This window comes from Suncus etruscus, chromosome 10 (genome assembly GCF_024139225.1).
Source record: "Suncus etruscus isolate mSunEtr1 chromosome 10, mSunEtr1.pri.cur, whole genome shotgun sequence".
Taxonomy (NCBI): Eukaryota; Metazoa; Chordata; class Mammalia; order Eulipotyphla; family Soricidae; genus Suncus; species Suncus etruscus.
The window spans coordinates 59,962,367-60,106,545 of NC_064857.1; the positions used below are offsets into that span (position 1 = coordinate 59,962,367).

Below are 144,179 nucleotides of genomic sequence, written 5' to 3' on the forward strand. Positions count from 1 at the left end.
CGCACATCACAAAGAATGAGAGCAAGCAGTGTTGGCGAAGATGTGGAGAGAAAAGAACTCTTATTCAATGCTGGTGAGAATGCCATCTAGTCCAGCCTTTATGAAAACAATATGAAAATTCCTCACAAAATTGGAAATTGAGCTCCCATATGATCTAGCTATACCACTCTTAGAGATATAACCTAGGAACACAAAAATACAATTCAAAATGAATGAGAGAAATAAAATGTCTCAAATACAGGCAGGGGTTGGGGAGGAGGGAGATCGGGGGCATCAGTGGTGGGAATGTGGCACTGGTGAAAGGGGTTTTCTGTTTATGACTGAAACCCAACTACAATCATGCTTGGAATTATGGTGCTTAAATCAACATTTTATTTAAAAAAAACATAATTCTTCATTAATCACTAAATGCTATGACCTAAGGATATAACATTTATCGAATTATTAAAAAATAATTTTAAACTCTTTATGTTAATTTTAATTCTATTACCCTAGTATCTATATATTCTTAGAAGAAAATAAATTTTCTTTCCTTTGTAAATCTTTTCTCATTACCAAAAATTTATATATAAATGAAATCTAACAGAAAACATAATTTTTCCCCAGTCATTTTAAAGATACTGAGATTTTAATTTTTGGCAACATCTGATCCAGAGGCTGGACATGAGATGTGTTTAGTGTGGTTCATAATACTCCTAAAACCAAGGTTAGCACAAACTTCATTACATAATCCTCATTCTATGAAATCGCTTTATGTTTGAAAACAGCAGTGCCAAATTCGCTGATGTATTTATAAATAAAATTACCATTGTTTTAGCCACCTAATTCTAATCATTAAAGAATCACTTACCATTCAAGAACTGTAATAGTGAAAAATTATAAAGGACTAATAGAAAAAAAGATTTTCTCCACCCCTTAAAGAAAATATATGTAGAGAAGATAGAAATATGAGATAAAATATGGTCATTAAGTACTTAGTTCATCAAGTTACTCAGATACTACAACAGAAAGATGGAGCCATTCAAAATAGTATGATCAATTTCAAGATTAGAAAAAAGTGAATGGAATATTTGCTGAATGCCAAGCAATTACTGTTGCATCTCTGATTTTTCTGATGCTGAGCCAAGATTGATTTCCATTTTACTGAAGGACTGACCAGGATCCTTACTTATAAAAGATGCAGCAGGCAGAACTGTTGTTGTTTCACTGGATGTTAAGGAAGGAATCAAAGGGAAATGAGACCACCTCAGGCTCTCACATATCTGCTTTTGGAAAAACAGACATAGAGTAATGGGTTCTGTTTTGAAAGACATTTTCTGTTTAAATTAAGAGAAGTAAATATAGAACATTTCAAGCAATGGAAAATTAAATATGATGGAAGAATTTAATATCCTTTATCCAAAGCATTTTTTTAGTTTTTTATGTGTTTTGACCTCTAAATCATTAAAAAATTAAAGTTCTTTGTGAATGAGTGTAGGCACCCACCTACTGTACTTCTGGAAGCACTGGCAGCTAAAACAATCCCCCCAGAAAGCAGTTTCCATGTGTGCACCTGGCCAGCTGTTTAGACTCATTTTGTTCTTGAAAGAAATGAAAACCAGCCATGAAAAATTATGGGTGCACCAGTCATATAGATGAAATCTGACAATCTCAGAAGAGTTCAAGCCAAGTCCACACCCTGCTGAAGCCACATCTGCTGCACCATCACCCACAACCACTTTACCAATAACCCTGCTTCACCACACTTCTACAGGTGTCTGAATAGATACCAATAAGATAAAATCTCTAGGTATGTTGGTATTTAAGCTGACTATACTGGGACTGTTGTGAAGTGACTACAAGATCCTCCCCTTTCCCTAACTTCTTATACTTCCAGTGGCCCTGGCAGACAAAATCATGTCCCACATAAGCCATAGTATCAACAATAGTGCTTGGAATTCCTGAATCACGCTGGTGCTTATTCAAGCAATTACAAATCTTTTAATACAATCATCCCAGTATAAAACACAGTTTTAGATGGCAATGTACATTTGAAAATGCTAAAGTTCAAAAACAAACTAAAAGGTGGTGTCCACATGCCAGGACGTCTGGGTATCTTTGACTGGTATGTTGGGGGCTCTGGGCAGGACAGCTAGCCATAGGACCCCTGGGCTGACCACTTAGTCCAGGGGACCGAGATCCCCCCACACCAGGCGGGTCTTCAGGGCCACTCCTGGTTAATCTGGGCCCTGGGGGGAGGGGTGAGAAATTCCTCCCTATGCATCCAAAAACTACAGAGGCAGGGTTGGGCTCAGAAAACTCCACATGCCAGGACTTCTGGGTATCTTCGACTGGTACGTTGGGGGCTCTGGGCAGGACAGCTAGCCATAGGCCCCCTGGGCTGACCACTTAGTCCAGGGGACCGAGATCCCCCCACACCAGGTGGGTCTTCAGGGCCATGCCTGGTTAATCTGGGCCTTGGGGGGAGGGGGGTGAGAAATTCCTCCCTGTGCATCCAAAAACTACAGAACCGCATGGGGGCTCACTTTATGTATTAAGAGTATTCCTTATCATTATGCTATGTTTTGCATATCCAGACTGTTCATTTTGTATTCTGCCCTTTCCCACACCCCTACAAAGCTCTTTTTACTCCTTAACTCTCTAACCACCCCCCAAACGTCACTAACCTACATTACTCTTTTTGCCTTCAGTACTGTACAATCCTAATAACAGACCAAAGCCGTGCATTGTGTGTAACAACCCCAAACTGTTTCAAGATACATAAAATGGACACGTATTTCTTTAGAATATTTTGTGTTTTTTTCTTGACAGCTATAATTCTTACTAAATGTTGTCTTATACAGTGACGATTCTAACCACTTTTTATCTTCTCTTTATGAGCTGTTTAACAATGAATTTTGGTGAAAGAGTCCCCCAGTTTAATGCTTATGATTGAACCATATCATGGCAATCGTTGGATTTGTTCTTATGGCCCCCATATGCGCCAATAACTCCACGTGGCATTGCTCCTTTTTTGCATAGGCACATTAAAATGGGAAAATACTATACATACAAATAAGATCCTATCTAATAGAGATTGGAACACACAAAAATTGTAGTGCAAAGTGACCTTACACCCTGAACATTGACATAACGACCTGGCACAGACTTCAGAAGAAAGGGCATTTTCCATTCACCGCTGAACCAGGGAAGCCATCCACGAAACATCCAGGCTTGTCTATAACAACACCTGGAAGCAATCCTCTACCACGGAAGACCCTACACTGCTCAGACATCGACCTGCTCAAAAGAGACTTCCCTTAACATTGAGAAGACTTAACAACAACAATGATCTGCTTACAGGACAGGGCTCCCTGCATTGCCCTTTGATTGTGAGGTGAAACGAGTAGACGCTCCACATCCTGACTTCAATGTAGGATATACAGATTCCAGGATCTTTAATACAGAAACATGATACCAACAACAGAGACTGTGTGAAAAATAAAAGTGTGTTGGCACTACAGACAATGTCTTGGAACAGACGATCTAGCTTGCCTGGAGTCTAGAGTTGGTCTTATGCCAGGAAACTTCAGGGGTCAGGTCTCTTTGTATTTAGGCAAAGCTTATTCCTTTCCATGTCCCTCATATTTTGGTGGGCCTATGCAAACAACAATTGCCACTCTAACACCATTTTTACTGTGCTCCTTTGACTCTAATCCTTAAAAAGAACCCACTTAAAATTTAAGGTTAACTTAAGCTAATATGCATGTACATGGAAATGTAAAAATATACTATGCCTGTAATGTTTAAGGAGTTAGGTAAGTTTTATGGCTTTAGATTGCCTTGTGTGCTGTTAAAAAATATTATAATGTGTTACAATCTAGGGACTTGAAGGACAAAGTAATTGTACATGGATTCTGTTCTATTTACCTTAATGTTCTTTGGCTGAAATTTCAAAGTTAAGATATCAGCAAGGGGACTTCTGAGAATTATGTTATGGGTGATTGTCCTTCCACTGTAACTTTACCTTGTCCTCTTTCTTTGCATCTTTGTTCTCATAATTAAAAATAAAAAATTGGGGCCAGGCGGTGGCGCTCGAGGTAAGGTGCCTGCCTTACCTGCGCTAGCCTAGGAGACTGACCGCGGTTCGATCCCCCGGCGTCCCATATGGTCCCCCAAGCCAGGAGCGACTTCTGAGTGCATAGCCAGGAGTAACCCCTGAGCGTCACCAGGTGTGGCCCAAAAACCAAAAAAAAAAAAAAAAAAAAAAAAAAATTTAAAAAAAAGGTGGCAACAAGAGCTTGGTAAACTTTTTGATAATGGTTTAATGACCTCTGCAAGATGCAATAATTTTCACAAATTTTCTTGTTTTACTCTTTGAGTCTATTTTTCCCCTTCTTTTTTTCTTTATTTTTAATAATTTAACTCTCACTTACCTGAAAACAAATGTATTATTATCAATTCTGTAATACATGCTTTTAAATAAAGTAATGTATGTAGTAAAAAATTCAATTTTGGTCCTAATATAGAACCAAAATTAAAGTAAAGAAAACCAGATCAGTCTTCCTTATTTACTGCACAACAATAAAATATTAATTAAAACAATAAAATAAAATAAATATAAAACAATAAAATAAAATAATATTTTATTTTAATATAGGATACAAGAGCCCACCCACTGAGTGGGAGAAACTATTCACCCAATAAGTGGCTAATCTCCAAAATATACAGGGCACTGACAGAAATTTACAAGAAAAAAAAACATCTCATTCCATCAAAAAATAGGGAGATAAAATGGACAGACACTTTGACAAAGAAGAAATACAAATGGCCAAAAGACACATGAAAAAATTATCCACATCACTAATCATCAGGGATATGCAAATCAAAACAACTATGACGTACCACCTCACACCACAGAGAATGGCACACATCACAAAGAATGAGAATAAACAGTGTTGGCGGGGATGTGGAGAGAAAGGAACTCTTATGCACTGCTGGTGGGAATGCCGTCTAGTTCAACCTTTATGGAAAGCGATATGGAGATTCCTCCAAAAACTGGAAATGAGCTCCCATACGATCCAGCTATACCACTCCTAGGAATATACCTTAGGAACACAAAAATACAATACAAAAATCCCTTCCTTACATCTATATTCATTGCAGCACTATTTTCCATAGCAAGACTCTGGAAACAACCAAGATGCCCTTCAACAGACGAATGGCTAAAGAAGCTGTGGTACATATACACAATGGAATATTATGCAGCTGTCAGGAGAGATGAAGTCATGAAATTTTCCTATACATGGATGTACACAGAATCTATTATGCTGAGTGAAATAAGTCAGAGAGACAGAGAAAAACGCAGAATGGTCTCACTCATCTATGGGTTTTAAGAAAAGTGAAAGACACTCTTATAATAATTTTCAGACACAAAAGAGAAAAGAGCTGGAAGTTCCAGCTCACCTCAGGAAGCTCACCACAAAGAGTGATGAGTTTAGTTAGAGAAATAACTACATTTTGGACTGTCCTAATAATGAGAATGTATGAGGAAAATGGAGAGCCTGTCTAGAGTACAGGCGGGGGTCGAGTGGGGAGGAGGGAGACTTGGGACATTGGTGATGGGAATGTTGCACTGGTGATGGGTGGTGTTCTTTACATGACTGAAACCCAAACACAATCATGTATGAAATCAAGGTGTTTAAATAAATAAATCAAAAAATCAAAAAAAAAAAAAAGAAAACCAGATCAGTCTTCCTTATTTAGTGCACAACAAATATTAAAATAAAAGTCATCTGTGTAATTTATTTTTAAAAAAAATTAATATTTACTGTAAAAATAAAAGATAGCTGAGAGACCAGAGTGAAAGCACAGTGATAGGCGTTTACCTTGCATGTGGCTGACACAGGACAGACCTCAGTTTGATCCCAGGCATCCCATATGGTTCCCCAAGCCAGGAGTGATTTCTGAGTGCTTAGCCAGGAGTAATCAGCGTTGCCAGGTGTGGCCCAAAACCCAAAAATAAATAATAAATAAATAAATTAATTAATTAATTAAATAAAAGATAGCTGACTAGTGTGAGAATTTTAGAGATCACTCTTTCTTAATATGGGTATACTATCGTGATTTATGCCAGAACTTAACTGTGTTTTTGTGAGGTTATTAGAGTCTGTCAAAAGGAGTCTGGGCGAATGAATGTTGGCTTTCTATATGAATAATAATGGATACATACCAATATTATTCTGCAAAATATGTAGGTATATATTATGGCACACATTTCTAAACTGGGTAAACCTTCAATTGCTAATTTCTCTAGTCAAATTCCAAATCTCCAGAAGCAGAATTTTCTCAGTAACTGTATAGGTCACGTAAATGAATTCTTCCAGATTACAGGGCAGAGAATGACTCTGTGAATATTGTAAGTGGATGAATCTTCCTGTGGGTTGAATATAAAAATTCAGATTACACCAAATCCAAAGCCAATGATAACAGAATCGATACCCAATCTACAACAAGCTAGACACAGAGGGGACCACTCATACTAACAGCCCGGGGGGGGGGGGGAGCATAAGAGAGGGGGTAAGTCCGGGGGGTAAGATGCATACTGGGAATGGGGGTGGAGGGAGGACAACTTTGGTGGTGGGAATTCCCCTGATTCAATGTCAATATGTACCTAAAATATTACTGTGAAAGATTTGTAATTCAAAAAAAAAAATTGTGCACTAGAAAAAAAAATCCAGATTCTTCAGTCAGGCAACACTGGGAAGGCCTCAAATATATTTTGCCACTTTTTATCATTACAATTTCCCCCAATATATTTACGAGTTTATTTCTGGAAATTCCCCAAGTAACTAGATGATAAACAAAAGCTCATTTCTGGTACTCAAAAGACTAATGAGCCAAGTGGCCTGATTCATAGAAACCCACATGTGACACTACTCAGCAGCTCAATCTTCACTGTACTTTTTGAATAGAGTTAACTAGAACTTCAACTTTCTGATCCACACTGAGGTAAATACCATTTTGCACTATATAAGAGGAAGCATTTAAAGAATCCACAATCACCTGGACAACATCTTTCCAAGTTCTAAAGGTAACATGCAAGTTATAGAAATATTGTAAATAAAATTATTTTAAAATGTTAACAATTGTGATTCTAATCCATGACAAACATGTGAACACTGATAACGCCTTAATCCTGACAAATGCACACTCACATATGCATCTGGACACATGTATGCTAATGTAGTCAGATACGCAATGATAAAAGCATTTGGTAGCTGTCATTTTTCACCCTTCTCTTCAGAAGAGGGATAGCAACATTTACTCCAGTGGCATCTAAGCAGTTAATACTCATTCATGTTTGTTTGCTTTTTGATGTTGTTTTGGTTTTTGGTTTTGGGGTCACACCCAGCAGTGGTCAGGGGTTACTCCTGGCTCGACACTCAGAAATTGCTCCTGGCAGGCTCGGGGGACCATATGGAATGCTGGGATTTGAACCACCATCGTTCTGCATCTAAGGCAAACGCCCTACTGCTGTACTCTCTCCAGCCCCATACTCATCTATGTTTTAAGAATGTTATTCCCATACATTTGGGGTCTCAAGGTTGTCCTGTGATAGTGATGTTAATTATATGATCATTTTTTGAGTTTTGGGGTCATACCCAGTGATGCTCAGAGGTTATTTCTGGCTCTACGCTCAGAAATTGCTCCTGGCAGGCTCTGGAAACCATATGGGATGCTGGGGATAGAACCCACATCTGTCCCGGTTGGGCTGCATGCAAGACAAATGATGTTCATTACCTTGATTGGGTCTGATTTCTACATATAAATCCTCTATTCTATAGAGCCTCTATTGTAAACAACCAACACAGAGTTTACTGCAGGCTCTTCTGATTTCAGAGAAGGTAAATTGATTAACTGCATCATTCATTCACTCACTGGACATATATTTATTCATTGTTTAACCTGTTACAAAAGCATCTTTAGATGTGTACAAGAGCTTGTCTTGCATATACAAGACCTGGGTCAGCCCTAAGCACTGTAGTCAGTAAATAAAAGTCACCTTATGGTTAAGGTGGGCAAAGTACAGCAACCACAGACCACCTAAAGGCAGAAAGATGAGCTGTGAGGCTCATCTAGTCAGTCAGCTGTCAGGCTGACTAGAAATGAAGGCACAGTATAGGGCAGCAGGGCTGAGTATTCAGTAGAAGAGAAACGCTTTCAAGTCAGAGAACAACAAATTTAACTTTACAGTATAGAGCCAACCATTTGCAGAATGTGGCATTATAGTATGCAGATCTGCCCTCAGCAAATCAAAGTTGGGGTTCCCACTGGTACCACTGATGGCTTTTCTTCCTGGCTTGTGAAAATACAAGCCAGAACAAATTCATATCACACTGCTAAGAGCTGCATCCCCTGGTTACTAATGAGTTCCTTTTCTCCTTTTTTATCATTAATTTACTCTCCTTTCCTGTGGGTTGCTTCTGTTTTGTTGATTTGTTAAGTGAGAATTTTTCTTTGCTTGTCTCTCATAGCCCTAAGAAGCCAGTCACTGATTAGTTAACTTTTTCAAATGACTTTTCCCCATATGTCTTTCCCTTAATAGCTGGTATGAAATATATTTTATGAAAATATTCTTTTAGCTAGAAGCCGGAGAAATAGACAGCTGTAGGGTGTTTGCCTTGCATGCAGCCCACCTGGGAAGGACCTGGGTTTGATTCCCTCATCCTATATGGTCCCCCGAGCCTGCCAGGAGAGATTTCTGAGCACAGAGCCAGGAGTAACCCCTGAGTATCACTGGCTGCGACTCAAAAATTCAAAAAAATATTGTTTTAAATATCCCTTAGCCATGTTTCTAAAGCATGTTTATCACACATCAAGTTTCACTGAATACTAAGTATGTTTTTATCCACTAGTCTATTTATGCATAGCTATACCAAAGAGATACTAAAACCTTTACTATCAATTAATAATGCCTTGCATTCTGGTAATGTAAGCATTTATTTTTATTTCAAACCAGCAATGAGTTTTGATATTAATTTGCCAGCTACTGTGGTTTTGCTCTTCCATGTCTGTTGATTAAAATTCACTTATCTATAAAAATTGCAGAAAATTCAAAATTTATATCACCAGCTAATGAGATCACCTTTAATTGGTTCTATAAATGGCTTTCCCTAACATCCATTACTGCCTTTCACTTATTTCTTACTTTTGTTTAATAAGTTGTATCTATTTTATGTTTACATTTATATTTCTGACATACAAAACATAATAAGCATTGCACTTCAGTATTATATGTAGGTAATTAATGCTAATAATTTAATATTTATATAATTTAATAATTTATATTTAGATTTTCCTGTGTTTTCTATTACAGTATCTGCCAGTAAAGAACCTTTTCCTTTACATTTTCACATTTTCTTAATTTGACTGCTGTAAACATTTAACTATGAACACTTACTTTAATTTAAAGCAATGTTCCTTTAACCATAGTTATTTTTCCTACAAAATTCTTTTAACTTTGACAGGTAAAGTTCCTATCTGGTACTATTAATACCACCAATAAATATATGTGCTCTTCTCCTTGTATTGAGATGACCATATGGTTTGTCTCTTTTCATCTGTTAATTTGAGAAAAACACTTATGTGTTATTCCTGAGACAAATTCAAATTGAACATAATTCAAAAATTTGAAATATATATACCTTTAGATTTGGCTTGCAAAAATTGTAAGAAACTTTGTGAATATTGAGATAGGCCTGCCATTTTTCTTATTTGCTCCTTTCCAGAGTTTGGAATCAAGACTGTATCTTTAGTTGCAAACAATGGGCTGGATATTCCAAGTTTCTATTATTTTTAAAAAAAAATACCTTATTAAAACCTAAACTGATCTTTCTTTTGAAAGATGAATCAAATCATCTGAAAAATATAATCACTTCTTTCTTTGAGGATTATTTTCATCTCCCAATTCAAGTGAGATTATTTTTATAATTATTTTATTTATTTTTTTTTGGTTTTGGGGCCACACCCGTTTGATGCTCAGGGGTTACTCCTGGCTATGCACTCAGAAATCTCCCCTGGCTTGGGGGGACCATATGGGACGCCGGGGGATCGAACCGTGGTCCGTCCTACACTAGCGCTTGCAAGGCAGACACCTTACCTCTAGCGCCACCTTCCCGGCCCCAAATTATTTTATTTTTTTACAAGTCTTTCACAGCTGTACATCAGCAACATAGTGACAGTGAATTAGGACCATTCTACATAGCACCAGTGATGACCTCCCTCCACCAGAGTTCCCAGTATGCATTATGTATCTTCATCCCTAGTCCTCTACACAACCAGCACAACAGGTCCATTTTGTATATTGATAGTTATGTGGGATTATTAATGCTTTTCATGACCTGGTAAATTAGAATTGGTTTTCTGGCCTGGAATTCCAAATATATCATGTATTGTTTACAAGAATCTAATGTGTTTAAAGCTCATTGTTCCTTGGATGTTTTATTGTTGATACTTAATATGGTTATATGTACCTTATCCTTCACAGCTTCTGAAAGCTATTATAAAGTTATAGTTATCATCATTTTGAGTTTTTTTTTTCACCATACCCAGTAGTACTCGGGCTTATTCAGAGCTATGTGCTCGTTCCTAAAGGTACTAATTTGTGGAGACTACAGGAAATAGAATGAGGGTCAGTCATTTACAAAGCAAACACTTAATCTCTAGGCCCTACATGTTACTTTCTATATTGTCATATATTCACCTACCCTTGAATTTCTGTAATAGCTAAAACTTGGTTATATTTCATGCATAATCTTCTCTTGTGCTATTATTGTTCCATGGTGACCCAAGAACCAGCATTTGACAGTTTCTTAGACTATTTTATATTTTATGAAATTTATAAATTACTATACCTCCTTTATTTCTATAATTATTACCTCTTTATCTATGAAAATGAATTAGAAGCCTTAAATTTTCCTGTCTGTTCTAATATAAATAAACCTTGACCTCACACTTACAAGGAAACTACCACTGAGTTATAACCCTAACTCTTGAACAGTTTTTCTTATAACAACATTTTTACTATGCTCTGGTTTCGTTACTCAATACCACATATTTTATTTTAGTTTGTTTCAAACAGTGATTCAGAAAGCCTGGGGATCCCACCTGAAACTCTCAGCCAAAAAACATGTCAGTTAAATTCAAGGACCCAAGGATGAGCTAGATACTGGGAACAACAGGCCATGTGGATGGTGCTCAGGACCTCAAAGGACAGTCTGATGCTCAGGAACTTTGGGGCCACACCCAGTGGTGCTTGTAGCACCTTGTGATAAGAAGAATTGAACTGGGCCAGGCACCTTCCAGGCATCCACTATCTAACCTTTCTATTATCCCCTAATTCCAATGAAACATATTTTTAAATTCCCATTTGGCTTACAAACAACATTTAAAGAAATACTTTATTTACTTATGTACATACTTTAGAGCCTTCCTTCTTTTATTTTAAGCATCTTAAAATTAAATCACCATAAAGTACAGTTAAAGTGTTGATAGTTAAGTTTCAGTCATATACTGTTCCAACACCCATTCTTTCACAAGTGTTTATTTCCTGCCACCAATTTAACCAGTTGCCTCCCTTTCCCTCCCTTTTCCTTTCCCTACGCAACCTTCTTAAACCTGAGTTCTTCACTTTTTAAAAAACTGTTCTAAAATAAAGTCATGATTTATTAATAGTAAATGTTTGCTCTGTTTACCACAGGTTGTATAATTTTTTTACCAAAAAGGTCACTAATGGGAAAAATGTAATATTTTAAGGCATATGAGAAAGCATTAACATCACAAATTACTAGGGAAATGCAAATCAAGATGACAATGAGATCTCAACTTATGTCAGCAAAAGTGATGTATTTTCAAAGACGAGTCCCAAGATACCATGCAGGGTCTGAAGTTCAATCTTCACAGCATCAAGATTGCTTCTGTTCCCAGCACTGCTTCTCATTCCCTGAGAATATCCAGAAGTGATCCCTGAGCAGTAGTAGATCCTAAGAACTGCTGGGTATAGCTCTAAAACCAAAAACATTCATTGATTGAAAACAGCCAGTGTTGTTGGAGAAATACTGAAAATGCAACCTTCCTTTACTGTCAGTGGCATCATCTGGTTCAGCCTTTGTGAAAAACAATATACATGTATATATACATATACATATATATTTCTCAAAAATATAAGACTAGAATACCCATAGACTCAGTGATTTCAATTCTTACCATCTACTCTCCAAACACAAAAATATTAATTTGAAAAAAAAATATACACACATATATCTGTATATATATTAACTGCAGTGCTCATTGGCATAGTTAGGATATGGAAAAACACAAATGTCAAGGCTAAATGATGAGTGAACTATATATAATTTGAGAGATGATACCATGAGTAAAGAAACTTCCAGGGTTCAATCGCTGGTACTACATGTGGTTCCCTGAGCAATATCAGGAGTGATCACTGAACACACAGCTAAGAGTAAGTACCAGAAAGTAGCCCCAAAACGATGAAGTTGTGATATCTAGACACAATGGAATATTGGAAGAAGAAGAAGAAGAAGAAGAAGAAGAAGAAGAAGAAGAAGAAGAAGAAGAAGAAGAAGAAGAAGAAGAAGAAGAAGAAGAAGAAGAAGAAGAAGAAGAAGAAGAAGAAGAAGAAGAAGAAGAAGAAGAAAAGAGGAGAAGAGAAGAGGAGGGGGAGAAGAAGAAGAGAAGAAGAAGAGGAGGAGAAGAGGAGGAGGAGAAGAAGAAGAAGAAGAAGAAGAGGAGGAGGAGGAGGAGGAGGAGGAGGAGAAGAAGAAGAAGAAGAAGAAGAAGAAGAAGGAGGAGGAGGAGGAGGAGGAGGAGAAGAAGAAGAAGAAGAAGAAGAAGAAGAAGAAGAAGAAGAAGAAGAAGAAGAAGAAGAAGAAGAAGAAGAAGAAGAAGAAGAAGAAGAAGAAGAAGAAGCTGCCTTACAGTTGGCTGCATATGGGGTAGCAGTTGGGGGGGTCATGTTAACAAAATAAGTCATAGGGAGATGGTCTCACTCTTCTGTAGTACAGAGAGGCATCTACACTAGGCAATAGGTAGTCCTGAGATCATGAAAAATCCCTTCCATGGTTTACAAAACTGAGATAGTCAAGCAGGGTGGGTGTCTGGGTGGCTGGCTGCAAAACAGATGAGCTAGAATTAAGATAGGAATATTGAAGAAGGGTCCAAGCAGGGGTCCTCAAACTTTTTAAACAAAGGGCCAGTTCACTGTCCCTCAGACCATTGGAGGGTCTGACTATAGTAAAAACAAAACTTACGAACGAATTCTTATGCACACTGCATATATCTTATTTTGCAATGAAGAAACAAAACAGATACAAATACAATATGTGGCCTGCAGGCCATAGTTTGAGGACCACTGGTAAGGTATCATGGTGATAGTGAAGGAACAGTAACTTGGTGCATCATAACCATTAATCCTATTTTAATCATGTTACCCAAACTACAATCAAATATTAATATACATAGATAAAGCACAACAAGGCACATAAAAAGAAGCCTTGATTAGAAAGCTACTTAGCAAAACTTGTTGGAAGTAGGTGACTATGTAACAGAAAGTTTGCTAGTCAGAATATCAAAAAGTGTGTGTTAAACTGAAGATTTCACAAAATCATCTTTTGGATTCTAATGTTACTGCTAGAGAAAACTGGTGTTGGCCCTACATTTTTCCATGTGATTTGTGTTTTCTCTAGACATGATTCCAAGCTATTTATGTTTACTGTTTCTCAGCTTTATGATAATGTATCATGATGTACATTTCTACTTATCCTTGAAAATTCTGTGTTTAACAAACATCTATGGAGCCTGAAAAATAGTACTGGGGTTAAGACATTTGTCTTGCATGCAACCACTTCATCTACAGCTCTGGTTCAATCCCTAGTAGCAAATCTTGTTCCTCAGCACCACCAGGAATGAATAAGAGCACAGAGTCAGAAGTGAACCCTGAGCCTTACCAGGTGTGGGTGAAAGCCAAAAGCAAGCAAAACACCATAAACCTAGAGACTGTAAAATATCCACATTTCTGAACAGTTCTTAAACACTGTTTCCTGAAATCTTCATTTTTCTATGGCCCTTTCTCCTTTTGAAACTCATGAGATGTAAGGATATTCTCATTCACTTCTTGATTTCCAAAAACTCTTTCAATAATTCTTTTGATGGTTTGCTGACACTCACTTCTTGGTCTATCTACTTACAATTAACCATCTTGGGGCCCGGTGAGATAGCACAGTGGCGTTTGCCTTGCAAGCAGCTGATCCAGGACCAAAGGTGGTTGGTTCGAATCCCGGTGTCCCATATGGTCCCTCATGCCTGCCAGGAGCAGACAGCCAGGAGTAACCCCTGAGCACCGCCGGGTGTGGCCCAAAAACCAAAACAAAACAAAACAAAACAAAAACAAAAAGAATTAACCATCTTGCTGTATTTTCTCCTATCATATAAATTATTCACCAATTATTTAAAAATGATTTCTGAGAGTTCTTATTCATTCTCTTCCAATGCTTTCTGGTCATTCTGGGGGAAAAGAAAACTTTGTTTCTGTCCTGTGTTTTCTTCTTTTAAGACTTTCTGGTTCCCAAGTTGTTAGTTTCCTAGGAATCTCATTCTCTCTTGCAGCAACTTTATTGCTCCTCTATGTTCAGTGTTCTATGCACACTTAACTTGTGCATTATTTTAGTTTCTTTTCCTTTGGGGAAAATCAGGGATCTTATTGAATCCTAAAATTTTGAGGCAATATCCTGGGAGTTGAATTTCCTTCTGTCCAAACATCCAGAGAATGTTTATCCAATCTCACAAGCTTCCGATGGATGTAACACCACTACCATGTTTCCTCATTGAATCCAAAAGCATCATAGCAATTTTTTTTCAAAAAAGCAGTTTATTTATTTATTTTTATTAATTTTTTATTTTTAATTATGAGAACAAAGATGCAAAGACAGATGACAAGTGTAAGGACAATCACCCATAAACAGAATTCTCAGTAGTCCCATTGCTGATATCTTAACTTTGAACTTTCAGCCAAAAAACATTAAGAAAAATAAAACAGAACCCATGTACAATTACTTTGTCTTTCAAGTCCCCAGATTGTAGTACATAATATTTCTTAGCAGCACACAAAGCAATCTAAAGCCATAAAACTTACTTAACTCCTTAAACATTGAAGGCAAAGTACTTTTTTACATTTCCATGCACATGCATATTAGTTTAAGTTAACCTCAAAAGTTTAAGTGGGTTGCTTTTCTTAAGGATTAGAGTCAAAGGAGCACAGTAAAAACGGTGTTACAGTGGCAATTATTGTTTACATAGGCCCACCAAAATATGAGGGACATGGAAAGGAAAAGCATTGGCCTAAATACAAGGAGACCCTACCCCTGAAGTTTCCTGGCATAAGACTAACTCTAGGCTCCAGGCAAACTAATTTGTCCAATCCAAGTCATTGTCTGTAGTGCCATTACACTTTTATTTTTCACACAATCTCTGTTGTTGGTATTATGTTTCTGTATTAAAAATTCTGGAATCTGCATATCCTACATTGCAGTCTCGTTTCACCTCACAATTAAAGGACAATGCAGAGAGCCCTGTCCTGTAAGCAGGTCATTGTTGTTGTCAAGTCTTCTTAGTGTTAAAGTCTCTTTTGAGCAGGTCAATGTCAGAGCAGTGGTAGGGACTTCCCTGGTAGAGGATGCTTCCAGGTGTTGTTATGAAAAACCTTGGATATATTGTAGATAGCTTCCCTGGTTCAGGAGTGAATGGAAGATGCCCATTCTTCTGAGGCCTGTGCCAGGTCATTATATCAATGTTCAGGGTGTAAGGTCCCATTGCACTACAAGATTTGTGTGTTCCAATCTCTATTCGATCAGAACTTATTTGTATGTATAGTATTTTCCCATTTTAATGTGCCTATGCAAACAAGGAACAATGCCACGTGATGTTATCAGTGCATATGGGGGCCATAAGAACAAGTCCAACAATCCCCATGACATGGTTCAATCATAAGCATTAAACTGAGGGAGTCTTCCACCAAAATTCCTTATTGAACAGCTCACAAAGAGAAGACAAGATAAAAAGTGGGTAGAATAGTCACGGTAAAAGAATATTTAGAAAGAGTTATAGCTGTCAAAGAATATACACATAAGTTATTCAAAAGACATATGTGTCCATTTTATGTCTTTTGAAATAGTTGGGGGTTGTTAAATCCAATGCACGACTTTGGTGCATGATTAGAATTGCGTAGTACTAAAGTTAAAAAGGGTAAATGTGGGGTACTAATGGTTGGGGGTGAGAGAGTTAAGGAGTAATAATGAGCTTTGTAGGGGTGTGCGAAAGGGCAGTATCTGTTGGGGCAAGAGGTCAGTCTTGGTGCCTAACAAATTAAAGAACTGAGGGTAAAGAGGGTTAATTAAGGGGAAGATAACGAATCCCGATTGGGAGATGAGGGAGTAAAAGGGGCTCTGGTGTGGAGGAGGGGAAATATATACATTATATATACATTGTAGATGAATAGTTTTTGTATTAGGCTTGGCAGTCAGAGAGGACCACTGTATAGGAAGTCATGTCTACATATACACTGATTTTAGAGACCTATTTGAATATTATCCTTCAAATCTAGGGAATTCAATTTTTTTTCTAGAAACAGTCGAGAATTAAGAATATTTTTGGGTGCTGTTAAAAAGTATATATGTCGTGTGGGTGCAATACTAGGAAGAAAAGAACTCATGAATGGGGTCCAGTATGCATAGGGGAGGAATTTCTCTCACCCACCCTCTCCCCAGGGCCCGATTTACCAGGCGTGGCCCTGAAGACCACTCTGGCATGGGGGGATCTCAGTCCCCTGGCTAAGTGGTCAGCCCAGGGGGCCTATGGCTAGCTGTCCTGCCCAGAGCCCCCAACATACCAGCTGAAGACAAACAGAAGAACTGGCATGTGAAATACAATTTTTTATCTGTTTCAGTCACTAATCAGTCAAAGATCCTGGTAAAAGAGACTAAACCCATCTTGACTGAATCGTGTGTGTGCATAGATTATGGATATTTCACACTCAATTTCACAGAGGTTGAGAGAGTTGAAACTATTTGTGGAACCTTGATCAGTTGAGGTTAAGAGACTCTGAATGAGACAACAAAGTGAAGAAAATTGTCAAGCAATGATTTTTTAGGTGATAAACCTGAAACTCTCTTGCTTCCTTCTGTGTTGCATTCATAGACCAGGCAAAAGAGGTCACTTATAATTTTAATTATGCACCCATAAAATGCTAGGAATAAAGTGGCTTTTCTACTTATGACAGTAAGTTTAGAAAGAGCCAATTTTATCTCTTATGTGCTAGTCCATTAAAAGTTAAATAATTCAGATGCAAAGCCAGAATGGAGAGCTGGGGTTTGAAACTATTACCGTAGCATTCAAGAGATTATTTGAGGGTTAAACTCAAGGGAAAATAATAAAAAAGACAGTGTGCTTGATTTTCTAATTTACCAGCCTGCCATGTGGCCAAATCATAGGCTGAAAATAGATTTTCTCTTAGGGCTCTGATGGTTAATACAATAGGAATTTGTTTGATATGTGACAAAGCAGGTCCAAAAACTTCCTGAAACCACATTTAGCTGTGTGTGGTGAGGAGGTTCACGTACCAGATCATTCTAGTCAGGATGAAGAGCAATGCAAGCATGGAAGAGAGGTCTGAGCATTCACAAAAGTCTGTGAGGAAACCAGTATCATAGCAAACTTGATCATGGTCCAAACAGACATGAGGTTTATGCTTATTTGCAAAATTGCAAATGGAAGCATGTCGCAGGAATCTATATTGCTAATGAATTAGTAGAGCCAGTGAGTGATTGTTTATGTAAATTAGGATGAACTGAAGACCCTCTCCAAAATAGCAATACCACTAACTCATTTGCATTCCACTATTCTTTTTTAGCTTGGCAAAAAATAATTTCAGAGCATGACCTCAAGTTAAATGCTGCTGGTCTTTTCAACTGGTTAAGAACAGGAGCTTCTCGCCACAAAAAATTGGTGAATGCTGTTAGGAAAATAAACACTAATAACTAGCATGACAAAGTTAATGAATGAGAGAAGTAGAATGTCTGTCTTGAATACAGGCAGTGGTGGGGGAGGAGAGAGATCTGGGGCATCAGTGGTAGGAATGTTGCACTGGTGAAGGAGGGTGTTCTGTTTATGAGTGAAACCCAACTAAATTCATGCTTGTAATTATGGTGCTTAAATAAAGATTTTATAATAAAAAATGAAAAAGAAAAAACAAGAGTTTCTGGAGTTAGGAGGCTGAATTGTAGTTCCCGTTTTCCCTACTTTATAGCAGCCTCATTCACCAAGATCATTAACATTTCAGAGATTCCCTTTTTCTCATCACTGGAATAATTATAGGACCAATCTAAAGGTTTCTGCAAAAATGAGAAATCATAATTACATAAGGTCGTACCACAGGATCTGGCTTGTAGAAGACATTCTATAAAGTTCATACTATTAATTTTTTTATTTAAATCAGTACTGACCAACATGGCATATTAACTAAATCATGAACTTGTCCTGTAAATGTCTATTGGCATCTCCACTGGAATCACGGTCCATCCATCAGTATCTTTCACACCTAAGACCATTATCCATCTGTGGTGGGAGAGGAAAAGGAAATACCTCCATGCAAAGGATCAAGACAATTGGGCCCTATAAATGTCCAAATAAATGCAAGAGCTAAAACATCTGGCTCAAAAAGGCCAAAGAGAAAAGTCTAGCACTCTAGGAGTCAGGAATTGCACAGATGTACCATGAACTTGAAGCACGCATTTTGCAGCAATATCTGGAAGTAGCTATGCAGACATTGTGTTCACAACTTTGTGCCTAAGTTACTAAACATATCAAAGTGCAATGACAAGTATAACCATGTAGATTTCCTTGGGATTCTCATGAAATACTCCATCTTCAACTGAATTTACTCACAGTGAAACTTCATGTCTTTCTCTTATTACTAAGTCCCCTTTAATCCCATCCCCCAAAAAGGTGGGGTTAGCCTTTCTCTCTTTATGAATAAAGGGCTTCTTATATTACTGTTCACTGTTGTTAGTTACTCATCCTTTTACAAAGGAGTAACCCTCATTCGTTGCAGAAAACAAGCTGCCATGCTTTGTTCTGCCTTTGAGACAACTGAAATCTTCCATTAAAGAGAATTCAGAGCTGGTAGGCAACAAGGACTTAAGGAGCTCAGGGGGGGAAGAATTGGAAGGGGAGTAAGGAAAAAAGATGTAGATTCACAGTTGAGGGCTCAGAGTTATTTTTAAAGGAAATTTGGCAATTCATCTGCCTTATGAAAATAGGAGAGCAAGCAACATTCTCTGCACAGTGTGAGTTCCTGTGTCTTTCATATTTCTAATTCCAGGCAGCATGCTGTCTGCTCTAAAGCACAAGAAAACAAATGCTGAGTTTTAATCAGAGCTACACTGGCTGTGTGAGACTTCCAGGCCCTCTGCCTGTATCTGACCATCTCCTGCTGAGTCTCAGTGGAATAGTGTGGGGCCTGGACCTTTGCTCCTGCTGCAAAGATAAAGTTGCACAACACTGGCTCACAGCAGCCAGTGATTCTGGGTCACTTTAATACACTTTTCCTATGTCAGGGGTACATGGGGAGATGGATAACCATTGTCAATCTAATTTGATTCTGTAATGAAAGGAATAATTAATTTCCAAATAGTTTTGAGCTAGTCTTTATCCAGAATAAGGATGTTTTTCTCCCCTTTATCTACATTTGAGTTACACTGAAGGCCCGGAGTTATTGGAGAAAAAGAAAAAATTAGTATTCAGAAGAGAAATGGTTGAAATTCTCTTGAACCTTAAAAAGCTGCCTTTGAATTGGGGTCTTTGTTTTTAAAGATGCTGAAACACTGACTTTGAATCACAGAATAGATGATCATTTGACTCTTCCTCTAGACAAAGAGACAATTTTACCAGTTCACATTAACCCTTAAAGCATCTGGCTCTCCAAAGCATTCATTTAGGGAATATGGGACCATATCCTAGGATGCTCAGAGCTAACTCCTTAACTTTGCACTGAGAGATCAGTCCCAATTGACTCAGGGAACAATATATGGTACAATGGGTCAAACAGAGACACAAAAATATACATAATAGATAAAGGATAGTTTCAGCAATATGTGGTGTTAGAAAACTGGATAGTCACATACAAAAGAATGCTACTTACCACTATTTTACATTCTAGACAAAAATAAAACAAAACAATAATTTAAAAAATAAGCATCAGCCACTGAACTCAGAAGGTATAAAAGACTTGCACATAAGATGTGAAACTACAAAACTCTCAAAAGAAAGCAGGCAAGTAAATCCTGTGCTTAATTTTCTTAAATATAATTCCAAAAAACAATAGAAAGGCAAAAAAAAAATGGTGTCCCCTCAAATTCAAATGTTTCTGCATTTGGGCCAGAGAGAGAGCATTTGCCTTACATGCAAAAGGACAGTGGTTCAAATCCCGGCATCCCATATGGTCCCATATGATCCAAAAACAACAACAACAAAAAAAGTATTTCTGCATTTAAAAAGCAAAACCATTGAAAAGGCTACCACTGAATGGAAGAAGATATGCATGATAAAGAATTCATACCCAAAATGTATAAAATATAAATTTATAAAGAATTCATACAACTCAGTGACAAAGGGTATAGGATAGGAATCAACATTTTCTTAGTCATACATATGGCCCTAAATCTATCAATAGAAGTTTACTGGAAAGCACCACAAACATTCAAACCCACACCCCAGTGGGTTCATACTTTATAGCTATTAAAATGTTACCAAAAATAAGTTTATGAGGATGAAAAGTGAATCCCCCGGGGCCGGGCGGTGGCGCTGGAGGTAAGGTGCCTGCCTTACCTGCGCTAGCCTAGGAGACGGACCGCGGTTCGATCCCCCGGCGTCCCATATGGTCCCCCAAGCCAGGAGCGACTTCTGAGCGCATAGCCAGGAGTAACCCCTGAGCGTTACCGGGTGTGGCCCAAAAAAAACAAAAAAAAAAAAAAAAAAGAAAAGTGAATCCCTGGACACTGGTGGAAATAAGAATTGCCCTAATCACTACAGACAGCAGTATGGAAAGGTTCTCAAGCAATTCAAGATAAATGACACAGAAATCATATTTTGAGCATTAATCCAAAGAAAAAACACTAACTCTGAAAAATAAATGTTGCTTATTTTTTTTATCACTGTTCATAATTGCCAACAAAGGGACACAACTACTGAACAAAACAGGTAAAATTATGGGAAATAGACACACAGTCGCTGAATGACCTGTAAAAATGAAGCATTTGGGCCATTTGCAACAACCTTAATGGACATTGAGGGAAGCTGCTATAAAATCAGACAGAAAGAAAAGACAGATATGGCCTAATTTCACTGACATGTCAACCCTTAAAAACACAAATGGCAAAAACATAAATAAAACAACAGAGACATATGTACCAGTATTGTAAATGCCGATGAGAAGGGCATAAGGAAGGGAAATTCAAAGAGTTAACTTGGGAAGGTGACATATGAAAATATAGTGACAAATAGAATTATAGTGGTCATTATTGAATAATGTCTACGTGTATCAATGATGTCATCCACTGAAAATCCCGGCATCCCATATGGTCCCCTGTGCCTGCCAAGGGTGATTTTTTAGCATAGAGCCAGGAGTAACCCGAGTGTTGCTGGGTGTGACCCAGAAAACAAAAAAGTAAAAGGAAAATAGATGAAAGGAAAAAACCACAATCCTGAAGAATAACATAGCATATGTTTACATTTCTTTAGATAGCATTGAATAAAGCCAAGATATTAAGAACTAAAGCCTAGCTTAATATAAATATAAATAACTAAAGCTAGGCATTGAGGACAGGTAAATGATGAAAAAGATGTGAAACAAATCAGGAAAGGACCTGATGGACCATCCTTATAGCTAGACATGGCATATTCCGGATATACTCATACCAATATCCTAACTTTTCTATTTAGTAGAGTTGTAAGTGTTGCTTTTGGTAAGTTGGAATAAATGCCACTTGGCATCTCTATTATTTATGATATATATGAACCTATAATAATCTAGTTTATAAACTATAACCCCCTTATTCATTAAACTATAGCTTCTTAAATTATGGGCTATCACTGATATGGAGTTACATCACTTCTTTGAAAAAAATCCATCATATTTTTAATTAGTAAGTATTTAATTTATGTACCTGTTTCTTTGTGTTTGATTTTTTGTTTTCTGTGAAAACAAACTTTAAACACCAAGTGGTGTTCAGGATTTACTCCTGGCTCTGCTCAGGATTACTTTCAGATGGCTCAAGAGACCAGATGGGATATCAGAAATCAGACCCAGCTCAGCTGAGCGCAAGGCAATCACTCTACCTGCTATATCATCATTTCAACATTTTATGTACCAATTTTACATATGGATATGCCCATGATTATGTAAAACTTTCTCTTGACAAATGAAGTTGATAGCAAAAATAAAAAAGCTTAAGATGCACTGTATTAAATGACACATCAACAGATATCTAATTGCCTAGATGAGGTCATTCTGTAGTTAACTGTTTCCCCCGCCATTTCTTGACCTAATTTTGCCTTTGAATATCTTAATTTAACCCCATTTATTTTGTTACTAAACCTTCATTCCTCTTATCAGATCTTTGTCAAAACAATTCTAGTTGTCAGTAGTATAGAAACTTGGGAGACCAATTTAGGGGCCTTACATTCCAAATTCTAACACATCTCTAGCTAGGCAGTATGGTAATGCCAAATTCTTCTCCTTTGGCTTTCATTTGTGTAAAAGTGGCCCTAGTACATTAGGATACAAGTCAGAAGCCTTTCAGATGGTATTGAGAATGAATTCTCCATTGTAAAATAAAACAGAAGAACTTAAATTAAATCTGAACCATCAAACAGAACAGAATCGAATCGAAAATGCAAACAAAATGAAACCAAATCAAACCTAGAGTTGCTCCAGAGTCCAGATCCTCCCAAGGATGCAGAGGTCACAAAGCCTTGTTAAATTAAATGACAGTAATACAAGTCACAAAGAGCCCAGATGACATCAGAAAGCCATGGTTATGGATATCAATGACTTACCTTGTCTTGAAGTTTCACAACTCTCCAAATTAAGCCATTTTCTCCATTGGTCTAGTGGCTAGTTGGGCATAAAAAGAGGACTAGGAGTGTTCCTAATATGAGCTCTGGCATCAAGGGGAGATCCCAGTATTTACGCCATGGGGTGATTCAGCCAGGAACATCCAGCACACACCAGCTGTCACCATTCCAGGCTTCATGATCAGTTAAGCTCTGCTGTGTTTATACCCAGTCACCCTATGTTTGGATGGGGAGCACAAAGACATCTGGGGTGTACAGAAAAATAGTCCAGGGTTTAGTTGATATGCTCGTGTAATTAAAGCTGAGAATACTAGCCTGGCACCTAGCACTGTCAGGGCTAATTTCTCAGCAGGAGTAGCCCCTGAATACAGCTAAGAGTGGCTCCAAACATTCCTACTTTTCCGCAATAAAACCTTTCCAGCCCAAGATTAGTATATAAAAGAGGAATTTATAAGAGAAAATTGCTTTATTCAGGGTTAGCACCCAGGAAATATCACAGATTATGACCCTGAAAAAGAACTTGCCTACATGGTCAGATATCTTTATTGAAAAGAGAACATGAAAGTACATTTCTAGGAAGGGTGAAAGTATACTGGCTAAACAGCCAAGTGATCAATAAATCACTTCATGGACTGATCAGTGGAGGCACACACCCAATGGAAAACCAATTAACTTTTTTTCCTCTTGCCATTAGGGACAGATAAGAGGGACATACTGATTATTTTCAACCACCCCTAAACAGAGAGGTTTTCTTATTCCTAATGATGAATTTAATTTATAATTTGGGAGATTAGTGAGTGGATGACTTTATGATCCTCATAACTCTGATCTGGACATATTCAATATTTTTCCATCTCACCAGCTATCTCTAATATGTTCTAGTCACATTCTTTTAATGTTACTTGAAAAAATATATATAAATATATGTATTGTTTTGGATGCCATCTCTGGTAGCACTGAATCAGGGCTTAGACTACGCTCAGGAATCACACCACCAGTGCTTGGATGAACATATATGGTGCTGGGAGTAGAACCCAGTAGGTGCCATGCAAGACAAGAACCTTACCTGCTGTGCTATGTTTTAGGTCCCAGATAAAGAAAATAGGTTAACTCACAGATTCAAGCACTCTCTGTGTTTAAACAAGGAAGAATTCTGAACTACTTAGTTCTGGGAGATGGCATCTCTACAAAGTTTTATTTCCTTTTACATTGGTGTCATTACCTACCATACTATTCAAATGTCTGTCCTTTAGGCCAGCAGGCCAGAATTCTTGATGTTACTAGTAAATTGATGACCTTATGTTCACTTCTCCATGTGCAGCAGACTGACAAGTTATCCTGAATTTCTTCCTGAACTGCCTTGTCTTATTTTCTCTGTGCATCTCCATTTACTTTGACTCAGTAGGCTTGAGTTCCTGGATACCCAGGAAGCTCCTAGACTCGAGCCTCTGAAGTCCATCCCAGTCATGGTGCACAGTGATACATTGCCAGTCACTCTTAAAAATATTAATAATTATCATCTAGGCTATATGTCAGCTTCTTTACCTCTGATCTTCACCAGAATCAGCAAGATATCTTTTTATCATTTAAACTTTCTAAGTGAGGATTTCGCCATTTACAATTTCTAACAGGCTTCAAAGGGGTGAAGTAATTTACCCAAAGTCTCAGAACCACATACATACATTGTAAAAAATCCATTTTTCTAAAGGTTCTTAACTGAAGAAGTTAAGCTTCCATATATAATTATCACTAAGATACTGAATTCACTTACTAGGCTTTAATTATTTTACACTTTCAGCAACAACAGTATTTATATTCAACAGAATTTGAATAAGTCCTTCCTTTTACTTGAAAAAGTTTAACTTGTAGAAAACAAACAAAAATAAACATCTTCTTACAATACAAAATATAGTTTACTATATAATCTAGTAATTGAGTGCATAGGTATTTATCCAACAAATATTTGGATTTATTTCTATAAACTAATAATAATGTTTATAGAAATAAATATGGAAATTAATCCCAAGTCACGATCAATAATAGAAATACTAAGAACAAATTTAAGTAAGTGAAAAATCTCTAGATTCTTCTAGAAAAAAACTTTTCTCCAGAGTGATAAAATAAACTGAAGTACAAATGTATGTATTGTGTGCTTATTGATAGGAAGAAATAAGTATGTTAGAATAGTTATGATTATACATGATTTCAGTGGATTTGATGAAAATTCAACAACATTTAGTGGTATTCTTTACATAAGGAGAAAGAATTTCTCTTGAAATTTTACAAGGAATCATAAAAGACCAAATATACAAAGATAACTCAAGAGGCATCCATATGTGGTTCAGCTGTAGCAATTGCCTTGCATGTGTAAGGGCCTAGCTTCAATTCAATATACCTGGAAGAAAAGCTCTCCCAGGAAGAACAATAGTGAACTTTAAATATTATATATTTCCTAATTTCAAGTTATAGTCACCAAAACAGTATGTTAATACATGAAGATGACCCAAGTAATAGACCAGAATTAAGAGTCCAGATGTAAATGTGAACATACACAGTCAACTAACATTTGACGAAGTATCCAAGAAAAATCAACAGAGGACACAGAGTCTTTTTGATGAGGAACTGTATATTGGGAAAATTAAAGAAATTAAATCAGAGCCTTATGTTAAACCATTCACAAAACTTAACCAGACACTATAAAAACATAAGAAGAAAACACAAAACATGGACAAAACAGCTTCATATTATTATTTTGGTAATGAGGTTTTAAAGGTAACAAAACACAAACAATAAAATGAAGGTCAAACAAAAATGTTCTATATCAGATATAAAGTTTCTGTAAAGGTGGTATCAACGAATAAAAAGAGACCATGTATTTGCAAATCACTTATCTAGTAAAGGGTTAATTTTCAAAACATATATTTTAATAGAAACATCACCAAAAATTAACTTAATAATACAATTTAAAAAGAAAGAATTGTATGTCTACAAAATTGTTTGATCCTAAACTCCAAAACGTAGAAACAACCAGGATACTCTTAAAAAGAAGAATGGATAAAATGTCGTAAATTCATATATAATAGACTGGTACTCAGCAATAAAAGTATCTTAACAAGCTATAAAAAGATAAGTTTGAAATCTTAAAAACATATTTCTAAGGAAAAGATCCAACCTTATGAGTCCATATACTATAGAATTCAAATGATAGAGCATTTTTTAAAGGTCAAAACTTTGAGATGGTAAAAAGTAATCAGCAATTCTCAAGAACTCAAGAGGGCAAACAAAGGGTGACTGAATGAAAGTCAAGGTATTGTTAAGAGGGTGAGGCTGTTCTGCATGAGACAATGAAAATGTAACAATATTCATTTGTCAAAATCCATAAACATTACTGGATAAAAAGTGAAAATCAATGTAGTCATTTAAAAATATAGGGGTTTAAGGGATCATAGGAAGCAATAAATTGTATTACAAATGTACAAATCTGCTCATGCCGTGCATGAAACCATATTCATTAACATCATCAAGTATAAAGCCTAGGGCCAGACCAATGGTGCAGCAGTAGGGCAGACCATGGTTCGATCCCCAGCTTCCAATATGGTCCCCCAAGCCAGGAGCTATTTCTGAGTGCATAGCCAGGAGTAACCCCTGAGTGTCACCGGTATGGCCCAAAATCGGGAAAAAAAAAGTATAATGCCTAAAATAAATTAAAAAATACCAAACAAATGTATGAGACATTATTGAAGGAAATGGGGGAAATGTTGGGCATCTATAACTCTGAAAATTAGTGGACTTAGGAAGTCAAAGGAACTTTAGAATTATTATACTCTACTGTTATACACACAGAACTCATAATCAGCTACTCCCAAAACTGAGGCTTTGCCCTAGTTTCCTTTTCCCTTCACGCACCCCTTTTGAGATGTTAAGAGACACACCTAGACTTGATTAACATGAGATAGTTACTTTTGACTGTTATATCTGCCCTTCAATTCCATGTAGATTGAGCCTGTACAATAAAAATTGCAGGAGAAGAACAGTTGGTGCTCTCAGTCCTGACCCTCATGCCTTTTTCCTACCTTATGACTGTCTCCTTTTATTAATTCTCATTGTGACCCTGCTTTTGACCCATACTCCAGGGGTTGGATTACGGCAAGCAGAACCTTTATAGTACTCGACTTCATTATTCTTCTCAGCTGATAGCTCTAAAGTCCCCAGTGATGTCCCAAAGAATATCCAGGGGCCACAGGTGAAAATGGAGTAAACTGGCAGCTATACTATAGGAAACAAATGGGAAGGTACAAATCAGAAAAAACAGTGAGAAACACTGGCCTAGTTGATCAAATGATTTCCTGAGCAATAAATATGGCCACGCCTATACCTGGATAGTGAAAATGAATTATCAAGCAGATGAACAGCTAATAATGGGAGTCAGGTTTTGCTCTGTTGGTGAAATTTATAGATATGCCATAGGAGGACACTAGAATAATTTATTAGGTAATATATCAAGCATATGAATCTGTGATTAGTTTCATGAGATTGCTCTCTATTGTCTGTTTTTCGAAATGCAGGTGTTTTAAGTCAGTATTCTGCACTTCTTTGGGCTGTAAAAGTTACAACATTCTCTCACCACCCCCACCAACACACACATTTGTCACTGTGGTATTTGGCTTTTAATATTCTTCTCTAGGTGAAAGGAAACAGGACTCCATAAAAAAGGGTTGGTGACCCAGCACTGGAAGTTTATGAGCAAGCATGTTTTCATGAGTGAGCATACACCAAGAATTCAGGGCTCTTTCAGCTGAAAAGCATGAAAATAAAAAATGGTGTCATAGCAACCAGCATAACCACCACATACATCTTTCTAAATCATTCACTACCAAAATAATTTAAAAATCTATAGAGAAAAGATTAATTGCCACCTTAAACAGGAAACATGCTAAAAGAGAAGAGGGTATCAATGGCACCTGAAAAGAGGGGTTCAAGGATAAATCAAACTCTCCTCTCATGTAGGTACGTCAGAGCACAGATTCAACTGAAGATTCCATTGGCCAACTCAATCATCTGAAAACAAAAAAGAATAAGTAATTAGATTATAATAAGTTATAATCATGTGTCCATGATGCTCACAATGATGGCGAAAGTCTCTGAATAAGAATTCCAAGTAAATTGTGTATGTACTGTAGTCTCCAAGAGATTGGATATAAATCCCTCACTTAAACATGGGTAGGATGCTGCATCTTCCAAAGACAGGCCATCCATAGGTTTGAAGGTAGGAGGAAGGGTACAGGTACAGAAATCTGGAAAGCCTAATTTGGTCAAGTGATTTCAGCATTAAGCCCTCAGTGAAAGTATATCCTTCTTAGGATTATTGACAGTGGTCCTTGTCTTCATTGTCTTCCTCCCCAATCCATACCCTCAAGTGAATTGTTGGAGAAACAGTAGTTGGAAATTAAGGCAACCCTTGGAACTGCCAATGTCACTAAGAAGAACCATAGAACTAACTGTCTGTCAAGAAGTCTCAAAACTCATAACACCACCACTGTGGTTGGAGTGAGTGATATGTGGATGGGTGTGCAAATAAAAGGGAATGATGGGCCAGAGCAATAGCACAGCAGGTACTATTTGTTTTGCATTTGTCTTGCATGCAGCAGACCCAAGTTTGTTCTCTGGATCCCATTTGGTCCCTTGAGCACTGCCAGGACTAATTCCTGGGCACAGAACCAGGAGTAATCCCTGAGCACTGCTGTGTGTGGCCCCAAAACCAAAAGAAAACAAAAAGTTTCATGCTCTACTGACTGAGCTAGCTGAGCACAAAATGGGAGAAACTATTACCCAATACTCATCAGATAAGGGGATAATATTTAAGACATGCAATGTACTGACAGAACTTAAGAAAAAAATCTAACCACGTCCAAAATGGAGAGAAAAATTAAGACACTTCCTCAAAGAAGAAATACACATGGTCAAAAGACACACAAAAAATTATTCTCTTCACTAATCATCAGGGAGTTGCAAATCAAAATAACAATGAGGTGCCATCTCACACCACAGAGACTAGTACATAGTATAATAAACAAGAGCAATCAGTGCTGGCAGAGATATGGAGAGAAAGTAACTCTCATTCACTACTGGTGGGAATGACATCTAGTCCAGCCTTTATGAAAAACAATATGGAGATTCCTCAAAAATCTGGAAATAGAGCTCCCATATGACCAGCTATACCACTCCTATGAATATACCCTAGGAACACAAAAACCCAATACAAAAATGCTTTCCTCACACCTATATTCATTGCAGCACTATTTACAAAACTAGAATATGGAAACAACCAAGATGCCCTTCAACAGATGAATGGCTAAAGAAACTGTGGTACATATACACAATGGAATATTATGCAGCCGTCAGGAGTGATGAAGTCATGAAATTTTCCTATACATGGATGGACATGGAATCTATTATGCTGAGTGAAATAAGTCGGAGGGAGAGAGATAGACACAGAATAGTCTCAGTCATCTATGGGTTTTAAGAAAAATGAAAGTCATTATTGTAATAATGACCAGAGACAATAGAGATGAGGGCTGAAAAGAATGGCTCATGATATGAAGCTTACCACAACAAGTGGTGAGTGCAGTTAGAAAAATAAATACACTAACAACTATCATGACAATGTTAGTGAATGAAAAAAGTTGAATGCCTATTCAAATACAGGCAGGGGTAGGGAAAATTGGAGGGGTGGTGCATTGGTGTGGGAATATTGCACTGGGGAAGGGAAGTTGTTCTTCTATGACTGAAACACAACCACAATCATGTTTTTAATCATGGTGCTTAAATAATGATATTATAAAAGAATTTAAAAAGAGAATTAAAAGTGAATAACAGAAGGAGAAACTAAGGGATTCAGAAGAGTATGGACATTAATGTTTGTTAAGTATAAGAAATGTATAACTTTTATAGGGGAACTTGGATCTGGAGTCTATCATTGTATAAATCTTTCCATTTTTCTAAACATCTAAATACTTAAAAACATAGTCTACAAAAGTAAATAAATATGTTAGACGATTCAAAACTTTAAAAATCTAGTAATGATTTGCCCCTCCTCCATGTCACTGCCTCCCCTCTTGGCGTTTTATGCAGACATCAGATTGTTTAGTATCTCAGCAGGCACCATATTGGTTATCAGTGGTGTTGGGCCATGCACTCAGCTGGTTCCAAGATTTAATTAATAGGTGTTGCTCCTGAGTTCTATCTGTTGGTCAGGGTGCAAAACGATTCCTTCCCAAGCAGGCAAGTGGAGATTTTCAGATCTGAACTTGTACATATGGACTAGCAACTTAACTCAATAAAAAGTTGTGCCAAATCTTTTCATAAAATGTATAGTTTACCAATATAATTATCAGTACCTTCTGTATAAATTTCAACTTGAAAAATATTAGGGCAAAAGTGCTTATCATCTGCATTGCATGCAAGGCTAATTTTTCTGAAAAAGATTGACAATTGCAACTTACAATGTACCTCTTGGTTTCTGCATACTAGTTTTTCAGTAGTGTTCCAAATAACGGCCATTTATCTCATATTCTTACATTAAATGAGGCATGTTTTGATGAAATTGTAAGTGTGTATTATTTAATATAAAAAGGAATCTGATTAAAAAACATAAGAATGAAAGCTATCTGGCAGAAAAAATATAATTATATTTATATGGTAAAAACTGTCTCCTTTATTATTTTCTCTTAAAAATATCTTCCTCCACTAGATTCATTTTTATTCAGTAACTTCTATTCTCTTTTTGTGACATTAAAATAATTTTATTTAATTTTTTATTTTAGCTATCTCAAGTCAATCACCAGAATACAAAAAAAGGTGAGAATAGGTAAGCCTTGAATGGGCTGTTTTTTAAATTCATTATTGCCTGTAGTCAATCTTATAATATATTAAAAAAAAAGAGAGGAATGTTTTTAAAAAGCCTCAAATTAATGTTCTACTAACTACTAATATACTGGATAATTTAATAATACAATGGCAAAATAAGTTCCTCTTTATTTGGCTGACAGCCAATCATGGATGAATTGCTGTAATTCAGTCATCATAACATCTTCATAGGATTTCTGAAAAGCATATTTCATAATGCCTCAAAGAAAAAATAGAGTTAATAAGATATGAGCATAAACATCTTAATACAGAAAATTTAGAAAAGAGATGAGAATAATGAGGTGAATACAGAAAACAGTTGGCCAGCAGTATCCTTGCTAGTTCTCATCAACTACAATCTTCCAGCAAAACTTCTCTTTACTAATAAGGTTTTCACCAAAGTATTTGCTATATCGAGAGGCAAGATGAGAAGCTAAGTGATGCAAGAGAGATGGAATCAGTTCAATGCAAAATGACATGAGAAGACAAATGGATAAGACCAGGCTCTGGCCTCATGGCATTTCCAGGTGATTAACAGGCAAAGTCAGCCCTTAGAATCCACTGAACTTGAAGTCAACTGTCAATCAATCCACACCTCTGTTTAGAAACTTAGAGAGACCATGCTGGGGTTCCTGAGACCACTTTTTACCTTACACCTGGTTGTTTCTTCTACTATAAACTGGATTTGCTCACGATTCATCGCTTCACATCTTGTACTGTCAAAGCTACCTCTACCCCACTGTGCTCCCAGCAACACCATCTGCCAAGTCCCCAGTGGTCTGGGTCAGACTCCTTTAATCTTCACTAGAACCAGAAGATTTTCCAGTCACATTAATCTCGCCTCTTGTCTACACATGACTTTTATGAACTTCTGATTTACCCAGTGATGAGATTGCCAACGCCCTTGATGACTGCCAGCTATTTCTTTTATGGTGTGGACCCTTTCCTCTCAATTTCTAGGTACACTCCATTCATTGTACTGATTAGACTTCAGGCCTCTTCTGCACACAGCAACTTTAAATGTTTTCTTTCAGGGTTTTGACTTAAATCATTTGCACAATTCTGCCTGCCATCTCACCATCATTTTCAGAACTTCTGAAATGCTCCTCTGAGCAAAATGAACAACTCATATTTTTGCTACAGAGATCAAACTGCGGGGGAAAATTTATTGTGCAATTGATATCAGATGCTTGTCACTTCTAGGAGATTATTAGACCCCCAAAGAGCAATGTCTAGAATGAACTTGAGATCTGTTCAGAGCTGGAGGGCACAGGAGAAAGCTAAGGTGGAGAAAAAGTTTGGACAAAGAGGAGGTGACATTCTGAGGAACAATAATCAGGATTTATTTTAGACTTAGAGCTTAGCTTTGAAGGGAAATCTTGTAGCAGGGTTATTAAGAGGGAAAGGTTTGTGGTCAGAGAAGATAGGACAGCTCTCTCTCCATATATGCAGGCAAGCTTGGTTCAATTCCCAGTGCCAGATAGCATATATGCCACCCCTCCAAACCCAATATCACCAGAAGTGATTCTTGAGTACAGAACTGTAATTTTCTGTGGGCAATACTGGGTGAACAACTCTGACTCACCTCCCCAAAAGGGAAAGGCTTTGTTGAGTTAGTTAGTTAGTTAGTTAGTTAGTTAGTTAGTTAGTTAGTTAGTTAGTTAGTTAGTTAGTTAGTTGGAACAAAAGAGTAAGGTAATTGAAAATCTGCCTAAAGTAAAGCTAAAGGGTTTAAAAAGAAAATGTTATAAAACATGCAGTTTCATATACATTTGACATAGTAACATACAGACCCACAAACTGAGTGTAGACATTGTAGAACTGATTCAAGTTAAAGCAGAGAAAATGACTGCAGAAATGGAATAATTTCTATCCTGAGACTATGAAGTAAGCCTCTTCCCATTTGTGGTAGAAAAATACAGTGAAATCAATTTTTTAAATTACCTAAAAATAAAGGATAATGAGGATTAGATAACTTATTTACCTACATAAAAGACCAAAGTGATTAAAGAGCTCATTATTAAAGTTATATGTACAGACTATTCACAGTTCACTTTTATTTTTTTTTGGTCCAATAGTGTTTTTAAATAGATATAAACAGTGCCATTCACCTTTCGGTTATTTCTAAAAATAGATACATTAAAGCTACTTATAACACAACTCCTGAGATGATAAAGTTACATAAATTACTGTGAACAACACACTGCTAGGTAAAAATGGCTCTTTGGGCTGTTTTCATAGCATAGTTGTAGAGCATTTGCTTTACACGTGACTGACCCAGGGGGACAGTGGTTCAATTCCTGCATCCCGTATGGTCCCCCAAGCCTGCCAGGAGCAATTTCTGAGCAGAGTCAGGAGTAACCCCTGAGTGCTGCCATATATGACCCAAAAACAAACAAACAAACAAACAAACAAACAAAGGGCTGGGTCAGAGAGATAGCAACAGCGGTAGGGTGTTTACCTTGCACCAAGCCAATTCAGGACAGAAGGTGGTTCATATCCCAGCATCCCATATGGTTCCCTGAGCCTACCAGGAGCTATTTCTGAGTGCAGAGCCAGGAGTAACCCTGAGCACCGCCAGATGTAATCCCCCAAAAAAACAAAACAAAACAAAAAAACAAACATTTTTTTTTCCTTTGGGACTGGATGGATAGTAGAGCAGGGAAGGTGCTTGTCCTGCATGGGGACAACAACCCATAGCCTGTTCTATTTTTTGGGCACTTCCAGGAGTAATTTGTTTTCTTTTTTTGTTGTTGTTTTTGTTTTTCTTCTTGAGCCACACCCAGTGACGTTCAGGGGTTACTCCTGGCTATCAGAAATCACTCCTGGTTTGGGAGACCATATAGGATGCTGGAGGATCAAATCGCAGCCCATCCTAGGCTAGCATGGACAAGGCAGATGCCTTACTATTTGTGCCACCGCTCTGGCCCACAGGAGTAATTTCTGGGGTGGAGCAGGACTTAGCACACATAAAGTAACACAAAGAAGTAGCATACATGTTCCTCATCCCCCCCATGTGTTCTTCATCCCCCCACATGTTCCTCATTCCCCCATGTGTTCTTCATCCCCCCACATGTTCCTCATCTCCCCTACATGTGCTGTCTCACTCCAACTCATGTTTGACTTGCCATTCCTGTCACCCTGTCTTTAATAACAAAGTTCTATAAGGACAACAGCACCATAGACCAGAGCTCAGACTAGGCCAGTTTCACTCTGTCCCCAAATTCTCAAATCTGCCCTGTTTGTATGCTGTCTGTGTGTGGGCCCTCAAATACAGAACCCCCTTTTGGATATTTTCAACATCTCCCCCAAAAGATCATTACTATCAATTTCTTGGTCCTTAATCCTGGCTCCTTCCAAGATGAACAACTTTTGCAAAACCTTTTTTGCTTGGTGAAAGCCCATACTTGGAGACAGAGAGAGGTTAAAAGGCTGAGCATATACCATGTAGGCAAGAGTCCAGAGTCCATTCCCCGTAGTGTGAGGTTTGCTGAGTTCCATGGGAAGTGACCTTTAAGCACAGCATCAGTGTCAGTCCTCCAAAACAAAGCCAAAAATATCTGCTTTGAGGTATAGCACTGTTTTTACTGTATGTTCTGCCTAGATATAGCAAAGTCAAGAGTGATTTTCCAACCCCAAATTTTGGCTTTGAAAAGATCTTATGAATCATAATCAAATAATACTCTCTGAGCCCCTGGAGGGTAAGAGACTTACTTGAGGTCACCTTACTTTTCTTGTTTGTTTCATATTTTTGTTTTAAGGAGTTCACACAAAGAAGTGCTTAGGGTTTACTCCTGGCTCTGTGCTCAGAGGTCACTTTTGGTAAGGCTTTGGGAGCCAAATGTGGTGCCAAGGATCTAATCTGAGGTCAGTCATGTGCAAAGCCAAGGACAAACCCACTTTCCTACTTCTCTAATCCAAAGATCCCCTTAGTAAGTAGCAGAATATTAGAGACATGGACCCAAGGCTCCGGATCCAGTTCTAACTGCCTCTGCTCAGTATAGAGCTGGTTTTAGGGGACCCCACACATTTGAAATGAAAGCAAGTTTAGGGGCCGGGCAGTGGCGCTGGAGGTAAGGGGCCTGCCTTGCCTGCGCTAGCCTAGGACGGACCGCGGTTCGATCCCCCGGCATCCCATATGGTCCCCCAAGAAGCCAGGAGCAACTTCTGAGTGCATAGCCAGGAGTAACCCCTGAGCGTCACAGGGTGTGGCCCAAAAAACAAAAACAAACAAAAAAAAAATGAAAGCAAGTTTACAAAGAATTCCTTATCTGTGATCCCCGCTCTCAAGTTGAACTAAAGAGGGATTTTTTTTTTTTTTTTTTTTTTTTGGTTTTTGGGTCACACCCAGCAGTGCTTAGGGGTTACTCCTGGCTCTATGCTCAAAAATCGCACCTGGCAGGCTTGAGAGACCATTTGGGATGCCAGGATTTGAACCACTGTCATTCTGCATGCAAAGCAAACATCCTACTTCATGCTATCTCTCCAGCCCCTAAAGAGGTTTTGTGTATTTATCACAATGGTCATCTCTTGTGTTAACTTTCCCAGTAGAGATGTGGTCAAGTGTACAGTCCTTGGCTTTTTCATATCTGCACCAACACAACACAATACTGCCCAGACACAAGCACAAGGCACTGATGCAGGAGTGGTGCAAGTGAGCCTCTTTGTTCTTCCATGCTTCCTAGTTTCCACAATATTTTCAAGCAGAAAATATGGGACTCAGTTAACTATGGGCTCATTTTGTAGTATTTCTATAGAAAGATTGGGTCTTTGTGTTGCTTATCAAACTAAATATGAGAGGATTACCTTTTGTCTCAGAGAGATATCTTGCTAATTTAGGGACAATCTGCATTGTGAAGACCAATACCCTGTATGTTTTAGGGCCTTTTCCGTATTTTATTTGACTAAATCCTTATTATTGTTCATTATCTCTTTGTCTCCAAGGAACCCAAGATCTGGGGCAGATTGTATGGTGTTAGGAAAGTGTAAACTACCCAGTCTCTGAGAAAATCCAGGAATTAGCATGGATATCTAAAATGTAGACTTAGTCAGCTAAAATGGAGCCACAAGCAATAGTGGGCAAGGGGAAAACTAAGGCTTTCTCTTTCAGTACAGTTGAGAGGACGTCTAGGGAGGGACATCTTTCCAAATGAAAATACTGCTCTTTATGGATATGGTAAAAAAAAATCAGAACATACATTCAGTGCTATGGAAATGCAAACCAGAGCTTACATTGGAAAACAGGTTGGCATATAGCAACTAAGCTCTGAAGTCTGAGGTATTTATCCAAAACTGAGGTGAGAACTTTCATCCACTCCAAATTCTGCCCGTAATGGTTTATAACAATTTTACACATAACTGTCAAAAATTGGAAGCAAAACTCCCTTCTGGCGAAATGAATAAACAAATGGTACACATAAAATGGATTATTATGCAGTGATAGATAGTGCATTTCTTTTCATCAGCTTGTTTATTTTTATCAAGCCACAAAAAGACAGGGCAACAATTTAAGGAGGTATTGCTAAATAAAAGAAGACAAATTAGAAGAGGTAACTACTAAATTATTCTAACTATATGACATTCTGGAAAGGCCAAATAATATAAAATAATAAATATATTCTTGGATGCTCTGAATTCAGGGGGAAGTTTAAAATGGGTGAACAGATAGAACAAAGGCATCCTCAGGCCCAGAGCAATAGTATATTGGGGAGGACACATGTCTTGCATGTGGCTAACCAAGATTTAATCACTGGGATCCCATATACCGCCCTAAACCTGCCATGAGTAACTTCTGAGAGCAGAGCCAGGAGTAACTACGGAGCACTGCTAGACATGCAATCAGCATACCCCCAATAAAGGCATTTCAGAATGTGCAACTACTGAATATTATCCAGCAATAGAGAAAACATAACAAACTAGTCATGTTAATTCTACCTCCAGTCAGGATTGGCATTAATGACATGGATATCTTTTTTTGTTGTTGTTGTTTTGTGTTTTTTTGTTTTTGCTTTGGAGCCACACCCATTGATGCTCAGGAGTTACTCCTGGCTATGTGCTCAGAAATCGCTGCTGGCTTGGGGAGACCATATGGGACACCGGAGGATCGAACCTCGACTCGTCCTAGGACAGCACTTACAAGGCAGATGCCTTACCTCTAGCACCACTGCTCTGGCCCCAACATGGATATCTTAAAGTGAGTCATTGATAAGCCTCATTTCCCATATTTTTTACTTTAAGATTATCCAGACATAAAATCAGTTCCTATAAAATGAATTATAAAGGCAAATAATGACAAGAAGGCTACAAAGAATTAGGAGGGTTAACAAGATTAACTTTAAACATAAGCTTGAAAAATCAATTGGTCAATATACAATTGGTAACAACCTCTTCTGAGTTGAAACTTCCAGTTGCAGTAGCTCTCAAAAACTATTAAAAGCCAGTGAAACCTTGGGGTCAAAGTGATAACACAGTGGGTAGGATATTTCCTTGCATAACCCTGGTTCTATCCCCAGCATTTGATATGATCCCCTGAGCTTGTCAAGAGTAATTAATTACTGAGTTCAGAGCCAGGAGTAAGGCCTGATTGCCAGTAGGTGTGGCAACAAACAACAACATTAAGATGGCCAACGGTCATCATTTTAGCATTAAAATTTTAGATAAAATTAAAGCTAAATAATATTATAGCTAAACCTACTTACTATAATTACAAGTAAAATGAACAACAATTGAAAACAAGACTTGATCATTCTCTAAGTATAAGTGACACAAGCAAAACTGAAGTTAACTGTCCTCATCAGAAAAGCAAGGCATTCCTTGTTAACGCCTTGCAAGATCATAAGGAAAATAGACCTCATTTCCCCAAATTGACAACAGGTAGCAATGACGAGCCTCCAGCTTTAGGAAGACTTTAGTCTTCTACTCATCACATCAGAAACAGCTCTCTCCTACCTAGATGGGTGTTGCTTTCTCAGCCTCAATCCATACACTGACTTTTACTATATTTTCCTAATGAAAATACAGTTTAACTATATTGGTGATGCACTTGGTGCTCCTACTTCATTGCTTACATTTTGACAACTACCTGAAAATAAATCCCTCTGGAAAAAATGCATATTCTAAATGTATCAACTGAAAAGTTTGAAGAAGATTCTTAAAGATATAAAGGCATTGTTGCCCTTCCATGCTTTGTTCTGCTTTTCCACTTTTTGCTTCTAGAATTCTTAGGTTTAGATTCTCTCTCAGCTTCCTTCAGGCACTCACTAGGCCCAAGGAAACTGAAAGTCCAACCATTTTATCTGCGAAGTGGAGATAATATCATTTACTTCATAATGTCCCAGTAGCCTGATGCCTTTTGATTTCTGTGAAGTCTAAAATGCCCTCTCAGCATTTCCCAAAATTGCATCCTGGTAACTAATGAGATTCTTGTTTTGGTTTTGTTTTATCCCCAAGGAAGCTTCCAGATATACCCCATGCTCCAAACAAAATACGTGGTCTATTTTCTGCCAGATCTCGGGACCTCAGGGAAAGAGGGAAAAAAAAAAACAACCTTGTGAGAATCTGAAGCCAGATCTCATCAAGAAATGGAAGAAATGATCTATCTAGGGTATCAGAAAACACAAGGCTAAAGACAAAAGTTGGAATGGCACTTATCAGAGAGCAGAGGAGAAGGGTTATTGCTAGATCTCCCAGCATGCTTCATCAGACACACAGAAAATGTCTGAGGAGCTGTAGGAACTTGAGACTTGATCCACATAGCCACCGGAATTGAGTTTGTCTCTCTTGCCCCTGGGAGACCATTGCAGTGATCCCCGAGCTTTTATTTTACAGTGACTGTGGGTGGAAAGAAGACAGATACTTTCACTTTTGAATTAAATTTGAGAATCACCCCAATAAACAGTGGTCTGGCAAGGAACAAGTAGAATGGACCAGGAGGAAGAACAAAGTCTGAGGAAGCTTTGGACTTCATCCCTGAGACAAGATCATGGAAGGAGTATTCCCAATACACAACTAGGTTAGATACTTGATCTCACCTAAAGAAATTTGCAGTAGGCCTAACTCCTCACAGAGTCTCTCTGCTACATTGCATGCTGCCTGATTCCTCAACTTTTCCTCAGAGAAACTCAATACTTTTAATATACCTCAGTTTATCTCTTAACCCATGAAAAAGAATCAATATTCCATCAGCTCCTGATCCAACAATCAGAGCTGTTTAATATTTGAACACAAAGAAATGGTGCTTTCATCAAATGCTTTGCAGTAATTCGTGTACTTCTGTTCAACAAGATTAAATCTGATCTGTGCATTGATGGTCTTAGGAACAGGAGAGATTCCTTTAGCCTGGTATAATGTGTGTATAAGACAGTCACAAACAGGATGCAGAGCATGATCACTTGTTCGGGAACATTCCATTAATCAGATACACATAAGTCCAGTCCAAGATCAATGGGCAGCATGTTATCCTCTAATAAGCCTAATATTGTCCCTCATTAAAATGTCAGCATAGCATCTTCTTCCTTTGGGGGCAATCAGTTTGCGGGAGGTTTAGGGGACCCACTAGTGAGTCTCACCAAACCAGTCATAGGATCATAAGAGTCACCTTGCCTATAGGACTGTACCCAGAGATGCTCAGAACAAAACATAATCGGGAATGAGATGGACCCAAGCCTCAGTTGCTTTACTGCATTACCCCTGACCTCATCAGTGGCATCTTTGGATCACACATCCCCCTTTGAATTCTTCAGAAATTATCTTGCCAATCCTGAAATTTTTAATTCTATGAGTAGATGCCTTTGGAAGAACAGAAAAGTTGATTGAATCCCAAGTTTGATTGTTTCTTTTTGTTGTTGGTTTTTTTTAACGACATTTTAGGGGCTGGAGAGATAGCATAGGGGTAAGGCATTTGCCTTTCATGCAGAAGGTTGGTGAGAGCGATTTCTGAGTGTAGAGCCCTGCAGGAGTAACCCCTGAGCACTGCCGGGTGTGACCCCCCCCAAAAAAAAGACATTTTATATTATGTATATCTCTGTATGGATGATTTTTATTTCTTTACTGGCTGTAATCTATCTTTTAACAGACTTTTAAGATTTAAAAACAAAAGGCAAGGAGAGTTTGAGAATACAGTGATATTTGGGGACCTTCTGGTGATGCTCAGAAGGCCACATCCAGCAGTGCTTAGGAGGGAGGATGTGGTAATTCTTCAGATCAAGTCAGAATTGGTGGTAATTACCAATTATGTGCTATCTCTCTAGTACATAATTGTTGCTTTTTTGTTTTTGGTTTAAAGATGTCCCAAATAAGAACCATCTTAAATGTCTAGAGGGAATGAGTGCCAGTGTCAAGCTTTTCTCTTCGGAAAATCATCCTAGCTTCTAGGATGCGATTCTACATCCTTTCAATGCCACAATTATTTGGGAATCACTTAGAATATAGAAAGGGCAGCAGTGACTGAGGCCAATCCTGTCCATAAGTAGGTCCTTCCTCTTCAGATCTTGGCTAGGTAAAGAGATCAACAGATAACTGGATAAACTGGAGTGTAGGGCCTTCATTCATTTACCACATATTCTTGGTTCTGTCTTATAATTATTTAATTCCAGAACCTTCTATTAATCTTCAACTACCTCCCTTCATAAACTGGAGGACAGACAGTTACACTGATCTCTTAGCTCCTGATAAAACTCTTGGACATACAACAGTGACCCATAGAGAAACTTTTCCAGGGAAGTTCAAACCTTTAAAACTATTTCTTTACCAGAGAATTTGTGCTCTGAAATGAAGCTGATACTCGGGCTTTAGGAATCTGCTTTCCTATAAAAGGACAAAGCAATCTACCTATTCTCCTTATCTCCTTCTTTGACACTAATGCAGTTTTGAATAAAAAACAGTCACATTTCCACAATTCTTTCACCAATCTACACCTGAGTGTTAGCTCAATGCTTGAGCTCTGTGTGTGCAAGTCTCACCAAAGACTATTTAAATTCATAGGGTCAAAAACTGAAGAAGCATTGGACCGATAGATAAATTTTACTAGATATTTGAATTATATGATACATATTGTAAAAATTGTCATGGAAATTTGGAAAACAGCAGTCTAACTTACATGAAATAAAATTTTCAAGAATATCTGTTGGAACTTTTTTTTGCTTCACATTAAGTCCAAAAATAATCCAAGACTTCAAGAGTTCTTGCTTTGTATCTTCCCTACGTCACCAACAATCTCAGTGCATACATTTGGCTGTCTAGTTCATTTTCCTGCAATAATACTTATTTTAATATCTCTACCTAGCTTCCTAAAATGTACACTAATACACATTTTCTTCTGTGCAGTGGAGATCACTTTGACATATTAGATCACGTTGCCTTTTTCTTCCTAGTTCTTAGTATGATGATCACTTGTATTATGGTTGAAACAGAATTTAGGAGAGACACTGGAAAACAGTGAGTAACTCTGTAATTATTGAATTATGCCTTAGACACTGAATGTTGCACCACACATCTTCATTGATACTTATGAAGTAGTAGTTGGTATTTGACTCTGAGATCTTTTTCAGCTGGGTGGCAAAGTATATGTCATATTTTGTCATAGGATGTTGCCTTGAAATAAGACAACAGCCAGAACCAATGAAAATATTCAGGATTCACTGTTTTCACCATAAATATGCCCTCCAAAATTCCTTCTGTTTTTCTTCCTTGAACTCCACGAAGTGCCTGGCATTTGCTCCAATTTTTGTCATAACAGAAACAACTATAAAGAGAGAAATTTTAAAACAATCATAGTTAGTAGCTGTGTTCCAAATTATTTGAAACAGCGATTATTGCATCTTTATAGAATTAGAGAACAAGTTGAGGAGGAAAAAACTACTCAGATATAAGGCATAGATCACCCCATACATAAGGAGCTGTCTGTTTTGAAGACAATATACTAGATCCATAGGTTTTTACATGGTTTTGTCACTGAAACAATCCTTACTGCCAGGAAAATGCACTGTTTTCATTGATAACTTTATTTAAGAATCAAAAATGAGGGGCTAGAGAGATAGCACAGTGGTAGGGCATTTGCCTAGCACGCAGCCAATTTTGGACTAACGGTGGTTCGAATCTCAGCATCCCATATATCCTCATGCCTGCCAGGAGTACTTTCTGAGTGCAGAGCCATGAGTAACCCCTGAGCATCACTGGGAATGACCCAAAAACAAACAAAAAAGATTGAAATGATATTGGCACATGTGTATGCCTTAGAATTTCTGAATTATATTTCACACTAACTGTGTGACTTGCTTTATTTGTTATATTCATAAGGACCTAAAAACCTAGGAGTATCTGGGTTCAATTTACTATAAAACTCTTACCTAGACTCACTACAATAATGTTCTGAATGCCATGGACTAATCTCTGCCAAGATTAGAGGTCAGGTGGATGGGTTAGCACTACATTGGGCTCAGTTATCATTTTCTTCTGCCACGAATTCAAGCTCCAGGTGAGCTGGAAGATAATATAGTGGTTAGGGTATTGACTTCACACTTGTTCAACTTGGGTTCAATCCTCTGGAACTCCAAAGGGTCCACTGATCACTCCTATTGGACAAAAAGTCAGGAATGATCCCTGACTACCACTGGTGTGGCCACAAAACAAAACAAAATGAATCAAACAAACATAAAATAATTCTCTAGTACCCAGAAACAAAAGCCTCAAAAATAGCATGTTCCAATTCCAGCTGTAACTCTTTGTAATCTAAAAATTATAGGGAAACAAGTCTAAGAGCAGCCTTTTGTTTGTTACATTTGATGCTATCCAATTTGAGAATTGCTTGAAAGAGTCAATGAACTACTAAGCAATTCATCTTCAAAAGCTTTCTCCATGGACTGAAAATTGAACTCTCTGGTTTTATGTCACTTGGAGGATAAGGGCAGAATGTTCACAAAGGGACTATTTCTCAATTGCCACATTCTGGAACTGGAATATATGTTTAGACCCAATTTTGTGGAGTAACAAATTATATGTCCGAGTAATCCACAAAGTAGGAAGTTGTTTTTAAAAGATTCCTGGAGAGAAATCAAACTTAAAAATTATATTCCAAACTAAATCATAGTTGAACAACAAAAATATATGAGACATGAGTGTTATATTTACACAAACTTTTTATTCTCATGAGTTTCAAAATAATGGCGACATATTAGGTCTATTAAAAATAGAACCAGTCCCCAAGAGGAAGTTCACTGTAGAATGCACATACATGAAATGTGTGAGACACTGGGTTCCAGCCCCAACAACCCCCAAAAATGAGTACATATATAAAATAATAATAAAAATAACAAATCCCTGTAATTGAAACTAGGAAATTCTTGTTCTTTGAAATGTATTTGTTAGTTTGCATATTGTGTGCTACTAATATACTAATTACTGGTCATTTATTTTAAAATTAAATGACAAGTACATGAAACCCCCTTCTCAATTAGTTGGCAAACAATAACACAGAGTCATCAAATTTCACTAAGCTTAAGGGTAAATGCTAAAAAGCCTTTTGAAGCTTATCTTCTAAAAACTAAAAGTTGAGGGCATAGAGATAGTATAGAGGTTAAGGGTGGTGTAAGATAGTGTAGAGGTTATTTTCTTTATAAGCATCTGAGCTCTCTCTGATCCCTGGCACTATAGGAGGTTTCTAAACACCTCCAAGAATGATTCCTGAGCACAGAGCCAAGAGTAAGTGCTGAGTCTCAATGGAAATGGCCCCAAAATCCAAAAATAAAGTAAAATAAAAGACAAACTCCAAAAATTTGGGAAATCTTTGTGCTTTGAGATGATTAAAAAGAAATTAAGTTCTAAAAGGAATAAAGAATAATGGCAAAATTAAATGTGCCCTTTGTCAGCAAATACTGCTAGAAAGCAGAAAATAGCACTGAAAATTTTGGTGTAGACAACAATGCTATAGGAATCTGGTGTGTGGGAAACTATTGCACCATTGAATGAAAATACAGATGTTGCTAATGCAGCAAGATGCTAGTATTTGGGTGTATTAGGAATTCATTTTTAAAAATAAAACATACTGAAAAGCTATCTGTGAACCAACAGAATACCAGGAAAGATATAGTCCCAATACAAAATTATTTCTTAGACAAAAAATACAAAACAAAACAAAACAAAACAAAAATGCTTGATGGGAAGGGAAATTGTGTAAACAACCATTGTTGAGACAGCTGCTCTGGTTGGAATTAAGAGAAAATTCTGGATGGAGTCTCAGAGCCAACACAGGAGTGAATATTCAACGCTGCATTATTCATAAGCAAATGCAGCAAAATGCACAGTGCACTACAGGACATCATGGCTAGGGCTTGTTTAATTCCTTGTATTTATTTTAGGATGTGCCTAATTTTATACAAATAGCACAGTTAAAGTATATTAGGGTTGTGACATTTGTAGTGAGATGGTGAATGGTTTAAAAAATCTCCACTACCAGAGTTAAACCAGTTGTCTTGGCATAAAATGGCCTAAATAGCTGTGTTCCAAACTTACTTGTCTTTGTAAAGGTAACTCTTCCCTGGGTAACAGTGTTTTTAACTACTAATAAAAACGAACCATCTGTTTAGGGAAATAAATGCCAACAGAGGTCATATTTTGAACACAGTTGTATAATGACCACCAGGATTCAAATCATAGCATTGTTGGTGTTAGTATCATGCAGGTTGGCTGTGCTTGAGGTTCTTGATCTGGGAGGGAGATAAGAAAACTTACTTCACAGGATTGTAATCAGCATCTGATTAAATGATCATCAGAAAAGCCTCGCTTGGTGTCAGGCCAGTGTTAAACATTCACTCACTAAATATCAGTGGCTCTCATCATGGCCGTTTCCACCTCCCTGTCTGCTCTGTCAGGTTCTATGATGTGTGTGAACCTTGCAAAAATATTCTCCTAAACTGGAATTAGCACTACATCCCCCTCTGACTTCTAGGGGCTGTAGAGAAGGTGATTCCAAGAGCTCTTGGAGGCTAGGGAGGGGGATCAGTTTCTGGCTGCACCACCACAGCAACAGAAATCAAGGCCCAGGTGTGTGTTTCAGGTCATGAGAAGTGTCACTGGGCTTGCTGGCCCACCTCAGTCAGAGGTTGCAGGAATGGTTGAAGTCAATCCCTTCTATTTCATTGTGTGTTAGGCCACACCTGCCATGTTCAAGGACTCCTTGCACAGAGAGCTAGTGGAATGATTCTGTTCTTCTGTCAGCTCTGCTTTGGGGATTCCAGGTACCCATAATCTTCCCTTTCTAGGAATCTTCCATGTGGACTTTAGGTTCCAAAAGGAGATGAGATGCATTGAGAGACAAAGCAAACTTTACCTTTTACTCATACCTCCTGCTGGCTGAGACCTCACACTGACCTTACTGCTGGTTATATCCATTCTTCAGCCAGGATGGCAAGGCCAAGAATGCCTATCACCCAACAATATACAGGAGCCCTTCTAGCTATTTGATTCTTTTCATTGCAAAGGTGTATCCAGAGAGAACTTCTAGAGAAAGGGAGGTCCAATGATATTGGATATTGTAAAGCTCTTTCCTGACCATTTTTCAGCTATTCTCAGAGCCTCAATACTCCATAAACCATCATTAAATCTCTCTCAGCGTCATCTTCCAGAATATTCATGCACTCGTCAAAGATATGAGTTGCAGAAAAGCACTTTATTGGAAATGTCACTCTCCTGTCTGGGCCTCAGAAGTCTGATATTTTACCTAAGCTTGTTTGTCCAGCAAGTCCCTACAACACACTCCACAATGTCAGTATTTGCCAAGTGGGCGAGCTAACTCCCCTTGGGGTGAGACAGTGGGAGGGAGCACTAGAAGATGAGGACATGGCAGTTGCCTTCGGTAAAATTGGTGAACACTTTCTATTTGTTCTCTTAAAGAGAATAGATTTCCATGAGGGAATAATATTTTTTCAACAATAAAAATTATTCTTTTTTGGGAGAGGCCACACCCAGTGATGCTCAGGGGTTACTCCTGCCTACCTACCACTGCGCCACCACTCCAGCCCCTAAAAATTATTCTTTTGAGAATATTTTTATAAAAGGGTAATATTAAGTCTAGTATGTTTTGGAATCTCTTAGCATACATCTTTGTCTCTTGGCATGCCTCATTATAAGCATTAAGTATATTCTTAGTAGCTAATTGAAACTTATAGCAATAACTCTATAAACAGCTTTTGGAGATGCATTTTTCTATGCCCAGGATTTCTGGAGACCATAAGGATGGAAGAGCAAAATGAAACATGCCAAAAGCCAGCTGGAGATGTAGAGCCATTGTGAGGTGAAAACTTGGTCATCTGCTCATTGCCTTTAACCAGACCAGTGGGAACAAGAAGCCAAGCTGTTCTTCCACTAACATTAGGAACTTGAGCCTCAGGTCAATGCTATTGCCAGATCTCCTTCCCTTCTTCCCATTGGAGCACTCCCTTCTCACCTTGAACTCACTTCACAAGTCTGACATCCCCTTCCTCACAGCCCTCTCTGAAAGACCAAGCACTGGAACTGAGTCAATAAGACAGATCGGCAGCAACTCCTCAAAAAAGGAAACCTTCTCTCAAGGTTTTCTTAAGCACAATTGAAAAAGATCTACAAGGCTGAGCAAACAATTAGGGTTCTAAAACAGACTGTGTGACTGCTCCATCCTCGTTAAAAGATGAGAAAATGTAGGTTGAATTACCTTCCAGCAAATGCGATGGGAGAATGGGAGAATATAATCATAGGTATAAAAGACTTGATGAACTCCTCCCATTTCTCACAGGCTGCTACCTATTGTCATTCTTCTTTCCAGAGCAGATTCATACCCAAGACAGAGCAGAAGACGACTACAGAATTGGAAGCAGCATTTTCTTTTTCAAATTGCCCCTGAAGAGTCAATAAAAGTCTAATTTTTGGTGATTCAGACTGAGGAGTGAGCAGAGATCAATAGCCCTGGGCTTAGCATTTCATGTAATCGCTCTGACTTTTAGAAAGTGTGTGTACAACAGGAGCATTTCCTTAATCTCCCTGCTCTGGAAAATTTTATATGCAGATGTTTCTTGTTCACATACCTGGAGAATGCATCGTTTGCCATCTGAAAGGCTCGAAAACCTGAGCCCTAACATTTCAACTTAATTGTTAATTAAAATATAGCAAATAGGATTTGTTGTTTAGTTTCCAAAGCTCAACAAGTTATTTTGCAGAATCTTTTGCCAGTGGAATGTGATATATTTGTATTGTCCAATTTGAAGGTCACTGGCTGCTCTTTAGAATGGCACACGGAAGCTTGTTGGAGGAAATTTAAAATGATACACAAGTATTTATATTTTATACCAAACTACTGATTTAAAAAAGCATTCAAGAAGGGCTGGAGAGATGCTACAGGGGTAAAGGCATTTCCTTTGGCACTGCATGATACCAGTAGTATCTCATTAGCAGGTCTTCAGAATGAATCTAAGATATTGCACCAAGAATCACTCTTGAGCACTGCTTAGAAGATCTCCCACAAAAAAAGCATATAAAAGGAGCCAAAAAACAGGATATGTGCTATGGAGGTCTCCAGCAAATAAGCATCATAGGGTCTGACTTGGGAGGTCCCTAAACACTGCAGGGATACCCTCTACAGGGCCCTAACACTGAACCTCTTCCCATCTGTCTACATATCACTAGGCATGGATCTCAGATCATTTAAGCACTGCTTAGGAGGCCACCCCAGAAAGAAAAATTAATAAGATGTGGCTGAAGAAAATCCTTCTGCAGTCATAGTCCCTCACTACCAGGGCTCCATAGCAGGCCAAGCATCTCTTCCTTCTATGTAGCTTCTGGCCCTGTTGCATTTACTCTCTTGTCTTGGGAAATGCAAGTCTCCAACCAAACATGAACCAATTCCTTGCACCCAGGTAGGCTATCAAGATCTAGGATAGGTCCAGGGTTAGGGCAGGTGGAGCGTCTACACTGCAATGTGAGGCTGAGTTTGACCCACATGCCTTCAGCCACCTAAAGGAGCATCCTGTCTCCAGATCATCTATTCTAGAAAGTCAAACTCTTAAAGCAACTGCCTGGCAATCAATTGACCCCATTTCTTTTATTTTTTGTTTTTGTTTCAGCCACATCCGGCATGCTCAGGATTTACTCCTGGCTCTACACTCAGGATTTACTCCTGTTGATGCTCACAGGGTCATATGGGATCAAGTCCAGGCCTGTTGCATGCAAGAAAAAATGCTTTGCCTCCTGTACTTTCACTCTGGCCTCAATTCCAATTCCTGCCACCACAGGGTCTACTGAACATCTCTGGATGCAGCACTGAGGCCCCTAATAGCTAGGTGCATTTCTGGGAAGGTGCCAATGTTTTCTGAGCATCCACACGTGGGAAACCCCAAAATAAATGAATTAATGAAAAGAGCAAAACACTTGGGCTTACAGATTTTTATCTCTGATCCCACTTAAGCCATCATCATGTCCATTTCCACTCAGTTCCTTGGCTAACCTTCAGTGATAATAAAATATTATACCAATTGCAGTTCGCCTGGACTCAGGATACAGCCTGGGATCTGGGTAGAGACAACCATCAACCCTAAAATGCATGGTATTTCCTTGAGGAAGCCTCTATTATCTTATTTCAGAAATTTTCATTTCAGAAATGCCAGGAGTAGCTCTTCATGTCCCAAACTAGAACAAACTCCTGATTAAATCTTGGCCAATGACATCTTATTTTATATTATGCCCACGGTAAAATTCAAAACCAAATTTGTGCCTGCACTCACACAATTACGAGGCAGATGAGGTCCACATAATTGAGGTCCAATTTTCCTCTGAAATCTATACTTCCTATTCTAATTTCTGCTTTTGAATTTTAATTTTCTTCAAATTTACGTTTTGCCATTTCCTTCCCAAGTACTGGGAATTTATTTATGAAACAAAGCAGTGTATAAATAGAAGTAAATGGGTACAAAAGCTCATAAAATTGGAATTGAAAATATAATTTGTCCACAAGCTACAGGCCCATGGCTCCATTTACATAATTTTTGATACTCTCATATTTATAATCTCATTCTGGTGCTCCTCTTAATCCTTGAGTTATACAAAACCCTCCTATGAACTAAATTTTCCTGATAATAAACCATGTTGGCATTTGAACCAGTATCTGACCTCTCCAATGCATGCTAAGATTTTTACATAGTCTAGATATTCAGACTATACTCCTCTCTAAACTCAATAATTCTTAATGTGCACAAGCCAAGAGTTTAGAGAATCCATTACCCAACTACATATGGATATGCCTTCCACAAAATTCTTCTAGCTCAGTGTTCTTCTTTTCAATATGAAGTAGTAAACAGGTATTATCTCATGACCTATATCACTATAGATTTTTTTCCTTTGTGTTCCATCCTTTAGATGCGCAGTTAGTTTTCCCCACCAGTGTATTAAGTGTTTTTCTTTTTGAGGCATTTAAGCATGTGCCTTTTTAAGAACCATGCAGAGGAAGAATGAGAGAGCACAGAAAAGGAAATCTCCCCCAAGTGCAGTTACACACATAAATATCAAGAGCAAACAACAATATCCTTTCATTGGGTTGACATTTAAAGAATTGCATTTCTTTTGCTGACCCTCTGAAGGTTTCTAACCTAGTTGCATGAACCTGTGGCAAAAGATAGTACCTTGATGGCCACAGATCAAAATAGCATTATCGCACCAAACACATGGTCTTCAAGCATGCTCAGCCTCAAAGGCACAAGAAGTCTAAAGCATTTTTACTATTTAAAATTTTATTTTAGCTTTCAGCATGTGTTTCTACAGGGAATCACTAAGCACTTAACAGTTCATTAAACAAGGTGGCCATGGTCAATGCCCCTCAGACTAGACAGACCAAGACAGACCCACACCACATTGATACTGCAGAATTGTTTGTTCTGCATAAATATCTGCATAAAAAGTGTTAATTGCAGGCCATGATTTTATACTAGACAAAGAAAACAGAAATGGGAAAAAGTGGGGAACAAAAAGACTAAAGAGTAAACAGAAAAAAACAAGGGAAGGGGATTCACTTCCTTCATTCGACAGTTAAGTAAACTGAGTCTTGCTTGCTTTGAAGATGGAGCCCAAGTAGTGGATGTGTGTAAGCTAGCCTTATAGTGGTCCAATGCCAGTCTATTATATAGCATCACTGTGTCTTCACAAACAGAGATTCAAAAAGGAAATTTCAAGAGGCAGCAGCATTATAAGTGATCGTTAGGATCATTATGTTAAGCATCATTATGGAAGTGTTATGATGCAATTAACATCGTATCCAAAATTCTGTAGTTGAGTGATCGGTGATTACAAGAAGACACTACACTGACAGATTTTTAAATGTTTAGAAATATTATGCCCTACTGAAGCCACAGATGCTGCACCCATCACCCACAATCACCACTTTGCCTATGGTTTGTCTTCATCACTCCTCTACAATTCTCTGCAGAGACACCAATATTACCAAAACTCCAGATATGCCAGTACTGAAGCTGATACCACCAGGAATTTTTTGGATTGAGTGTGGGCACACTTCCTCACCCACACCACCTTCTCTTACTTCCTGAAAATCTGAAAACACACCTTATAAAGGCCACAGTATCAGCAATAGTGCTTGGAATTCCCAGACCGTACAACTACAAATTCAGCTGTATGACAACTTCATTTTTATTTAATATTGTCATCTTCATCAGAACACACCAATTTAGATATCATTGTGTAGCTGAAGTCATCTAATGTTCAGAAACAAATGAAGTAACAGAAAGTAACAAGGCATCGACACCTTACCATTAGCGCCACCTTTCTGGCCACTTATTTCTCTTCTTTAAGAATTTTTTCCCACTTACGTAGAAATAACTGGTAATATGTTTCTCATTTGACATGTTTCCAAACTATATAAACTATATGATATAAGTTCTTTAAATAAAGTTTCTTTATATTCATATATAGGATCAGAAATACAATATAGAAAGAGCAATGGCTACATTATAAAAATTATAATAAAAATTAAAAGGTATTATTAAGAGCCCAGAGCAGTGGCACGAAGCAGTAAGGTATCTGCTTGCTGGTGCTTGCCTAGGGAAGACTGCAGTATGATCCCCGGCATCCCACATGGTCCCTCAAGCCTGGAGTGATTTCTGAGCACACAGCCAGGAGTAACCCGAGTGTCACCGGTGTGGCCCAAAAAAAAAACAAAACAAAAGAAAACAAAGTTACTAAAATTATGCTGGGGCCGGGAAGGTGGCGCTAGAGGTAAGGTGTCTGCCTTGCAAGCGCTAGCGTAGGACAGACCGTGTTTCGATCCCCCCCCCCATCCCATATGGTCCCCCCAAGCCAGGGGCGATTTCTGAGTGCATAGCCAGCCTGAGCATCAAATGGGTGTGGCCCAAAAACCAAAAAAATAGATTTATGTTGCTCTGACAATATTTATATCTTGTATGCAGCATTCTAATTTTTTAGTTCATTCTAAAGCCCATTTCTCTCTGGGCTTTAGACTACAAATGTTAATTTGTGTGTCAAATTCTCATCATTCACAATAAAAGCAAGAACATCTAAAAGAAGGGAAAGCATCCCTTTTATGCTCTGAAAGAATATTTTCCAAAATGAGCACCAAACCCCACGTGCCAGTATTTTGAGGATGAGATGCAAATTTTCTGTGAATTTTTGAAACGTTGAAATCTGAGAACTATTTTAGCCACAGGGGCTTTCTTGAAGCATATTCACTTTAGAACATGTATGAAAACAAAAGCTCCAAAGAAAAAATTAAGAAGTATGTAAATAGTGTTGCATTGTGGAAAGCATTATTACCAATGAAAACGAAAACTGGTAAAGAAAATTCAATATTGCACTGAGTTTAATAAAGCCAGTCACCACCCCTCTACACTTAACAATAAAGGAGTCTCAGAAAATGATAGTTTGGCAGTGTGACCATTGTAAGCTATGCATAGGCAATAAAACATTCAGAAAGCTAAGGTTTGTGTTCCTTTTGATTTATTAATATTGATAGCAAAAGTGCTTGCATAGCACATGGATCCCTCTTCCAAATAACATGAAAGATTTTCTTTAGACTTGTTTCATATGTATAACAAATAATTATTGTGAGCTCGCAAGTACCCAGTTATAAAGATTCATGGGTATGTATCCGTGATGCCTTCCATGATATTTGGAGCCTGGGAAGCACAGAAACACAGAAGCATCACTAATCTTTTCTCATTAGCTTTACCAGAGTTCCCATTAGACCAGTGGCGAGCCACATGCGGCTCTTTCCACTTTTTAATGCCGCTCTTCAGTGTGCCCGGCAGCTGCTCCAGGAGTCAGGACTCTGCTCCTAGCCTCTGTCAGAGTGTGCCCTGTGCGCAGCCCCAGAGGCCGGCTCCACACAGCTCTGATCTGAACCAAGGCCAATGTTCACATTAGTGTTTGTGACTTTCTCAGTCATTGTCAGGATGTAATTTTCTCTACATTGGAACGCAACTTTTATGGAATTTAATGTTATCGATAAATACTATCTTTCTAAAGTTTTTGTTTTATTAGTTGTGTTATTTGTATCCTCCCGACCTATGTGGATACTTGCATGCAGAATATTCTCAATAAAAACTTATTGATACTAAAAACAGTGTACCATCCTATGTATTTTCGGTTTTAAAAATGTGGCTCTCTTCCCCTGATTCAATGTTAATATGTACCTAAAATACTACTGTGAAAGATATGTAAGCCAATATGATTAAAATAAAAATTAAAAATATTAAAAAATGTGGCTCTCAAAATAAATTTCAATTATGGTTTTGGCAAGATTTGGCTCAGTTGAATAAAAGGTTGCCCACCACTGCATTAGACTAATGAGAACAAACAAAATTACGACATCACTGTGCAAGATTTGAATTACCTCTGGTGGAAACTCTAGAGTAGCATCCCATAAAGCTAATGGGCTAATACTCCAAGTAACCCAAGGAGCAATCCTGCATGGACCATCCACAGAAAGAACACAGTAAATGCTCCTTTATTTGCCCCAAAGTTTTGAAAAATCTGGTGATGAGAAATTTACCTTAGTTGGAATAGTAAATTAACCTATCTTGACCTTGTCTTAAGTTTTCCTGGGCTTGTAGGGCCCCATCAGCTCTGGACCATTCTTCTTCAACACCACAGCCTGATATGTCAGATGAGAATTTACTCCATTTCTTAGTCCTCTTACACATTTGTTAGCTACAGCACCACTCCCCATGTGCCTTCAAACCAGAAGACTTGTCACCTTTGCTTACCTAAAGAGTCATTATTCATTTCTTCTCATCTAATGTCACCAAAGAAATTAACTTCCAACCCATTTTGCTAGCTTTTCTAGCAAAATATTTAATGAGTTCTAATTTTATAAATTTTCAAAAAGTTTTTTATCAGAGCCTGAGTGGTGGCACAAGTGGTTAGGCATCTGCCTTGCCCGCACTAGTCTAGGACAGACTGTGGTTTGATCCCCCAGTGTCCCATATGGTCCTCCAAGCCAGGAGCAATTTCTGAGCACAAAGCCAGGAGTAACCCCAGATCATCACCAGGATTGGCTCAAAAACAAAAATAAAATAAAATGAAGTTGTTTTTTTTTATCAGGTCGGAGTGGTTGCACAGTGGGTAGAGCATTTATGTCTGGCTTTCTTCAACTGTGTTCCACAAACAGGATTCTAAATATTTTTAAAATGGGGACTTGGTTGTTTTTTTTTTTTAAATATGGAAGGGTTCACGAATTTGTGTGTCATCCTTGCACAGGGGCCATGCTAATCTTCTCTGTATCGTTCCAATTTTAGTATATGTGCTAATGAAATAGAGTTGCTTTAAATTCTTTTAACAAAAAAAGTTCATGAGTCCCTGTTAAAATCTTGCACCTAATTACAGGGTGCATTAATTTATATATAGCAAACATGCAACTAATCAATCTGATAAGGAATTATACAACCCTTTGCTATATTTCCTTTGCTCCTATGATCACTTTCTGAGCTAAATGTAGGATTTATTTTTTTGAGGGGGTCAATTTGATATTTATATGAATGTCTTTATTTTCCATTCTTTGAGCTATGATGTAATTGGATTTACTTTAATTAAAGAACTACTAAATAATCCTGGTTGTACTACCCATGAATGATGATTGCATTTCAATTTTATATTAAGTACTATTTACTATGCATTTGGTTTATTTCATATTGAAAAACAGCTATCCATATTAATGATCTTTTATTAGATTTTTCTAGATATGTTTTCCTCACTCTTATAAGACCTGTTTTCTTTTCTTTTTTTATATTTAAAAGTATTTATTTTAAGTAAAATTATTTTATTTTCTTTTTTTATATAATTTTTATTTTGATCATAGTGGTTTACATGTTGACAATAATATTTTAGTTAAATATTTACATAACATCAGGGGGGATTCTCATCACCAAATTGTCTTCCCTTCACCTCTGTTTTTGTCATATCTCCCATATCCACTTCCCTCACCCCCAGGGCTGCTAGAATATGTGGTCCCCTATGTACCTATCCTACCACATAGTAGTCTTGCATCTGATTGGTCTAGGTGTCTCCCTAATTTCCCCCTCTAACTGGGAGGTAGGCCTAGCTAGTTAATTTTGCGTGGTTTGGTCTGAAGAAGAGAAAAGTAGTAAACTGGGATAAAAATCTAATACTCCAAAAGTGGGCAGAGTCCTTCTAGAGGTTCTCATCATCAATTTGGGGGGTGATGGAGAAAAAAGAAAATGAAACATTCCATCAGTACAAAACAAAAACAAAAAAACAAAAAAATAAAAAACCAAAACAAAACAAAACAAAAAAAAAAGTGTCCATTATCCAGTGAGGACTCCAACAATAATGGTAAGCACCACACATGCACAAAACAAAAACAAAAACAAAAAACAAACAAACAAAACAAAGCAAAACAAAACAAACAAACAAACAAAAAAAAAAGCAAAAACCGCCATGGTCTTGATATAAGAAACATGACTTAGCCCATAAAGAAAGAAAAGAAAAGAGGAGAAAAAACTAGGAATATCTGGGGACAACAGCTTCAATAACCACACCTACACAGAGAAATCGATCAAAAAATAGTTATGTAAGTAAAAATAATAGTAATAATAATAAATGAAGGTACAAAATAATATATAATAAGTAAACAATGCTTTGTGCTTCTTTTTTTTTTCCTCCTGCCCTGGCACAGTAAATGTTGGGGTCATTCGAAAAGGAATTCACTTGGTCTAAGAGTTATGGGTTTCTCCGCCCTTGGAATATATTGTCATGGGATCAACTATAGACTCTGTTCAGGATCATTTACTCTCCCGGTGGTCTTTTGTCATGTTTGGGAGACTTCCGTTCTGTTCTGGGTGGTACAAACAGACCTCTGTGTCTTGAGATCTCAGTATTTGCACAAATTCAGGATTGGGATTTATGATGACGTCAGTCTTTGTGGTTCAGGAGTTCTGTTCCCTCATTGTCATTTTAATCCATCTTCTGTGGTTGGTGGTCTTGGTCTTTGCACTGTACCTAGGATGGCACTTTGGATAGCATCTTTCTTTGTGCTTCCAGAAGCCAGATTCCTTTACGATTGTCTCTGCTAGACCTTTGGAAGTGGGGTTCATGGTTGTTGTGCAGGTCGTAGTTCAAACCCTAGACTAGGGCTTTTTTATTGGTCCCACAGTGTATACCGTCTGGTTATGGTTCTAGCAGCCAGTCATCTGTAAATCGTGATCTTGGCTTTTGGATCTAGCAAAGGGTGACAGGTCTTCTGATTTTGTCTTATTGTTAGCTGGTAAGGTAGGGTAACCTGCTCTTAGATCAAGTTGTTCCCATTTTCCTCGTTGTCAGCATGTCGTACTGGAGCTGGGACTTGATGGTGACCCTGCCGTATTAAGGCTGTCCTGGCTGGGATTTGTTTCTTGTAGTTGTCATGGAGGACTGTGCCGTTTCTATGTCTTGGACCCAGGGTTCAAGGCTGGATGGATGGTATCTAATCATCTGAGGTTTAAGTTGATTCCACATGACATTTTTTCCAGGTAGGAGATATCCCTGTATTGTAAACAACTATGAGTTCCCATCTCTAGTATATAGGAGCTCTTTTTTGTATGTAAGATTTCCCCTTTTTTTTAATGTGCCTTTGCAGGGGGAAATGGCGCTACATTCATTATATTGTCGGTGTCTTTGGGGGTGGACAAAGGGGAAAACCAAAACAGGTCACATACCCAGAGAATGTAAAAAAAAGAAGAAAAAATAATAAGAATATATATATATATAGGAATAAGAATATATGTGTTCTCATATGTATGTGTAGGACCGACGCATTTAAAAAATATATAGTAAAAAAACAAACAAACAAAAAAAAAAACAAAACAAAAAAAAAAACGAAATAAGGAAGTATTTAAAGGACCAAAGTGATGCAATAGACTACTTGACATTTGGGAAAAAGCAAGTAAAGGGGTGGTGTAATACAGGTCTTATGCTTATGTTGGGAGTACAGTTTTTCTCATTGTCTTTTGGGTTTTTCTTGTGGTGTGTGGGTTCTCCGGCACTTTTCCATCACGCCCCCTGACCTTCTTCAGATTGGCAAATGGTTTGCGGCAGGGAGGTCCTGGAGGAGATCTTGCCTTGGGGCTACTTTGGGGAGTAAGACCAGTTTCAAGTAGTAGTCCACATTAGGGGGAGTTGATAGGGAGGGCCGTGCAGCATGAGTCCGCAGGGGAGTTGGCTGCCTTTTCTTGCAGGAGGCGAGGTGTGGGATTGACTGGGTGTTACTTCGCTTGGGTGCTGGGTACTGAATCGTTGGGGTAGGAGGTTGCCTAATAGATAATCTTGTTGCCTAATAGATTAAGGACTGAGGGTGAAGAGTTTTAATATGGTGGGAGGTCTGGATGGGAGTGGAGGGTGGAGGGATAGTTGGATTTCCAGAGGGGGGAAAGGAGAAGGCATATGGGAGGGGTAGGAAGGGAGAAAAGAGAAAATACCTTGGGAAGAAAGGGAGAAGAGAAAGGAGAAAAAGTAAAGAAAAGAATAAAAAAGGAAAAATAAATAAATAAATAAATAAAAATTAAAATGAAAGTGGTGAGAAGAGAGGAGAGAATAGCAAGGGGATGCTAGTTTGCTTGAATGTGTTCGATGAATAGGGCATGTAGTTTGAGTCTGTACGTCGCTGTTACTGCTTCGGTGGTCTGTCTGGTCACGTGCTTCAATCCCTAAAAGAAGGTATAACCTAGAGATAAAGTGTATGTTAGAGAGTTTTCTCGGGGCTGCCTTGTAGTGCAGACTAGGTATGGTATCTCGTGTGGTATCCCGAGCTGCCATCTTAGCTTGTCCGCCTTTTGTATCTAAGAACACCTGTGGACAGAAAAGCTGAGAGGTTATTTTAAATATAGTAAGATAGAGGCATTAATACATAGTGTTATGGGATGTTTCCATTGGAGTCAGTGGTTTGCCGTGGTATTCTTTACCTATGTTCCTATATACGATCTCTGAAGGATTATTGTGGGCCATTGTTGTAGAAGGTTGATTACATACCTGTTCTCTCTATGCTGCTGTTTCTGGTGTTGCTGTTTTCTTTGTGGTATAATGTGTAGTCAAAAGTTTGCGTTGTTCCTTTTTCATGTATTTTGGGCACTGTTCCCATGTACATGTCGACTATTCCAGTGTTTGGAGTTTCTACCGTTAGACCCTGTTATTTGATTATTAAGTATTAGTTGTGTTTGAGATGTATGTTCTATGTGCTTCAGAATAGTGCTACCATTCTGTGTTTATCTTTTGTCTTCTGACTTACTTCGTTTAACATAACATGATCTAGGTCCATCCACGTTGCTGCAAAATCTGTGATTGTATCGTTTCTGACTGCCATGTAGTATTCCATTGTGTATAGATACCACATCTTAATGATCCATTCATCTGTTGTTGGACATCGCGGTTGGTTCCAAGATTAAGACCTGTTTTCTTATGTGTAAACTACAACTCTAGTGAACAGCATTTAGTTAGATGTGCTTTTTACTCAGTGTTGAAGTCATTTATATACAAGAACTTAACATACAACTGGATTTAAATCTGTATTCTTTTCTTTTCATTTGTATCAATTCATTTTCCCTATTTAGTATCATATATTTGCAATATAAGAACAAAATGGCCAACGGTCCAGGAGAATAATATCACGGAGATTATTATAGACTGGTTCTTAAATTATTTCACATGGAAGTAACATGTCACTTCTGATTATATGACATTAGCTACATATTTAGATAATCTTTTCCTTTTCTAATCTGAGTAGCTTTGAATAATATATGGAAACATTTCCATTCCATCCATGTTTGATAGCATTAAAGAAATCTAGTCTGGAAGTAGAAAACCCTAGCTTAGTTACCTTCTGTCCACCTTCCATGTATCTCCCCTATATTTTTAACTACAGACACTAAATCCTTCCTCTATGCTTAACTAATGGGTTGATTCTACATGTTTAAAAACCAACAAGCAGAACCAGAATATTATCACCACAAATATTGATGTTTTTTTCAATTTGCATGGGAGATTGAGGTTTTTTTTAATATATTCTGAAATCATGATATGGGACATCAGAAAGTCAAAGTTCCTAAGGTGAAATATATTCTTCTGTTTTTCTCCATACTTGACTAACTACTATGACGCATTTCCATTTGCAATTGAAACCCAGCTGAGTTCACAAACTATTTTTTTCCCCAAGACATGTATGTCCTTTAGGTTTTCTTGCCTAAAATCATGACATTTATTGGCTGAAGTCCTCTCTACTTTCTCTATGTAAGTATCTATTTTCATTAATAAGACTGAATTCTAGTGATGCTACCAGGTACCATTCTAGATTCTCTATCAGAAATCTTTAGGATGCTGGTGAGTTTATGCTGAGTTAGTAATGAATCCATTTTCTCCAAGACCTCACATTCACAATGAGGTTTGAAGGAATTAATTGACTTTCTAAGCAAAGATATGGGAAGAATAAATGCCTCAAATCCCCTTTGGAGATTTGAGTACTCAAACCTCTACACTTATTTTTCTTTTGACCTATTCAACATTTGATGAATATTGTACCTTGATTTTGAATCTGGGATGTAAGTGAAATTTCATTGTAATTTTGAAAGTGTTCTTTTATACTCTTCTAACACTAGATTTTGGAAATTAAAAATCTATTAGCCAAATGTGCATTATTCTATAAGGAGTAAGATAGCAGCTTTTGCTGGATGTTTTCCTCATTTATTCAAAAAGTCACTTCACGTTTATTATCAAAAGACATTGATGGCATACAGCTTATGTTTAGTTTTACTTTCCTTATTCAGTGCTCACATATGAAGACTTAAATTATTCTCCAGCACAAAACATTACTTTTAAAATTTCGGTTAAATGTCTTCTTGTCTGTGTTTTATTTTCTCATTTTGGAACTTGTATAATGAAATATTTCACACATTTATCCACAACTACCAATATCTGAGTAGGGACAATGTAACAGAGGCAACTCACACATTCACCACCAATTACCAATGTAGGCACAATGAGACAAAGAGACAATGTCCGAACATCCTGGGAGATCCCCTTCCTGTTTGCGTCTGTGGAAAACTCATATCCAAACTCATTTCACAAAGAAACAGATACCCATCAACGGGCAACTGAGTACATCACCTTCTTCGCAAGACTATTTCCTGCCTAGAGAGATTCCCCCTACTACAAAGTTGTACACTTACTCCCAGTACCCCCAAACATAAGAACATTAGGGACTGTCCCTTTCAGTAATTCTACTGGCCATCACCTTGCAAAACACCTATCCTTTTCTCCATGAGTCAAAGAAAGCTCATATTCTAAACTCTACTGCCAGCCTAGAGGCAAAGTTCCTCCATGCAAATAAACCCTCTTTCATATCTGAACTGCATAAGAAACAGCCTCCTGGTCTTAATTTTTATCTTGTTGCTCTGCAACCTAGGGAAATTTTCAATGTATACTTTCATTTTACTAATTCTTTTTCATGCTTGAATTATTCATGTTTCATGCTGTCCTGTTCTTTGCACATGGGGGTGGTGCTACCTCTTCTAGTCTCTCTGATAAGGTGCATGTGAGGCTTGTTTTAGATGAAGTCACATGCATTCCCAGATATGTAGTTTACTTGTCTTTATGCTGCTCCCTCAGACAAGTCATTCCCAACTACTTCCACTGCTACTTCTTAAGCACTGGCATGGCTTTTCTTGGTTGATCTATATGTAGTTTTGTTTCCACAAAGGATCCTGATGAAGGCTCTGTGAAGAGAAGTCAGAAAAGGGAGCTGTCCAGCCTCAGGGCTGACACATTTTCTTTCCTTCAGAATAAGGAGGTTGGCAGCAAGTTACAAGATCAGAACTAGTAATGACAGAGCCAGCATGAAAGTCCTGGTGTGACTAACCACTGTTCAAAGACAGGAGCCCACTCAGGGGTGAGCCCAACTCAATCTGGGGAAAAGGCTTCAGACCAACTGCTCTAGGCTGTTTTCTTCCCACAAATTCAACAGGCTCTAGACCTGTACTTGGGCAGCCACCAAGAAACAGTTGCTCCTAATTTATTCTAAGCTGCCTCGTAGATTAAGTGACCTGGGATCACTGCAGTCTGAGAAGAAAAAAATGACAGATGGGAATTCAATCGCAAATGTACCTAGAAACACAATGAGCCTCTAATCTGATTAAGCCCATTGATAACAACTATCTCTCTATATTTTGCATATAATATTTTTTCTCTCCCATAAAAAAAATAAAAGGGAGTCCTAGGAATTTTTAATGAAGCAGACAAAACTAGGGAAAAGGAACAATTTAGTCCCAGGCCTTCTTCATGTCTAATAATACCAAGAAAATTAGAATCTACTCTTCTGTCTTCTCTGACCTTAAAATCATGAAGGTGTTTTTTTTTTAATTTTTATTGAGATCAATGTGAATTACAAGTCTTTCACAGTTGTATTTAAGGTACATGGTGACAGTGAATCAGAGTAATTCCCACTACCAGTGTTGACCTTCCTTTACCATTCTTCCCAACATGCATCCAAAACCTCCACCCAATCCCTCTGGACTGCTGGTATCACAGGTTTCTTTTGTGTGTAGCTTGTGGTAGTTTGAGTCTCTTGATTCTATTAGTTTGATTTTGGGTTGCGTATTTAGGTCTGACTATTTTTATTTCCACAATCATGATGTTTTGAGAGTGATTTTCTTCCTTATAAAATTGCTAATTTCAAACCTTTATTTAAAGGGAAAAAAAAAGAGCTCTTGGCCCAACAAAGCATGGGGTTTGTTGATTTTTGTCTTTAGTTTTTCCTTTTTTGTCTTTTATTTTTAATGAAGTGAAGTTTGATTGGCCACTAGACTTTTCTCATCTGAACAATCTCAAAAAGTCTTTTTTCTGACCAGGCATTAATAACCCTGACTCCAGAAGTAATGGAGTCATACTATCAGCTGAAGCACCACAAACTTCCTTTCTTTCTGACTCCAGAAAAATGAGTTTATCTCTGTGTGACAGGACCAGGCCAGCACCCTTCATTGGCTCAACAGCCACTCTGAATTGAGATCTCCAACAACTGAGTGGGTGTCGTGAAGAGCAGATGCACCCAGTCTGGGGGACTTGCTACTCCAAGCCCCCAAGATTGGGATTCACATATTCTCCAGAGTTTACCTTGGTTCCCAACATTTTGTTATCACTTTTCAAACCAGACAAAGGATGCAATCTAGCTACCAGTCTTTATGCTTATTTAGCCAAAACAACCAGACAAACACCAACTATTTCTAGAATAATTCAATTCCTCTATCATGAATTTTGATACTGGATATTTTTTCAAAGATTAATTAGTAATCTCTCTATTTAAAAGGTTGTGCTCCACCTTTTCCTATGAAAGTAAATATATTAGAAAAAGAAGCCAGTAAAGGAATCATCTCTTAAAGCACACTATTAGGCACACAGACAGGTCAAGAGAGCAAGGCAGAGATTTAGCAGCATATGACAAAGCCAAGGTCACAGACATGAATCCAGCTTCCAGGGAGAAAAAAATGTGCCATGTGATTTCTTTGCTGAGCCAAGATTGGGGTGGAAGAGAAATACTGACAGCATTGGGGAGCTAAGAAAGGGTCATCAGTAAGGGTGGGGGTGACTCCCACATAACAGCCAATTTTACAAAGAGAGATGAAATTACCAGGCTTCTAAAACAGGGCACAGAAATAGAAACCTTTAGTAGCTTTTGAAAATCAATGTGGAAAAAAAGAAACAAAGCATAGGCATTAAGAAAAAAAATCTCTTTAAAAAGCAACTAAATAAAAATATTTGAAAAAATCCAAAGTGCTATTTCTGTTTGGGAAACATCTAGGTCTCTACCTCCCCCAAAAGAATGAATCGCTGTAGTCACCAGTAAATGGGGTTGAGAAGTATGAAAGGCCAACCCACTAAGGCCTTTTCCTGCTGATGTCCAACTAGCTCAGAAGCATCTCATACCATCCTCTATAAACTTTCAGACTAAATAAATAAATAAAGTCTCTTCCTTTCTCATTCTGATGATAATAGGAGTTAAAGTACCCAGATGGACTTTGGAAAACATGTAAGTGGTTATTTTAATAATACCAGGTCCAAGGCTGCCTGACCTGCATATATTCTATCTCCAATGATACAGAAAGATGATCATTGACCATGAAAAGATGATTTGCTGATTGGGAGCATTATAAAGAAAAAGGTCAATGCTGTTCATACCATCTCCCTGTCTGATGGTTCAGCACTCTGACTTCCCCCAACCCAGTGCTCCTTGTGCCATGAGTTGAGTCTGCACACTAAGAAACTGAACACTGGGTGAAGAGGTCTCTAGGATGCATGTCTTTCACCACATAAACAGATACAGGAACAAGTTCTAAAGTAAGAAAGTGAGGAACAAGACATCTTGTTTCATCAACTGCCACAACAAAGCACCCTATACTAGACAGTTGACTCAAGGAGATAGCCTCTCTCTTTCTCTTTTCCCTTCCCTTTCTTCTTTTTCATTTTTCTTTATTCTTCCTTCTTTTTTACCCTTATTCCTTCTCTCTCCCTCTTCTTCTTTTTCTTCTTCCTTCTCCTCATTTTTCTTCTCCCTTTATTATTATTATTATTCTCCTCTTTGTCCTCCTTCTTCCTCTTATGCTTCATCTTCCTCTTCCTCTGCTCCTTTCTCTTTCTTCTTCTTTCTTATCTCTGTCTCTCTTTTTTCCCTTCTTCAATCCCTCTCTCCTTGTGAGGGATAGGGTGACGTCCCATTTCAGGCTCTGACCTGCCACTCCTGTGTCATTTAAGTTAACACAGCTTACCCTGATCACCTGTCTTGGTAGAGTCTCCCATACAAACGGGAAGGGCTATCTCTTTTAGCTTTCAAGAATCATGATGAAGGCCATGTTGTGCAATAATATTTTATATGTTTCCAGATGGGAACCATTAGAAATCTCCATCTATATCTCCTGCACTACATTCACTGTGCCAAGTGTGGCCTTCAGATTTGTTAAGTGAGTGTGGAAACACTTTCTAGTAGAGCTCTTTCCAGAAACAAATTTGTTAGCATTCTGGATTCTAAGACAGAATCACAAATAAAGAATCCAAGACATCATATTAAAAAAAATAGCAAAAGGAAAGTGTCCTTGACTTTTGAAGAAAGCGGCTATGATCAAACGCAAAGGTCAGACTCAGAGTTCAGGATTCCTGGAATATTCTAACTGCTGCCTTAGACACTTCCAGCAGAAACACTTGGTGCCTCAATAGCAAGAATGCCACATATGTTATTACATTATTCAGATGCAATGAAATGTGATGGGACCTCACAAGCTCCGAATTGGCTTATCTCTGTGAATACAAATCTCTGGTTCTCTGGGGGAAGCCAGAGAAAGGGAACAAATTTCAGTACCAAACCAATCTTGGAGAAGATTCCCAAAATGAGTCCCTCTTCCAAGGTATTTATATTATTCCTATTAGGGAGACAGAAGGCAGTTCAGGGTCCCTCCTGTGAGGAACAGATATGCTGCCCCACGTTACTAGGCATCTCAGGGCTGTGCACTAAGCAAAGATCCTACAAAGGCACAGGGAAAGATGCATAAAGATGTATTTAAGGTCTAAAACCATAGCAGTGGTTAGGGGTGTTTGCTTTGCATACAGCTGACTTGGGTTTGATCCCCTCAGCATCCCACATGGTCCCCTAAGCATGTAGGAGTTATTTCTGAGCACAGAGCAGCCAAACATAACCCCTGATTACTACCAGATATGCCCCCTCCACACAAAAAAAATGGATCTTAGGACAGGGAAGGAAAGGAATCAAAGAGGAGAGGAAGAGGCAGTTGGGAGGAAACATGGACATCATATGGGCACATCAGTCATGGATAGGGGGTCTACTAGAACTCAGGAAAGGAGCTTATGCCTGAGCCAACCAAAATCAAAGGTAACCTAATCAAAGTATGGGAACATCCCACAGCAAAAAGTCCAGGCAACCAGCTTCCTTTTTTGGCTTCTGTTCTAGAAGAAGACCTCTCTGGAGGTTCCTGACCACTCTGGTTTGCCAATTAGAGATGCCAACATCAACTTTCAGTTTAACTCTTGAAAATATTTAATACACCTCTGGATAACTTACAATGCACATGAGCTTTCCTATTGTGGCCCTAGTCAATGACCATAAGTGTAATTGCCTTGAAATAAATGACCAATAAACAAAAATATAGCAGCATTTGATTTGGTGGATTTTAACAACAGAGCATAGCTTTCCAAATGTGGTGGGATGCAGGGTAAGGACTGGGATGGAAGAAAATTAGCACTAGATGTGATGAGCATGTGGATATTAGAATATACAGCTGAATAGAAGCTTATCCTATAAATTAACACAGTGTAAAAATGTTGGTCATTAAAATAATAATAATAAATGCACAGGTTGTTCTAACTTAGAGAAAGGGCAATGCTTCCCTTTGTCAAAAAACTCTTCCTCAAAGATTTTTCAACTTTTGCAGAGCCTGATATCACAATTCCCATTTTGCAGAGAAGAAAAAATACTGACATGAAGAAGGGTCCAAATGATGGAACAAAGAGTTGGCACTTTGTGGGGGGCATGGTGTACCCATAAACACCTCTAGCAATAGGCATCACATTATTGGAAATAGTACCTTAGTAATATAAAGCATGTCTAACTATATAAATAGAACTTTAAATAATAAAAAATATATTAAAATTAAAATCCCTAAATAAGTCACTTATCTCCTTTAGAATCTCAATTTGAAATTTTTTCTTCTGGGATTTTTGGAGGGGCCACACAATGTGGCACTCAGGAGTTTCTTCTGGTTCTGCACTGAGAAATCATTCCTGGTAGATTCAGGGGACCATATGGGATGCCAAGAATCTAACATGGGTTAGATACATACAAGGCAAATGTCTAATTGTTGTGCTATTATTCTGGCCTGTCTTCTGGAAAGTTTTCTTCAGGTTCTTACTCAAAGATGAAGACACTAATATGAAGAGTACTTGCACCTTTATGTCATTATATTGCTGTTTATGAAGGGCATGTAAAGCAAACATATGTTGATCAACTAATGGGTAACATATATACAAACACTTCAATGATATGCAGCAATTTTTAAAAAATGTATATTCTGCCATTGGTAACAATACAGATGCACCATGAAGCCCCTGAATAGTGAAATAAATCATTAAGAAAATGGACAAACACTGATTTCACTCTTTTGTTTTATGTATAGAAACAAATAGCACCAATTTAAACTCAAACTAAAGAATATTCCATTTTCTAAACTAGCTGAGTAAGTCATAAAGAAATTCCTTTACTCACTGCAAACAAATGCCACTGTTCTGATCATCAGAAAGCTAAGTACAGCAGGGTTCAGCTCTGACCTCCACTAAAGTCAAGAAGTAAGAAGGATGGCATTTCTGGAAACCTGGGAAAGGTACCACACTCCTTGAGGCTATGGGTAGAATCCAATTTTGAGGGCTACAGGGCTAGTCCCTCATCCTATGGCTGCTGGCCAGGAGTCTCTTGACTTCAGATAACTCTTCTATGGCTATTTCCAGTCTCTATTCAGAAATGGAAGGATCAGACCATAAATTTGATCTTTGTTTTTTTCTGCCCTCAATGCTTTCTCTTTCTGTCACCTCTGTATTTTGATTCCAGGTACAGAGACTGAATTCTGTGCTTTTCAAGTTCATGTGGTCACACTGGCTCTGCTCAAACAATTCAAGAAATTGTCCCAATCTTAACTAAGTTTATAGACTTCATTGTATCTTCAACCCTCCCTCCTGGGTTCTGCACATATTACATGTCCTAAACACTAGTTGTGGACATTTTTGGCATGATATTACACACACACACACACACACACACACACACACACACACACACACACACACAAAGATAGGTACTTGGGAAAGCTAATAATTTATATTACTTTCTAAGTGGAATAAAAATTTGTTTTACATTTGTTTTACAGTGCTGAACTTTGAACCAAGAGCCTTATCCCTAATGCCTGGTCTTTAACAATCTTTCAGATACATATTGCCAAGAATCGTGAGTCCTTCTTTTTTTATAATTTTTTTCTTTTTTTAAACATCTTGATTACAAATACGACTGAGATTAGGTTTCAGTCATGTAAAGAATACCCCCTTCACCAGTGCAACATTCCCACCACCAGTATTCCAAATCTCCCTTCATCCCACCCCACCCCCACCTGTACTCCAGACAGGCTTTCCAGTTCCCTCATTCATTCACATGATTATGGTAGTTCTCTGTGTAGTTATTTCTATAACTGCACTCACCACTCTTTGTGGTGAGCTTCATGAAGTGAGCTGGAAGTTCCAGCCCTCCTCTCATTGTCTCTGAGGATTGTTGCAAAAATGACTTATTTTTCTTAAAACCCATAGATGAGTGAGACTATTCCACGTCTCTCTCTCTCCCTCTGACTTATTTCACTCAGCATGATGGATTCCATGTACATCCATGTATAGGAAAATTTCATGGCTTCATCTCTCCTGACGGCTGGATAATATTCCATTGTATATATGTACCACAGTTTCTTTAGTCATTTGTCTGTTAAAAAGCATCTTGGTTGTTTTCAGAGCCTAGCTTTTGTGAATAGTGTTGCAATAAATATAGGTATGAGGAAGGGGTTTTTGTATTGTATTCTTGTGGTCTTAGGGTATATCCCTAGGAGTGGAATAGCTGGGTCGAATGGAAGCTCAATTTCCAGATTTTTGGAGGAATCTCCATATCGCTTTCCATAGAGGTTGGACTAGACAGCATTCCCACCAGCAGTGGATAAGAGTTCCTTTCTCTCCACATCTCCGCCAGCACTGATTGTTCTCATTCTTTGTGATGTATGCCAATCTCTGTGATATGAGATGGTATCTCATCATTGTTTTGATTTGCATTTCCCTGATGATTAGTGATGAGGAGCATTTTTTCATGTGCCCTTTGGCCATTTGTATTTCTTTTTTATCAAAGTGTTTGTTCATTTCTTCTCCTCATTTTTGATGGGATTAGATGTTTTTTCTTGTAAAGTTCTGTCAGTGCCCTGTATATTTTGGATATTAGCCCCTTATGTGATGAGTGTTGGGTGAATAGTTTCTCCCACTTGGTGGGTGGCTTTTGTATCGTGAGTCCTTATAAATATACAGGTAAGTCAAGAATCTTGCTTTGAGATCACATTAACTCATGGAATCAAACAATTTCCTGAATTTATATAATTACCCTGTATAAACAATCACAGTACAATGAAAGCATAAGAACATATTACTAGCCTTACTCATGAAGCTGATCATGGTTGAGTATTTGTCACTAGCTTGGCTGTGTGAGAAATGAGCTCTTCTTGATTAATGTGAAAAGGAATGCCTGTCATTTTTCACAGTGACCAAAGACATAAAGTGTTGAAAGTAATGAAACTCACTGTCATTCATGAAAGGCAACACACAGGAAAACAGTGGATGGTGGCCATATTATGGTGAATGTCTCTTTACTTATTGGGGGTTCATTAAAGACAAGTCCACAGAGACAGTCTGGATATTTTTTCTCTGAACTTAAAACTGTCAGGCTATTATGCAAGGTTCTATTTTCAGCTCTTTGAAACCCCAGACACAATATAATCAAGTATTACGTGACAATGTGTTGCCTCCTGTTAGAAAGTGTGGTGTTGGCAGCAAATTACCAACGCCCCATGGGTTACAAATGTGTGTGCAAGTGGGTGTTGCCTGGGGCAACTAAAGAGGCTTAAATATATTTGTATGTTGTGAGGAAATTCATTAACCTTTTTGCTTTCGGGGAGAACTGTGTGAAGGATTCCTTTCTATTAGAAGCCATGGGAACAAATGCAAATGGGATGACATAGATATTTGGGTTTCTCATTTCCTGTCACAGTGAAGAGTAAGTAGCACCACAGGCTTTTCTATCTTCACTTCTCTCCACTTGGTGCAGCAGGCATTTTGATCCATAATTAAATTTGTGCTCTTTCCAGCTAAGAGAATTGAAATATCCTATATAGTGTTTGATAAGAAGTTTTGACATTATCTTTGCATTTAAAGTTATGTTACAACAGCTCACAATTTTCTTCTTTAAAGGGCATGAGAAACACATCACATACTAATTGTGGCCCTGTCTAATCAAGCAAAAATTAGATCATCTTCCAGCCAACTGTATCTAACAGTAGCTCAAATGCATAAATGAATGAAGCCATGTTCACTGTGAAAATGATAGAACAAGGAAACCATTTTTTGACTGTGGATATTTCTCAGGTTATATTGCCTCTACCCTTTCTCTTCTCTTTCTTGTGTTCCTCCTGATCCTTCTCTAGCCAAATTGTCTGAGCATGCAGATAATTGCTAAGCTTAGAAACACGCCAGGAAAAGAGGCTGCCATACTGGAGGAGAAAGAAATGCTCTGAAAGTTCTAATCATCTTAGAACAAAACCCAGGGTGAAGGGATGTCTGCTCAAAGAAGATGCAGAAATGTAGGTGTTAGGGATTTGGACTCTGCTAGCCCCAGAGAGGAAGACTATCCTGCCTGCTACAGATAAATGAATCTAGATCACTCTGATGACTTTGATCTTTCTATTCTACATATCACACAACCAAAAGGCACCTCCACATGAGCATAGTAGGAAGCTCAGGGTAAGTCAAATGCAGACTGATCTCTGTTCTTGCCCTTATGAATCCCCCTGTTTAATGTGTAAGAAAGGGAGCACTTGTACCATCATGATGAAAGGAACCTAGAAAAGGGGTACAGAGGACATGGATCAGGATATGAGGCTGTTTTGATCTTCAGAGCTGAAGAGAAAGAAATTAATTAAGCAAAGCAAAATGTAAGACAGCTTAAGGAGACCCTGAGGAGTATATACATCAGTGTGTGAAAGAAAGTGATGACAATGTGTGTATGAAAATGTCTTTATGTGTGCATGCCTGTGTGTGAATTTGTGTATATGTGTGTCTCTGTGTGAGTAGATGTGTATGTTCTTGTATATGTGTTCATTTAGGTATATATCTGTGTGTGAGTATTAGTATATGAATGTGTTTTGCTTTGAAAAATATAAATATAAAGACCTTCAACAGAAGTCAATAGAATATTGGTTTGTTTCAGAGTGGCTCATCAGAGATAGAAGACAGAGGATAAATTTCTTCTTGGACTAGCGGATCTTTGCTTGAGCAAGTTGATTGACAAACTTGGACACTAAGTTCAAACAGGAATTATTAAGAGAAGAGAGAAAGAATTGTATGGGAGATTCAGAAGCCTGATTCAAGCATTCTTGGTCTCTTACTGTCTCTCCTCTTTTGACCTTATATTGCTGTGTTCTCCCTAAAATTTTAACCTATTCTAACAAGTCCTTTTCTACATACCTTACCTGCTGTTTTCTCTAATACTGACCATTCAGAGCTTCTTGTGACTCCTCAGTTGAATTCCCAATTGCTGTGGAGTGGGTTTTTCCATAAAATCATTTCTCCCTCTAGAGAAAACAGAATAATGACAATGGAGGCAAGCTTTATCCTAAAAATTCCCATGGGCCTGGGACAATGCCTCTTTGCCAAGATTCAATCTGAATAAAAATGAGCCTGAACAGATGCCTGGCCTGTGCAACAGGAGGTTTGATAAAAAAAAAAAATCAACATGCAAAAGAAAAAAGAAAACTGGCCCATGACTTAGGAAATGGCAAAATAAAGGGGTGGGGCTTGTTCAAAGGGAACAACCATCCACTTACAAGGTAATAATATGATGATTATAGTAAATAACAATAAAAGATATAATAAAAAACCAGTGTGCAACACTGATTTACCCAAAATGCCATGAAGAGAAGAAACTTAAAGAATCTAACTTTTCAAATAAAAATCCTGAAACTAACCAAGAGAAATAGTAATGGTCAGGAGAAGAAAAAGAAGAAGAAACTAGAAAAAAGAGGGCTGGAACTATCCCAATGTTTCCCAGCATTAGTGCCCTGCAACTAGGATCAGAAGCTCTGAAGGAATATTTCATGTGGGCATACATGCCTGGAAGCAGGGACACCTGACAGCTAATGAAAAGGCAAGAATCCAGAGGACAATGCTTGGAAATCTCATCACAATGTGTCTGGACTTGAGTTCTCACCATGCAGTTCAAGGGAAACCCTGTTGGCTTCATTTTCAGTGTGCTATTTCTGAGCTGAAGGTGGTTCAAGCTTTCTATGACTTGGGCTTCATTAAAACCATCTAAGCCTTGATGTGCTAGAAAACATTTGGCTCTACACAATAATAAACCAGCTGGGTCAAAGATGGAGATGGCATCCCCTGACTACAACAAGGTTATCCAGTGGCCAGCCAATATGGAGATGTATTATTAAGTTCCTGGCGCAATAGGTGTGACATCCAGGACAGACAGATCAAAGCATCTGCTAGAACAAGTGCAGTTGCCTACAAAGTCTGACCTCTTTCCTTTTGGTCCTGATGTGTGATTGAATAACAGTAGGACCTGTGAGGCTTCTGTGTCTGAAGCAAACTCTGAAGATTTCCTAGATCACTGTCATGGTGGCATGTTTCCCTGAAGGAGTGAATGTATCACTTGCATAGAAACTAAGAACACCTGTTACTCTGCTACTGCCAGAACCAGAAAACAAATAATCATCTAGGACCGTGAACATTGCTATAGTCACATAGGGAGGAACCACAAACACATGGTGAGATGCTGCAGAGCCATAAACTCATGGTGAGATACATGTGCAGAACCAGAAACACATGGTGAGATGCATCCACAGATTCATAAATACACAGTGAGTTGCATCCACAGAGGTTCTAAGTGATGGAAAAGCCAGGTCACATGTGCTAATAAGGCAAATTCACAACTTTCTAAGGTTTTGGGTTTGACAACCATAATATGCATCAAAGATGTGCTCTGAAACTTCCCCAAGGGACATGCCCTGAAGCACCCCTTATAATACTGATCTAAGGCCTGGACATTCACTTATTCTTTTTATAAACTTATAACTTCAATGTTATGAGGCTCCAGCATGGAGTGTTGGGGTGAGGGAGATACAGTGCTGAGTTCACACCCAGAATCTCACACTCGCCATCCTGTATTCTCTCTGCTGTATAATGTTTTTAACATTCATTCTCATGAGGGCTTATTCTCTAGGCTTTGTTCTAGCTTCTCCAGGTAGAGCAAATAACAATCTCCTGCCATGAGCTTCCATCAGGCTGCATTTTATTCTTGATACTTTCCAATGGGCCATTGTTGAATCAAGTACTGATTCTGGGGTTGAACAAGACATGCTCTTTACAGTCAGGGATTCACTTTAGCTCATGATCCCAGTGGACTGTTGGATAGCAAGACATGTTCCTGAGGCATTTTATTTATTATATTTTTCTTATTGGGTGGGGGGGTTGGGCCACACCCAGTGATGCTCTGGGGTTACTCGTGGCTATGCACTCAGAATCACTCCTGGCTTGGGGGACCATATAGGATGCTGGAGATCAAACCCAACTTCATCCTGGGTCAGCCTCGTGCAAGGAAAATGCCCTACCACTGTCCCTTCCTAAGACATTTTAATGGACTGACCAGCTAACGAATGAATCTTTGGAACTTCTTTTATGGGTCTTTCTGGTTATGTTGGCAGATACCAGGTGCAGATCAGACATATTGTTCCTTCCAAAGCAAATCTACATCTTTAATTTCCTGAAAAGCACTGTCACTTGCTCTCTGTTCACTGGCCAGCCTTCTCTATGGCCTGCTGGAAATGTGTGCAGAGCTGGGGTCCAGAGAGGATTAGATCTGAACAAATCCTCATGTGTTCTGGATGCCTGTCCAGTTTAGTTGTTTTTTTTTTTTTTGTTCAGTTTCCAAACAGGATTCCTCCTGAAAAGAACTAATATCTAAGTTGCTAAAGAGAGTTTAAGTATGGGAGATAAAAGCCAGAGAAACTCCCAGAGAAGTTCAGATCATTCAGAGGCTCTTATCTGGCAGACAAGGAAGAGTAAAGTGCTTTAAGTGTCACAGCAAGCAACAACAGGAGTGAAAGAACTTCAAAGGACACTAGACAGGAAACTGAGGAACACCCCGTGTCCTCAATGTAAAAGCAGCTGAATGCTAGGAGAGCTGTGAGGTCAGCAGAGACCCTCAGACTAAGTCAGCAGGGGCCTCCTTAGCCCGTGTCACACTGAAAGATAGTCAAGAAAAAAGCTTTGTGTCACAAAATCCACCTGTGAGTATAGAGAGCCATTGGTCTCAAATGGCCATTGGCTGAAGTTTGAATCTCTGTAGGTGCAGGAATTTAGTGGCACTTTCTCCAGATCTGGAATTTCACTGTGGCAACATTACTGGACTTTGTGACAAACTTGTTGCTCTTTAAATTCGCAAACCAAGTGCAGGCCTGTGGTGGCCACCACCACAGGTGGGAAGGCAGCACCTGAGAGATTTTGCCAGACAACAGAGGCAGAAATGAAGAGCCAAGTAGAAGTGACTATGTCTGATGGTGAAGAGGACTCAGTTTCCCCCAGAGGCACTAAGGATTTATTAAGTCAGAGGCAGCCACACTGGACATCACTGAGCTTCTACCACAGCCAGAGCTTGATTAGGTGTGGGGTGTAGCCTTAGAAATAGATCTGGATAATCCAAAGGGCTGATAATGGGCTCTGCACTAATAGAAGTAACAGTAGTAGAAGGTGATTCTGGAACCATGATGGACTCTGTGACCAGCTTCTCTGAGAAAACACAGGCCAGAGAGGGTTTCCAGATGTCCTGGAATATGAGAATCTCTGATTTACAATGAGCAGAGACATAGCTCAATTTTATGCATGGAATCTTTTCTGTGAACAAGGATTGCATCCTTCAGAGACTCTGTGCTCAGATAGGAGGCACATAAAAGAGGTTGGATGTGAAAATATCTCAGTGACTATCTGTTCTGGCTGATTCTACCCTAAACCCCACTGTAAATAATATCCCCTGAGGATAGATCCCAGTATATCCATGGACCTCCAAAAAGGGCCAATTATCCTGTATCTGGCCATTGTTTTTTTCCTGGCCAGATCATTGTTCTCTGTGTCACAATGACAAATCAGTATGATTAGTACCAGATTGAGTGTCCTAAGTGAGGTCTTATATGCCCATTACTCTAAATAGCATCCATCTTCACATGAGGCCAAACACAGCATCAATCATCATGCTAACCACAGATGCACAAGTAAGGACACTGAGAATTTTTGGGGGGCCCTGCCCAGTGACACTCAGGAGTTACTCCTGGCTATGCGCTCAGAAATCGCTCCTGGTTTGGGGGACCATATGGGACGCAGGGTGATGAAACCACAGTTCATCCTAAGCTAGCATGTGCAAGGCAGATACTTTGTCTCTTGTGCCACTGCTCCAGCCCCACTGAGTATTTCATTTATACTCTATAAAACACGACTGTATCATTAAAATAAAATTGAAATCATACCATGGGGACAAAATAAATGAAACTAGAGAGAACTGTGCTAATAGAAATAAACCAGGGCATGAAATACAATTAGCAGATGGCTTCACACATGTGTGGACAATGAATAATGAAAACAAACAAACTGGAATAAGCAACATAACTAACTCTAGAGTCAATGAAGATGTGAAGTTTGTGAAGAGAAGGACCAGCGGATAGGTGGAAAGAGTGATTGTGGAGTGTTTGTGTGGAGAGATGGAAATGTCACCTGGATGAAATGGAGGTGCTGGACATGTACAGAAGCATAAAAGACAATAAATACATAAAACTCCATTACACTAAAAGCCATTTAAAAGTTAAAAATATTACATATATAAGAGTACTTGTAGAAAATGAGAGGTATTGGGACTAGAGCAATAGTACCGTGGGTAGGATGCTCACATTGCACGCAGGCTACCCAGGTTTGATCCCTGGTACCCCATGCAGTTGCCCCAGCCTGCTAGGAATGATTTCTGAGTACAGAGCCAAAGTAATGCCTGAGAACCACTGGCTATAGTACAAAACCCAAAAACTAAAGACATTTAAGGAAGAAGATGAGATGGATAAGGCTATTGGAAGACTGAATCAATGAAAACAGATTGGAACTGATCACTCTGGCCAAGAACTGGGTGCTAAAAGGGAATAAAGTGATATGCACAGTGGCCATTGCTGTATTTAAAAGGGAAAAGAGAGCAAAATAAAATGTCTGCCCCAGAGGCAGGCAGGAAGAGGGTGGGAGAAAAACTGGGGACATTGTTGGCAGGAAATGTGCACTGGTGAAGTGTTAGACATTGTATGACTAAAACTCAACTGTGAACAATTTTGTAACCATGGTGATTAAGTAATTTGAAAAGAAAAAAGGGTAATAAATAAGTGTTCCTGTGAGATCAGAGCCTGTCATTTCATAGTGGGGTGAGAGAAAGCACTGAAGGTGGTCCTGAGACCAAAGGAGTAAGAGAACTGAAGAAAAAAAACCTATGTATGATCTCTGCATGAAGAATCAGACCCAAAACAGGGTGAGCAGGTTTTCCCAATTGGGGGGTTCTAGGCAAGGTGTTTTCCTCCTGGTGCTGAAGTACTAAGGATTGATGGGTGGTGCCCTGAGTCTTCCAATCCAGCAGAGAAGTTTCTGGAAGATTGGACTCTGCATAAGTTGGTTTACATGTCTCTTACAGCACTGAGAAAATGCCAGTGTATCGTGTTTTTCAGGGCTAGATGTCTGATTCATATTGGCAAACACTTATGAGATGGAATGGGATCCTTTTTCTTTGTAGGGGTAGGCCTGGGAAACCCCTTCCCATCTTCCCATGACACAGTTTCTGTTAGGAAAGGTTGGACTTCAACAAGCTCTGGGCTTCATAATTTCTTCAAAAACATCCAACTAGATATCCCCTTCAACATTTCAGGGGCCCATGAAATCCTAATAACAGCTCTAATCCTACTTCCAACCTTGGTTTAGCATTCAAATACACATTAATTTTCTCTTTCTCTCCAGGAGAAGTAAGTTCTTTGTAAACCATGACTAAGGCTCTTGGCACCCCTGTTAGTTAATAATAGCCCATAGCAGTTAGTCTGAACCAGCCTTTCCAACTACATTTGTGGGCATCACCCTATCCCTGCTCCTACCCATGACTGCCCAATACCTGCTTTGTAGCACCTAAGAGAGACCATGTAATTGGGCTGCCAACTAGTCCCAGAAACAACCCAGAACCACCACTCAGATGTTGGTGACTCCACATGCTGACTAGTGACTGAACCCATCCTAAACACTGTCTTTCTTTTCTTGTCTAGCTTTCAGACAATTCTTGATTCCATTTACTTTAGCTTGAGTCTGCTGAGAATGTGACATCAATAATATGTCAGAATAAGACACACAAACAAATTTATTGAAAGAAGAGGCAGGAGAAGGTAAGAAGTCACTTTCTAACACAAGTAAAGTCTTCCACTATAGATGAGAGGAAAGAAAGGATCACTGACCAGCAAGAGTATCTAAATGCAAGTGAAAGAAATTTTTGAACAAGTTCAGAAGACCTTCCATCAAACATACGGTTGGGAAATGTTATAGAACAGAGATTGCAGATTATTTACTCAAGGCTGAGAGTTTCTGTAGCTACCTGGACTCTTGGTCCACATTAAGTATAATCGGAGCTCCAGGCTCCAATATAAGGGTTTGGTGAAATGCAGGTCTGGAAGCAAACATTGATGCAAAAATTAATCCACACAGTGAAAAGGTACATAAACATGTTCAGAAAAGCCAGCACTCAAGCAAGGAAACACATCACACAAGCCTTCTGTTCCTAAAAAGAAAAGCAGCGTAATGGAAGAAGACCAAAGAATGAGCACCTGCTTTTGTTAACAAGAATCAGGCCATAACCTAAGATGGGAGAGGAATACCAAGTAGTGAATAATCCAATAATCCCATCACCAGATCACACCTTAGTGTTGAATATAAATATTGAATTGGGTAGGACCAGTAATCCAACAATGAAGAAACTCCTTTTTCTTATTTTACCTGCCTTGGCTGCAATCTCAATTCTGTGACATTCCCTAACAATCCTGCTTCTTTCCAACTGAGCTATCTCAGTGTTGCTTCCCTCTTGAATATTGGCTTAGAGAATTCTTCAGAAAATATAGCCTTGACAGAAACATGAAGCATGTAGGAGGAGGATCTTGACCTGAACATGATAAATAAACCAGAAAGAATGGGCCAGAACTATTCCTGAGAGGTGTCTTGTGCACACTAACAAATACAGAAAGACAACATCCAACTTAAACACTTGTCCAAATTCTGACTGATCCGTGTAGAACAGTTTTGTAACGCAGTGCATTTTTATTTGCATTATCTAATACCCAGCTTTTAAAAATCATAGTTCAGAATCATTGCATGTAGAGTAGAATGGATGGCCATGGCTGAAAAAGCCCTCTGCCACCTTAGTTCTGGCCTTTTCTCTGGACACCACGTGGTTTTATAGATTTCTAGCCCACATACTGAGTGATCCTAAGCCCGCCCTTTGAATTGGAAGGCATTTCACCAAACCTGGAAGCTATGATGCTATGCTGTTTATTTACCCTCATCCAGGTTTTTATGCTCCCATGTTTTGTGTTTCCACAGATCTATATGCCCATGGCTGCTTTTAATCACTGGATGTCAGAGCCCCTTTAGACACAGCTCCCAAACAATCTTGCAAATGGACTCCTGTAGAGCAACTGTTCCAGAAGATCCCTGCTCCAGAGATGAGGAAAGGTTGTACAAAGAGTGGCACCCCCCCCCCATTACCAGTTGTCACTAATCAGAATTGATTCTGGGCCATCCTTCCTCCCTCCAAAGAGTTGGGTTAATGAGATGCCTATTGACCTTGCAATATTATCACCTACTATGATGCTCTCTAGACATCCCTAACCACCAATTTTTATGTTTAACATTTCCCTGGTGCCTCACTCCCCCGAGACTGACCTTCTTTTATATCCCTGGTCCTGTTACCCTGCATATATCCAGTTTCTCTTGCCCTATTATAAGCACTGTTAGAATGGAATAAAAGATCTCTGGTTATCCGTCTAGGACCCATTCATTCCTGGTCATCAGCTGGGGAAAACATCATTGGTCCTAAATGCACCCCAGAGATGGAAGTTGTCCATCAATGGCTGACTAGGTAGACACAATCAGAGGACCAGATACTCCATTGAGAGTCAATAAAATTGCCCACATGGAATTACTGAAGAGCATAGAATAAACAGATCCTTCCTGAGCTTCCCTCATTCCCACATTACCAGTGACCAAAGCACAGTTTTACAGATTATGTGAGCTATGCAAGCCTAAGAAGCATATCAGACAACTTGGAATGAGATGCTTTCCCCCTGTTTTCCCCATAAAACATACATATGTCAATTATGCCATTCAATTCCCAAGCCCATGAATGAAGACTTACATTTTCTCACAAAGATTTTTTAAATCTCTTTACTGAGTCAACTTGGAATGCAGCCACAGCACATATCATAAGCCAAGAATGAAAGGTTTTCTTGCAGCTTAACCCACTGTCATGTAAAGAAGTTAAATAATAATAATTAATAATAATAATGATAATAGCAATTCTGACAGTATTCCACAGGTATTCAAAAGAAACTGGCTCCAATTAAGCCTCACTTCCAACAGGGCTTCTCTGAAAACCTCAAAAATAAAGATTCTCTATCAGTGGAACAGGCCTGAAAGCTCATGGATGTTTTGACATTAATTGAAGAGAACATTGTATTTGCTGGAGTTGAAATTTCCAAGACTGTCAGTGGGCTCCCTGAAATGCATTTAAGAATTCCTTTCTGATGTCTGTTTAACCTGAGTTCCAAACCCCCAGGAAAACTATGATCTCTTCATCTATATCTTATACTGCAGGAGGCAAGTCGCTTGATAAACGGAACAAGAATTTAGGAAGATGGAATTCAACTCCTGCCTACAGATACTCTTTTTCCTGGAGGGATCTCAGGCTGTTAAAATGAGAAGCAGAAGCAGACACCTACCCCATCACATACAAATGTTTTCTATCTGTTTGGGGCTGAGGTTGATTGATCTGTTTCTCCTAAGGCAGAGAGCTGTATCTCTCCATAAAAGCTACTGGAAGCCAAGTGGTAAAAGAGCTGAATAATGACAATAAGAACATCCAAACGAGTTCCAATTAGCAGAAGAAGCCATCACTGTGCAATAAATGGGTACATTTACAGACTCTTCTAGTTGGTAAGTATCTCAACTCTTCTGGAGAGATGAGTTTTCAAATTTTGTCACATTTTTACCAGATGTAATGAATAAAACAAGGTAGCCTCAAGCTCAGGATCAGTAGTCTCACCATGCCCAAAATTTCTCTTTAGCCTGATAAGTTGCTTACAGATTCATTTATTCATTCATTCCCCCATTTGTTTTGTGTACAGAATTCCAAAAAGATGGTATTGTGGGATGACAGTCTTTTCTCACATTGAAAGGGGAAGAAGTTTTTCAGCTGGGGAATAGGTATTTCTCCTGTGGAACAGGAGAATACAGGCAGATGTTGAAATTGGGACTTGAAGCAATGAGATTGAAACCAGCCTATTTCACTTCCTCAGAATCTACAGACCAATCACACCTGTGCTATGATTTCAGGCCAGGGTTTTTGGTCTTCTTGAATGACCACAGATTGATAATGCTTACAAAAATGTCCATCGTGCTAGTGGTCTACATTAGTAGACCTTGTAAAACAATGTATGAACAGGAGCATTTAAGGCTCAACTCTTCTACATAAAAAGACTGTAAATGGCACTTTCTTCTCTATTGCCAAGGGCAAAAGAACAAATAAATGCAAACAAAAATTGCTCTCCAATCCAAAGGCCCCAGTAACTCTTAAACCCCTTCCTAGCATGGAATAGAGAGAGTTCTTTGTAGTCTGGCTTTGTATTTATCTTCAGTTACTGACTATTCAGAAACAGACATCACAGGTTAGCTGCCTACACATTTCTAGCCTTCACACAGTGTATACCATGAAATCACAAAGGCACTGATTGCCTTTCTCCAAAGGTAGATTCACTCTGCTAGCAGCACATCAAAAGCATCTTAATAGTTCCTCTAGTTATGGAGAAGGTTAAAGCTAAAATGGTGAAACCACTGCATTATTTAGAAACACAATAGCAAACCACATCAGATGGTTCAGTTGGCACAAAACAGTGCATACCCAGAAAACTAAAGATTAACACTCCAAACATACTCTGCCTTTCTGTTCTCCTTTATGTACTTTTATCTTCCATATACAGGTCTCCATATTTCCCATATTTCCTTTAAGAAAAAATGGAAGTGCTCTTTGGAAGCTCACTGAACACCTGTGAATTCCCATTGGTTAAAATCAGAAATCCAAAACTTCATGATTCAGTGAATGCCTTAAATTTCTAAGGTCTCAGATCAGTTTTTGTGCTGAGATTCTATTTTCCTAACAAGCTCATTTTTTTCTTCTTTTTTTTTAATAAATCTTTAAGCACCATGATTACAAGTGTGTTTCTCGTTGGGTTTCAGTCATAAACAGAATTACCCCCCTTCACCAGTGCAACATTCCCAACCAACAGTGCCCCCCTCCTCACAAGCTCATTTTTAATTTTAGTGGTTCCATGCAGTGGGATGGCCTATTGGTGGCTAACAGATGTACCTGTTTAATTCTCTGATAATGGAAATATAAAAAGTTCCTCATGACTCTGACAACTTTTTTAAAGAGTTACATCATCACCAGGTGATAAGAAGGTCAAACAAACATCTTAGATTATATAAGGCTTCTCACAGAACCTTGATTTCTTGGCCACCTTCTACCTCCGAACTGAACACTAAACAGAGACAACACCCTTATTCTACATTGATTTTCCAGTTAAGTATAACCTGTTTTTTTTTCTCTCCAGTTTTTAACAACTTCCAACTTGAAGATTCTATGGTCAACTCTCAAATATGGCAAGCCATTGTGTCTCTTTTTTATAATTTATTTTATTATTACCTTTTCTTTATAGCAACTATCTAATATTATGGGTGTTTCTAGTGTGCACCACTGAAAATCAGCCTGTGCATTTTACATTTAGTCATAGGCATGTACTACTTTCAGCCACCACTGAAAGCTATAGCCAGACTTTCATCCTACCTCTGTCTCTTTTTCTAAAGGTCCAGTTTACCTTCTAAGGTAGGATGAAAGCATGTCAAAGTTTCTGCTAGGAATTCAGCACTGAGCCAGCTGATGTGGCTGCTATAGACACAGAATAGTCTCACCCATCTATGGGACTTAAGAAAAATAAAAGATATTATTGTAAGAATACCAAAAGATAAAAGAGATGAAAGCTGGAAAAACTGGCCCACAGCATAAAGCTTACCACAAAGAGTGGTGAGTTCAGTTAGAGAAATAATTACACTGACAACGATCATGACAATGGTAGTGAGTGAGAGAAATAGAATGCCTGTCTTGTCTCAAATATAAACAAGGGGTGGAGGAGGAGGAAATGGGGGCATCAGTGGTGGGAATATTGCACAGGTAAAGGGGAGTGTTCATTTTTATAACTGAAACCAAGCTACAAACATGTTTGTAATCATGGTGCTAAAATAAAGATAAGAATTTTTTTAAAAAGATAAAAACTGTCTAAAAAGACAATAATGACATTTTTCTGCCTTTTGTAACTTACTTTTTGCAGCAAAATAAACCACTGACTTGAGCTGGCTTTGCAATCCACTTAAATTTGGAAAGAAATTAAAAATCTGTGTCAGTGTATGTATGCACTTATCACCTTCCTTCCATATGCCACCCCTTGCTGATAGTGACCAACTTCTCCCCCAGTGGTCATTGCCACAGGAACAGTCACGGACATTATAACAAGAGCAAATATCTCCCAACCCCATCATCAAAACCAGGGTAAAATAGACAAGATGGGATTTAAGATACTGCTTATCAACATCTATAAGTAAATGTTATTGATCTACCAAAGGAGTTATTTGACTGCACAGTTAGGGAAAGGACCCAAGGTCACTTAGAGAGAGTCCAGGCAGTGATATCTGAAACAAATGACAGGATTCAAATCCTCTGAAATAATCCATTTCCAGGTTCCTTATTAATTTTTATCTTTTCTTTTTCCCAGTCCCTGTTCAAATGCCATGTTACCTGGGAGCCCTGTCCAACAGGATGCCCCCAACCACATCTAACTACATCTGGTATTCCTCTGAGCCCAAATTAGTGCTGTCTCCCTGTAGAGTAAAAATCGTGCACTCACTTGTGTTCTGCCTGCAAGACAAGTTCCCCATCGGCTTGCTCAATGCCCCCCATTTCTCCTCCCCTCCCCTGGAACAGAGGTCCATGGGAGGCACGTGGAAAATTCATAAATATGGAATAAGTAAAGAAGAGCGTCTATCCCCAATTCCAGCTGTACAGGCACTCAGACATAAATTAGAGTCATCTCCAGTGGGGGGAGAGAGGTGATTAGGATGAAAAGTCTTAACTCAGCATATCTGTTTAAAATATGTACTCACACAAGAATTGTGCTTAAAAATACAGAAAAGCAAAGCAAATTAAGTTTTCGTAAGGTTCTACTATTTCCAAAAGTTAAATTAATTTCTCCATTTCTAAAATACACATCAGAACTAGGGGTGGGTATAACTCAAAGACATATTGTGCAATCCTTATATTTGAGACCTGAGACAGCCACCCAACAAATTTTAAATAAGACTAAGCTATATAGTCATAGATTCACTTAGTTTTATATCTTCCTACAGGTATAAAATTCATCAGATCTGGGCCAGAGAGATTACACAGGTAATAATATACATGCTTGGCAGGAGACAGACCTGTGTCTGACTCCCCAGTACTATACTGTGCTCCCAAGAACTGCCAAGAGAGGTCCCTGAACCTGGATTCCAAGACCAAGCCCTGAGTCCACCAAGTATGGCCCACACCCTGAAAAGGACCTCTAACATCATTATATGAATGCTTTAGAAACCATAAATAAAACATGACTAATCGTTCTCAACAGTTAAGCTCTTAGAATTGGGGCCCCTAGAATTCTCCATATATTATCATACTGGATAAGGCATGAGTTTTGGGCTCTAGGAAAGGAGGAGGCCAAGACAGAAGGATACATGGCAACCTTCCACAGCTGTTTCTCAGACTGGGTACCTGATTCTCAGATCTTTCTCAAGAGAAGCCATCCTCAGGATCTCCAAGTTTTGAGAATCAACACTCCTAGACTAAGGAGCATCTTCCTCCCTGAAGATAAGGCCTGTGCTAAGTACATCCCACAACACTGTCCTCAGCTCCCCAGACCTGGAGATGTCTCCCTTTCTTCCATGGTGCCCCTTAGCATGCCAGTCTTCGTGTCAGTGAGAGAACACATGGCACCAAGATGAGTCTCATCCTCTACCTGCCAGCTATCACAACAGACCAGACACCACCACACATGCTTCCTCATTTTCTTGTTTGGTTTTCTGTTCGGGGGCCACACCTGGCACTGCTTGGAGGCTCTTCACAGTTCACTGCTGAGGAATTGTTCTGGGCTGCACATCCATGTGGTGCCGGGGATGGAAACCAGATCTCCTTCATGCAACTCATGCAGCCCAGCGTATGAGCTGTGCTTGCCAATTTCTTTTCAGTGTTACAAAGAATATGCGAGTATGGGCTTATGAATCACCAGCTGTGACAAATAAAGTGGTCATTTCTAATTGGAGGCATCAGAGAGTTCTTTCTCTTCCCAGTGCTGTGAAAAATCATCTGGAAATCACAGGAGGAAAGACTTTCCTTTGATTTCTGCCTTCCCCTCTGCACCCAACCTCAGTTAAGCTGTATCCTTGCAGGGCCAGTGTTTCTCATTGTGCTTGTCAGTCCATTGGGGTAACCTTTACAGCAAGCCTGATCTCATATGAATGGTGCATCTTTAACTTCCCAAGGCCTGTGTGTTTTCATATTGTCCACTTTTTTCACGTGATTTTTGTGTGCTGAAGTGTGAGCCAGCCTAGCCTGCCAAAACCTGCAAATTATCACCCAAGTGATAACATACACTTACCCTCATGTGTGGAGCCACAGACATGACCTACTTCCCTAATCCCTAATGTGACTCAAAAAAAAAAAATTGCCAGATATCCCTTAGCCCTATAAGGCCCAGATGAAGCTTTCCAGGAACAAGACTCCTGGGACCTAAAGTTTCTCACTGCCTTGTCAAATAAACCTCAGTTCCTAAGAGCAAAGGCTTGCGTGTGACACCTGATTAGCATAAGAGGGTGAGGAGAATGTGAAAGAGTAACCAACATGAGAAAAGTCAACATGAGATGAACATGAAACAAAAGGAGGTGAACATGAACCAACATGAATTAAAATAACATGAGGGGAAGATGAACCAACATGAGATAAACTTGAACCAACATGAGATGAACATGAAGCAATATGAGTTAAACCACCATGAGATGAAAATGAACCAACATGAGGTAAACATACACCAACATGAGTCAAAAATGAACCAGTGTGAGATGAGCATGAACCAACATGATGTGAACATGAACCAACATGAGATTAAACCAGGAGATGAACATAAACCAACATAATATGAACATGAACCAACATGAGGTAAACCAACATGAGATAAACATGAATTATTATGAGGTGAACATGAAACAACATGAGATGAAATGAACCAACATGAGATGAACTCAGAGGCACCAGTTCCCTTCATTGAATGAAAACACTAAATGGACCCGGGCTTTCTGGTGGTTTCAGTTGGACACAGTCAAGCACAGTCAGGTGCCCCTCAACAGACTCTATGCAGTCAGCTGAGATGTCTCCAGGCTTCATGAAATCCCTCTTGTCCTTTCAACACTGAACTAAGGTGCTTCTTGCTTTCAAGGACCCTTCCATGACCAGCACTACCAGATCACCTGCTTTGTAAGTGCACATCTGTTGCCAATGCCCTGATAATACCCTAGGCCTCATTATTATAAATGAAATGCAAAAGAATGACACCCATACAAGGGAGCAGCATTCACAAGCCTGAAGCAAAAGATTCCTGGCAGGCTGCAAATAATTAAGGCAGATGACAGACTCCCTTGTTTCACATCCCATGAAGGGAGCAGTCATGATCTCCAGCAGCCCCCAAAAGTGTTGGATATCTCTGTGCTGACCCTATGCGCAATTGTTGAGAAAAGATATATGCATTTAGCACCATCCTCCTGCCTCTGTCCCTCAGGGCCATCTGCTGTCATCGAGGCAGGGAGGTGTGGAAAGCATCATTAGGAGGCGTTTCTGGAGAGCCCCATCATTACTGTTCTCTGGTACCAGGGTAGAATTGGATACTGACAGTCATGCCCAATTTCCCTTGGGTCACAGGTGGAGGGGGAAAAGGAAGTATCCCTGAGAGATTGAGACTTTCAAAGTGAGCAGAGCTGCTCAGGATCTGCAGAGAGACACAGGACCCAGTGGTGGAATGGGCAGATAGAGAAAACAAGGTTTGAAACTGTGGGCCCTGTTGGGGTCACAGGGAGGCTACTTTTGACAAATGCAGGGTGCTAGCAGGTTGATCTCTGCAAGGAAGTGAGGAAAACCCTCTAAAATAATCACCTAAAATCAAACCCATTGAAGCCACCTGCACACTGTACTGCCAGCCCTGAAGCACTGATATTTCCCTGCAGTCATTTTTAATGAGTGCTAGAAGACTGTGCCTGTTCAGAAATAGTCAGCAGACTTTTGGGGGGCTAAAAGGCCTTCATAAATCCTTAAAAAGCACATGACTCCTCTTCTAGACAAGATTACTCCCCAGAGAATCATACTCCCTGGAAACTGAGTCTGTAAAAATCTCCACACTGGCATTTCCATTCCTTGGAACGAATGTGATAGTTCCTAGTAACTGGGTACCTATCTGGAGAATGTATCCCAAGTACTCCCCTACCTGGGGAAATGCTGTCATCACCCCCATTTCAAGACTTCTCACATGAAAATCAAGCTCAGGACTGATGGGGCTGAGAGAGAGTGCAGGGTCAGGATTTATAGCCAAGGCTCCAAGGTCCATACTCAGCACTGCCCAGGCCCCAGCAAGCCTGTAAGAGTAGCCCTAAGACTCCACAACACCAATACTGTGTCCCTTAGCATGATTAGGTACAGCCTTAAGAGACCCCAAACAGCAATAGGTGTGTCTCTAGTAGCCTGCATTAGGCCTGAGCCTTGGATCATCTGACTTGGCTTATTAAGCATCACTGAGATGTAAGCAAACCCCTCAAAAATTATTTGGTATCCAAAAAAATAATTGCTCAAGTCCCACTTATTTTTATTTTATATTTTTCATGTCCCACTTATTTTGAGCTAAATAAGTTTAATACAGTTATATTACTTCTCACTGGGAGATAGGAAAGAGAGAAAGAGAAAATTCTGCTACCCTTGAGCAAACTGAGTATTTCAAGATGTGTTTCTTTTTGTTTCTCTGCCAAAGCAGCCTAGCTGCTGACATGGGTTTGCACAACCTCAACAATTAGTTGTAACCAATACTGAGGAAGACACAAATATCTCTCAGGAAGGAATTTAGAGTGATAACAAAGCATGTTTCTCTCCTAAACCAAATGCTGCCTGCCATTGTGGCATCTTATCTAAGTTGGAAGCAGATAGGAGGCATCTCTGGGATAGGAGGGGTTTCTTTTCTTCAATAAACCCATTAGGGTAACACCCAGCTCTGCCTCCTCATGTTAGACCCCAAAGTTGAGGCTCCGTATAAGCAGACACGCTGTCCTGGCCACATCCTTCCTGAGTCACTCTTCCACATGCCCTGGGCCTCTCTCTGACCTCTTTCTTTTTATGGCTTCTCTACAAAACCCACTCAACATCCTCAGCGGGTGCAATCTCAGCTATTTTGACTCAGGAACAACACTGGGAGAACTATTTCTAGAGAATCACATATCCCTATTGATTTTAAAAGCAAGAGTTTCATTTCATTTTACGGTTATTGTGGTGATTCAGGTTTACAAGACACTTTGAGATGCAAGGTTACATGTCTTCCAAGCAAATGTACCTGTACCACACCCATCACAAGCTCTTCCTTCATTCTTATGGAAGATTTTAAACAGATATGTTTGTACCTAGAAATGGCATAAACACAGCCCAATAGCCTAACTCTGAGGACAAACCCTGAGGAGTAAAAGCCTTGCTAATAAGAGGAAAGAAAAGGGACATGAAAATAAAAATAAAAATAAAAATTAGCAAGAAGGAATGCTGATAGTTCTGACTGAAATCTTCATTCCCTCTTTCCAGGAAAGAGTGATAAGTCTGTGATGTACCAACAAAGAGAGGAGACATGGGTCGGCATTGAAAATGAAATCAGAGTCAGGTGGAGAATCCTGGTCTGATTCTTAGTTCAAAAGCAGCACTCCAGGAACATACTGACACCAATATTTGAACACAGCCAGCTAGGAGGGCTGAGAATTGTGTAGCCCCTGCCCCAGACACAGTCCTTGAGGCTCTTGTACCCACAAAGAGGATAGATTTCCTGCAGTTGTGATGGTTCTTGAGAGAAAGGTCACCCACATGTGAAAAATGAAGGGTGAGCAAGAAATTGGCTGACATTTGTCCTGCCCTCAGTTTGGCAGTGAAGTAAACCCGGGTTTCTGGCAGCAAGGAGAGATGAGCTAGGAGTCTCAGGGGACTCAAGATCCTCTATGGAGAGACAGCACCAAGTTCCATGCCTGGGCTCCAAGTCTGGCCATCTGCATCCACAAACAATTTTGGTTTGGGGCAACACCCAGCAGTGCTCCAGGTATATTCCTGACTCTGCATTCAGGAATCACTCCTGGCAGGCTCAGGAGACCATACAAGATGTCAGGGATCAAACCCAGGCTAGCTGTGTGTAAAGCAAGAGCCATCCCTGTTGTATTAAAACTCTGATTTTTCTGAGCAAGGCTTTGCTAGGCAAGTAGGGTCAGTGTTTAAGATCAATAGTAACTGTAAGGGACTGCAGTGTAATGAACATGTAACAATATAAGAAAGTCAAGAATCCCATTAAAATAATGATCTCTCTAGCCCCTTCCCCTCTGTGGTAGAGGTTTCTGACACAAGATGATTCTAACCTCTTCTTTTCTCTGCTTTGACAGAGTCGAAAATTCTGAACTCAGTAAGGTCTGCTCACCTGCTCATTCATGACAGACCCAGAGATCATCCAACCACAACCCACAGACACTCAGCCCACCCCAACCTCACCCACTATGGTTGCCGGAGCACATAGTTACTCCCTGTGCATCTTCATTGCTTTATTTTGTCTTTTATTCCCCACTTTCACAACTTCAGCAATGTTCTCCTGTAAAGATTTTGGAGCAATTAGTCGGTATTATAAAGCAAGATCAGTTTAATCCCGAACAGATAACAGAGATGTAATTACTTTTGATACAAAAAGTCAGGTCGGCACAAAACCTAAATCAGTACAAAATCAAAATTGCATCATGGGAATAGATCTCAAATTATGCAAGCTCAGAGGGGCTAAGATGGACTCCAGACCACCAGCAAAGCCTTACCTGACCAACTGCAATGACAACTTACTGGTCATTCCACTTGCTAACTCCCAGGAAGACAAGAGATTTGCCTTGTAAGTCTATATGCATGACAAGGACCCAGGTTCTCAGGGAACAAAAGCCCAGTTCTTTGGTCCCAAACTGGAATATATCCTAGACAACACAGTATTTTCTCATACTAGCAATGCCAAATTATTCTAAACTTCCTTTGCAGCTAAAGTATAACTTAAAATGCAATTTTAGGGGGGCAAAGAGATAGTCTCTGGGATAAGATACAGTTAACCATGTTTGATCTACTAAAGCCCCACCAGGAGGGATCCCTGAGCACAGAGTACAGAGTAAGTCCCCGAGTACTGCCAACTATGGCCCCAAGACCCCAGAAAAAATAATTTATAGATAATACCAAATGATAACAAATCCTTAGCTCTGAATTACAGAAATGAGAATTGTAAGTAATGTGGGACAATGGAAAAGTAGATGAGCAAAATGAAGAGATGGATGAACAAAGGAACACTGCTCAGGGAGTCTTGTGTACTTTGGTGATGATAAAATGAGGCAACCCTATAAATCAGGGGTCCTCAAACTTTTTAAACAGGGGGCCAGTTCACTGTACCTCAGGTCATTGGAGGGTCTGACTATAGTAAAAACAAAACTTATGAACGAATTCTTATGCACACTGCATATATCTTATTTTGCAATGAAGAAACAAAACAGATACAAATACAACATGTGGCCCGCAGGCCATAGTTTGAGGACCACTGCTATAAATCAATACCATCAATATTATCAATATTATAATCACTTACCCAGAGAAATTAAATGCCATTTTCAGACTGAGTATAAAGTTTAAGTAGTAGAGCACACATGAATCCAGGACAAAGTTTAAGTGATAGAGTGCATGCCTAACTCTGGGTAAGATGACAAAACTGAGTGATCCATGGAACATCACTGGGTATAGTCTGGCATGCCCTGAGCACCCTTATTATGTCTTCTCTGGCCTCACTGTGCCACAGACACATCAGTAATTGAAAATATCAGCATACATCAGAGTTAACTTAAAGAAACCTCTACATATATCAATGTAAAGGCAGAAAGATTATCCATATGTTACAAAAAGGAAGACCAATGGATGAATCATGGTCCCAAGTATTATATACAATACAACACTAATCAAAAGCATATGCTACTGGAATAAATACATACAGAGACCAATGAACTGGATCTGGGAGTGAAAAATAAATTCACACAGAGGGTCAGTGTATAACAAAGGAACTACTGCCATAGAATGGATGGAAAATGACTAACAAATAGTGCTGGAAAGTGTAAACAGTCTTATGAGTTTTTTTAAGACACTAGAACATCACTTAATACCAGACTAAAATTTAACTCAAAGTGGGATAAAATCTCAGATAAAAGGCGTGAATTCATAAGATACAGAGAAGAAACAGTCTAAACTCCCAAACATCAAAGGAGACTCAACTCTAATAATGAAAGAAACAAAAGCAGACCAAAGAGACTCCATCAAATGAAAGGTTTCTGGGATTAAAAGAAACCATCACAAAGATGTAAAGACAAAGAACTGAATAAGAAAATCTATTTGCACAAAATACTAAATAAAGATATTGCACTCAAGCAGAGTTAATATCAAAATTATATAAAGAACACATAGAATTCAACAAAAACAAAAGTAAAGAACTGTAATCCCACCCCGCATTCTTTGTGTAATCTTACCTACAAGAAAGACCCTCCCATTTCTAGAAGGGGTTTTGGGGAGGTTACAAAAGGTTTGGCCTCAGGGGCAAAAAGGGGGATTCACAAGGATGCAGGATGGAGGAGGAAGCAGGAGATCTCTGAGGGACAAGGTACAATGCAATGCTGAATAGGAGTCCAGCGTAAATGGTTATGATATAGGCCACACATGTTGGCCAGGGCAAATAAAGATGTCATCTCCTGAAGAAGCCTGCCTGTGAGTGGATTTTCTCCTTGCTGTCACCTGAACCGGTAGACCCACCAACTGGTGGGGGTTGGAAACACATGGTGTTGGGATGGCACAGAAAGGCCCCTCCATTCATCCCATCACCATCCAGCTCCATCCAAAAGGCCTCTTAATTATTTAATTCTACAAATGGCACTAGAACTCTGATTTGAACCGTGGACCCAAGAGGAAAGCAATAATGGTGAGATTCCTATTTTTATGTGTGATTTTGGCTCTTTTCAGATGGAGTGAACCCTATTCTGTGGGACGTGGAGCAGTTTTCAAAGATGGCTGAGACCCCTTCTGGGGGCAGAAAGGCCAGTGAAACAGGAGAGGTGAAAATTTGGATCACCCCCATCTGAGGCCCATACTGAGACTTTGTTGCAGAAAATTCTTTTTCCAAAAATCTGTCTACTCAGAGACTGATGGAAGGCTTTTATTGGAAAATAACGAGAAAAAAAATACTGTATTAAGAGCGGACTGATATTCTGATCATGATTTTTAGCCTGAACTTGGATTTTGACTTTGGAAATTTGGACTTTGGACACAAAAGTCCCTAAGTTGTTTTAGTTTCCAGGCGAAGGATGCAGTGACAGAGAGCTTTGCAGCGGTTACAGAGGCAGCAAGCATCACTCTCTCCAAGAAGCAGCACCGGAGCTCCCTCTTAGCCTTGCTGCAGGGCAGAGTAGAGAGCTAAAAGGCTGAAGCTGAAAAGCACCCCACCAGGCAAACATGGCCCTCGCAGCTCCAACCCGACCCGTCTGCAGGGCCTGGGACTCCATGGAAGAAAAGCTACATGGGAGAAACCCAGCGTCTGGACAAATGGTTTTAGGTGAAGGGATAAAATGTGAAGCCACAGATTTTACATGTCTGGACAATTGGTGTTGATGATGGGATAAAATTAGGTAGTGGTATAAAAATTTTAAAAAGCAGGAGAAATAACAGTAAAGCCCAACTGAAAAAAATTGATTTAAAAACCGCCTGCATCTAACTTTGCTTCAGGTGTATCTCTTAATTTAAGTCATTTTCTTGTCAATTTAAATGTGCTTTATTGTTTTTCATAGTTAATGTTCTCAATTGCAAATTTGTTTTACTGTGTATTTTGATATATTAGTCTGTTTTTAAAATGTATGTTCTGTATAAATAATCTTGTAATTGTGTGTAGGTAAAGGTTATATAGAAATATAAAAGTTCCAGAATAATATGCTTGATTTTAAAAAGCATTAAGAGGCATAGGAACTAGGAGATTCTAGAATAGTGATTGGTAGAAAGCATTAAGAAAATTTTAAGTTACTGGTGTATGGTGTATTTTGCAGAAAAGTTATGCTTTTGGAAAAAGCTAATATGTTAATTTCACTTTAAACCTTGTTGCTTTGGAAATATTCCCCGCCTTTGGCTATAGGTGAAAGCCTGGAAACCAAAGGATAACTTATGCTCTTTTGTTTCTATTTAAAAGGGGGGGGGGCAAATGTAACCCCATCCCACATTCTTCTTGTAACCTCACCTACAAGAAAGACCCTCCCATTTCTGGGAGGGGTCTTGGGGAGGTTACAAAGGTTTGGCCTCAAGGGCAAAAGGGGATTTGCATGGATGGAGAAGCAGCTGGTGTAGAGATGGTTGAAAGACAAGGTACAATGCAGGGCTAAATAGGAATCCAGCATAAAAGGTTATGAGATAAGCCACACATGTTAGCTAGGGCATGAATAAAGCTGATATTTCTTAAAGCCTGCCTGTGAGTGAGTTCTCTATCTGTCGCTATCCAGAAGTTGGGGACCGCCAGCTGGAGAGTTGGATACATGTGATCCTGGGCTGGAGGAGAAGGGCCTCCATCTCCTTCCACCACCATCCAGCTCCATCCAAAGGGCCTCCTTATTTTATACTACAAAGAGCCACATTGAAAAATCAGCACAAGAATTGAATAGACCCTGTTCCAAAGAGAAAGCCCACAGACACGTGAGGAAATATTCAACTTGTCTTATTATCAGGCAAATACAAATCAAAACTTCACTATGCTTCCACATCATACCTGTGAGAATGCCCTCGTCAAAATGAAAGGACACACACTGGCAAGAAGATGAAAGAAAGAGAACTCTCATACTTTCTTGGTGAGAAGGTATATCTTTACATGCAGTTCAGTGCAAAAACAGTGAGGAAACTGATTTAAGAAATATAAATCCTTGGGTCCAGAGAACTAGCATAGTGTGCACTGACTTGCATGCCGGTCAATCAATCATTTGTATTGTCACACATCAAGGAGTGAGCCTTGAGTACAGAGCCAGAAGTAAACCCTGACCACTGCTGGGTATGGCCCAAGCAAAAAAATAAATAGAAATTCTATATGACTGAGTAAAAGTATAATTTTAAAATATAAGTGGACCTCTGTTAACTGGAGCACTGTTCACAATAGTCAAAATATTAAAGCAACCCAAATATATTTTGACCAATGACCAAAGAATGGCAATATATACTCTGCGGAATATTACTCATCCATGAAAAAAATGAAACCTTGTTTTTTTTTCCTTTGGGCCACACTCAGTGATGCTCAGGTATTACTCTTGACTTTGTGCTCAGTAATCGCTCCTGATGTGGGGCAATATATGGGAAACTGGAGATCAAATCCAGATCTGTCCTGGGTCAGCCACATTCAAGCCAAACTCCATACCACTGTGCAACCACTTTGGTTCTGAAATCTTGTCTTTTGTGACATGAATGAATCTTGAGATGGTCATGGTAAAAATAATAATTTAGAGAACCAAAGTCAACTTTTCAGGTGGTTTTACTCATGTGTCATATAAATAGCCAAAGCAAATCGACAACATCTGTCAAAATCATTCCAAACTATAAAAAATACGGTGATAACTGAAGGATAAGGAGAGTGGGGAGGGAAGGTCAATTACACAACATAATGGTGCTATTAAAGGAGGGGGGGTTTCCTGGTGCTATTGCAGGGAACTAGCAGGCATTTTTCTTCTCTTCTCTCTCTCTCTCTCTCTCTCTCTCTCTCTCTCAGTTTTCTTGACAAAAGAGCTATCACTGCCTGAGAACTCCCACAGCTTCAGGAGGAGGAGAAGAGAAGAAAAAAGAAGAGGGGAGGAGAGAAAAAGGAAGGAAGGAAGGAAGGAAGGAAGGAAGGAAGGAAGGAAGGAAGGAAGGAAGGAAGGAAAGAAAGAAAGAAAGAAAGAAAGAAAGAAAGAAAGAAAAGAAAGAAAGAAAGAAAGAAAGAAAGAAAGAAAGAAAGAAAGGAAAGAAAGAAAGAAAGAAAGAAAAAAGAAAGAAAGAAAGAAAGAAGGGAGGGAGGGAGGGAGGGAGGGAGGGAGGGAGGAGGGGAGGGAGGGAGGGAGGGAGGGGAGGAAGGAAGGAAAGGAAGGAAGGAAGGAAGGGAAGAAGGAAGGAAGGAAGGAAGGAAGGAAGAAAGAAAGAAAGGAAAGAAAGAAGAAAGAAGAAAGAAAGAAAGAAAGAAAGAAAGAAAGAGAAGAAAGGAAAGAAGAAAAGAAAGAAAGAAAGAAAGAAAGAAGAAAGAAAAGAAAGAAAAGAAAGAAAGAAGAAAGAAAGAAGAAGAAAGAAAGAAAGAAAGAGAAAAAGAAAGAATTAATGTATAAAGATGTAGCCCCTTTCATGGTAAGGTGTGTATTCTATGGTCTGGGTGAGGAACCAGGAAGTAAACCTCAAGCCTTATACTGACTTTTTTTCTTTTTTTTTCACCTTTTAATTATTTTGATCTCTTTTTTCCGCAGCACAGAGAGTTCTGACATTAGGAAACAGCCAAGTGAAGTTCTGAGAAGTTTGTAGCTAGTCCCAGCAGCTCACTCAGAGAGCAATTCTGCCCTCACTATGTTTGTCCCAGGGTCAACGTCCTCTGGTCCCACCAGCTGAGGGATGGTGGTGAATATGTTTAGTTTATTATCATCATTTTTATATTAATTCATCATTAATTATATTATATACTCATCTTGAGAGAGAGTTAAATGTTCAATCATACAATGTTCCAATGCCCTTTGGTGCTAAATCTTATTAGCAGCTCAGTTCAACAGAGTACGGGAAGGCTGGTTAGATTGGGGTCACATAGTACCATGATACTTAAAAGATGCTCTGTTTGGTGACTGTTCCTCAGAATGTGCTGGGCAGGCGAGATGGTCAGACTGCTTGGTTTCTCCTTCTAACACAGTCTCCACTGATCATCCCGTATTCTTTTAACTCCAGCAATTTGAAATCATGTCAAAATAGTGTATGGAACAGAAGATGAAACTTGCCTTCTGAAGTGAGGAGCCCGTACACCCTATGATTCTAAGAACAGTCATGCACTCATGTCCTCTTGTCAGGAGTTCCCCAAACATGACTTTATTAAATGAACTAGATGAGAACAGCAGAAATTTGTTTCAGTATAAAATTTGTCTCACTCCTCCCTGGGGCTCTCTGATGGAAGGAGACTTGGGAGTTGTGGACTTAATAGTTCTCAGATGGAAATTTATTAATATCTCTCAGATGGAAATTTATTAATATCTCTCAGTGGGGTCAGAGGGTTGTCACAAGATAATCTTTTTATCTGCTAGGTTCCAAAGTATTCAGTGGAGAAATAGGGATCTATTTGAAGGAAGTTGCTAAGCAAGTATTAACTTATCAGAAATGAAAAAGAAAACCTAGTTTGGAGATTATGCTAAATGAGTCAGGACCTTTGAACAATAAGGATCCAAATGCATGTATGTTTAAGACATGCATTCAAATGACCCAATTTACCAGGGTGGTTCATAAGGAGGAAAGAAAAAGTCAGTTTTTATTTTACTTTATTAAAACGTTAGGATTTGTACAAAAATCAAGATCTTTAATCCCAGAGATCTGACTTTGACAACTGTGACTGAGCAAAACTTCTGGAACCATAAGGAAAGACTCTATCCTAGGCTTCATCCTAGGATCTGTACAAAAATCCAAGACCATTAATTACAGAAGACTGATTACACAAACATGACGGAGCAGAACTTCTAGAACCATAAAAAGAACTCTATCCTAGACTTTGGCCTATGACATGTTGAAATACTAAGATCTCTATCTATAGAGGACTGATTTTGTCATCCACAACAGAGCAGAACATTTCCTGGCACCATAAAGAGACCTTGGGATTCGGTAATGAGCATGTGTATGGAGCTAGTAGTTGTTCCCATGACAGTATGACCCTTGTTGCCAAGGATGGAGAAACCCTGTATCTCTTAGACCAGGGGAATTTCCATTCTAATTTCCCCAATTCTTATTGTGCCTATGCAAAAAAAAAGAGAGAAAAAAAGAAACACAAAGCCTTGCCACGCCAACCCTCCTTTTTTTTCCCTTTCTTTCTTGTGGTGGTTGTTTCGTTGATGATTTTTTGCTGCTGCCGTGTTTTTATCATAGCTTGTTTTTGTTTTTGTTTTTACCCTTTTTTCTTTTTTCTTTTATTTATTTTTATTTTTTGGTTTTTATGCCACACTCGGTGATACTCAGGGGTTACTCCTGGCTACTCAGAAACTGCTCCTGGCTTGGGGAACAAAATGGGATGCTGGAGGGGTCAAAACACAGGCTGTCCTAGGTCAGCCATGTGCAAGGCAAATGCCCTACTGCTGTATAACCACTCTGTCCTTTCTTCTTTTAAATTGATATTTATAGTCACTAGACAGATCCCTCTCAGCTTTTTTTTTCTCTTTCTTTTCTTTTTCCAAAAGAACCGCAGAATTTGAATCATCTTGTTCTCCCTCATAAATTGGGGGAGGGGGGAAATGGTACCAGGAGCAACCAGTTGTATGAACATTGAGTGTAAATAAAAAAGGATCAGACTTAAACACTGAACCCAAAGTCAACGACAACAGAATCGATACCCAATCTACAACAAGCTATACACAAAGGGACCTGTTACACTAGCAGTCCATGGAGCAAGGGGGGACGTATGAGATGCATGCTGGGAACAGGGGTGGAGGAAGGACAGCATTGGTGGTGGAAATGGCCCTGATACATTGTCACTGTGTATCTTAAATATTACTGTGAAATATTTGTAATTCATTTTGACCACAATAAAAATCATTTTAAAAAAGAAAAGAAAATGTCTGTCATAGAATCAGGCAGTGGAGAGGGCAGGAGGGAAATTGGGTACATTTAGGGAAGGAAATGTGCATTGGTGAAGGATGTTGTTGGGCATTATATGACTATAACTCAATTATGAAAAAATTAGTCACTGTATCTCATAGTAATTCGGTTACTAATTTATTTATAACAACAAACAAGAATACTGACACTTTTCCTGTCTCTTAACTTGCTCACACCACTGGCCCTCCCAGTCTCTACTCCAGCACCAGCTTCTCCAGGAAAATAACTCTGCTCATTAACTCACGTAGATTTCTTCTATGGGTTTCCTGTCACAATACTTACCACCAGGACATGATCATTATTAACTTAGCATTTGTCTTCTCACTTTTTCAGGAGAGACAAGACTATCGTTATCTTTCCACTGGATTCTGCCCAAAGTTCACCCACCTGCCTAACACAGTGAATGGTTTCAAAACTATGCTGAGGTGGGGGTGGGTGGGAGTGATAATACAGTGGGTAGGATATTTGCCCTACAGTCCCCTAAGATCACTAGGAGATAACTCTGAGTAAAGAGTCAAGAGTAAGCCCTGAGCACCACTAGCTGTGACCCAACAACAACAAAAATGTTACTGCATGAATAAATATATAATATCCTAAACATATTTGTTATTTATTATAAAAATGTAGACAAGATTCGTGTTATGTCTTGGTTCAGGCTGAGAGGTATGCAAGCACCTGACCTCAGATTTTGGAGTTGTGTGTGGTAGGAGTAGAAAGATCCTCTTTCAACCCATAAGGAACAAGAGGTTTATTTGCTTGTCTCTTGTGTCTTTTTTACTCTCTCTTATTGACCAATGCAATATTTAACCAGCCCACATGAACAATTTTGCAGGGCTTTGGAAAACAGGGAGGTGGGCTAATGTAATTTTTATTTAAATCATTTGCAGATTGCCATCCTAACAAAAAAAAAAAAGAGAGAATCAGCTATGAGTCATATGAGACTGAGAGGAAACAGTCTGATGCTAAACATGGAGAAGAAGGGAACAAGAAAGGGAATGAAGATGAGGCACATTAGAGCTTGCTTCTCTTTGTTTTCTGTGAATTTATAGGCAGGCTTTTTAAGAAAATAAACCATTTTAATAGGCTCTGGAAACATCACCTAAAATACTAGTACTATTTATCTAATTTATGTAACCACTGTCTGGGCAACTTCCCCAATGGGGGACTCTAATGGACATCAATAGTTGTACTTAAAATTTAAGCCTTATTATTTCTGGCCCTCATGTTGCACCTTCATCCTGCTAGCTAAAGAACAATCAATGAGCCTAGTGTCTAGGTGTGTTCATTTCCTTCTGATTCCTCTGTGGTTTGGGGAACCCTTCACAGTAGGTCACTTATCTAGAAACTATGTCCTTATCTTGACCCTATCTGACCTCATGACTTTGCAAACAACTAGTGCACTTGGACAGAAGCTAGTCTCCTTTGTGGCACTGTCTTTGTGCTGGGGAAAGCTGCCTGAACTCATTTCATCCCCCTTCAAAGTGGGGGTGCCACATCTTACACTGTCACATCTCCTGGAAATACTTAGACATGTTGAAAATTTGCGCTGTTTATGTGAGTCTTTGACCCATCATGCCAAGAGCAATCTGAGTGCATGGGCCATCATGGTAAGTGCTTCTGAGGCTACTTGGTTCTAGAGAATACTTGGGCCAAGCCTGCAGCATGCAGGGAAGTGGCTGAAGTTCATGGAATTTTTTTGTGCATGTATAAAACACGAAAACATCCTCAGATTGTATCTATCACAGCCCATAACTAGAGTGGTGGCCCATTACTCTCCAGAGCTAGACTCACAATTTTATGTTTCTTCCTGGTATTCTTGATCCCAGTAATTTAGAGAAAACTCTTTCCAGGACCTCTCATTCTCATCCAGAAAAATGTAGGTTTTGCTCCAAACTACAATTAATTTTCTTAATAACTCATTTTTAAATGTATATATTTCTGTAGGTCAGTCCAGTAGTATCAGAGAAAATCTGATGGGAAAGTTCCATAGAAATATACCAAACTCGGGCCCGGAGAGATAGCACAGCGGCATTTGCCTTGCAAGCAGCCGATCCAGGACCAAAGGTGGTTGGTTCGAATCCCGGTGTCCCATATGGTCCCCTGTGCCTGCCAGGAGCTATTTCTGAGCAGCCAGGAGTAACTCCTGAGCATTGCCGGGTGTGGCCCAAAAAACAAAAAAAAAAAAAAAAAAAAGAAAAAAAAAAAAAAAGAAATATACCAAACTCAGGTCCAAAGCAGTGGCGCAGGATGTAAGGCATCTGCCTTGCACGTGCTAGCCTAGCACCTGCAGTTCAATCCCCCGGCATCCCATATGGTCACTCAAGCCAGGAGCGATTTCTGAGTATATAGCCAGGAGTAACCCCCGAACATCAGCAAGTGTGGCTGGAAAAAAAAAAAAAAAGAAATCTACCAAGCTCGGTGAGTTTAAACAGTAACACAGAAGCTCACTTAGCACCAACCTAACTCCTTAGACACTAACTTTAGTAACACCATGGAGAGATATGACAGTTATTTCAATATAATCATTGTGATCTAAGGTGTGATACTTCCATTTGCCTTTGTGCTATAACAAAAAATATGAAGTAACTTTGTGCCTGCTAGGCAGGGTGAGCCAGGCTAGGGTAGTGGGTGCGAAATTGGGGACACTGGTAAAGGAAAGGTCACACTGGTGGTAGGGTTTGTGTTTTAACATTTAATATCTTAAACTATGATATTGTGAACAACTTGGTAAGTAATAGTGTTATAATAATATTGTAATATTTATCCAGATATGAAAGTTTATCCACAATATGACTCAACTTATTACTAAACCTTTCTGTGCCTGACTTCCTCTCGAAAGATTCTTTGCCCAAATTGATTTGAGTTTGCATAAACAATAGCTTATCTCTTATTTTTAACTCATACCATCTTGAATTTCCATGCTGTTCTTTGGTTTAGGCCACACCCGGTGACGCTCAGGGGTTACTCCTGGCTATGCGCTCAGAAATCGCTCCTGGCTTGGGGGAACCATATGGGATGCCGGGGGATCGAACCACGGTCCGTCCTATGCCAGCGCTTACCTCTAGCGCCACCTTCCCGGCCCTTCCATGCTGTTCTTAATGCTCAAGTTTTTAACTTCATTGGGAAACTACACAATATAGACTAGTTAGAGAGTCAGAAAGAAGAGGGTACAGATGTTCTAGGGTCTCTGCCAAAAAAAAAAATGAAGTACCAGCATGTTTTCATATATTTCTGACTTTTTTTTATAATTTTTATTATTTAATATTTAACATGTAGTTCTACATACATTAAATAAATAGTACTTTGTGAAGATTTTTTATCTTAGGTAACCTTTTGTGAGAACCTGTCTTGTCAATAGTTGAAGTCACTGATAGGATCTTTTTAGCACAGGTATTTTGAGAGACCATACAGAACCAGAACTATACGCCGTAGGCACCAGATGTAAAGGAAGAGAGTTGTCGTGACATTGAGAGAGCTAAACAATGTTGTGTTCAGCCTAAGAGAAGGCTTATTGTAGGAAGAATTATAAATGGTTCTACATTCACACTGTGTGCTTGTCCATAGAGAAAAATGAATCTTTCCATTTTAAGGGAAATGGGTTGCCCTTACATTATTACACCAGGTCACACCAGAAATCTCTGAAGAGTAGCATAAAATGAGGCAAGTGAATAATCAGATTCCTTTAGATTAGAAGGGATAAAATGGTTTATTTGTTACTTATACAGATCAAAGACATATTTAGATCCAGCATGCCTAAGCATAAATAATTAGACTGATAAATATGGAAGAAATGCAGAGTTACATGGGAAGTATGGAGAAGAAACAGTAAAGAAAAGTATTCCTAGGGAGGGACTTCAGAGCATAAAAAACGGCTAACCTTTGCAAAAGCTGGCTCCCTGTGTGTGACACCAGGCGGGGAAAATCCGCGAAAGTACACCGGCCCAGTGGGGCTCAGCTGTGAAAGACTGTGAGTGTGACCTGTCTATGTCTGTCTACTGTCCTCTTGCGTGAAACTCTTGCGAGTGGGGCAAAAAGAGCCTCCAGAAACCTCGCTCGCCCAGACGCCATTTTCAGGGAGGGACTTCAGAGCATAAAAACCGGCTAACCTTTGCAAAAGCTGGCTCCCTGTGTGTGACACCAGGCGGGGAATATCCGCGAAAGTACACCGGCCCAGTGGGGCTCAGCTGCGAAAGACTGTGAGTGTGACCTGTCTATGTCTGTCTACTGTCCTCTTGCATGAAACTCTTGCGAGTGGGGCAAAAAGAGCCTCCAGAAACCTCGCTCGCCCAGACGCCATTTTCAGGGAGGGACTTCAGAGCATAAAAACCGGCTAACCTTTGCAAAAGCTGGCTCCCTGTGTGTGACACCAGGCGGGGAAAATCCGCGAAAGTACACCTGCCCAGTGGGGCTCAGCTGTGAAAGACTGTGAGTGTGACCTGTCTATGTCTGTCTACTGTCCTCTTGCGTGAAACTCTTGCGAGTGGGGCAAAAAGAGGCTCAGAGGAGCACGGCCGCTCCGCTTCGCTACGCGGCCGTGCACTCTTTCTAAGGAAAGAACTCCATTGCAACAAGAAGGAAAAATCACACTAAGAACGGCGCTATATCACAGAAGCAAACATTTCTCTCTGGACTGTCTTCTCTGTTGCATGCTCGGGCCTAAGATTTGACCCAGTGTGAGGCTTCATCCACAGAGGACTCCCCTCCCTTAGAGGCAAGTCAGCCCATCCAGAAAGGGAGGAGCCAGAGGAGTGTGCTGCCTACATCATATAGACAATGAATACCACCACAACACGTAGAAAAACCCACAATACAAGTGTGACAATGGGGAAACAACGCAGGCCAGCATCAGACATAGAGAATGAAGATGACAATTCTGAGGACCAGATAATGACTGACCAACTAATCAACCTCTCAGATAAGGACTTTAGACTAGCAATATGGAAGGTGCTCAACAGACTCCAAGAAACCATGGATCGAGTTGAACAGAACACTAATAAGAACCAAGAAAATATGAAGGCAGAAATGACAAAACTCCAAACTGAAATAACATGTCAACTAACAGGACTGAAAAAGTCAGTAAACGAAGTGAATGACAAAATGGATAAGCTCTGGGACAGGGTATCAGAAGCTGAGAATAGACTTGGTGCTGTGGAAGATGAGATACATAACAATTCCATACAGCAGGAGAGATTGGACAAAAAACTTAAAGCAAATGAGCAGACAATGGAAAAATTAGTCAAAGAATGGGAACAGACGAAAATAGAAGTCTATGATAAGATCAACAGAAACAACTTAAGAATCATTGGAGTCCCAGAGACCCAGGAAGAAAATTTCCAGGAAGAATCAATGGTCAAGAACATCATTAAAGAGAAACTTCCAGAGCTAAAGAATATATGTGATCAAATCCTGCATGCCCGAAGAGTACCAACCAAAAGAGACCCCAGAAAAACCACCCCAAGACACATCCTAGTCACAATGACAAATGCCACAGATAGAGACAGAATTCTGAAAACAGCAAGATCAAAAGGGGAAATCATGTTCAAGCAAGCTTCCCTGAGATTTACAGCAGACCTGTCACCAGAAACGCTCAATGCCAGAAAGCAGTGGTGGGTTATTGTGACAAGACTGAATGAAATGAATGCTTCACCCAGAATACTATACACAGCAAAACTCACTTTCCGGTTTGATGGAAGAATACATGGTTTCACAGACAAAAAACAGCTCAGAAACTTCACAGACACAAAACCAGTCTTAAGAGAAAAACTGAAAGACCTAATCTAAGACAAGACTACCCAAAAGACACACCAAATTTTGAAATAAAGATGGCGTTAAATCCCAGGACAATTCTTTCTCTCAACGTCAATGGACTAAATGTACCAGTTAAGAGACACAGAGTGGCTAAATGGATCAAAAAACTCAATCCAACCTTCTGCTGCCTAAAAGAAAAGCACCTGAATAGTCAGAACAAACATAGACTCAAAATAAAAGGCTGGAGAAAAGTTATCCAAGCAAACAACACCCATAAAAAAGCTGGAGTGGCCATACTAATATCAGATAATGCAAACTTTATACTCAGGAAGGTTGTAAGGGACAAAGACGGACATTTTATATTAATCAAGGGGTACGTAGAGCAGGAAGAATTCACTCTCCTAAACATATATGCACCGAATGAGGGGCCAGCAAAATATTTAATACAACTGTTGACAAATCTGAAAAATAATATCAACAACAACACAATAATTGTGGGGGACCTTAACACGGCTTTGTCAACACTGGACAGGTCAACCAGACTGAAACCCAACAAGAATATACTAGACCTGAGGAGAGAAATGGAAGAAAGAGGCCTAGTGGATATATATAGGACACTCCATCCCCAGAAACCTGGATACACATTCTTTTCCAATGTACATGGGACATTCTCCAGGATAGACTACATGCTGGCACATAAAACATACCTCCATAAGATCAAGAGGATAGAAATTTTGCAGACTACCTTCGCTGACCACAAGGCTCTGAAATTATTTGTGAACTCCAAAGGGACTCAGAAGAAACACTTTAACACCTGGAAGTTAAACAGCCTCATGCTCAATAACCAGTGGGTCCGAGATGAAATCAAGGAGGAAATAAAAAGGTTCCTGGAAACAAATGACAATAAAGACACAAACTCTCAGAACTTATGGGACACAGCAAAAGCAGTACTGAGAGGAAAATTTATAGCTTTGCAAGCACACATCAGGAAGGAAGAAGGAGCTTACCTGAGTAGCTTAATGACACAGCTAATAGAACTAGAAAATGCTCAACAAAAGGACCCAAGAATAGGAAGACAGAAGGAAATAACAAAGCTGAGAGCAGAAATCAATGAAGTGGAAACTCAAAAAACAATCCGAAAGATCAACGAAAGCAGAAGTTGGTTCTTTGAAAAAATAAACAAGATTGATAGACCACTGGCAAACCTAACAAAGAAAGAGAGAGAGAGAAACTTGATAACTCGTATCAGGAATGAAAAAGGAGAGATCACTACTGATATGACAGAGATTCAAAGGGTAATCAGAAACTACTTTGAAAAACTCTACGCCACTAAAAATGAGAACCTGGAAGAAATGGATAAATTCTTGGACTCTTATAATCTTCCACGGTTGAAGGAAGAGGATGTAGCATATCTAAACACCCCCATCACCATTGATGAAATTAAAACAGTAATCAAATGTCTGCCGAAAAACAAAAGCCCAGGCCCAGATGGATTCACTAATGAATTCTATCAAACTTTCCAAGAGGAACTACTGCCAATCTTGGCAAGACTCTTTCATGAAATTGAACAAACAGAAACACTTCCAAATAGCTTTTATGAAGCCAACATCACCTTGATACCTAAACCAGACAGAGACGCTACCAAAAAAGAAAATTACAGACCAATATCACTGATGAATGCAGATGCAAAGATCCTCAACAAAATCCTGGCAAATAGGATTCAATGCCTCGTTAAGAAGATCATCCACTACGATCAAGTAGGTTTCATCCCAGGAATGCAAGGCTGGTTTAACATCCGTAAATCTATCAACATAATACACAACATCAATAACAAGAAAAATAAAAACCACATGATCATATCAATAGATGCAGAGAAAGCATTTGATAAGGTCCAACACCCATTCTTGATCAAAACTCTCAGCAAGATGGGAATGGAGGGAACCTTTCTCAATATAGTGAAGGCCATCTACCACAAGCCAGTGGCAAATATTATCCTCAATGGAGAAAAACTGAAAGCCTTCCCTCTAAATTCTGGCACAAGACAAGGCTGTCCTCTCTCACCACTCCTATTCAACATAGCACTGGAAGTACTTGCTATAGCGATTAGGCAAGAAAAGGATATCAAGGGAATCCAGATAGGAAAGGAAGAAGTCAAGCTCTCACTGTTTGCAGATGACATGATACTCTACTTAGAAAACCCTAAAGACTCTATCAAAAAGCTTCTAGAAACAATAGACTCATATAGCAAGGTGGCAGGCTACAAAATTAACACACAAAAATCAATGGCCTTTCTATATACCAATAGTAATTAGGATGAAATGGACATTAAGAAAACAACCCCATTCACAATAGTACCACACAAACTCAAATATCTTGGAATCAACTTGACTAAATATGTGAAGGACCTATACAAAGAAAACTATAAAACTCTGCTCCAAGAAATAAGAGAGGACACACGGAAATGGAAACACATAACCTGCTCATGGATTGGCAGGATTAACATCATCAAAATGTCAATACTCCCCAAGGCATTATACAGATTTAATGCCATCCCTCTAAAGATACCCATGACATTCTTCAAAGAAGTGGATCAGACACTTTTGAAATTCATTTGGAACAATAAACACCCTCGAATAGCTAAAGCAATCATTGGGAAAAAGAATATGGGAGGAATTACTTTTCCCAACTTTAAACTGTACTACAAAGCAACAGTTATCAAAACAGCATGGTATTGGAATAAGGATAGGTCCTCAGATCAGTGGAATAGGCTTGAATACTCAGAAAATGTTCCCCAGAGATACAACCATCTAATTTTTGATAAAGGAGCAGGAAATCCTAAATGGAGCAGGGAAAGCCTCTTCAACAAGTGGTGTTGGCACAATTGGATAGCCACTTGCAAAAAATTAAACTTAGACCCCCAGCTAACATCATGTACAAAGGTAAAATCCAAATGGATTAAAGACCTCGATATCAGCCCCAAAACCATAAGATATATAGAACAGCACATAGGCAAAACACTACAGGACATTACAGGCATCTTCAAGGAGGAAACTGCACTCTCCAAGCAAGTGAAAGCAGAGATTAACAGATGGGAATATATTAAGCTGAGAAGCTTCTGCACCTCAAAGGAAATAGTGCCCAGGATACAAGAGCCACCCACTGAGTGGGAAAAACTATTCACCCAATACCCATCAGATAAGGGGCTAATCTCCAAAATATACAAGGCACTGACAGAACTTTACAAGAAAAAAACATCTAACCCCATCAAAAAATGGGGAGAAGAAATGAACAGACACTTTGACAAAGAAGAAATACACATGGCCAAAAGACACATGAAAAAATGTTCCACATCACTAATCATCAGGGAGATGCAAATCAAAACAACGATGAGATACCACCTCACACCCCAGAGAATGGCACACATCACAAAGAATGAGAATAAACAGTGTTGGCGGGGATGTGGAGAGAAAGGAACTCTTATCCACTGCTGGTGGGAATGCTGTCTAGTTCAACCTTTATGGAAAGCGATATGGAGATTCCTCCAAAAACTGGAAATCGAGCTCCCATACGATCCAGCTATACCACTCCTAGGAATATACCCTAGGAACACAAAAATACAATACAAAAACCCCTTCCTTACACCTATATTCATTGCAGCTCTATTCACCATAGCAAGACTCTGGAAACAACCAAGATGCCCTTCAACAGACGAATGGCTAAAGAAACTGTGGTACATATACACAATGGAATATTATGCAGCTGTCAGGAGAGATGAAGTCATGAAATTTTCCTATACATGGATGTACATGGAATCTATTATGCTGAGTGAAATAAGTCAGAGAGAGAGAGAAAAACGCAGAATGGTCTCACTCATCTATGGGTTTTAAGAAAAATGAAAGACACCCTTGTAATAATAATTTTCAGACACAAAAGAGAAAAGAGCTGGAAGTTCCAGCTCACCTCAGGAAGCTCACCACAAAGAGTGATGAGTTTAGTTAGAGAAATAACTACATTTTGAACTGTCCTAATATTGAGAATGTATGAGGGAAATGTAGAGCCTGTTTAGGGTACAGGCGGGGGTTGGGTGGGGAGGAGGGAGATTTGGGACTTGGGTGATGGGAATGTTGCACTGGTGATGGGTGGTGTTCCTTTTATGACTGAAACCCAAACACAATCATGTATGTAATCAAGGTGTTTAAATAAAAAAAATTATGCATTAAAAAAAAAAGAAAAGAAAAGAAAAGTATTCCTAAATCAGAAAAACAAATAAAATATAACAAATCAATGAGCAAAAAACCTGGAAACTCAAGTACACATAATAGCTAATTTCATGAAGATCTGGAAATAAATTGAAAAATAAATCGATTCAAATATACATGGCTTCTTTTATATGTCTCCTTTTTAAATACTTATCATTCTTATTACTATATATATGGCTTCTAGTCTGAAGCCAAATCATCTGGAGACTTCAAGAGATGAGAAAGTAGATTTGATAGCAACTTTGACCTCTACCCAAAACATATCACACAGTATGTTCTTTTTGGTTTGGTTTTAGGGCCACACCCAGCAGTTTTTAGGACTTATTCTCAACTCTGTATTCAAGGCTCATTCCTGGCAGAGCTCAGAGGACTATATGGGATACTGGGAATCTCACCTGGTCAGTGCATAAAAGGCAAGAGCTCTCCCAGTTGTGCTATCTCCCACACAGAAAACTCTTCATTAAATAAAGAACATACCTGTGAAGTCTAATGTTAGATCATGATCAGGAGAGCTAGTCTGACCTGAAATACTGAGCAAGGGAACAGGGACTGATTTCAAAACCATGTGAGAATCTTAATAGCTGAGAATAGGAAACAGATTAGCTATAGACCTGGGACATTAGTCCCATGCAACAGACAGACTGACAGACAGACAAACTCAACAAAGTCTGAGCCATAGTATGGCAAATGGGCACTAGCCTTCCACACAGCCTACCTGTATTCATTCTCTGGCACCATATCTGGCCCTACACACCATCAGGATTGATCCCTTAGTACAGAACCAAAATTGAGCTTTTAGCACCTTTAAATGTGACTCCAAGACAAACAAACCCCAAAAGGCAGACACATTTAACACATATCCTGACAACTACCAGTCAATGTGTGTAACAATGTTTCTTATAACTGGCCTTTAGAAGAGGCTATGAGTATGTCATTAACATAAGCAAGCACAACTTCCATTTGCTGTTCTCTAAGATCTTGCAGTCTACAAACACAAACCTCAGTCACTTCATCAGACAAGTGTGATGACAATCAGATCAACAAATATAAGATAGTCATAGGGCATGATTTCTTTTGTAAAAATTCAATATCATTATGGCAGCTACAGTTTATTCACATCTATTTGTTAGTGATAGGAATTTGTTAAATGCATCAAAGAATGTATTAACCAATAGAGATGTATCCATGAATTTGCTTGTGGGCAGTTCCCAGATGATATTTTAAAGATCTTTTAATATAACAAGTCTGAAGCCCATTGACTCATCAGCCACTTGGGGCTCTAGCCAAATAATAGGGATTTTGATTTCTTCTTCTCCCAACAATCTCCCTGTTTTCACAATTTCTTAGAGAACAAAAAAAAAGATAAAGCCAAAAATGTGGGGGATCACAAGAACTTAGAGTTACAAAACTACAGAGAGGTTATATTCTGTTCACTATTTCATTGTGTAGACAAATATAGGGAAAAACAACTTGATCACAATATTTGTGCTCTACAACTTCTTTCCACTCTCCTGATGTGTGTCCCTTTTGATACTGGTTGAACCCCTATCTGTCTCTCTCCTGAGTCTTGATCCCATATGTCATGGAACTAGCTCTGATATCAAAACTAATATGATCATTATATAGTTTCTGGATACATGTTGGATTTCTGATGCTTCTCTGCAATTTCTGCTTCTTTAAGACACCAGATCAAAAGGAGATAGAGAATATATACAGTAAAGAGTGTAGCTTTGAGTTCTACTCAGTCCAGAATGCAAATCTTGGAGCAGACAAAAATTTGTTTAGTTACCAGTATAAACTTCCTGAATTGAGCTACCCTCCACCTGGGACTGAGGGGAACAAGCAGGAAACAACAAATGTCTTAAGACCCAAAGAACAGTAGTCCTTGGCACACAGCCCTAGAGTCTACATCCACTGGCAATGTCACTGGGCACTCAGCCCTCACTGGCAATAGCACTCATTTGTGTGAAAGCCTGTAGATGCCATGAATTAATTCCTTCCTAATTCTGTCTGTGCAGAAGAAAATCAGATTCTCAATTAAAATGAAATGCTTAGAAATTCCAACCTGATTTTTCTATCTTTACATAAAAAGATAGCACCTACCTAATCTGAAAAAGAAAACAGGATAAGACACCGGCAGATTCTTTTCTGGGAAGAAACTGAGATACCAAGATGATGGGACCAGATGTTGCAAAAGAGATTTAGGCATGGCCTAGAAGAACATAACCTCAATGATGGGAAATACTTCTCCCTTTCCAATCCTGTGTGCTTCCAGTCACTGAATCATGGGACAGGTGAACATAGATGGCAGGCAGCTTAGATACAGCCTCTCTGAGGGTCAACTGCACCTCTTCCCTGATACTGGGACAACTCCCGCAGGAAATAGTAGAACCATGTGGCAGAGGGGATAGGCTCTAGATGCAAAACTACCGGGAGTTCAGATAGGGACTCCACAATGTGCCCCCCAAAATGCGAACACCTAGAACTTCAAAACATTGCTGATTGCACATAAGGGTCTGAATTGCTGCACAATGGTTAAATAAATCATTGTCACAGCACCCTGGATTCTGAGTGTATCATTCTAAGAGACAGAGCAAAGGCAGAGGGGTTGAGGGACTGAGGCCCCAAGAGAGCTTCGAGTAGGACCAGAGTGATAATATATAGTGATGGGTATTTGCCTTGCATATGGTCAAACCAGGTTTGATTTTAAAATCCCACATGGCCCCTCTGATTCTGCCAGGAGTAATTTCTGAGCCCAGAGATAAAAAAAATAGCCCCTGAACACAACTGGATATGACCCAAGAACAAAGAGAGAGATGATGTGTGTGTGTGTGAGAGAGAGAGAGAGAGAGAGAGAGAGAGAGAGAGAGAGAGAGAGAGAGAGCGCAAAGAGATGCGCAGGGAGCACAGAGGACTGTCTGCTGGAACTTCTGGGCTTCAGAGGCACTGAGACTAGATTTCAGTTGCTGTGAGTCCTCGGGTTTGAGAAACTTGTTTTCAGATGTCCATCCTGAGAAACTAATAATGTGTTATCTCTAGGGCTATGATTCCTGTCATCTGAGCCAATGGTGCTGGAAAGATGGTTCCTAATGGACCTGCCAACTTCTGTTGAGTGACTGCAGTTAGCTGGCATGTTAATAGACTATGGAAAAAAAGTATAAATAAAAAATCTGAAGCCATAGGAGGTTCTTAGGGAAACAGATTCTCATTCTTTTTCAACTCTCATTTCTGCATAATTTCACTACTGGACAGATATGCAAATTCTACCTCAGAACTGAAATACATTTAAAAATGGAGGGAAATCAATCTTGTGACATATACTCAGATATATTTATACAAACACTATTTTGGAGCTGAGAAATTTTACTCTAAAGCTTTGCCACTTACAATTTATAGCTGTAGTAGAAATTAGATTAATCTGTTCTTTTCCCCAAGATTAAGTAGTGACTTGAAATTTATTCAATTCATTCATATGTTCATTCCATACATTGTTTAAATAGCATTTATTGAACACTTACTTTGACATAACATTAGGGGATACTGTAGTGACCAAAATAAACAAAATAAAACCCTGCCATCTTGTACATTTTGGGAAGAGAAATAGTTAAGTAAACCCACAGCTACATAAATTGTAGACAGCTTTTATTTTAGCAATATTCTCAAAAAACACAAAGCACATTTAGTAGAAGAAAAGCTAATATTTTTAATAATTCTTATTGTGACCAAAGTGAATTACAAATCTTTCACAGTAATATTTTAGGTACATAGTGACATTGAATCAGGGACATTCCCACCACCAGTGTTGTCCTCCCTCCACCCATGCATTCCATATTTCCCTTCTTTGCCCCTCAGGCTGCTAGTATAAGTGGTCCCCTCTGTGTCAAGATAGGTAACATTAAAAGGAATAGCAGAAAGGAGGAAAGGGAAGGATAGATAAAAAAGGAAAGAAGGAAAATTGGAAGGAAGTAAAGGAGGAAGGGAGGGAGGAAGTAAAGGAAAGTGGAAGGGAAGAAAGATGAAAAGTAGGAAGTGAAAAAGGGAGAAAGGATGGACAAGAGGGAGTGAGAGTTGGAGGAAGTCTGTCAAGAGATCAGGGAATAAAATAAGTGATGAGAAATGTGTATAATGTCCCAAAAGTGAAAACCTCAAAAGAAGAGCAACTTTAGCAAATTGATGAAGAGAAATAGGACAGTTGCCTATCAATGAGAAATTACAGCATATACAGTAGAGTTGTCAATGTGCTTTGCCTGGCAATTTTTATCTCTGAAGCATCTATTTTTCATCATTATATCCCTCACTCATGGACCCAAATATATTTACTTTCTTGGACTTGGGCTTATCTTTGTACTCAAAAATAACGTAGTTTTTCATAGCACAGCAAGTAAAGAGACTGAACAATTGCCTATCGGTGATGATTCAATGTTCAGACCAATATCTAAGCTCATATAGCCACGCATTTATTCTAGGTTGTCATAATAAAGTATCTTGCTGCTTCAATGAGGCCATTTGATATAGTGTGTCTCACTTCACTAGCAGTTGAAATATAGACAATGGTAGCTGCGTGTCTTGTGGCTAGCACACTTTGGACTTACATGAAATAAGACAACTTGGCAACCCATCATTCAATCTGAATTCAGCCTGAAATAATCCTCTTTTATCAAAAATAAAAGAGCACTGTATCACAATTTATCTTGATAATGAACTTAATTGTACCATCAATTACAATCACACTGTAGTAAAACGGAAATTCTGTATCTGAGCAACTCGTCTGTCAGTCCCATGAAATTGAGAAAAATTAGGTAACACATTAATAAAATGTTTTTATCTTCCTGACTTTAACCACTTACTGACTAAACCATTACACACATCAGAAAATTATATATGTGTATGTATGTATTCATATATGTAACTGTTTAATTTCAGAAACATTACAACTGGTTTTCTGCATAAATTTTTGTGTTGGATTGAAGCATCTGTCAAAATAATTGACTAAAAGTTGACCAGGTTCAATCCCTGGCATCCCATATGGTTCCTCAAGCCCACCAGGAGTAATTTCTGAGCACAAAGCCAGGAGTAACCCCTGAGCTCTAGATGTGGTCCAAAAGTCAAAAAATTTATTATCATTCACTAAATTTTACTTAAACTTAATAAGAAATCATTTTCTTGTATTCCTCCAAGGAGCTATCTCTCACCTAAGTCAAGGAGGTTTAATGCAGCCTTAGAAGTAATATAAGAAAATGATCATGCCAACCCACTTTTTCATAAGCTTGAAAGTTGTCAGAATCCAATAGTCACATTAAAGCCTGTTTCTACGAAGTCACCCACACTTTCCTCTCCAGGAACATTTATTAATTTATTCAACAAAGATTTATTCAATTAATTATGTTCTAGGATCACTGCTGAGCCTGGAGAAAACAACATTAAACAAGATGCACAGGTTCCCTTCTTACTCAGACTGAGACTCACAAACCTGCTGGTATGAAAAGCTTTTTCTCAGCAGTCAGACTCATTTGCTGAATTCACCAATTTACTGATTTTCCGAAAACGTATGTAAATATATTCCACATTTAGTCAATAAATTACTCTTTTTAAATTTGTTTAAAATGGTGTTTTTATATCAGTAGCAACCCTGTTAAAACTTGTATTTTCTTTGTTATTGTTGTTGTTGTTGTTTTTTGTTTTTGTTTTTGGGTCATAATCAACAGCACTCAGGGGTTACTCCTGGCTCTGCACTCAGAAATTTCTCCTGGCAGGCTTGGGGGACCATATGGGATGCTGGGATTCGAACCACCATCTGTCCTGGGTCGGTGTGCAAGGCAAATGCCCTACCGCTTGCTATCTCTCTGGCCCCCTGTTAAAACTATTTTTAATTATTAAAATTGCTATATAGATACTCTGTTTATTGGGGATTTTTTGTTTTTTGTTTGTTTTTTATTTTGGGGCCACACCTGGTGATGCTCAGGGGTTACTCCTGGCTATGAAATCGCTCCTGGCTTGGGGACTACATGGCATGCCAAGGAATCAAATCATTCATTCCGGGTAAGCCACAAGCAAGGAAAACACCCTACAGCTGAGCCATTGCTCAGGCAATATATAGACACTCTTTGGAAAAATTTACAAATGATAATGCCATAACCCCTAATCACAACTTTCCAAAAATTTATCATAAGACTATTAAAATTTGAATTCAGAAAGATATCTGTACTCACATTCATAGCAACATCATTGACAACATCCAAGACATGTGTTCACCTAAACGCTCAAATATGAATGATAGGTTTAAAAATAAAAGCCATGAGGCCAGTGCAGTGGTGCAAGCAATAGGGCATCTGCCTTGCATGCATTAGCCTAGGACAGACAGCAGTTTAATCCCCCGCCATCCCATATAGTCCCCCCAAGCCAGGAGCAACTAATAGTACAGTGTTTAGGATTCCAGCTTTGCCCGAGTTCCATCCCGTCAGCATACATGCCCTCCTATAGACTTTCCTGAGCACAGAGTCAGGAATAAGTCCTAAACACACCACTAGATGTGGGCTAAAGAGAATAAAATTAAACAAAAAGATGGTATGCTAATGGGACAGATAGTACAGGGATTAAGACACTTGCCTTACTCATGTCAAATCAGGTTATTATATCCTGGGTTTCCCAATGCCCACCAAGAGTGACTTCTGAGCACAAAATTAGTAGTAAGCCCTGAGCACCACCAAGTGTGGCCCAAGATCACACATGCACACACACACACACACACACACACACACACACACACACACACACACACACACACATACACACCAAGAAATAGAGCTATGGAGACGGAAGTCTAGAGCAAGGAAAAGGGGTCTAACTACAGAACTACACCAATGCCCAGAAATCAGTACAGAGAAGCCACATAGGTCTATGCATGCATGGAGTCAGGTACAAGCATGATCCTGGGGCTGGAGAGACTAGAGAGAGACAAACGAGAGGTGGAGATGCAGACACAGGCAGCCTAGCAGGGCACAGGCTCAGAGCAAAGAGATGATCTCAATGCTCGGTGAAATCCTCCTGATCCTGAGCACCAGGAACTGAGGCTGAGGGTCACAGGCAGTGAACGTTACGGAGACGACTGGATGCCCCCACCCCTCCATTGGGGGTGCAGCAGTGAAGGAGGCAAGGGCAGAGACAGGGCTACAGGAGGCAGTGAGCAGGGTCAGCCTTTAGGGGCCAGTGTGCAGCATAAGGGCTGTAGGGGGGCAGTGTGCAGGGTCAGCCTGCAGGGGGGCTGTAATAAGGGTCAGACTGCAGGGCACATGTCCTTGGTGAGCAGCCCTCCTCCTGCATGCAAGCTCCAGGATGCCCTCAGGAGAAGGAAGGTCCTCCCAGCGTGCAGCCACTTCCAGCTAGCCTGCTGGTTTCCCTGCCAGGTAGCTGTGGCTGTCAGGAGGTGGTTCATGGACTTGAGCCTCGGGATTCAACAGACTGATTTTGGTGCTAGAGGAGAACTGAGTTGAAGCCACGGGGCTGCGTTTGAGCTCATTTCCCTTTCCAGCAGGAGAACAACGGGAAGCCTGGCAGGAGGAAGACCAGAGTCGGTGTAATTGGAGCCAGGCAGGGAGTTGGTATGTAGAATCCAGGCTCTCTTGAACATCTGCAGGTGAGAGGAGAAAGGTGGACCCTGGAGGGGCTGAGTTCATGCATTTATGGTGGCAACTCCAAGCTCAGAGAGCCAGGCTGGGTAGAGACCTGGGAGGCCAGATCTCAGTGTGGGGTGACTGATGAACACGGTGATCCCGCATGGGGGAACAAGCGTGACACCATCACCTAGTTTTGAAGCTGCGCTAAGCAGCAGGCTCTGGCTGCCAGTTTACTAGAAACTCAGAGCAGAGTCGGCTCTGGTGCCAGGCTCGCCCAGATGACAGTGCTAGCACGGCCCACCTGTGACAAGAGCAGAGCTCACCAGAGCAATATAGCAAACAAAATGCATCCTCGGGATGGCCTCGGGAATGTGTGGACAGCTATGGTCTGTGCAGCCATCAGAACCATCCAGGTGTCATTGTCTCCTCTGTAGGTAGGAGACAGGAACCAGAAAACATCACAAAGATTGGGAGGCAATGAAGGAAAAACAAGAAGAAAACCTAAAGAATGAAAAAAATGCAAAGACAACAAGGCAAGGAAGGAAATGAGGAAGAAAAGAAAACAATAAAACAAGAAGGCAAGGAAGCAAAAGCAGGAAGCAAATAGAAGGAAAATCAAAGAAAGCGATGAAAAGAAAATGCAGAGACAGTAAGGTGTGGCTCCCCAGAGGGGACCCCTATATCGGGGGCCCTATCCTACACTGGCCAGCAGTGAGGAAACCTGTGGAGAGCCACACAACGTGATAGGGTTCGTGCTCTTCTGAGTACCTGTGGAGGCAAAAGTTAGTAATGACTCATGAGATCAAAAGAGAAATCAAGAGCAGCTTTATTTCAGGCAGGATGTGATTATATACTTTTCAGCGATGGGGAAGCGGGGGTAGGGAAAGGCATGGCTATCACCAATCATATTTCGCCAGATTAGTCTTTTGCTCACAGCCCTCAGTAGAGCCGGGTGAAGTTAGTGGGGCTGAGTGAAAAAACCACAAATCACGGATGTCACATACACATTTTCAGATGACAGTTACAGATTACCAGAGACCAACAGTTAAATTCTTAAGTAACATGTTGTTCTTTATGCTACTGATGTAAAAGGTTTTGTTACTGGTACTCATAAACCTGTATGACACTATTTCCTTTTTCATGGCCATGATTTCTTGATCACAGTGAGAACTGGCAAGAACTGTTTGTCCCTGACATATTTTTTTAGAGCTGCGTATATCCTGTTGGCCTGTCCTTTGCAGACTTTCTGGTTTCGGTTCCCATTCTTCACAATCAGGCAGGCATGAAGGCAAGCAGGCAATGCATAGCAACACTGGGGGAGTTCTACTCTCCCGGCTCCTCACAGTAAGGTAAGCAAAAGACAACAAGAGATGAAAAAATATATCAATGGAAAGAAAATTATGCAAATAAAGAATTTTAAAAATAAATAAGAGGAAACAATACAAAACAAATAAAACTTAAGGGAAAAAAGCAGTGGAAAGAAAAATTGATGCAAAGAAAATTTTAAAAGATAAAAAAATAGAAAGAAAACAATACAATGAAAATAATACAAAATTAAACTTTGTACCAATAGGCCATTTTGTGGTTATTGAAAAGAAGGGTCAAGGTAGGTGGAGGACTAAGGACTAAGGCGCCATCAGGTTGAGTGTGAGGCAGAGGACAGAAGTGGAAGACAGAAGGACCATGAGGTTGGGTGACTGTACAGTGGAGGACAGAACTGGGGAACAGAAAGACCATGGGGTTGAGTGTATGGTGGAGGACACAATGGGAGGACAGAGGTATTATGGAGGTGATTGTATAGTGGAGGACAGAACTGGAGGACAGAGGAGTCGTGGTGTTAATTGTATGGTGGAGGACAGAACTGAACTTCTGTGCATCTACTAGAAATCCATGTTCATTTTTAGTGATGTACACCTGAATCTTCTATACTGTGACTCCAATTAAAAATTTTAATTAAAAAAAAAACAAACTACAGGTCGCCAGTCTTACCCAATATTTTACAGAGCTGTCCTGTCTTCTCTGAACGATCAAAATAACATGCTTTGCTGAGAGCAAATGATGATGTTCCATCTTGCCTGACTCTAAAGACCTGGGGGATGTATCTAAGACCCCAGTACTCTGCAGTTAGAAATAATTAAAGAAAATAATATGCTCCATGCATCATCATGAAACCTGTTCAATTAAGACAAACTATGTTCAAATGAGAGCAGCAGCTGAAGACCACTCTAGGTGAAGTTCACATTATTCTCCTTTGAGTTCGGAAGCTAGGAAAACAAAAGCAGCATGTTGTCTGTTCCTGGGCCGGGGCTTCCTGGGAAGGAAAGTATTAAGAACTTCTGAGCCCAGATTATTACTAGGCTTGGGATCCTTAATTCAAAGCATGTCTAAATGCTTTGAGACTTACAGGATGATTTTCTTAATTATGAAAAGAACTGCAAACCAAAGATAAAAAAAAATGAAAAATAAATAGAACTGCCTTGTAAGTGAAGGAAAAAGATCCTCAGAAAAAAAATTCCATGAAAACAGGATAACAGATAAATTGTGCAAAAATCACCTTATTCACATTCCCCCAATTCTATTTTAGTTAATTGTCATTTTGCTTCAATTTAAAAGATAAAATTAACCCCCTTGTGATGTATTTCCCTGATCGTTTGAACATGTCATTACTGTATTATGCTGAATTCTTAGGAGAGACCTTTTCTGTAAGATCCATTTCTCTCCAACTATACAATACAAATACAGATTCTCTGTATTTCTAGAAGGGCCAGATCCAAAGGTGCTGGAAGGTCACGCTCTACCTCTTGAACCATTTCCCCAACCCCGGTGTCCTATTTCTAAGCTAACTTCTAATATCTTATATATATTTCTCCATGCCTAAATACACATTGGTCTAAATGCACAAGTTTTTATGCTTTGATAAAAAGTTTTCACTGACTCAAATGCTACAAAACTATCCTGATGAGTGCCCCACTCACATATGTGATTTCAATTCTAGTCCCCTTATTTTAACCCAATAATCCATATAGATTAGATACATCCCTTTTCTTTTTCCAAATATACACACAGTTTTCTACAACACAAACTGCGGGAGGCAACAAGAAGCTCTCTCCAGAGCCAAAACACCCATCCTTCTGTGTGGACTCACTGCTGCATGTTCGAAACTACCCATACCTCAGTTTCTTCTCCTAGAAAAGGTGATCTCAATATACCAAACTCCAAGGACAGTGTCAAAGACTCAATGAATTGAGCACTTCAATCATTCCCATCAGTTCTAGAAAGAGCAATGTCAGGTAAACTCGCTTATTTGTTACTATTAGCAATAATCTGAAGGACAGACAGGTTCATCTGAAAGTAGGACCCCAGATATTCTGTCACAAGGATTTCCCTTCAAATCCATACTCTTCTGTTCACCTGCCAGTCCTGAGCAATGACCCTTAACAGGTACGGAGTATTTGCACTGGTCCCATGGAAGGTTGCTGTCACCTGTTATCAGTGAAGGTCGCATATTAATGATGAAAATCTCCAATGAAAGGGGCAGGAGAACATGTTTGGCTTGGAGCAATTTCCAGAAACTCAGTGAACAGCTGCTGAAGTAACCAATGAAAACAATGTCCTTATGCTAGTCTCATGTACAAATAGCTTTCCAACGTCTACAGAATTTGGATTTCCAGTCAAAGAACAAATGTATTTCCAAAACTTCTCCCCAGTGCTTCTGATGTGAAAAATCAGGTTGTGAAACTACTGTAGATACTCAGGGTAAGAAGAGCAATGTATTAAGGGAGGACAAATTCACACAGGTTTAAACGTGATTTTTAAAAAATCCAGATAAAGGGTCAGTGGTCACAACCTGTCTCCTCTGGGGTCCGAGGCAGCAGGATGGGGTGCTCAGAATGTGACACTGGGTTTGCAGTAGGAACCAACTCTGCATTGAAGTAAAGTGTAGGATGGGAGGGAGGAATTCAGCTCAGGGAAGAGCTGGAGAAACAGATGTTTGCACACTTTCCTCAAAACCAAGGCATCTGGGAGGAGCAAGGGAAGAGGCCAAGATATCAGTCATTGGACACACAGCACAAGGCATTATCAAGTGCCTTGGAAGTTGGCTTCGAAAGTGCCTTGGAAGTTGGCTTGGAAAGGAAGTTTCTAGATGTTCTTTGTTCATGTAGAAATAAATGGAACTATTCCTGAGGAAAATCCTCTTGATTTCTTATGCACCTGAAACATTATTACTATTGGCACTGATATTAGTTGCCTTAATAGCCATATTAATCTCATCTATTCATATAAAAGTTCAGGAAACTGGCAGAGCATTAGAGCCACTGAAAAGCCATGTTGAGTGAAGGTCCAATTTTCAGCAAGGCAGGGTTATATGGAAGCTGTTATCACATGTGGATGCTGTAACATCCTTTGTTCCTCCTTTAATTTGCCACATTATGGACATTATTATTTTAAAATCTCAAACAACTGCAAGCAAATAAGAAGAACTCTTGCTCCCCAGTCTCACCAACAATCCATAGAAGTGTCTGTTTAAAATTCAGCTATGATTATCAATGTCTATAATAAGTCATCTATCGTTTTCTCATCACAGCTCCATTTTTAAATCCTTCATTCTGGAAAAGGGAAATAAAAAAAAACTTTTATTGTCTCTAAAGGGAATATATTTCTGGTTACTCAACCAAATTCTTCTTTTCCAAGTAAATTTTAGTAGAATAATGATGAATACCCCCAAATCAAGAATTCCAGAGAGTAGAGTAGAGAGGAACAGAGAGGATCTAAAGAGAGATATAGAGTGAGAAACAAAGAGAGCTTTCATAAAGCGGGGTGATTGATATCAGTGCAAAGATGCGGCAAGGTTCAGATTGGATCAACAGACTGATTAAATCTAACCACCATCAGAGTTACAATACATACTTTTTCAGATGTCAAGAAAGCCACCCCCTCTTGATTTGCTGAAATTTTAATCTTTCTTCTCCGGAAACTCCTTTCCACACAATCATTTAAATATTCACTTTTTCTATCTAGTTTTTTGTACACAGCTTTTGAGATTCATCTTCATGGTGTGAAGTTGTTCTTTTGCTGCTGCTAAACCCTGTTTCAATGCATAGATTTGTTCATCCTTTAATTTGCCACTTTATGGACATTATTATTTTAAAATTCCAAACAACTGCAAGCAAACAGAACAACTCTTGCTCCCCAGTCTCACTAACAATCCGTGGGAGTGTCTGTTTAAAATTCAGAGCTATTCAAATGAGGAAATAGTCATATCACTAATTATATTCTCCACTGTCATTCCCTGATGACCAAATGAAACTCCAGAACTTTTCATTACTGGCCATTTCGGTCCATGTTTTTGTGAACCATTTTTGTTAAAAATCTTTTAAATTTTTTACAATCTTTCCATTGTACTATTACTCATATGAATGTACCATAATGAACATAGACACAGCTGGACCTAGACAGATCATAGGATAAATATACTCTGCAACTTTAAGTTTAGTAAATAAATGTAATAAAATATTTTTATCCATTCTGTCACTTGTTTTTTCCATTGACTTAATGATGTCCTAAAAAATGTAGAATTTGTTGTTTGTTTTTGTTGCTATTTGGCTTTTTGTTTTGGCTTGGTATCATCTTTATTTTGTGTGAGCAATGGCTCAAACTCAAGTATTCATCCATGAAAAACATACATCCTACCACCAAGCTACAGCTCTAACATGAGACACTTTCTAATTTAGAAGACTAATTGCTTTAGTTTACCTCAACTTTTATAACCAAATTTCACTCATCTAGTCAGTGAAAACATATATATATATATATATATATATATATATATATATATATATATAATCTTACAGTTCTAGGGCAAATCTGAGAAAGAGCCACTGAGAATGTCAGTAAAACCAATAATATACTAATATACTAATATAGTTGTATTCATTTTTGGAGACTTTTTCTTTTATTTTTTTCCAGCTTCCAGAAGCTTCCCTCATTTCTTAGCTCCAGAAGCTCCTCCTCAATTTTCATAGCCAGGAACCTCGTGTCTCTGATTCACTTTTTGTCACGTGTCTCTCTGCTTTTAAGGATTTCTGTTAGGAAATGGATCCAATACCAGTAACCCTATATAACTTCCCCATCTCTGAATTCTTAATGTTATCATACCCCCCAGAAATCTTTCTGCTGTAAAAGGTAAGAGATTTAGAGGTTTTGAAGGGTTAAAAATATGGACACATTAACTGGGAGCAATGTTGGTAAAACCAAAGCAGTAGTATAACTGTATTCATTTTTGGAGACATTTGTAGAAAGGTTATTCCTATTCAAACTACCTTGAAAACAAGCTAAGAATGAAAAGACAAGCTTTGTGGATTTTTCCAAATACTTTCTTCATTCCATTTTCCCACAGATGCATATGTCTATTTTGGCCACTATAACTTTGAGGGAGCCTTAAATTCTCTGTTTTCTTTTGAACCAATTCCAGTCTTTTGTGATTTAAAAATTAATGACAAAACTGATTAGGGAATGCTATTTATGAATTGTAAATGTTTATCTTCACTTTCACAAAACTTCAGTTTTGTTTTTTCAGGCACCAGCAAGACAAAAAATGGAATCCTCTGCCTATACCCAAATATACCACTACTTCTTAGGAGAAAACCTCCTCTTTTGCCCATCTCCCATGATCTGCTTTGTCTTTTTCAATTATCCCTGGCATTTCACAATCCCACATGGCCCTCTCCTCTATGGATGAGACAAGAATCTGCAGCTCTGGTTCTTTACTTATAGCAGCTGCTCAATAAGCAATTGTCAATACTATAAGATGCCATTAACAAGAGGAGCTATCTTTTCGGAAAGCAATATAGTAAGCAGTTGTGGCACAGAAAAGATGCTTCCTGCAATTAGTAAATGCTTTAAAGCACCCAAGAAAAGAAAATGAGAATGGGAGATGGAGAGAAAGCAGCATTCTTCTGCTTAAATATTAGATGCTAGTTCAGAAAGAGCTAAAAGCTGGCAAGACTGGTAATGGGGCCTGAATAACTCAACAAAGCCTATAGGAGTTTCCAATTTCTGCCTTTCACTTAGGCCATGAAATAAGTGTCTTTATTCCTTTCTTATTAACTGCCCCATAATTCCTTGCATCAGATCTTTCAAATTGCTCAACATATACCTGAAAAAGCAATCAGGGCTGAAAAACTACCCACTTGGACTAAAAAGATTTTAGCTCATAATTTCAAAAACAAGGATGCTCCAGCCCAGTCAGAAGTGAAATAGTCAGTGTCCATGACCTGAGGAAGAAGGACACTCACAGTGTAACACGCTGAATGTGTATGGATGTATATGGAGTCAGGTAGGCAAGAAGAAGAAAAGTCTCCTAACGATCATGGTCATCCACAGAGGGGCACACCCTCCATGCATCATGTCACACATAGTGGGACACACCATTATCTGTCATATTCACTCATGGATAATGAAGCTCCTTTCTAGCAATTTAAGACAAGTGGAAATTTTCAAGCAGAAATCCAAGAAAGCAAAATCAGGAGAGAATTTAACTTTCTTATTGTGGTAACCAGAATAACAGAGTTATTGTCTCCAAACTCATTCACTTTGATTTAAAGGCATTTGCATAGATAATTTCCTAGACTAATGAGTGTTGTTTCTTCCCAAGATCCTACATGTTTTAACTAGACAATAAGCTTGGCCTATCTGGAGACATGGATACATGGCTATCCACTTATATTAAAGGGGCCCAGAGAGCACTGAGATGAGTGCCTCTGTCACTGTATGGCCTCAAAACCAAGGGGCTGACTAGGAGTAGTCTCTTGAGTAAGCTGCGAAAGCTGGGAGGGGCAGGGAGCAGTCAGACTCCTTCCTCAAACAAGACAATGCATATCCAAGGGCATTATCACCTTCACATCTGGCCTTGTACAGACTCCTTGGCCCAGTGGCTTTCTATGCCCAAATTTGAGTGGCTTCAGACCCACACACACTCATAATTACACAGTGGGAAAGCCTGCAAGTCCCAGCTGACAGAACAGAGGGGTCTAACTCATAGCTCAAGGAAGCGGCTGAGTCAAGGCCTATGATATAGCCAGCCAGTGGAGTGTCTGGCCAACCTCACTATACTCTATCCCAATGCTCACAAAGAATTCTGTTCCTGGGCCTCCACTTTCCTCCCCGTGGCAGGGTTCCACTGCTGAGAAAACATCAATCCACTGATTGCACAGGATTCGCCTCCTGTAGTTACCTTATTGGAAGAAACTAAATCTCCTCTGTAGAGCCTGAGTCAGGCCAGGCCAGGAACTGACATGTAAGGGGTCAGAATTTTGGTATATCTCTGTATGGGGTGTGTGAGGAAGTGGACGGCTATAGTTCATCCCATAGCAAATGCTTTGTTGAATTATGGCACAAGGAGATGAGACTGTGTTGATCTATGTAGGCTATTGGTTCAGTCAGGAACAACTCGAATTTCCTAGTCTCCCCTGTTACACACCATCATTTTTGTTAAAATTTTCTGTTTAAGGGGTAAGTAAAATCCTATCAACATCTTTATGACATAAAAGTCATATCAGCATCATGGATATGCCTCAGAGAGATGCTTCCAATCCCATTCATTGCTGCTGAGACATCTGACAGCTGCCTTTTAATTTTTTATTAGCACTTTCTGACAGTTAAGGTGCTTCCTGAGAGGGAGAAACAAAGAGAGAAAAATGAGGAGAAGGGAGGAAAGAAGAAGGAAGAAGAAGAAGAAGAAGAAGAAGAAGAAGAAGAAGAAGAAGAAGAAGAAGAAGAAGAAGAAGAAGAAGAAGAAGAAGAAAAAGAAGAAGAAGAATAAGAAGAAGAAGAAGAAGAAGAAGAAAGAGGAGGAGGAGGAGGAAGAGGAGGAGGAAGAGGAGGAGGAGGTTGGCATGGACTAGATTGGCAGGGAAGGCAAGAGGGAAACTAGGGACATTGGTGGTGGAAAATGTGCCCTGGTGAAGGAAGGGTGTTATATACTATGTGACTGAAACTCAATCATGATCAACTTTGTAACTAAGAAAAAGACACCAACTGTATTGTGAACAGCCTTCTAAACTACAGAGTTTAAATAAACTGAATTTTTTTAATAGATGCTTCCTTAAAAATCCCTTCTCTACTTATATTTTGTTGAATTTGGGGTCACATCAGTGGTGCTCAAGGATCACGCCTGGCAGGGCTCAGGGGACAGACCATATATGGAACTGGGAATAAAACTTTGGTTGGCCACGTGACATGTTACTGTCCTCTGCATAACTGCTCCAGTGCCCTTCCTCCTCTTCCTCAGGGACCTACTTGCTTGGTCCATCTGACCTTCTCTCTCAGTCCTCCTTCCATCTCTCCTGATAGGGACGAGAATCTTCCTGCTAAAATCCAGTTGACCATTTCTAGAGCTGGGGTTGGGTGAATTTTATCAGCACCCCAGCACTGTTTAATGTAGCAGAGTCCACTTCCAGAGAGATCTGGTCCATTGGAGTCGCCAAACAGTTTGGCACTCAGCCTGGCAATGCAGTGAAGTGCTTGAGGGTGACCAGGGCTTATGATGGTATGTGGGAATCAGGTCTCTCAGGAACACAAAATATCTCCCTGGCCCAACAGCTATTTTTAATCCCCAATAATACAAAATTAAATACAAATTTAATGGTGTCTTCAAGCAAGATAACATGGCATTATTCATTCACAAATTCTTTGTTATACTGCTACATATTGAGAAGTGTGACAAACAGGATCATATCAAATACCAGACATAGGTGTTAGCCCATGAAATCCTTTTAAAATTATAGAAAGAACACAGTTTAGAAATTATTACCCAAAGCTGTGAATTTAATTCTGTTCTGCAATCTTATTGCCCAAACCATCTGTTATCTAATTTACGGTATTTTTCTTTTCAGTGTTAAGGTCTTTGATCTATAAGAAAATGTTAAAATACTATCTTTGTTTTTCTATTCATTGCCTTTATAACTAGGCAAATCACTACATTTTTTCATTTCTCTTTCTCTCTCTCCTATTAACTAAATTTTATTGGCCTTTTAGGCCATTTAAATCTTGTTACTGAACACTACCCTCCTTTTATTTAAGAGAAACAATGCACAGTACAAGTTTGGGGGTCACATCATGGTCCAGAAGAGAGGAAGGAAAAGCAACCCACCTTCTGTAATTAGGAGAGTCAGATGGACTACACATCACAGAAACTTGGCATCAGAGAAATCAGATGACAAGACAAAGAGTGAAACAAAAAGGGAAAAAGGGAGGAGGGGGAGGGGAAAGTAAGGGAAGGGAAGATGGAAGGTAAAGCAAACTAAGAGGAGGGCAGGACAGAAAAGGAAAAAGAAGAGCCGGAGAGATAGCACAGTGGTAGGACATTTGTCTTGCAAGCACCCGATCCAGGATGAACGGTGGTTCAAATCCCAGCATCCCATATGGTCCTGGGTGCCTGCCAAGCATGATTCCTGAGCACAAAGCTAGGAGTAATCCTGAGTGCCTCCGGGTGTGATCCAAAAAAAACAAATGAGAAAGGAAGGAAGGAAGGAAGGAAGGAAGGAAGAAAGGAAGAAAGGAAGGAAGGAAGGAAGAAAAGAAGGAAGGAAGGAAGGAAGGGAGGAAGGAAGGAAGGAAGGAAGGAAGGAAGGAAGGAAGGAAGGAAGGAAGGAAGGAAGGAAGGAAGGAAGGAAGGGAGAGAGGGAGGGAAGGAAGGAAGGAAGGAAGGAAGGAAGGAAGGAAGGAAGGAAGGAAGGAAGGAAGGAAGGAAGGAAGGAAGGGAGGAAGGAAGGGAGGGAGGGAGGGAGGGAGGGAGGAAGGAAGGAAGGAAGGAAGGAAGGAAGGAAGGAAGGAAGGAAGGAAGGAAGGAAGGAAGGAAGGAAGGAAGGAAGGAAGGAAGGAAGGAAAGGAAGGAAGGAAGGAAGGAAGGAAGGAAGGAAGGAAGGAAGGAAGGAAGGAAGGAAGGAAGGAAGGAAGGAGAGGAGGGAGGGAGGGAGGGAGGGAGGAAGGGAGGAAGGGAGGGAGGAAGGGAGGAAGGAAGGAAGGGAGGGAGGGAGGGAGGGAGGGAGGAAGGGAGGAAGGGAGGGAGGAAGGGAGGGAGGAAGGAAGGAAGGAAGGAAGGGAGGAAGGGAGGGAGGAAGGGAGGGAGGAAGGAAGGAAGGAAGGAAGGAAGGAAGGAAGGAAGGAAGGAAGGAAGGAAGGAAGGAAGGAAGGAAGGAAGGAAGGAAGGGAGGGAGGGAGGGAGGGAGGGAGGGAGGAAGGGAGGAAGGGAGGAAGGAAGGGAGGAAGGAGGGAAGGAGGGAAGGAAGGAAGGAAGGAAGGAAGGAAAGGAAGGAAGGAAGGAAGGAAGGAAGGAAGGAAGGAAGGAAGGAAAGGAAGGAAGGAAGGAAGGAAGGAAGGAAGGAAGGAAGGAAGGAAGGAAGGAAGGAAGGAAGGAAGGAAGGAAGGAAGGAAGGAAAGGAAGGAAGGAAGGAAGGAGGGAGGGAGGGAGGAGGGAGGGAGGAAGGGAAGGAGGGGAGGGGAGGGAGAGAAGGGAGGAAGGGAAGGGAAGGAGGGGAGGGGAGGGAGGAGAAGGGGAGGGAGAGGGAGGGGAGGGCAAGGGAAGTGAGGGGTTGGGTTTCCATCATCCCTGTATGTCTTTTCTTCCAGCTCTCACGATGCACTTGTTTGTTTTTGCCTCCTAAAATAAAGGTTCCTGTTCAGTTTCACGATACCAGACAGGTCACAATGCAGATACATGAGTGAGACATTAGAGTTTCCTAGGGTCTGTGTTTATCCTACTCAATTCACTCTGGTTGAGTAGTCCTTCACTGAAAAGTTCTAAAGACACTAACAGTGATAAATTTTCTGTCCAGTGTATTTCTGTATCCTCTAGGTTCTATATTCACAAATCCAGTTTACATCCTCCTGCAGAATAGTAGCTGAGGATCAGAAACATGTTTCCTTATTTGCATCTTTAATCCATCTTAGCATGATACTCAATATTTTTTCCTAACAAAATTACTTTCCTGCTGTCTCAGTAGATAATGCATCCTCCTCAAAGTATTAATGATAAATTCATCACACTATCTCCAACTAATGTTCCTTCACTGGAGCTCAAAGAGTTCCATACCCTTCTTTGGACACTACATAAACTAGAATTCAAATTGAACAGTCTGCCGAGGGATTTCTCTGGACTGTGTTTCTGGCAGCCTGTTTTCCCTAAGTTTGAAATATTTGCCTCTAAAGACTGGTTTCCTTTGAGCAGATCACCAAGAATAACAATCGTTTCCTACATTCTTTTCTACCAGGAAAGCTTTCAACTCAGTTTCTCCAAGGAAACAAACATACTCTCCTTCCTGATTTGTTGGGAGTAACAGATGCTATTTCTTCTTGCTGCTGCTGTGATTATGTTAATGTTCAATTTAGGGGATCGGGTTCTCTAAGTAACGTTCAGAAATCCATGAAAAGCTTTTGTTTGGGTTTGAAATGCCAGGAACAGTTTTCCTCCTACAACTAGAGGAAAGAGACAACCATTGAACTGTCTCTAGTGCCAGTATGGGGGGAAATCTTCAAATCTATATTAGTGTTACCTTCATGGAGCACCTATTTATCAAAACTCTCTATTTCATCAGCTTTCAGCTCTAGGTGTGCTTGCATTTTGGTGACTTTCTTGACTGGTTAAGATAAAGATTTGGCTGCTGCAATATGAATAGGAAATCGGAAACTTCACGATGAGAGACTCTTGTTTCTCAGTCACCCAATGGTCAAGGTGAAAGGATTTAAGTGGGACTGTTGCTTCTATTTTTTTTATATCTTTATTTAAGCACCATGATTACAAACTCGTTTGTAGTTGAGCCTGTCATAGAAAGAACACCCCCCTTCACCAGTGCAAATTTTCACAACCAATGCCCTCCTTCTCTTTCTTTCCCTACCCCCTGCCTGTATTCAAGACAGGCATTCTATACTCTCACTCATCAACATTGCCAAGGTAGTTCTTAGTATAATTATTTTTCTAACTGCATTTACCACTCTTTGTGGTGAGCTTCATATCATGAGCCAGTCCTTCCAGCTCTCATCTCTATTGTCTCTGGGAATTATTACAATAATGTCTTTTATTTATTTTTTCTTTTTTTCCCCACTTCTTCCAGAATCTCATGTTTCATGGCATAGAATTTATCAAAGTAGTCTCTGATTACCCTTTGGATCTCTGTATTATCTGTAGTGATTGTTGTGTATGTAAACATTTCAATGGGATTATATTATTATGTTACTGAGCCTACCCTGATAGGTGATTGTGCCCTACCCTAGGGTGTGACCTGGCATTCTGCTCCCACCCTAGGGTGGTACCTGATATTGATCCCACCATTGGGTGGTACCTGATTCTGAGAGATAAAAGCAAGGGCCTGTGAAAGGCGAGAGGCTATTTGGCTGGAACTGATGATGCTGAGGCTTTGGGCTTCAGTCTTTTTTTTTTTTTTTTTTTTTGCAGTTTACCAAAAAAAATTTTATAAATTTTACAAAATTTTATAAAATTTTATAAAAACTTAATTACAGGAAAACTGGCAAGACTTTGCTAAAGCCGGCTCCCTGTGTGTGACACCAGGCGGGGAAAACCCAAGAAAGTACACTGGCCCAGTGGGGCCCAACTGTGAAAAACTGGGAGTGTGACCAGTATATGTCTGTATACTGTCCTCTTGCGTGAAACTCTTGCGAGTGGGGCAAAAAGAGGCTCCAGCGGAGCACGGCCTCTCCGCTTTGCTACGTGGCTGTGAACTCTTTCTAAGGAAAGAACACCATTGCAACAAGAAGGAAAAATTACACTAAGAACGGTGCTATATCACAGAAGCAAACATTTCTCTCCGGACTCTCTTCTCTGTTGCATGCTCGGGCCTAAGATTTGACCCGGTGTGAGGCTTCATCCACGGAGGACTCCCCTCCCTTAGAGGCAAGTCAGCCCATCCAGAAAGGAAGGAGCCAGAGGAGTGTGCTGCCTGCATCACAAAGACAATGAATACCACCACAAAACGTAGAAAACCCCACAATACAAGTGTGACAATGGGGAAACAACGCAGGCCAGCATCAGACATAGAGAATGAAGATGACAATTCTGAGGACCAGATAATGACCAACCAACTAATCAACCTCTCAGATAAGGACTTTAGACTAGCAATATGGAAGATGCTCAAAGACCTCCAAGAAACCATGGATCAAGTTGAACAGAACAATAATAAGAACCAAGAAAATATAAAGACAGAAATGACAAAACTCCAAACTGAAATAACATGTCAACTAACAGGACGGAAAAAGTCAGTAAACGAAGTGAATGACAAAATGGATAAGCTCTGGGACAGGGTATCAGAAGCTGAGAATAGACTTGGTGCTGTGGAAGATGAGATACATAACAATTCCATACAGCAGGACAGATTGAACAAAAAACTTAAAGCAAATGAGCAGACAATGAAAAAATTAGTCAAAGAATGGGAACAGATGAAAATAGAAGTCTATGATAAGATCAACAGAAACAACTTAAGAATCATTGGACTCCCAGAGACCCAGGAAGAAAATTTCCAGGAAGAATCAATGGTCAAGAACATCATTAAAGAGAAACTTCCAGAGCTAAAGAATATATGTGATCAAATCCTGCATGGTAGAAGAGTACCAACCAAAAGAGACCCCAGAAAAACCACCCCAAGACACATCCTAGTCACAATGACAAATCCCACAGTTAGAGACAGAATTCTGAAAACAGCGAGATCAAAAAGGGAAATCACATTCAAGCAAGCTTCCCTGAGATTTACAGCAGACCTATCACCAGAAACACTCAATGCCAGAAAGCAGTGGTGGGATATTGTGACAAGACTGAATGAAATGAATGCTTCACCCAGAATACTATACCCAGCAAAACTCACTTTCCGGTTTGACGGAAGAATACATGGTTTCACAGACAAAAAACAGCTCAGAAACTTCACAGACACAAAACCAGTCTTAAGAGAAAAACTGAAAGACCTAATCTAAAACAAGACTACCCAAAAGACACACCAAATTTCGAAATAAAGATGGCGTTAAGTCCCAGGACAATTCTTTCTCTCAACGTCAATGGACTAAATGCACCAGTTAAGAGACACAGAGTGGCTAAATGGATCAAAAAACTCAATCCAACCTTCTGCTGCCTACAAGAAATGCACCTGAATAGTCAGAACAAATATAGACTCAAAATAAAAGGCTGGAGAAAAATTATCCAAGCAAACAACACCCATAAAAAAGCTGGAGTGGCCATACTAATATCAGATAATGCAAACTTTATACTCAGGAAGGTTGTAAGGGACAAAGATGTACATTTTATATTAATCAAGGGGTACGTAGAGCAGGAAGAATTCACTCTCCTAAACATATATGCACCGAATGAGGGGCCAGCAAAATATTTAATACAACTGTTGACAAATCTGAAAAATAATATCAACAACAACACAATAATTGTGGGGGACCTTAACACGGCTTTGTCAACACTGGATAGGTCAACCAGACTGAAACCCAACAAGAATATACTAGACCTGAGGAGAGAAATGGAAGAAAGAGGCCTAGTGGATATATATAGGACACTCCATCCCTAGAAACCTGGATACATTCTTCTCCAATGTACATGGGACATTCTCCAGGATAGACTACATGCTGGCACATAAAACATACCTCCATAAGATCAAGAGGATAGAAATTTTGCAGACTACCTTCGCTGACCTCAAGGCTCTGAAATTATTTGTGAACCCCAAAGGGACTCAGAAGAAACACTTTAACACCTGGAAGTTAAACAGCCTCATGCTCAATAACCAGTGGGTCCGAGATGAAATCAAGGAGGAAATCAAAAGGTTCCTGAAAACAAATGACAATAAAGACACAAACTATCAGAACTTATGGGACACAGCAAAAGCAGTACTGAGAGGAAAATTTATAGCTTTGCAAGCACACATCAGGAAGGAAGAAGGAGCTTACCTGCGTAGCTTAATGACACAGCTAATAGAACTAGAAAATGCTCAACAAAAGGACCCAAGAATAGGAAGACAGAAGGAAATAACAAAGCTGAGAGCAGAAATCAACGAAGTGGAAACCCAAAAAACAATCCGAAAGATCAACGAAAGCAGAAGTTGGTTCTTTGAAAAAATAAACAAGATTGATAGACCACTGGCAAACCTAACAAAGAAAGAGAGAGAGAGAAACTTGATAACTCGTATCAGGAATGAAAAAGGAGAGATCACTACTGAGATGACAGAGATTCGAAGGGTAATCAGAAACTACTTTGAAAAACTCTACGCCACTAAAAATGAGAACCTGGAAGAAATGGAAAATTCTTGGACTCTTATAATCTTCCACGGTTGAAGGAAGAGGATGTAGCATATCTAAACACCCCCATCACCATTGATAAAATTAAAACAGTAATCAAATGTCTGCCGAAAAACAAAAGCCCAGGTCCAGATGGATTCACTAATGAATTTTATCAAACTTTCCAAGAGGAACTACTGCCAATCTTGGCAAGACTCTTTCATGAAATTGAACAAACAGAAACACTTCCAAATAGCTTTTATGAAGCCAACATCACCTTGATACCTAAACCAGACAGAGACGCTACCAAAAAAGAAAATTACAGACCAATATCGCTGATAAATGCAGATGCAAAGATCCTCAATAAAATCCTGGCAAATAGGATTCAATGCGTCGTTAAGAAGATCATCCACTACGATCAAGTAGGTTTCATCCCAGGAATGCAAGGCTGGTTTAACATCCGTAAATCTATCAACATAATACACAACATCAATAACAAGAAAAATAAAAACCACATGATCAGATCAATAGATGCAGAGAAAGCATTTGATAAGGTCCAACACCCATTCTTGATCAAAACTCTCAGCAAGATGGGAATGGAGGGAACCTTTCTCAATATAGTGAAGGCCATCTACCACAAGCCAGTGGCAAATATTATCCTCAATGGAGAAAAACTAAAAGCCTTCCCTCTAAATTCTGGCACAAGACAAGGCTGTCCTCTCTCACCACTCCTATTCAACATAGCACTGGAATTACTTGCTATAGCGATTAGGCAAGAAAAGGATATCAAGGGAATCCAGATAGGAAAGGAAGAAGTCAAGCTCTCACTGTTTGCAGATGACATGATACTCTACTTAGAAAACCCTAAAGACTCTACCAAAAAGCTTCTAGAAACAATAGACTCATTTAGCAAGGTGGCAGGCTACAAAATTAACACACAAAAATCAATGGCCTTTCTATACACCAATAGTTTATTATTGATATTAAGAAATGGATATTAAGAAAACAACCCCATTCACAATACTGCCACACAAACTCAAATATCTTGGAATCACCTTGACTAAATATGTGAAAGACCTATACAAGGAAAACTATAAAACTCTGCTCCAAGAAATAAGAGAGGACACACGGAAATGGAAACGCATACCCTGCTCATGGATTGGCAGGATTAACATCATCAAAATGGCTATACTCCCCAAGGCATTATACAGATTTAATGTCATCCCTCTAAAGATACCCATGACATTCTTCAAAGAAGTGGATCAGACACTTTTGAAATTCATTTGGAACAATAAACACCCTCGAGTAGCTAAAGCAATCATTGGGAAAAAGAACATGGGAGGAATTACTTTCCCCAACTTTAAACTGTACTACAAAGCAATAGTTATCAAAACAGCATGGTATTGGAATAAGGACAGGTCCTCAGATCAGTGGAATAGGCTTGAATACTCAGAAAATGTTCCCCAGACATACAATCACCTAATTTTTGATAAAGGAGCAGGAAATCCTAAATGGAGCAGGGAAAGCCTCTTCAACAAGTGGTGTTGGCACAATTGGATAGCCACTTGCAAAAAATTGAACTTAAACCCCCAGCTAACATCATGTATGAAGGTAAAATCCAAATGGATTAAAGACCTCGATATCAGCCCCAAAACCATAAGATATATAGAACAGCACATAGGCAAAACACTACAGGACATTACAGGCATCTTCAAGGAGGAAACTGCACTCTCCAAGCAAGTGAAAGCAGAGATTAACAGATGGGAATATATTAAGCTGAGAAGCTTCTGCACCTCAAAGGAAATAGTGCCCAGGATACAAGAGCCACCCACTGAGTGGGAGAAACTATTCACCCAATACCCATCAGATAAGGGGCTAATCTCCAAAATATACAAGGCACTGACAGAACTTTACAAGAAAAAAACATCTAACCCCATCAAAATATGGGGAGAAGAAATGAACAGACATTTTGACAAAGAAGAAATACACATGGCCAAAAGACACATGAAAAAATGTTCCACATCACTAATCATCAGGGAGATGCAAATCAAAACAATGATGAGATACCACCTCACACCCCAGAGAATGGCACACATCACAAAGAATGAGAATAAACAGTGTTGGCGGGGATGTGGAGAGAAAGGAACTCTTATCCACTGCTGGTGGGAATGCCGTCTAGTTCAACCTTTATGGAAAGCGATATGGAGATTCCTCCAAAAACTGGAAATCGAGCTCCCATACGATCCAGCTATACCACTCCTAGGAATATACCCTAGGAACACAAAAATACAATACAAAAACCCCTTCCTTACACCTATATTCATTGCAGCTCTATTCACCATAGCAAGACTCTGGAAACAACCAAGATGCCCTTCAACAGACGAATGGCTAAAGAAACTGTGGTACATATACACAATGGAATATTATGCAGCTGTCAGGAGAGATGAAGTCATGAAATTTTCCTATACATGGATGTACACGGAATCTATTATGCTGAGTGAAATAAGTCAGAGAGAGAGAAAAACGCAGAATGGTCTCACTCATCTATGGGTTTTAAGAAAAATGAAAGACACCCTTGTAATAATAATTTTCAGACACAAAAGAGAAAAGAGCTGGAAGTTCCAGCTCACCTCAGGAAGCTCACCACAAAGAGTGATGAGTTTAGCTAGGGAAATAACTACATTTTGAACTGTCCTAATAACGAGAATGTATGAGGAAAATGGAGAGCCTGTCTAGAGTACAGGCGGGGGTCGGGTGGGGAGGAGGGAGACTTGGGACATTGGTGATGGGAATGTTGCACTGGTGATGGGTGGTGTTCTTTACATGACTGAAACCCAAACACAATCATGTATGTAATTAAGGTGTTTAAATAAATTTAAAAAAAAAACTTAATTACAAAAGTAAGCAATTTTACAAATATAAGCAGTGTGAAGGAATAGTTCCAGGAAACTTCCTGGAGGGACGGCATGAATAGAGAGATTTCAGCTAAACTAACTCATAGAACTTTGTTATGGGCAGGTCAAGGACTTACTCTTCCAAATGACCATTGATTTCATCTTTTTCCCCAAGGGCTGTTTTAGTTATTCATGAATGTTTATTTTCTAGATGAATTTCAGGAGTGTTTGATCCACTTTTTTGAAAAATGTCAAGGGTATCCTTAGAGGGATTGCATTAGGTCTGTACAATGCTTCGGGAAGCATATATGAGGACTACATAATTTAAAGGCCTCTATTTACATAGGTGGATCTCACTGTGACTAAACACATTCTCCATATGAAATACCCAGAATAGATTCTCCTTCTCCCAGCCAAGTTCCCACTACTCTACAATGCCTGCTCTGCTGATAGTGCTCACCTGTCCTTGAGAAAGATGCTTCTTCATTTATTTATTTTTGTGGCCACATTGGTGATGCCCAGGGGTTACTCCTGGCTCTGTGCTCAAAAATCGCTCCTGGATTGGGGGACCATATGGGATGCCAGGGATCAAGCTTGTGTCTGTCCTGGGTCAGCCGCATGCAAAGCAAACACCCTACCACTGTGCTACCAGTTTAGTCTTGAGAGATGCCTTTTTACTTAATACTTCACAGGCTCTCAAGATGATGATCCTTAAATCTTCTTTGATGTAATACTTTCTTTTATTTTTAATTTTTATTGTGACCAAAGTGCATTACAAACCTTTCACTGCATCATTTATGGTACATAGTGACAATGAATGAGGGGCATTCTCACCACCAGTGCTGTCCTCCCTCCGCCCCTGTACCCAGTATGCATCCTATATCTCCCTCCTCTACCCCCAGATTGCTAGTGCAATTGGTCTCTACTTTAGAGCTTGTTGTAGATTGAGCATCTATTCCATCATAATTGGAGATAAAAAAAAGAATAAGAAAAAAGGGGGGGAAAATTTGGTGACAACTACCAAAAAAAGAAAGATGAGAGAGAAAAAAAAGAAAAGAAAAATGGAAGAAAAAAGAAAAATAAATGGACCCAGCAAATAAAAATAAATCTCTAAATAATAACCACTAGAGTGAAAAAGAGAGAGAAAAGTGGAAGAAAAAAGAGAAGGAAAATAAAGTCAAAAGCTAACAAATCAAAATAAAACAAGAAAAAGTATGGGTGCTGGAGTGGTAGGGTTTGGTGTTCCCCCCACTTTTTTTTTTTTTTTGCATAGGCACAGTAAACATTGGGGAAGAAAGGGAATTCCTGTGGCCTACAAGATTCAGGGTTTCTCCATCCTTGAAGCAGACCATCATGGGATCAACCCTTGGCTCCATATATACTCATTACCCCATCCCAAAGGCTTTTTTGTGATGCCAGGAAAGTTTCCTCTCGGTTGTGTATAAGAAAATCAAGCCACTGTAGTTAGCGATCTTGGTATTTGCACGGGTTACAGGTCAGGGTATAGGATAGAGTCTCTAGAGGTTCCTATCCATCGTTGTTGTTGTGTTCAGTCTTCTGTAACACTTGCTCCCTTTTTTTGTTCAGTCCCTAAGCTGAAGCCTAGGATATTATGGATCCAAAGGTTCTGCTCAGTCTCTGTTGTCCAAGTTGGACCTCTGCAATAAGACATCTTGTTCTTGTTGTTGTTGTTTTCTATGTGTCCTGGACTACAGCTTAGGGTGGGGTTTTCCTTATTAGTCCCAAGGTAGGTTCTGTTCAGTCACGGTTGTCAAAGTCAGTTTTCTGTTGTTGGTGCTCTTATTTTTCACAGTTAAAAGGATGATATCTCTTCTCATTTCCATTTAGTGTTCGGTGATGTGATAGGACAGCCTGGTCTTAGGTCAAGTTTTCCTTTCCCCATTGTCATATCAAAACTGGCACAAGTTGGTGCCAGAGTAGTGTTATAAATCTCCCAATAGAGCTTAGTTCCTGGTGGTGTTGCCCAAAGCTATATCATTTCTATGTTGGGGATCTGGGGTTTCAGATTGGACTAACACTGTCCAATCTCCTGGGGACTGGTTGTTTCCACATGACACATGTTCAGGATGGGAGGCACCCTTCTGCTATAAAAAGTGAGTTCTTATCCCTAGAAGATAAGATCATGTTTCTGTGTCTATGGTTCCCCTTTTTTTACTGTGCCCATACAAAAGCATATGGTGTCATACTGTGTTGCTGCTGCTCTTCTGGGTAAGGATGACAGGCTGCACATACAGTCTCTGACGTCTAGTTTTGTTCTGAGCTTTTATCCCAGTCAAGGCTTTTTGTACCAAGCAGCACCAAAAATGGTAAGGATAGAGAAAAAATGTATATATTAAAATAGAACAAATAAATAAAACTGAGTTAAAAAGAAAAGGTATTCGAATAAAACAAGTGCTGAAGGAGGCTACTTGTATATTTAGAAATACACATCTTAAAATGTATTGTTATACAGGTATTGAGCTTCTATAGGCAATATAAGACTCCCAATTAAGTCTTTTGATATATTTTTTGGGGAGTAAAAGCCAAGGTACTTTTCGATTCACAGGCCTTGGAATTGAGTTTGAGAGATGCTTTGCTGCATTATGAGACCATATAGTGTCTTTGAGCTGGGAGTTTTGCTGAGGCCGATTCCTGTATTGTGCAACAGTTCACAATTTGGTGGGGGTGAGAGAGGGGCCATCAAACATAAGTCAGCAGGCGTGCTGGTTGTAGTTCTTTCTTTGCCGAGACATGAGAATGGGAACCCAGAAGAAGGTGTCTTTCACTGAGGAGCTGGAAGGTGGTCTGTTGGGGCAGGAGGTCAATCTTGGTGCCTACCGAGTTAGGAACTGAGGGTAAAGAGGGTTAAATTAGGGGAAGATAACAGATCAGGATTGGGAGATGAGGGGATAGAAGAGATACAGGGGTAGGGGAGAGGCAATACATGACAGGGGATATATATATATATGTGTGTGTATATATATATATCTGTATATATATCTGTATATATATATCTGTATATATATCTGTATATATATATCTATATATATATCTATATATATATATATATATATACAAATGAATTGTTTGTGATTTTGGCTTGGAGTCAGTATGAAAAGTCACATCCATAAAGACTGACTTTAAAGATCTATTTGAGTGTTATCCTCCAAATCTTTGGTATTCCGTTTTCTATACTAAGAACCGTCTAGAAAGAACATTTTTAGATAATGCTTAAAAATTATATTTGCGCCCACGCAGTTATGAAAATGAATATTAGTAAGAAAAGATACCGCTGCAGGGGGTCCAGTATGAATACGGGAGGAGATTCCCTCCTCCCCCCTCCCCCCAGAGTCCAGTTGCCAGACTGGACTGGCAAACTGAAGACCAGTTTGGCATGGGGGGATCTTGGTCTCCTGAACTAAGTGGTCAGCCCAGGAGTACATTGTCCAGCTGTCTGCCCAGATTCCCAGCCATACCTGTAGGAGAGGAGCAGGAATCCTGGCATGTGGGATTATCTGGGTCCAGCTGCAGCCTCCCTCTCCAGTATATTGGGCTTCAGTCTTGTCCACTGAATAAAGCTAATATTTTCACAAGCCTGACTGTCTGCTAGCTGTTTACCCTCCACTTCACCTCAGAATTGCCAGCTGAGCAGGGTGGCAGACACATGCTCCAAGCTGGAGGGGAAACACCTCATCCTCCATCCCTCCATCAGTCAACCCCATCAAGGGCTGATTTGCAACAGTGATCTCCTCCTTTTTCTTTCTAATCCAGTTTATTAAGTTTCTCTCTCCCTTTCTTTGTGAGTTTTGCTAGAGATTTATCAATCTTGTTTATTTTTTCAAAGAATCAACTTTTGCTTTCATTGATCTTTCAGATTAGGGGGGATTCCACTTCATTAACTTCTGCTCTGAGCTTTGTTATTTCCTTCTGCCTACTTATTTTGGGTTCATTTTGTTGATTGTTTTCTAATTTTATGAGCTACGTCATTGAGCTATTTATGTAGGCCCCTTATTCCTACCTGATGTGTACTTGCAACTTTGATTTTGAGTCTGTGTTTGTTCTCACTGCTCAGATATGTTTCTTGTAGGCAGCAGAATGTTGGATTCAGGTTTTTGATCCATTTTGCCACTCTGTTTCTTTTAACTGGTGCATTTGCCCATTGAAGTTGAGAGATAACTGTCATGGGATTTAGAGTCATCTTTGTGTAGAAGTTTAGTGTGTCTTTAGGCCTGTCTTGTCTTAAACTTTTTCAGTTTACCTTTTAAGGCTGTTTTTAAATCTGTAACGTTTCTGAGCTGCTGTTTTTCCATGAAGGTATATATACTTCCTTCAAACTTGAAAGTTAGTCTACTGGTTGTAGTATTCTAGGCGAAGCATTCATTTCATTGAGTTTTGTCACTATATTCCATCACTGACTTCTGGCCTTGACGGTTTCTTGTGACATGTCTGCTGTAAATATTAAGGATGCTCCTTTGAATGTAATTTCCCTTTTTGATCTTGCTGCTTTCAGTATTCTATCCCTATGATTCATTATTGTGACAGGATGTGTCTTGGGGTGCTTTTCTCCAGGTTTTTTTAGCTGCTATTCTTCATGCATGCAGGATTTGTTTGCATATAGTCTTTAGCTCTGGGAGTTTCTCTGCAATGATTTCCTTGACTGTTGATTCTTCCTGGAGATTTTCTTCCTGGGTCTCTGGGACTCTAATGATTTTTATGTTGATTCTGTTGAGTTTATCAAAGACTTCTATTTTCATCTGTTCACATTCTTTAAGGACTTTTTTTCCATTGTCTGATCATTTGGTTTAAGGTTCTTTTCCAATATCTTCTGCTGTATGTAATTGTTCTGCATCTCATCTTCCAGCTCACTGCTTCTGTCCTCAGCTGCTGTTACTCTGTTGAAGAGGCTCTCTATTGATGTTTTTATTTCATCTACCAAGTTTGTCTTGTTATTTCAGTTTGGAGTTTTCTGATTTCTATCTTTGTGATCTGTTCAACTCAATCTATGCTTTCTATGAGTACTCAGAACATCTTCCATATTTCTACTCTAAATTCCTTATCTGAGGGGATAACTAGGTGGTTATTACTTATTGAGTCATCAAAGCTGCCATCTTCATTCTCTATGCCTGGTATTATCCTGCATTTTTCCCCATTGCCACATTTGTAGTGTGGTTTTTACTACATGTTGTGGTCCTGAAGAGATTATATTTGCTGTCCTCTTCTTGGCTGCTTTACACAGGAAAGCAGGTAGGGAGTAAGGCAGCAGCCTTTTATCAGACCAGTGATTTCTAAAATTCAAACACTCTGGGTCCTGTATTGCTTCTTAGTTAATACAGAGTGTAAAAATAAAAACAACACTTGTCTTAGTAAGGAGCAATTAAAAACACACTTCACCAGCCTCAGAGGTACTTATTATGTACTTGCTATATGCCAGTCATGCTATACTTCTTCATGTTGAAGAGACATCAGATAACACAAAATGGATAATCTTGCCATTGTCTGGCTCCAGAATTTTGTTCTCTAGTTCCTTCACTCTGAAGTCTGGCATCCTACTCAGTCAGATCTATACTTAGTGCTTCCCCGGCTACAGATTGTCAACTCTGGCAGCTGAGCGGCGTCTGGACTTGGCCCAGCAGCTGCTGGCATGAGAACACCCTGGCTGCAACAGACAATGACCAGAAAACCTCAGGAGATCCTGAAGCACTCGAGGCAGACTGAGCATTTGCCTGACCCAAATAGCCCAGTCTGTTCTTCTTGAATGTCAGAGATGGGAGACATGCTCTGACCTCCTCCTCCATCTTTGGGGACATGGCTAATCACCTTGGTCTGAGATAACACTATTGGCATTTGTCATCCTAAGAAGCCAAAAGAGGAGAATAGAGGATGGGCCTCACCCTCCCATGGGGTAAGGTACATTATTTTGGGAAAGGGAAAAAGGAAACATTATTATTGTTCTTGGTTGCTGAGCACAGGATTGCAGGGAAATGGATCAGGGAGAATCAACAGTCTCATACTCGACAGTAAATATTCTCTCCCCATCCCTCTTTATTTCTTTCTCTCTCTCTCTCTATTTCTCTCTCTCGTCCTTCTGTCAATTATTCTGCTACTCTTGTGCTTAAATACCAAACTTTCCACGAGTTTGGATAAGCTGAGAAAGAGTACCAGGATTAAGGTGCTTGCCTTGCATGAGTCTGACCATTTGCACCTTTACACCACAAAGTCCGTTGAGGTGATCAGCTTTAACCCTGGAGAGCCCTAAGCACTATGTGACTCATGTAATACTCAGCACTGCAGAGTTTGAGAAGCTGTATCCTCAGGCTTTGGCATCAATCAATCAGTCCAGTTGACAGAGAATCAACCCCTGAGTGATTGTACTCCCTCAAAACTAAAGTAAAACAAGGGACCACAGAGATAGTATAGCAGCTATGGTGCTTACCTTGCATGCAGCTGTCCTAGATTCAAACCCCATTGGCCAGTATGGTCCCCCAAACCAAATAAGGTGAACACTGATCACAGAGCCAGGAGTAAGTCCTGAGTGCTATAGACTGTGACACCCCCCAAAAAATAAAAATAAAGTAGAAATGTGGGTCTATAATTCAAACTCCTTGATTTATCAGTTAGCCACTTATATCAGAGCTGAACACTGACTACCTCTCCTTATCCTCTCTCTCCCAGAAGGGTAGTATTTGGCATTAAGTATTGTAGCAACTACTCTGAGAATGCTTACTTAAGAGAGATCCAATGAAAATCGCATTCATAAACTCTGATCTCAGCTAGTTAGCAATTGGGTTTTTAATCTACTGTAGAGACAGGGTTTCATGTGAACAAAGAAATAAAGCTACTTCTTAGATGTCTTGGCATCTTCTTTCATAATCTGAGTGTATGGGACCCAAATCAGCAGACCAAAAAGGGAAAATTCGTGTATGAATACAGGTTAGTGTATAAGCCTTCTAAATGTAGAAGACAATAAAGCTGATAAAACCCATGCATCACACTGGCCACTGCTAATCAAAGTCCCTAGAGCAATTCCCTATAGGCTGGGCTTTGGAGTGGCTGTCACTGTCAATAAGTAACATGCTTTACAGCAGAGAGTTCTCCTGACTTTACACCAACTTCACAGAAGGAAATATCTCTGTCCATCTACATCTGGATCTTGAATTTCTACATAGTACTAGAATGTTTAACCCATACAAAATTTGGAGCTTTGAAATAATAGTAGGAAGTTCTGCACTGTAGGTCTCTGTGAAGTCTTAGAGAAAGGTCCCAGGCTTTATTTTGTTGACTCTGAATCATCTAAGAGAAAAGACTTATGAGGTAACACAAATTGAATTCCCCAAAACAGGGCTTGATAGTGCAGGGAGACTCACCAAGCAACATCAGAGGAAAGTTTTGTTTGAGAGTTGATGGGAAAGCCATGTCAGAGACCCTCTTGGCCCAAACTAAGACTCTGGCCTACCTCTTCTCCCCCAAAGGATAGTATGGGAGCAACCAACAGGCCGACAGATGCCAATAGCACCCTCCGAGTGGCAGGTGAAGGGCTCCTCACTCAATGCCAGCACAGCAAGGAAGAGAACAGAGTGGAAGGAGAGAAGCATCTGGAACATTCCCACAAAGGCTAGAGCAGAGGCTGGGGGACTGCAGAAACAGGGACAGAAACACAACCAAGATAACCACCAGGTAAGCCAAGACATAACATCAGGATGGACTAGACAGAAACCTGATCTGGGAGCCATAGAGGAAAGAGTACCCACTTTTGCACAAGAGAAATATGAGAAGCAAAATATGCCCAATACATGCCAACAGCTGGATGACTAACCACTGGCAGAAAGGGGGCTAGTTCTGGTTTCTCCATTTTCAGGAGGGAGCCCATGGCCCCAGCAAAAGGGAGTGTTGTTCACTTTCCTGACTGCTCTAAACCAGGGCCCTACTAAGAACATCCCATTATTTCTATCAACCATGCCTGCTCCTTGTTAGAAACTGCTGGCTTGGTCTTAAACCTCTGTCCAAAGGCCACTGGTACCCACAGGGCACACAGGTCACTAGTTGCATTTGTTTCTTATTTGTTTTTGTTGTTTTGTTGTTGCTGTTATAAATTATTTAATTGAATCATCATGGGATACAGTTACAAAGTTGCTCATGATTGAAATTCAATCATACGATGTCCAAAACCATTCACCAATCATATAATGTCCAAAACCATTCACCAGTGCACATTTCCCGTCACCAGTATCCCCAGTTTCACTCTAGTCCTCCTCCCTTCAATCTTCCCTACCTTACTCTCTGCCTCTGTGGCCGCCATTCTCTCCCCATTTTTTCCTCTCTCTCCTTTTTCTTCCTCTTCCTTTATTTTCCAGTTTGATGTGTTGGTTTGCAATATTGTTGCTGAAGGGGTGTAATGCATATCACTCTATCTCCTTTCAGCACCCTGTTCTTATCCAGAGTGATCATCATCCAACACAGAATGATTGCTCTAATTTTGGGAATATAAAATATAAAAATATATATAATATAAAATAAATATTAAAAATATCTAAAGACAAAAGAGATGAGGGTCAAGGGGACCAGTCCATGGTAGGAATCTTTCCACAAAGAGCAGGGGAGTATAGTAAGGACAAAGAAGGGACCACAATGACCATGAGTGTTGAAAATTATTCCTCATTTGTCCTCAGATCTCTGGAGACATGTGTTGGAGAGAAGGGCACCCACCTGAAGGACTTCTGCCAGTGACAATGCTCACAAGCAGACAAGGTGGTTAAAACAATGCCCAGATATAAAGACTGATTCCCTGGCATATACTCCTTTTGGCAACAGGGCAGCGAGCTAAGTTTTAGGGCCCAACCATAATATGTGTTGTAAATATAAAACTTTTTTGAAAAATTTGTGGCCCAGATATTTTCTACTCTATCTTGACACATTTATGTTTCATTCAGTGCCTCCAATTTTCCAACAATATTAAAAGGAAAAGTCATTTTCCTTCTAAAGCTTGTCTTTAGAAAACAGTCCTACAGAATAGACTTTTTATCACTGTGTGATCAGTATTCTTTGAATTCAAAGCTCTTTTGAAGGAAAACAAATGGATAATCACTCAACAACCAAACAACTCCCAACCTCATCATCTACAAATCGAGCAGAAAGAGGTACAGATGTTTCTGCAGAGAAGACTTACAAGCATGTGAAAAGGGCCCATTGCTCATGCTGAGAAAAATGAGAATCCAAGTGCCACACCTCTGAGAAGGGAGTGTTTCAAAAGTCTGAAAATAGCCACTGCTGGTAGGTTGTGGTGAGTAACCTCATCTGCCATTGATGGAAAAGTCTTCTGTTTTTGCCTCGTGGAAAACAATATGGAGATTAAATGACCCAGTCATACCACGTCTTGGGTTCTGTCCCCAAAACACACTTAAAAAAACATTAATCTAAAAGAATATTTGTATTCCTATGATCATCACTATGCTCTGTACAATAGCCAAGATACAGAAACAATGCCTAACTATGTATAAATAGATCAAGACTCTGTGATATACACAAGGCCTACTAGGCAGAGCTAAAATCATACAACATGCAGCTATATGGATGAACCTAGGGTCTATCAGACTAAGTGATGATAGAAGAAATAGAATAGATTCAAAATGATCTCTGTCATGTGTGAGTCTTAAAGGTACACATCAAGTGACAAAGACCAGACAACACAACAGAGAATTGACAATCCACACAATTGAATTTGGGGGTAAGGGGTTGGGAAGGAGGATAATCAAGGTGCTTGTGGGAAGGAGGGAGCTACACTGATGATGGGGTGACATTAAAATTATTTGCAAAAGAAGCCATTATTAATAGTGTTTTGAACCACAGAATCTCAATGAAAAAGTGTGTGCATATATGTGTATGTATATATTATGTGTACAGTATATATATTATGTGTACATATACATATGTATGAACCAATGTCAAATGTATGACTTTGTAGAACCAATGCCAAATGTATGACCTGTGGGTATTTTCATTTCATTATATCATCAATGTAAAAGGAAAGGGAAAAGTCATGACCAATTACTCCTACAGAGGAAGAAACAAAGCCAGTAGTACTGGTGAGCAGTGAGAGTTTTCCAAACATGCTTCCTGGGCCATGGAAAACTGAGATTTGTGTTCATTCTCATGTTAACCTCTCTCCACTGTCATCAACTGGTGAGGCCACCAAACATGCCTTTCTTGGAGTGTACAGATAAGATCCTGATGCTGAACTGGCAGAGTCAGCATTTAGACATCTTCCTAGAGAAGGTGACAAGGGTTTCCACTGGCCTTCTCAGCTTTCAAAGACATTTTTCATGGATCAAGTTAGAGCACAGAAATCTAGTTTTACTTTGGAAGAATTAAGCCCAAGTCTAGCTCATGGTAGCTCCATGCAGCAGAAAATTTTGGCTTCTGATTCACATGTGTAAGATGTTCACCTGATGGAAATTATCACCTGCCGGGGTCGATATCATGTCCAGGAGACTGCAGCTAGTAAAGGAGAGAGCAGGCAAGGCTCAGAGCTTCATGCCTTTTCAGGCACCATCTTCCCCAAATATCCATGACCTCTGATCAGGAAGCTCTCAGAGCAGCACCTTTTGGTTTTCCTCACTTAGCCCTGTCAAACAAAATGCATGGCCATCGGCATCTATCTGCCCTCAACCTCCAGACTCTCTTCCCTTCCAGTGATCTGAGGCTGGACTAGAAATTAGTCCTCCAAGCAACCTGGTTCCTTTCTTAGTAGACTTCCTAAGATCTCTCATTCACCTAAAAAAAGGCCCCTTTATTAACTTCACACTTGGGAAATAGTCAGGCTTTGAGGAGCTGTGAGCCAGGTATCATGAATGAAGACTAAGTATGTATGAGAAATAAATATATATATTGGTCCTCAGAATGACGCTTTTCACAGTCTCCCTTGTAATTCTATGAGATGAAAAAAAAAAAAAACAGAATTTCAGTTAAGAAAAAAGTTCAGGCCCAGAGGGAGGGCAGCGGGAGCGGAGCTGGGCGGTGCCGCGTGCTGCCTGAGGAGGCGGTTGAGCCGAACCCGGCTCCGGTTGACGGGCCACTCAACCGCCCCGACGCCCAGGGTGGATGGGTGGATGGATGGATGGATAAATGGATGGATGGATGGATGGTCCGACGGAGAAGTTTCCACAGAGAGGAAGCCTAGCTCTTCATTCTGGGTAAGCTCATGGATGATGGAGGAACTACTCCGGAGAAGGGGCTCGAAGGCGGCAAGCGCGCGCACTGTGGTTGGCGTCTGGGAGACCCTGGTTCCAACTCTGGGTCCATAGGCCTACCCCCAACCCGCTCTGACCAG

At 39.5% G+C, this 144,179-nt stretch overlaps 1 non-coding gene across 1 annotated transcript; it reads right to left on the reverse strand.

The window, feature by feature from the left end:
- Positions 1–53,784: 53,784 nt before the first annotated feature.
- On the reverse strand, positions 53,785–53,889 carry LOC126021611 (U6 spliceosomal RNA). The gene has a single exon (XR_007500112.1). It is a non-coding gene; the product is annotated as a U6 spliceosomal RNA (small nuclear RNA).
- Between the last annotated feature and the right edge of the window lie 90,290 nt (positions 53,890–144,179).